General features: G+C 36.3%; 9 protein-coding genes, 1 long non-coding RNA gene, 2 other non-coding genes and 1 pseudogene across 20 annotated transcripts; 8 read left to right on the forward strand and 5 right to left on the reverse strand.

Moving 5' to 3' along the window:
- Window positions 1-5312: 5312 nt before the first annotated feature.
- On the forward strand, window positions 5313-7322 carry LOC109181246. The gene has a single exon (XM_019330998.1). It carries the CDS (start codon window positions 5313-5315, stop codon window positions 7320-7322), a length of 2010 nt encoding a protein of 669 aa, XP_019186543.1.
- A 4526-nt stretch (window positions 7323-11848) lies between these two features.
- LOC109181009 (UPF0481 protein At3g47200-like) lies at window positions 11849-13382 on the reverse strand. Its single transcript, XM_019330757.1, has 2 exons — window positions 12594-13382; window positions 11849-12490 (listed from the first exon to the last, which is right to left on the reverse strand). Exons 1-2 carry the CDS (start codon window positions 13377-13379, stop codon window positions 11879-11881), a joined length of 1398 nt encoding a protein of 465 aa, XP_019186302.1. The 5' UTR covers window positions 13380-13382; the 3' UTR covers window positions 11849-11878.
- A 5145-nt stretch (window positions 13383-18527) lies between these two features.
- On the forward strand, window positions 18528-19874 carry LOC109181247 (uncharacterized mitochondrial protein AtMg00810-like). Its single transcript, XM_019330999.1, has one exon. The coding sequence runs from the start codon at window positions 18528-18530 to the stop codon at window positions 19872-19874; it is 1347 nt and encodes a 448-aa protein (XP_019186544.1).
- Window positions 19875-43048: 23174 nt separating this feature from the next.
- On the forward strand, window positions 43049-44208 carry LOC109180989 (carboxylesterase 1-like). The gene has a single exon (XM_019330727.1). It carries the CDS (start codon window positions 43192-43194, stop codon window positions 44152-44154), a length of 963 nt encoding a protein of 320 aa, XP_019186272.1. The 5' UTR covers window positions 43049-43191; the 3' UTR covers window positions 44155-44208.
- Window positions 44209-47969: 3761 nt separating this feature from the next.
- Window positions 47970-49309, reverse strand: LOC109180949 (carboxylesterase 1-like). 2 transcript variants are annotated; one of them, XM_019330674.1, is made up of 2 exons: window positions 48258-49309; window positions 47970-48052 (listed from the first exon to the last, which is right to left on the reverse strand). In XM_019330674.1, exon 1 carries the CDS (start codon window positions 49278-49280, stop codon window positions 48261-48263), a length of 1020 nt encoding a protein of 339 aa, XP_019186219.1. In that variant the 5' UTR covers window positions 49281-49309; the 3' UTR covers window positions 47970-48052; window positions 48258-48260. The 2 variants fall into 2 exon arrangements, with proteins under 2 accessions (XP_019186219.1, XP_019186217.1); XM_019330672.1 differs by having other exon boundaries at window positions 47980-48094; window positions 48271-49309.
- Window positions 49310-51088: 1779 nt separating this feature from the next.
- Window positions 51089-54342, forward strand: LOC109181762. 5 transcript variants are annotated; one of them, XR_002054260.1, is made up of 7 exons: window positions 51089-51251; window positions 51321-51479; window positions 51682-51829; window positions 51908-52006; window positions 52136-52189; window positions 53864-53938; window positions 54057-54342. It is a non-coding gene; the product is annotated as an uncharacterized LOC109181762 (long non-coding RNA). The 5 variants fall into 5 exon arrangements; XR_002054259.1 differs by having other exon boundaries at window positions 51917-52006; XR_002054261.1 differs by lacking the exon at window positions 51682-51829.
- A 13324-nt stretch (window positions 54343-67666) lies between these two features.
- Window positions 67667-68900, forward strand: LOC109181760 (carboxylesterase 1-like). Its single transcript, XM_019331671.1, has one exon. The coding sequence runs from the start codon at window positions 67764-67766 to the stop codon at window positions 68730-68732; it is 969 nt and encodes a 322-aa protein (XP_019187216.1). The 5' UTR covers window positions 67667-67763; the 3' UTR covers window positions 68733-68900.
- A 2831-nt stretch (window positions 68901-71731) lies between these two features.
- LOC109181761 lies at window positions 71732-72970 on the forward strand (annotated as a pseudogene).
- A 2405-nt stretch (window positions 72971-75375) lies between these two features.
- Window positions 75376-75447, forward strand: TRNAK-UUU. Its single transcript has one exon. It is a non-coding gene; the product is annotated as a tRNA-Lys (tRNA).
- Window positions 75448-75495: 48 nt separating this feature from the next.
- On the reverse strand, window positions 75496-78129 carry LOC109181756 (serine/arginine repetitive matrix protein 1-like). 3 transcript variants are annotated; one of them, XM_019331664.1, is made up of 2 exons: window positions 77201-78129; window positions 75496-77053 (listed from the first exon to the last, which is right to left on the reverse strand). In XM_019331664.1, the coding sequence occupies exons 1-2, from the start codon at window positions 78018-78020 to the stop codon at window positions 75735-75737; spliced, it is 2139 nt and encodes a 712-aa protein (XP_019187209.1). In that variant the 5' UTR covers window positions 78021-78129; the 3' UTR covers window positions 75496-75734. The 3 variants fall into 3 exon arrangements, with proteins under 3 accessions (XP_019187209.1, XP_019187210.1, XP_019187211.1); XM_019331665.1 differs by having other exon boundaries at window positions 75496-77032; window positions 77180-78129; XM_019331666.1 differs by having other exon boundaries at window positions 75496-77530; window positions 77958-77993.
- A 3102-nt stretch (window positions 78130-81231) lies between these two features.
- TRNAR-UCG lies at window positions 81232-81305 on the reverse strand. Its single transcript has one exon. It is a non-coding gene; the product is annotated as a tRNA-Arg (tRNA).
- Window positions 81306-86257: 4952 nt separating this feature from the next.
- Window positions 86258-88402, forward strand: LOC109181757. Its single transcript, XM_019331667.1, has 2 exons — window positions 86258-87724; window positions 88036-88402. The coding sequence occupies exons 1-2, from the start codon at window positions 86488-86490 to the stop codon at window positions 88077-88079; spliced, it is 1281 nt and encodes a 426-aa protein (XP_019187212.1). The 5' UTR covers window positions 86258-86487; the 3' UTR covers window positions 88080-88402.
- Window positions 88403-94809: 6407 nt separating this feature from the next.
- LOC109181758 lies at window positions 94810-96268 on the reverse strand. Of its 2 annotated transcripts, XM_019331670.1 has the most exons (3): window positions 95562-96268; window positions 95382-95423; window positions 94810-95177 (listed from the first exon to the last, which is right to left on the reverse strand). In XM_019331670.1, the coding sequence occupies exons 1-3, from the start codon at window positions 96169-96171 to the stop codon at window positions 94852-94854; spliced, it is 978 nt and encodes a 325-aa protein (XP_019187215.1). In that variant the 5' UTR covers window positions 96172-96268; the 3' UTR covers window positions 94810-94851. The 2 variants fall into 2 exon arrangements, with proteins under 2 accessions (XP_019187215.1, XP_019187213.1); XM_019331668.1 differs by lacking the exon at window positions 95382-95423 and having other exon boundaries at window positions 94829-95216; window positions 95493-96225.
- Window positions 96269-105285: the final 9017 nt, after the last annotated feature.

Consider the following 105285-nt stretch of genomic DNA (forward strand, 5'->3'; position numbering starts at 1 on the left):
TTATTTCTGATTCTGTTAAATTGTTCAATCTCACGGGTTATTGAGTGTTACAGAATGGAGCATACTAAAGCACTTCCCCAGCTAGTCGGTGACAACTATGCATATTGGAAGGTGCGCACGCGTACTCATCTCAAAGCACAAGGTGAAGCAGTATGGTGTATCATTGTAACAGGCTGGGATCATCCAACCAAAGCCAGTTCCAGTGACGATGAAACTCCAGTGACGAAACCTGAAAATGAATGGACCCAAGCTGAGAAAACGAGTGCTGGACACAACGATAAGGCACTAGATATTATTTATGGGCTAATTCATGAAAGTCAATTTCCTATTGTTGCAGGTCATGATTCAGCTAAAGGTGCATGGGAAGCACTAGAGGCTACCTATGAAGGCACATCGTCGGTAAAACAATCAAAACTGCAACTGGTCCAGTCAGATTTCGAGGAGCTCCGGATGAATGAAGATGAAACCATCGTGGCCTTTCACACTCGTGTGCAAGAGCTAGCAAATCGAGCTATGGTCCTCGGAGAACCGTTCACTCAAGAAAATTTGGTGAAAAAAATTCTACGATCACTACCACCTCGGTTCCGGATGAAAGTTACAGCGATCCAGGAACATGACAACTGGGAGAAAAAGACCGTAGCACAACTAATGGGGAATTTAAGAACTTATGAGATGGAAATCTTAACAGATCACACGAAAAAACAAAAAACAGTAGCATTTAACGCTGAAGAAAATAATTGTACACCTGATTTAGATGAAATAGGTGATGATCCAGTTGTATTCCTAACTAAACAGTTTTCTAAACTTTTGAAACAGGTGTCAAAAGGTTCAGGCAACAAGAATATGCAAAAGGGAGCGTCATCATCTAAAACAAGTTCAAAATCAGGATCATCAACCTACAAGCCTTCAGGTTCACGTCCAGGACAGTCCAAAGAGAAGCCAAACAGTAAAGGGATCAGATGCTATGAATGTGAGGGCTTCGGACATGTTCAAGCAGAGTGTCCCACCTACCTTCGACGCAAGAAGTCCATGTCAGCTGTTACTTGGAGTGAAGATGACTCAGACAGTGAAACAGGAGGATCTGATCCAGACGAAATTTCTGGTAATTTCGTTGCTTTTACTGCACATACGACTACTGGACCGTGTCACGAAGATGTTGCTGACTCGGAGGGAGGCGAGTATAATTCTGCAGAAGATTTAGAGTCAAGTGAATCATCTTTTGAAATTGAGTTTAATAAATTGTATCCCAAGTGGGCAGCACTAAGGAAAGAAAATCGTAGATTAACTAGTGAAATAGGGATTGTAACAACTGCAAAGAAAGTGTATCAAACTCAAGTAGCTGATAGGGATCTGCTTCTAAAAGAGGCATTGGCCCGAGAAGAAAAACTGAGACAAGAGGTACAGACTCTGAAGCAGGAGCTGAACACCTACAAACGCCAAATCCAAATGATGGATACCACGTCTACACTTGACGAGATCCTTGAGTCTGGAAGAAAGACTTCTACAAAGTCTGGTCTAGGCTTCACAGGAAACAGTTCAAAGGACAAAACAGTGTTTGTCAAAGCGTCAGGCCCTGGTCAAGGAGATATTCCAGAATCTAGCACAGCGACACGTCAAGTTGGTACAGTAAGATTACCTAAGCCATATTATAAATCCTATAACCCGGTGTGTCATTATTGCAGGATACGGGGTCATACCAGGCCTGAATGCTACTACTTCTACAAGGATCAAAGAATCGAGAAGTTCAAACACAAGAACATCCAACCCTTTATAAGACAAATCTGGGTTAAAAAGACAGATTATATCTCATTCGTCTCTTTTCACTCTAAAAGTACAGGTCGAGAAGAAAAATGGTACTTTGATAGCGGGTGTTCACGGCACATGACAGGAAATGCTAAATTTCTGAGTAACGTAAACACAAGCAAAGGTGAAGTTACCTTTGGTGACGGTATAAAAGGACAAGTCACTGGCATAGGCACGCTAAACGTAGTTGGTCTGCCAAAACTAGAGAAAGTTCTACTAGTCAAAGGGCTTCATGCAAATCTTATAAGTATAAGTCAACTATGTGACCAGAACTGGAACGTGAGCTTCACAAAAAATAACTGCAGCGTCCTAGACAAAACAAACCAATGTGTTATGGAAGGTACAAGGTCAACTGATAATTGCTATATTCTCACTAACAATGTTTTGTGTTGCAGGATCAATGTAGATGAAACTGAGCTTTGGCACCAGAAGCTAGGACATCTAAGTTACAGACTTCTTGACAAACTTGTGAAGATTGAAGGTGTTCGTGGATTACCCAAACTAAAAGTCAAACCAACCATATGTGGTGCATGTCAAGCTGGAAAGCAAACCAAGTCCTCTCATCCAGCTCAGCACACAATAAACACAAGTCACTGCCTGGAGCTGATTCACATGGATCTCATTGGTCCGACTCAAACAGAAAGTGTTGGAGGTAAGAAATACATACTAGTTTGCGTAGATGATTATTCTCGTTTTTCTTGGGTTACCTTTCTCAGGGACAAGTCTGAGACCCTTGAAGCCTTCAAAACTCTGGCGTTAAAACTCCAAAAAGAAAGAAATGAACCCATCATTCGAATCCGAAGTGATCACGGACGAGAATTCGACAACAATCTGTTCGATACCTTCTGCAACCAAACAGGAATCACACATGAATACTCAGCACCGAAAACACCTCAACAAAACGGAGTTGTTGAACGGAAGAACCGCACAATTCAAGAAATGGGACGAGTTCTGCTCAATGTCAAAGGACTACCTCAGAAATTTTGGGCAGAAGCTGTGAACACTGCATGCCACATCATCAATCGGGTCTATCTACGCCCAGGCATGAATCAGACTCCGTATACATTATGGAAAGGTAAGAAACCAAACATTAAATATTTTCATGTTTTCGGATCACGCTGTTTTATTTTGAAGGATCGAAACCCTGTCGCAAAGTTTGAAACAAAAAGCGATGAAGGCATCTTCCTCGGCTATTCAACGAACAGCAGGGCATATCGTGTATACAACAAAGTTACTAAAACCATCATGGAGTCCACAAATGTTGTAATCGATGATCAACCGAGTGATATTATCACAATGTCTCAGCCTGGACCAGTGACAGAACCTGACAAAAGTTGTCCAGAACCTAATCCAGAATCGTCTGTGCCATCTCCCACGTCAACTCAACCTGAGCAAGAAACTGAGTCTGAGTCTGAATCTGACACTGATCATGATAACATTGATATCCCTACTCGCATCCAGAAAGCTCATCCAATACAAAACGTAATTGGAGATCCTAGTTCCGGCGTAAAGACCAGAGGTAAATCGAAACGTGATTACCTTCAATTAGCGGGATATTCTTGTTATATTTCGCAGATCGAACCGAAGAATGTCAAAGAAGCTCTAACAGACGAACACTGGATCAAGGCTATGCAAGAAGAACTGGGGCAGTTCGAACGAAATAAGGTATGGTCTCTAATTCCTAAACCTGACAATGTTAATGTTGTAGGTACCAAATGGATCTTTCGCAACAAAACCGATGCAGCTGGCAACATAGCTAGAAATAAAGCGCGACTTGTGGCCCAAGGCTACTCCCAAATCGAAGGAATCGACTACGACGAAACATTTGCCCCTGTTGCACGGCTAGAGTCAATACGACTCCTTCTATCGATTGCATGTGCCTTAAAATTCAAGTTGTTTCAGATGGACGTTAAAACAGCCTTCTTAAACGGCTATCTCTCGGAAGATATATACGTTGCTCAGCCTAAAGGGTTTGAAGATCCACATCATCCAGATTATGTCTACAAATTACAAAAAGCTCTCTATGGCTTAAAACAGGCCCCAAGAGCCTGGTATGAGAGACTCACTCAATACCTACTTCAGAACAGCTACAAAAGAGGAGGATCAGACAAAACATTATTTATAAAACGATCAGGTAAACACATAACAATTGCTCAAGTGTATGTAGATGATATCGTTTTTGGATCCACACAACCAGGAGAGACAGATCAGCTAGTCAAGGTAATGCAACAGGAGTTTGAAATGAGCATGATAGGCGAACTCACCTATTTTCTTGGATTACAAGTAAGTCAAACTAAAGAAGGGATTTTTATTTCACAAGAAAAATACGCGAAAAATCTTCTATCAAAATTTGGGCTTGAATCTGCAAAAGATGCTCGTACGCCTATCTCCACGACTACTAAATTATTCAAAGATGAAAAAGGAACGTCTGTAGACTCTACTATGTACAGGAGTATGATAGGCAGTCTATTATACTTAACCGCCAGTCGTCCTGATATTATGGTAAGTGTTGGTATGTGTGCACGCTATCAAGCCGATCCGAAAGAGTCACACCTAAAGGCGGTAAAACGTATTATAAAATACGTTAAAGGTACGATAAATTATGGTATTTGGTACTCGAACGATACTAATCTGAATCTTGCAGGATACAGTGATGCTGACTGGGCAGGAAATGCTGACGACAGAAAAAGTACATCAGGCGGATGTTTCTTTATAGGAAAAAATTTAGTCGCCTGGCTAAGTAAAAAGCAGAACTCGATTTCACTCAGCACAGCTGAAGCTGAGTATATAGCGGCGGGTAGTTGTTGTACACAATTACTCTGGATGCGCCAGATGTTAACTGACTATGGTATAGAACAACAAAGTATGACATTGTTCTGTGACAACACCAGCGCAATCAACATCTCAAAAAATCCAGTTCAGCACTCTAGGACGAAACACATAGATATCCGACACCACTTTATTCGTGAGCTAGTCGAAGAGAAAGAAATTATCTTGGAATATACTTCAACAGATAAAAATCTTGCTGATCTATTCACCAAACCGTTAGACAAATCGAGATTTGAACTGCTCAGAGCTGCCCTTGGTGTTTGCAATCCTACAGCTTAATTATCAACAAAGGTACAACAAATAATCTTTAATTAATTTTTAACGTAGTTGTTGTTTTTTTATGTTTGCAGGAAAATTCTAAAACTTTCCAACTTAATTTTAATTTTTCTCGCCCATATACCTATTTTTTCCTTAATTCGGCTCGGCTACCTTATTTATCTATATATTAATCCACCATTACATAATATGTATTGAAATATTAATTTCAAACAACTTCCACCACTATCTCCTAATATGACTCTACTTCTTCCCCTACAAACTAGTCACATCACTCATCCCATCCATCACAACTTTTGAGAAGCTCATTAATTAAAAAGCCTTATTGTCTTTCTTGCACTTACACGCCAAACCCACATCATTCATCTTCATCCTTACCACTCTCAAACATTGAACCTTCAACAATGGAAGACGACAATCCCTTCGCCATTTTCACAACCAAATCCGAAAGATTGGAACTTTTTCGACACATCATCAACGCTGAATCTCCGCTTACATCTGATGATACGGATCGAGTTCTCGCAACGATCAAGCAACATGCAGGACTTCTTGAAGGACTCTCGGACAGGGAAGTCAAACAGATCCAAGCTCTGGCTAGATTCATATCTGTGGAGCCGTGGACTTTTCCGGCCGAATCAACCCAACCGCCTCCGCCACAATCTGAGTTGAAGCTCTCATCCCCGGAACCCATGGTAGTCTCTTTACCCTTAGATGAATCAGTTTCCGCTTCTAGAAAGCTAGATTTCAACATCTCTTTGCCAAATCAGTTTGTGTCCACCTCAAGTGAATTGTGTGCCCCTTCCATTCCTTTACAAGGTGATCCGTATGAGTCTTCTACACATAACTTACCTGAAAATCTTGTGCCTTTATCTGATTTAATGCATGCTGTGTCATCTCCCTTCACCATTCAAAATATTAATCAATATGTGTCTCCCATGGCGTGTGCTGCATTCTCTATTCCCATTACCATTCCAGTTTCGAAATCAGCAGAGGTCCCCATCCCTGTGGCCACCTCACATGATTCTGTTCCCATTATCTCTGTGCCCGTGGGCAAATCTTCCCGAAAAGGGAAAGAAAAAATTACTGTTTCAGGTACAACCGAGAAAAGAAAAATAGAAGCATTGGAGGATGTTGTCTACCTGTCTGATTCCAAGCAATCAAAAAGAGGGCCCACATTGCCACCCAGAATGACAAGATCTAGATCAGTTTCAGTCCCAGTACCAAGTCCTGCTCCAGCACCAGCTACTGCTGCTGTTCTTTCTGGCTCAAAGAAGAAACAACCCAAGAAGACATATCATCCTATTTTACTGTCTCAAGATTTGATGACCGACTGGAGGGTTCATGCTACACGGGAGTTTATTCTGGAAAAATCCATCAATGTGGAGGAGTTGACTGAAAAATGCAACATTGTACCTATTTTACGTGATCAGTTTCTGCTTGCCTCACTTGTACATGTTGGCCCGTATTCCAGATGGCTCACTGCCGAGTTCTACACAAATTTAACATTGGATACTTTCTCGGAGGGGTCTCCACGATTTCAACAAGTCTTTATTCGGGATAAATGGTATCCCCTGAGTCCGGCTGTGATTAATTCCTATTTGGGTACTCCGAATCATCAAGCTGCTCCTGACCCGAGTCCTAATCTGCTAGCCGCTGCATTAACTCACAACAAGATTGTTACTTGGCCTAACACCGGACTTGAAAGCCTAAAGCTCACCACAGTCTACTCTGTTCTTCTCCGGATTGCTTCATGTAATTGGATGCCGGCTGTTCGTCATCATCTTGTGTCTGACCAGCTTGCTACCCTTCTCTACAAGATTAGGAACCGCCTCCCTATCAATCTTGGAGAAACCATCTTTGGCCATCTTGCGCATTTTGTACGTCATAGGGAACCTAAGGTACATCTACCATTTCCAAGTCTCATTTTTGGACTTCTACAGGAACACGGGTTCAAGCCCTACACAGATGAGGTGGTGATTGCTAATGACTCAATCTACAAGTATGATGATCGTTTGACAAATAAGGATCACTATGATGATAGAGCTACACTCATGATCACTCCCAATGCACCATCTGCCACACCTCCGGTGTCTGCCCCTGCCTCGTCTGCTGACACTGGTTCTGCGCCTATTCCTCGTCCAGCTGCAGTGATCAAGGAACCACAGACGCTCATGGATCGCCGTCAAATTGTCCCCACTCTTCAAGCATCAATTGCTCAGATTCACACATCGGTTGCATCTCAACAAATTACCATTGATGGCTTACAAAAATTGTTGGGTGCTCAGTTGGAAGAAATTGCCCGAATGGAGGCCATATATGCTCGTATTCGATCTACTACATCCACTGCTGGCGCTGACACTGGGTCTTTTTCTGAGAGTGATGAATCTGAGTCAGGTACCCCGTCTGCAAGTTAATCCAATCCACTAGTATGATGTTCACCAGGTTGTTTGTCATTTATTTGGCATAAACAAAGGGGGAGTATTGGAGAAAGGGGGAGTATGAATGTTTGGGAATGTCTGGTAAGTTTTTGGTTGGTTTTTGGTATGGATGTTAATAATCTTGGTATGCAATGCTTAAGTATGAATATCTTGGTGTTTTTAGTATGTTTTTGGTATGAATTGCTATGAATGACTCTTGAGAAATTTTGGTATGTTGACTTCATGGTATGAATTGGTTTTAATTGGAATGATTATGAAGAAAGGAAAGCTTCAAGTTAGGGGGAGTAATTCAAATTACAGTATGGAAAGCGTGACATATATGGTATGTTTGATACAACACTAATTCGTGCATGATTTACTATTTATTAATTGGATGAAGCATATGAGTCAACATCAACCAAGGTCCAAAATAAAATTCCACACACATATAAGCCTTGGTTAGGTCCTAGAAGTTTTAAAATTGCATATTTGATTTTATTTATATGTTCAGTACGTATACTACGGGATGTTAATAAAAATTATTCGTTTCTTTTTTCCAAAGTATAATGATACTATTGTTTTACCAAATAAATTGCCAAAGGGGGAGATTGTAAGTGTACAAATAAGTACACATTAGATTGGCTAATTTATTAATTTATTTTATTAATATGTAATGTTAATTAGCATGAATTGTAATTAGTATTTTGGACCAAGCTAAAATGTGTGGTGGAGATTTATTCTTAATATATTGGACAAAGAGCAAGTCTGAAGATCTCAAGTTAAAAGAAGATGTGGTTGAGAAGATTTCAAGCCACATATGAAAACTACAATCAAGGCTTGGTGGAATGGGAATTTCGTACACTATAAAAGGAAGGGAAATCAAAAGAGGAAGTTGCCAATTCTGAATTTCTACATCTATACGCAAGCTTCCTACAATACTGCTTTAATATTGATTATATTATTTGTGATTTAAATCTGTACTACAAATCAGTACCTGTGACAGCTGAAGTGCTACACCAAAGGTGGTTATGGCATGCACGGTTCAGTCCTAAGTAGGTGTTTTAGAAGAGTTGTAGTGGTAAAGGCTGTGAGCCGTTTGTAGTTACCTCTTGTAATACTCTGTGGTGAACATCTAGTGGATTGGGCAGACGTGGGTTGCCCCGCAGACGTAGGAGAAGGAGCTCCGAACTGCGTAACAATTCTACTGTGTCTTTACTTTATTTATGCTTTCAATTTCGTTATTTATATGTTGATTAAATTGATTTAATTAAACAGCGAAATTGTCTCGTAATATAAAATCAAGTAGAATCCTTAGTGATAAATTGATTTCAAGATACACGGGCTTTTTCAAAACTCTTAGTGGCGGTAACGAGGTGGCTGGTTCTTCTCGGCGATAGTGGCAACGACTGGTGGTGTCTGTGTTCTCTATTAGAAACCGCACTGCGAGATCTATTCCTCAAGATCCCGGAGTGCTGATCTGAGGAAGATCCAACGAAAGAGAAATCAGATCAGAAGATCCGCATCTTCCCATCGTTGACTCGCCGATCGGATTGCGAGAAGTCTCCATTGCGGCAGGCCTCAAGATTTACGATCGGTGATGACCGCGAAGTTTGATTGGCGCGACGGATGAGGCGGGAGGTTACGGGATCCAAAACGGCATAAGTACCAATACCAATTAATACAGAACATGGCATAAGTTAGAGGTTAAAATGACAAATACATATTTCTCTCCAAATGAATACTGAAATCAAATTATAACTAAACACAAATCAACAATGTTTACGAATGAGGGTAAATGTGTAAGCACAAACAATAATTTAAGAAATGAATTGCTTCCTATCAGAATAAAATAGACCACATTATATAACCCGATGTAGTAGTAGAAACTTAGTGACTAGTAACGGGAGAACATGTCAAGAGTCCGGGGATCAAATACCAAATACAATCTAATCAAACACCACGAACAGACTAAAAGAAATCAGACCTTCGGAGAAATAAAATATACAGACATGTTTACGAGGTCGAAATTAGATAGCAACCACCTCGCCATTCGCTTAGGAATGTTAGGGGTCCGTAAATTCAAGAGTTCCCCTAACCCCAGCTCAACGACAGCGCTCTTTTGCCGAGCACTAAATCGCATAATGGGATTCACCAGGTGTTTCGGAGCCGCCCGGATCTTAAGGGGGGGGGGGGGGGATATTGAATCGTCGACTGCGTCAACACCATCATTCGAGTCCTCGAAATTCGACACCTGTTGGTCGGGGCGAGCGGGTAATTTCACATCAACGGGGGGTGGTGGCAAGGGTGGTACAACAGCTTCAACAACCGCTGACTCAACAGCAATGTCACCTGGTACCAAAAAATCATTAACACAAATACCAAAATAAGAACACAACACACCGTATGCACAAAGTATACAACCACGCCACACACTCCTAACTATAGACAATATAGCAACCATGAAGATGTTAATCATAATTCCAACGCACATACTGTAAACCGATGACGCACACACATAAACTTTAAGCATCACATCAATCCAGCTAACAAATCCAATCACAATAACATTACGACCCCATCCCCGACACAAAAAAAAAGAAGATGGAAACAAACACCCACATACGCTATCCGGCCTAAAATAATATAACGAATAAGAATCGCACCGTAACACATCGAACTCAATTTTAAGACACCATGAATCAAATAGAAAAATCCTACGCACAGACTATAAACCCATTACGCCCACACCTAAACCTATCCAACAACCTGCCCCCGATGCACGAGCCAAATTTAATGCAAACGCACAGACTATATACCATGATGCACTGACCTAAGTATAGACAAATAACATACCAGATTGAGAAAACAACGCCAAAAAATGAATAAAACATAACGAACATAAAAAAAAAAAAAGAAAAAAAAAAACAGCCCACAAAAAAACATAACAACACTCTACCAATAAGTATAACCAATTATTAGAACTTCCACAAAATTTAACACAACAAACAGAATATGCAAGAAGAAAACAAGTTCCAAATGCATAGGCTTTACAACAAAAACGCACAAAACTTCTCGCCCCGTGACAGACCACAAACCTTAAGCATCAAATTAATAAACGTAGAGCAGTGTGTATCTACCAAAACCATTAAACAAAAACCACAGACAATAATAATAATAATAATAATAATAATAATAATAATAATAATAATAATAATAATAATAATAATAATAATAATAAAACACCTACACATTGCAAACTATATACCAACAAAAATATGAAACTTAATACAGAAATATCTAACCCCACCAGCGTGCAAACAAGGACCCCCCTCCCCCCGTCAACCACCTCTAAGCTCACGACCCCCCTCCCACCACCCCCCCCCCCCACTGAGACGTATAACAAAACTTTAAAAACGAAAAAAAAAAAAAAACTAAAACAGCTAACAAATAGCCCATCACGACAACCCTACAACCACCCCCAGCCGAACTCACCAACGAACCCCCCCCCCCCCCCCCCCCCCAACAAAAACCCAACCCCGCTGAAGACAACACAACCCAAAAACACACATGCAATATCCGCAAGAAACACAATTTGAAACCGAGAACATCTCAATCATAAAGAAATCACCAAACCGGGACCCTAACATCCCTCACAAACATTGAAAAAGAAAACGAAAATTAAAAAAAAAAAACTGCAAAAGCCACAAACCGCCGATAATCCCAACCCTACCGCCTCCCCACCGCCGAACACACCATCCACATACCCACTCCCCCGAAAACACACCCACCGGCAGAGAAAACATACCACAACCACACATGCAGATACAGAAACCTACAATTCTTAAAACAAAGAAAACAAAAAAACAAAGAACAACAATAAGACAAGGGGATACCTGGTGTAGAACTGGAAGAGCTCCCTCTCAGTCGTTTAGACGCCCTAGAGCTCGAAGCTCTCTCTTGGCGAACGAAACGGCAAAGTGGAAAAGAAACGACGTGAACGGTAAAATGGCGGAAGATTCCTAATAACACTAAACATATACCAAAAAATCCGCAATTTAATATAATTAACCAAAATAAAACGACGCAAAAAAGTCAATAAAGCCCCTTCCCCTTTCAAATGCACGTGGATTTTAAATACAATAGGCCAATCTGAAACGTTAATAAAATCTAAATAAACGGTAGAAATTAATGCTCACGAGCACACCTACTTGGGGGTTGCACTGGATTCAATATATTAATTAAGAGATCAATATTCTAATTCGAAATTAGGAATCTATTAAGATTTGTATTCTAATTCGCTAAATTTCTTTTGACAGAATTGTTAAGTTTAACAGTGAAAGTTTGGTATAATTTAGAAGAATGAGGTTATATTAGGAATTTAAGTTGGCATTGTACAATTAGAAAAGCGCAAAGTACAATTTTGTTAAGCATGTGGCGTACCGACATTTTTTTTGTTTCGGTTAAGGGTCTAACAATATTCACTTTTATTAAAGTTGTATGTATAGATATAGATGTAGATTTATTATTTATAACAGAAGTAGATATTGATGAAATTACTTGTGCAGACCAAGCGCAGATAGGACAGTTTGTGCAATAGCGAGCGAAAGAAGCAGTATAGCTGCAAAGGTAGAAATCCCTGCCCATGGACTGTGAAAATAATTGCGTCTTAGTTTTGCCATCGCCGCATTCCAGGGTTTTTTGCAATGTCGATTCAATTCTGTGCACACATTTTTGTAATAGAAGCCATTAATGTCATGCGTAACCTCTTTGGTAAGGTTGTTAAAAAGAAGGGTCACTTCTTTGTCATCTCCCAATCCATTTATAAAAACATCTTTAAGACGAAGTAAGTTGACATCCTTCTCCGTATTAATAAGATCATCCATGAACATGGCATAATCTGTGAAATACTTGGGATGCACATACGGCGAATGTTGCTCGTAGGCTATGAGATTTCTGAAGAATGTTTCTGTTGAATCATAGAGAGCGAAAGAGGGGATCTCTAATACGCCTCCTTCAAACTTTATATCAAATAGGCTTATGGTTTTATTAGAGTTGTCTGAAATCTTGCCAAGCTTTTTGAAGTGAACTCCAGCTTCTTGAAGCTCACTTGCAGTACGTATACTGCATAATTCAACCTCAAGATCGTCTCTACTTTGTTGTGGTTGTTCCCAAAACTTGCAAACAAAACATGGCCAATTCCTATGCTTATGCTGTCCGTTACTAAGACTTTGGGATTCAATATCAGAGCTCCTGCCGCCTTGTGGTTGTTTTCCAAGAGCAGCAAGAAGAACATGCCTTCTGCTGCTGATGAATCTGCCCTGCATTATTTTGAGGTTGGGGTTGGCAGAGAATGTGCACTAACTGAAGTAAATGCTTTATCTCTTGGCCAGGGTACACCGGTAGGGAGATAATAGTTTTCTTTGGTAGGCAAGGCTCAAATGCAAATTTCACCATCTTCCAGAATTCTGGTTTGACAGGCAAATTACAAATCATGTCATAGAGTGCTTGTAGAACAAAGAAGGGGAGTTGGTTTTCCAAGAGCAACATGTCACGAGCAATATTAGTATCCATCCCCTGAATCATGAAAATGGGATCAACAATGCATTTTTGCAGCATGCCTACACCTGATTGTATAATAACATATTCCACTATAAAGCAACCATCAAGCAATAACATCTTTACGAATTCATCATCATCGTCAACAAATTTTATGTCATCAAGATCACCATAATACCTCTCTGCTCTGCCTTGCAAATCCTTTAATTTCCTCCAACACTCCTCCACACCCACTCCTCCTTGTGTTCTGTTTAAAAAGGACTGTGTATACAATTCTTTCCACCTCTCCATCTTCCTCAATTCTGCCTTCCCATGATGGTAAGGCCCGATGGAAATTGTCGAAGGTGTATAAGCCTCTGGCTTTGTTTTTCGCAGCTGCTCCTGCACTTTGAATATACATGCTTCTGAAGAAAATTGTTTTACATTTTTAATCTTTTCTGAAAGGATTCTTAATGCTTTGCAGTTTGCTAAATCTTGTAGATGTCCTGCTCCCTCCATATCTTTTCCCTGTTGATGAATTGTAGTCAGTATTAGAGTTCAAACTTTTTTTTTTTTTGGTGTGTGTAGATGAACAAAAATGGTTGACATAGCGGTCATGGAGATTTTTAAAATTAGAATGCATTCAAAATGTCTATTTATTTATTTTGACTCCAATTTCGATTATTATTTACTATCAAACAAAGAGATAACATATTCTAATTATTAAGTATTTGGTTCTAATTCCAACTTCAATACTAATATTCGAATCAAACACCCTCTAGTTTTTCTAATCTTATGAATCATATTCTCAAGTGATCTAAATTAAACTTTCTCGACCAGTAATAAGTTTTCCACATCTTAAGTTCGCTGTCAAGAAAGTATGGACTTTCCTAATTAATGACCTCTAAATGTTAATTAACATAGAATTAACATAGAATCACAGTTGTGATTACTTTAACAATTTGAAATACACATTAACTCACTCGATCAAGACATGCCACAATAATTAGGGGGAAGGGGGAGGAGGGATTGAACTTCACAAATAATGAAATAAGAAATTATATATGTGTTAATTTGAAACTTTGAAAGCATGAATGAAACTGAAAGAGCAACGAAGCATACAGACCTCACTGCAGCCTTTGACACAGTGGAGTATTTTTCGCCAATGTTTATTTGGTATTTGGTTGCTTTTCATAAATACGGAGTAAGAAATAGTAATGCTCTTTTATAGATAAGAAATGGTTGGATTTCAAGGTGTTGAATAGCACTGATTTGCCAGGCTAGCTTTAGTTAATTGCGTCACCAGTATGACCTCATCCATGGCGTAGGCACTAAGTACACCGATGACTTTTAACATCGGTTATTTAGAACCTTTAAGGTCGGCTAAAAAGTGTGATGTAGGCGAAATTGTATAGTAAACAAATGACGTTGGTTATTTAGTAAAAACTGACGTTGTACGGTAAATTTTTTTTTTTTAAATATACATACGTCGGTTATAGCATATAACCGACGTTGTATGTATTTGTTTGTTTTTTTTTTAATATTACATTTATTTATCAATTTAGATCCAAATTACATATATCGTAACCACATCCAAAACCTGCTCAAATATCTCATTACAACAATATTTAAAACCTGTATAATCTAAATTTGAAAAGCTAGGAGCTCAAAACTAAAGTCCTTTAGTTGTCTAAGGTAGCGTTTCAAAATAAGCTCTTATTTTAAGCTAAGAGCTTATTTTGAAAACATTACCAAACAAAACTTATAGCTTATTAGTAGCTTAAAATAAACTATATAAGTTCCTAAATAAGCTTTGCCAAGAGCCATTATATATGTACTATTTTAAAATTTTAGGGGCAACATTTAAACTACTAGTAGAGTAGTAGCTCAAATAATTTATTTTTAAGTTATACAAATTGCTCAGTTTTTTTATCAGGTCATTTTTAACTAACGTTCTCCTATATCATCACTACCTTGGCATGCAGGTACTATACTTTATGGTGTATGTACTTTGTTGCTTAATTTCTACAATAATGGTTTGGTTGTTACGTTGGAGACATGCATGGAGCCTACCTTTCATGAGTCTTCAATTCCTTCACAGCTCTTTTTTCTGCAACTGCAATAATGTTTTATGACAACTAAGGTAAACTTTCAAATTGCCACAGGCAACGTAACCCAGGCGGGGTAAAAAAAAAATTAAAAAAAAAAAAACAAACTTATTGCGGTTTTTTTTTTTTTTTTTTAAGTAGAAGGGTAAACAAAAAAAAATAAAATAAAAATAGAGACCCAGACATCTAGCGCATGTACTACATGCGCCAGCTAAGCAGTGCTGGTATGCACAACGCACTTTTTTTTTTTTTTTTTTGAAGCCAAACGAAAACGATTTCATTAAAAACTCAACAAAGAAGCAATACACGGGGGTGGGCGATTAAACCACGACTCCAGGACACTTTTTTTTTTATTTTTTTTTTATTTAAAAGAACTCGAAAATGTATGAAAAAAGTTGAATTTTCATGAGTTCATTAACGCTCCCCACCTACACTCTCTCTTCCATATCACCAAAATTCTAACAAAAATAAAGAAAAAACCCATGATAATCAAAATCATAGTTAGCTAGTGTTTGGTTGATAACTTTTTAAAACACAACTATGAATTTGATTACCCCTTCAATTTAAAACCTCATTTCTTAATTTAAAAAAAAAATATCATTCCATCTCATTGGTAATATGATATTTAAGTTTGGATTAGTGCTTTTAAATTTTTGTTTTGATTTTTTTTGTTCATATTGTGAGTAATATTAGTATTATTATTATGTTTATGTTTATAGTCTATAGTTATTTATATGTGGTTAGAATAAGTTTTCTGTTTATAACCTGTTAGATAGGAACAGTTAGAGATAGATTCAGATATACTCTCCTGTAATCCTATCTTTCCTGATTGAATTGAATTTTGAATTCTCATCTGGTATTAGCCTAAACACGATCCTCCACCGCAAAACACCCAACCCCCTCCTTACCCCACCATTTCGTCGCACTCCTCCGAGAGGACCCCGTCCGCCGCTGCAGGTGGCTCATCTCCGGTGACCGGAAATCCGTTGTCCGGAACCCACCATTTTATCTCAATGAAATTGACCTCAAGAAATTTTCTATTTTGGAGAACTCAGCTTCTCCCGTTTCTTAGAGGTCAGGATCTCATCGGTTATGTGGACGACACCACACCATGCCCGCCGGCGTTTCTGTCTGCAACCGCTTCCGGCGAGTCGGGATCCGGCGAGACCACTGCTCCCGTCAACCCCCAACCCGGCGCACAAGGCCTGGGTTCTCCAGGACCAGTCTATTTTGAGTCTTCTCATATCCTCGATGTCAGATGAAGTTCTGCATCTTGCGGTTGGCCGGAATACCGCCGCCGACGTATGGAGATCCATTTGCACCGCACTCGGTTCCAACACGCAGGCATGACGTTTAAGCTTGCTTGGTCAGTTCCAGGCGCTCCGGCAAGGGGCGTCTACGCCCGGTGACTACCTCGGAAAAGCGGAGCTGTTGGTGGAAGCGCTTGCACATGCAGGCCGGTCAGCCGCTTTCCATGGCCGAGCAAAATTTGTACGTGATACGGGGCTTGCGTCCGGAGTACAGGGCATATGCGGCTTCGCTGACGGCACATGCTCCGGTGTCTCTTCTACACCTCGCGGATCATCTGCAAGCATCATATTTTATTCTTGCTGATGATTTTGCAGATGGCGGCCGAGTCAGTGGGAGCGGAGGACGCCACACCGGTGGTCACGGCAACGTCGATGGAGGCCGGCAGAACAACTGGCGAGGTGGCCGTGGTGGCCGGAATCAGCGGGGTGGCGGCCGTAATCAACGTGGTGGTGGTCCCCGTTGCCAAATTTGTAGAGCGCAGGGGCACACCGTGGTTTACTGCTACAAACGGTATACAACACAACCACCCGCGCAGGCACATGTCGCCGTTTCGGGAGAGACTCCGGTCACTACCGTACCATCGGCCGAGGCGTGGTACCCTGATACTGGGGCCACGGCTCACGTGACTCCGGAAGCTGGAATATTAACGTCATCGGAGGAATATACCGATCCGGACACGTTGAGAGTGGGAAATGGTACAGGCTTAGTAATTTCGCGGGTCGGCCATGCATCGATCCCCTCTGTGTCAAAACACCTGTTTCTATCTAATGTGTTACATGTCCCAAAATTAACTGTTCCCCTTTTATCTGTACAAAAATTTGCTAAAGAAAATTCTGTGTTTTTTTAATTTCATGACAGTTGTTTCGTTGTGAAGGATTCCAAAACCAAGGCGGTGCTTCTTAAAGGCCCGACTACTGGAGGTCTTTACAAGTTGCCAATTTCCCGAAGTCATTTCGCGTTCGTCAGTTCCCGGGTAACACCCACGATTTGGCATCGCAGGCTTGGTCACCCTCACAAATTGGTCCAGAATAAAATTCGGCAACATTGTTCAGTTACACAAAATAGTGTTAGTTTCGGGTCATGTACGACTTTCCATCTCGGCAAGTCTTGTCGTTTTCCATTAGATAGACTCAATACTTCTAGCAATAATGTACTTGATTTATTGTACACGGATATCTGGGAGCCTGCACCAGTTATCTCTTCTAGTGGCTTCCGCTATTTCCTTCTCTTTGTAGATGACTTTTCACGTTATTGCTGGTTTTATCCGTTAAGGGTAAAATCAGACATCTATAAAACTTTTGATGTTTTTCGTGTTCTGGTAGAGCGACAATTCTCGCGCTCTATCAAGTCCATACAATCGGATTTAGGAGGTGAATACCGCAAACTACACACCACGTTTCAAACCCTTGGAATTAATCACCGTCAGTCGTGTGCATACACACATGAGCAAAACGGGAGAGTTGAGCACCGCAACAGACATATTGTCGAAATGGGCTTAGCTCTTCTAGCTCAAGGGTCAGTCCCACAACAATACTAGGATTATGCTTTCGAGACAGCAACATGTCTCATCAATTATCTTCCCACCGCTGTCCTAAAATTTGAAAGTCCTTATTTCCGTCTACATCAGAAAATACCACCCTATCAGTTTCTACGTGTCTTCGGGTGTTTGTGTTTCCCCTATCTTAGGCCTTATAATCGGCATAAGATAGAGTTTCGGTCCACTCCTTGTGTCTTCCTGGGGTACCCTCTATCTTTTCGAGGTTACAGATGCATGGATCTAACCAGTGGAAAAACTTATGTCTGCCGCCATGTGCGGTTTGATGAAACCATTTTCCCTTTTGTTACAGGTATAGCTCCAAGTGTTGCTGAGGTCCACCCTGTACCGTGGGCATCTGGACCCATTGTGCCCGCTCATGTTCAGTCTATGGTGCAACCCAACGTCCCAGTACCACAAGACTCTGACCCCCGTCCTATAGCTCAAGAAGAGTCACCTTTAGCAATTGAGCCCGCTGTCCCGACTACTCGGGGGCGGGGGCGGGCTCAACCGCAGGAACGAGCTCATGTCATGCGTCTCCGCGGTCAGACTCGGGGTACTGATGAATAATTTCAGGCCCTCACAGCCATTTCAGCTGATCCGACTTGCTATTCCCAAGCTGTTGGCCATCCATAGTGGCGGGATGCTATGGATCAAGAATTTAATGCCCTTTTGCATAACAATACCTGGAGTCTAGTCCCACCTAGTCCCACGATGAATATTATTGGGTGCAAATGGGTATTCCGCACCAAACGGACTGCTGATGGGTCGGTCGAACGGTATAAAGCACGGCTTATGGCTAAGGGCTACAATCAGGTAGCCGGAGAAGATTTTTTCGACACGTTCAACCCAGTTGTTAAGCTGACAACTGTTCGTCTTCTTCTTTCTTTGGCTATAACCAACAAGTGGACGCTACGACAGTTAGATGTGCATAATGCCTTTTTGAATGGGCATCTAGCTGAGACTGTATATATGAAACAGCCTCCAGGATATGAAGACCCGGCCCATCCGGATCATGTCTGCCACCTACAGAGGTCTCTCTATGGGCTTAAGCAAGCACCGCGAGCGTGGTTTAAGCCCCTTCATGACTTTCTCCTTACTACTGGCTTTAGCGCCTCGAAGACGGATGTATCCCTTTTCTACTACAGTTTGGATGGGTGTCAGGTGTTTCTACTAGTATACGTGGATGATATTATTATGCTAGGGAGCAGTGCTACACTTATTAACACCCTGTTGTGCTACCTTGCGACTGCTTTTAAAATCCGGGATCTCGGGAAGCCGAGTTTCTTCTTGGGGATTGAAATGGTTGACACTTCAGCGGGCGTTATTTTGTCACAGCGACGTTACATGAATGATATTCTGAATAGGGCTGGTATGGTAGACTGCAAACCCTTATCCACTCCTGCCTCGACAACTCAGCCGGTTACTCCGTCAGACGAACCTTTTGATAATCCCACGCAATATCGTCGGATTGTTGGGGCCTTACAGTATCTTACGATCACTCGGCCGGATTTATCAGATGCCGTCAACCGGTTATGTCAGTTTATGCACACTCCGACTGTAAATCACTGGGGCATGGTTAAGCGTGTCTTACGGTATGTCAAAGGCACGTTAAATTATGGATTGAGACTGTCTCCCTCACCGACTACTTCTATTCACGCATATTCCGACTCCGACTGGGCCGGCTGTCCCATAGATCGGAAGAGCACCAGTGGGTATGCAGTATTTTTGGGCACAAACCTTGTGTCGTGGCTTTCACGGAAACAGTGGACAGTTGCGCGCTCCTCGACTGAAGCAGAGTATAAAGCCTTAGCTGATGTGGCAGCTGAGGTCACTTGGGTTGTTTCCCTTCTTCGAGAGTTAGGGCTTCACTTTGGGCAGTCCTCGACTTTGTGGTGTGATAATTTGGGCGCAACATATCTTTGTGCTAATCCAGTCTTTCACGCCAGGACGAAGCATGTTGAGATAGACTACCATTTTGTTCGAGACAAGGTAGCCAGTGGTGACTTTGTGGTTAATTTTGTATCGACGAAGGACCAGCTTGCAGACATTTTCACCTAGCCTCTTGCAGGGCCCAGGTTTATTACTCTTCGAAACAAGCTGAACGTTGTGTCCTTACCACCGTCCGCTTGAGGGGGTGTGTGAGTAATATTAGTATTATTATTATGTTTATGTTTATAGTCTATAGTTATTTATATGTGGTTAGAATAAGTCTTCTGTTTATAACCTGTTAGATAGGAACAGTTAGAGATAGATTCAGATATACTCTCCTGTAATCCTATCTTTCCTGATTGAATTGAATTTTGAATTCTCATCCATATTGGATTATTATTGGTGCTTTGGATATCATTATATTAGGATCAATTGACTTGATTTTTTTTTTTGTTTTTTTTTAAAACTTTTATTCGCATTATAGTGTCATACATAACCAAACATCAAACACACCGTACCCTACTACCAAACATGCAAAGTACTTTCACCAAAATTCGTACCATTACCAAGTATTTGATTCTCATTCCGATTCTAATTCTCATGTGCGAACCAAACACACTCTATGTTTTACGGCCGTCGAATAGACAAAGAATATTGTGTATAAGAGAATGTTATGTCCATTTAGTAATTATATTGAATTTTATTTTTATTTTTCTTAAAAATATAAAATATAAAATGAAAATCTGAAAGCATCTATTTTTACCATGGTACATTTACCATTTCCCTACTTAAGAAAGGATTTGAAAAACACATGCACTTTTCTGATTTTTCAAATAAAAATATACACAATTTCTATTTACTCATTTTTTTTTTCATCCCCACCATTATAATGGATAGGATATTAACCAGTTTTTGACCTTTGAAGTGCAAGTAAATGTTAAAAATGCAAGTAGCATCTTCATATCAATAGTACGAGTGAAATGTTTTTTTTGTTAGCACACTCTAACCTATCCATAGTATGTATTCAACAATTATGCTAATTCCGATCCCTAATTGGGATGAGACGTGAACTTGGGCCTTCTTTATGAAATCAAACCACAAGGTACACAGTTGTAAGTAAAATGTATTAAAAGTATAATTAACAACTTCATAGGATGCAACGATATTACGTGCACATAATATTATCATTAGTTGCACCAATATAAAAGCAACAATAATGCAAGTAAAATGTATTAAAAGTGCAAGTAACGACTTCACATAGTGCAACAATATAAAATGCACTTGAATAACAATATTAAGTGCACCTAACTATATCATTAGTTGCACCAATGTGAAAGGTAAATTACTTGCACTCTATAGTGTAAAAGGTTAGACTTTTAAGTAATTTTAGTTGAACTATTTATTTGTACACTTGCGCTTGTTACTTGTATTTTTAACACATGTTACTTGCATTTCAAAATTTGAATAATTTACAAAAATGTCACCACATTTTTGTTTATAGAAATTGCTTATAATCCATTGATCTTTCTAGATAGACGCGGCTCCGATTAATTCCTAATCTCTCATAGATAGTAGTTCTCACACACGCACGCACGCACGCACGCACGCACACACGACTTAATCTACATTCTTTTCCAAGGATACACACTCCTACAAAGTCTTTCAAAATTTCCATTTTCTAAGAATACAAATTATTTTTTTTTTAAACCAAGAATCATGGTTAAAAAATCGCTAGGCGCTTCCCGAGCGCCTAGGCGGGGGCATTAATCGGTGCCTAGGCGCTAGTATTTTTTTATTTTATATTTTATTTTTAAAAAATTTATTTAAATTTTTTTAAATTTTTAAGACTTGATAATTATAAACTATTTAATAGATTAATAGTTAATATTAAAATATTAAATATTAACCTAAAAACATATAGAGTTTGAATTTAAAGTTATTTTGCTCAAAATGATGTCGTTTTGTGTGAAATAACCGATTTAAAAAAAAGAAGGAAATAATATCTAATCAGCCGACTAGGCGACCAAGTCAGTGCCTAGGCGGCCTAATCGGTGCCTAAGAGGATTAGTCGCCACCTAGGAGACCTAGATGGTAAGCGCCTAGGCGACACTTAGGCGGCTAAGTCGGCCGCCTAGCCGACCAACCGTCTAAACCACCGATTATGGTGATACACTAGGTGGCCGACCAGCGCCTAGACGCCGACTAATCGATGCCTTGACGGGATTTTTGAAACACTACCAAGAATATAAATTTATTTTGACAGAATTCAAAATAATATTTGTAATGCCTATTCATAAGCTAATTTTTTTTCAATTCTCTAAACAGAACTAATTGATTTTTTTTTTTTTTTTTTTTTTGAGGAAACGAGAGATCATTCATTAAACGGCTTCAGCCGAAAGAACAACAGATACAAAGGAAGGGGGATAAACATTCCACTCCCTGCGACCAGCATTAGAAACGGCATCCCGAGCTAACAAGTGGGCAACCGAATTCGCGGATCGCTTAACAAACGAAAAGCTAATGTTAGAAAAAAAACTAGCTAAATCACAAATGTCATTAAGAACAAGATCAAAATAAGAGTTGCAGCCATGAGATTTAATTCCTTGAATGACCAGCTGAGCATCAGATTCAACGCAAAAAGTGTCCAAGCCTTTCTGTTTTGACCAGCTTAGCGCTTCTCTGATGGCAATAGATTCTGCAATTCTGGGTTCGAGAATTCCTGACAATGATGAGCTTGCTGCTGCCACGAACGCACCTTGCGAGTCTCTTACAACGAAACCAAAGCCAGTAGTCATAGAGTTGGAGTCCACTGCTGCGTCAGAATTTATCTTCAACCAACCATGTGCAGGCTTCTCCCATTTCTGAGTGAGATTAGATCTAGTAACAGATGGGGACGTATGGTAGACCTGCTGCCACGCCAGTAAGAAGGACCTGGCCTCTACAATAACAGTGAAATGAGAAGCTTTGAGACCATTCCAAATCCTATTATTCCGTTCAGTCCATATCTGCCACGCTACCGTCTGAATGATACTGGAAAGGCAAGGTTCAAGATTCTGCACAGTCTGTTGAAGCCAATCCCGTGGGAGAAGATTGTCCGGAAACGGAACCACTTTGAGCTCACTCCAGACTTTGAGCTCACTCCAGCAAGCTTTGGCAAAAATACAATGCATGAATAAATGAGTAGCTGTCTCGACATGGCTGGAACACAACACACACAGGGGATTAGCAGCAACTTTCTTCATGATAAGGTTATCAGCAGTGGGGAGAATATTATGACAAAGTTGCCACACAAAGGACTTGATTTTCGGTGGAATAGGCAGTCTCCAAATATCAGGCCAACTGACAGATTGTGGGTAAGGGAATTCACCACGTAATACTCTGTATGCACTCTTGACCGAATACAATCCCTTATCCTCTTGCCTCCAGATAATTCTGTCAGTGTGACACCCAATAGGAACAGGAATACTCATAATTTGGGCTCTATCAGCAGGTTCAAAGATGTCCTCAAGCAGCTCGATATCCCAGTTTCTACCGTTAGTATCTAGCAGAGACTGGACCCTTGCTTCAGCCAAGTACTCCGGCATTGGTGTTGTAATAAAAGGAGAGGAACGGTTAGGTAGCCAAGGGTCCTTCCAAACACTGATAGTTCTCCCATCCCCGACCCTCCAACTACAATTGTCCTTGATAAGAGATTGTGACTCAAAGATACTCCTCCAAACAAAGGATGGGTTACTGCCCAATTTAGCCTCCATGAATGAAGTATTTTTGAAGTACTTGGCTTTGAAAACTCTAGAAACCAAAGACTCAGGATAGTGGATGAACCTCCAAGCCTGCTTACCAAGTAAAGCAAGGTTAAAGGCCCTTAATTTTCGAAACCCCATACCTCCCACTGCCTTTGGTTTGCACAGCTCGTCCCACCTTCTCCATCTAATACCCTTTGCATTTTCAGCTTGACCAATCCACCAAAATTTATTAAGAGCCAACTCAATCTTGTGACAGATATCTTGCGGAAGTAAGAAGATGCTCATAGCATATGTCGGAATGGCTTGGAGGACATTCTTAATCATAATCTCCCTCCCTGCCCGAGAGAGAAATCTATTGTTCCAGCTCTTAATCCTACCGAGAACCTTATCTTTGATAAATCCAAGAATCTCTGTTTTCCTTCTCCCCACCAAGGAGGGAAGACCAAGATATTTCCCTTGGACACTTCCTTCAGAAATGCCCAGAATTTCAGCCACCACCTCTCTAGAAAGATTGTCAACATTTTTGCTAAAAAGAAGGGAAGAATTGCTCAAGTTAATGGACTGACCCAAGGCTATTGAGAACTCATTGAGGATATCTTTCATAGTACTTGCCTCAAGAGAATTTGCACGACAAAAAAGTAGGCAATCGTCTGCAAAAATCAAGTGTGAAATGACCGGAGCCCCTCTAGAAATAGAAATCCCATGCAAAGATCCTTGTTGGATCTCTTTGGAAATAAGTCTGCTGAGACACTCCATCATCAGGATGAACATGTAAGGGGAAAGTGGGTCCCCTTGCCTGAGACCTCTCTGGGGAATGAAAGAGCCAATCACATGACCCTCCTGCAATAAAGAGTACTGGACAGACCTAATACAAACAGATATCATTTCAACAAAATCAGCAGAGAAACCCAATTTGATTAGCACCCCTTCAACCAAGCTCCAATTGACCCTGTCATACGCCTTACTCATGTCCAATTTCAGCGCCATCATACCATAATTACCCTGCCTTTTCCTCTTCAAGTAGTGGTGAGACTCATAAGCTAGGAGTAAATTATCAGAAATTAATCTACCCGGGACAAAGGCACACTGTGCTTCCGAAATAATACCATTCAGCAGGGGTTTGATTCTATTTGCTAAAGCTTTGGATAGGATCTTGTACAGGACATTACACAAAGCTATGGGTCTTAAATCAGCCATAGATTCTGGTCTTGCAACCTTAGGAATAAGGCAGATGTGGGTGTTATTAATTCCAGGAGGGAGGGATTTAGATAATCTGAAGTTCTCACAGAAGTCAACAACATCTTTGCCTACAATATCCCAGTAGTGCTGAAAAAACCCCGGGGGGAGACCATCCGGGCCCGGAGACTTATCCGGTTTCATATCAAATAATGCAGCCTTTATCTCTTCAGGTGTGAACCTGCTGGTTAAGTGAATATTCTGGGACTGAGAAATAACAGGCTCAAGAGAATCAAGGATCGAAGTCTGAACCTGTTGGTTACCCTGGAAAAGGCCATGAAAATAATTTAGCATCAGAGTATTGAGAGCAGTACCTTTCTCACACCATTCCCCTCTGTCATCCTTGAGCCTGTCAATTTGATTGTTCTGCCTCCTTCTGCGAACCGCATTATGGAAAAAAGATGTGTTTTGGTCCCCACCTTTGAGCCAGAACTCTTTAGCCCGTTGTCTCCAATAAGCATTTTGCTGTTCTAGAGCTTTTAAGTGGAAGAATTGAGCCTCCTTGAAGAGAAGACAACCACGCTGATCCGTCCTTTTCTTCAAGCTCTGCATACGTTTGCTCCAATAATCAATTCTTTTCCTGAAATTCCTTGTAAAAACCTTTCCCCATTTCCAAACTGCGTCATTGCAATGCAGAACCCGATTCAAGATATCCATCCCATGCGTAGCTTCCCAGCTACCAATGACAACCTCTCGGCAGTGAGCTTCTTGGAGCCATAAGTTTTCAAATCTGAACCTCCTGGGGTACCAGTGTGTTGTACACGCAGCCACCTTAAGGAGAATCGGGAGGTGATCACTTTTAGAGGAAATAATAGTGGAAGCTTCCGCATCTCTAAACTTATCTTTCCACAGGTCAGACACCAGAACTCTATCCAACTTGGCCTCAATCCAATCCGGCGTACCACGCGACTTCTCCCAAGTGAATTGATAGCCACTTAAGGGAAAATCAGAAAGGCCACTGCTCGAAACCGCATCGCGAAAACCCTCGATTAACCAGTTCGGCTGAGCATTACCTCCTCTTTTTTCGTTCTGATAGAGTATATCATTGAAGTCACCAGCCACGACCCAAGGTAGATTGCTCCGATCCGATAGCGTCTTCAGTAAATTCCAACCAATTCGACGATTACTACGGTCGGGTTCCCCGTAGAATCCAGTAAATCGCCAGTCTTCACCACCATTGCTCTCTGATATTATCATATCAATATGCCGATCAGAATAACTTGAAATAGTCACCATAGGGCCCAACTTCCATAAACAGGCTAAACCTCCACTGTGTCCTCTATTGCTGACCACAAAGAGTCCTTCAAAGCCCACTTTACACCTTATGGGCTCCAATTTATTACTTGCAACAAGAGTCTCAATCAAAAAGACAATGCTTGGCTTCTTAGTGTGGATAAGATCCACCAATACTTGAACTGTAGCGGGATTGCCTAGCCCACGACAGTTCCAAACTAAGATGTTCATTGATCTAGGCGGGCCTGGGCTCCAGGACCCGCCTCTGGCAAGTTTTTTGGACAAAAAACAGAGAAACTTTGATCAACACACATAATGTCAGCATGGGCCAAAGCATCAGTAACAGGCCCACCAATTTCATGGGCTTGTCTTTTGCGATTTTGTTCTCCCATCAAGATATCCAAAACCGAAGTATGAGCTGGAAAGGCCATAGGAGCGTCTGCATGGACATTAATGCCAACTGAACTCGCATTAAATGATGATGGGTTGAAAGTCTGACCTTCTTCAACATTCTGAGTATTAACCGTTGGATCAAGCGAGGGCTGAAATGTTGTTTGTCTAAGCCCCTCCTCGTACCTCGTACTCTCCGCTCTGGTTTCCAGAATCGCTTGGTCATCGTCGTTGCCGGCTAAAGTCACCGGTGGCCTGAATGGGAAGGTTGGGAACTCAGGAAGCAGCCAGCGACTATTCAGGGAATTAGAGCGCCGACCAGACGCTCTGAGCTCAGGACCAAAGGGTCTGATGAAACCTTCATCGTTGATATCAAGCTGTTGGGGACAATATTTCTCGGCATGCCCTATCTTACCACACGTAAAGCAGAATGTAGGCAACCTTTCATACTTGCATTCAAGGATTAGACTTTCACCATTAGCCTGCTTGATTCGCACTATCCTTCTTAGCGGTTTGTTCACGTCAATGCTCACTCTGATACGAATGAACGCATTGTGCGTCCCATCAAAGTTGGATATATCGGCCTTAATAAATGTACCCAGGCTTGAACCGATCACTTCCGCCATTCTAGCGTTGGTGAGGGGCTGAGGGATCTTGTGGATTTGAACCCAAAAGTCAGCTCTGTCCAGATTGACAGCGTAAGGAGATTCATTGTTGCCAAGTTTGTGAAGGATAAGAAGATTCTGATCATATGACCAGGGTCCGTCGTCCAGAACACGTTGCATATCCTTGGCATGGAAAAAGTAGAAGACAAACAGGTTTGTAGAGATCTCCTTGGCCACCATACCTCTAACAGGTCTCCAGATTGTAGATAGCGTCTCCTTCATATAGTTGAACTTAATGGATCTTTCTGTAAGAAGAGTGCCGACTAAAGAGAAGACATCGCCAGTAGTTACGGGATTGACCACTTCTTCTCCCACTTGGATTTCCACATCATCGCCTTCGTTGATATGGAGGCCAGCGTACTGAGCTTCGAGCGGTTCTTTTCCTTTGCTGGTGGACGCCATCAGACTAAGGCGACGGGAAAAGGACAAAGGCTCCCAAAGAATACAGCAAACGGTGCTAAAGAATGTAGAGGAGGAGAAGCAGGGAACAATGAGCAATGAACAACCCCCAGGGCCTACAAAATCAACATAAACCAGAATTTTCTCGTAGAAGCGAAACCTAGCACCCCCAACTGAGAGCATAATAACTCCTTCATAGTTTAGTAACTCATTTTTTTTCTTTAAATATTTTCCTTGTTGACGGGTTGTTGGAGACTTAAAGCCTGCCTAACCTTCATCAGTCTTCCTTCACATGCATATTTTCTGCATTCTGATTTGTGACTAGTCACAATCAAAGCTCTCTGAAATGTCTATTTAGTAATTAAGTCTTTGGTCGGTAGTTATACTGCTATAGACAAGTCTCCTTCGGCACATTTGGAAGTAAGGATAGTCCGGCGGTTTTTGGAAATTTTTGAAAACTGAAAAATAGAAAACAGAAAACATGTTTACTAACACAGTTTTCTATTTTGAAAATTGAAAATATTTTTGAAAATTTTTGAAAAATTGAAACACACTTAAAAACTGTTTTTGAAATGGAAAACCAAATCATCTATCATCTATTTAGTTATATGTAACTATAACCACATTACAATGATTACATTCATTATCATCTTATTTTACTTATCACTATCTTCTATCTTTTCCACTCACTTTACTTATTTAAACATAATTTATTTGCTTACACTTTAAAGTTAGACATTATTTACATTATCAAAATTAAGAATTAAACTCTATATAATGTTTTAGATTTTGATTGAACTCAATAGATTATTAGTTTGAATATTTTTAATTATGTTACATTATAATACAAGTTTGGTCTAGATATCGAACATTGAAATCTCACATATATTAGAATTCAAAGTAAAAGTTATATATTCATATACATGTCATTCAAATGAATAACATCCAAAATAAATATTTTAAATATTAACTCAAAAAATATTAATATTATCTCAACAAAATTTTAGGTGAAAACTGAAAAATTAGAAAATAGATAACAGTTTTTTGTTACTAAACATGTTTTCTAAACAGAAAATAGAGAATGAAAAACAGAGAACGAAAATTGAAAATTAGAAAACAGAAAACAGTTTTCTGTTAGTAAACGGACCCAAAAGTCTCAAAATTCAAACGGGTTAGGTTCAAATTAATATTGTTGTTCATCTTCATTTTATGTCGTTATACTAGTGGTATACACGTACATTACGCAACATACCTTACTCAACAAATAATTGATGTATCCTGCGGATGTTGCTGAGGCCTACGAATCCTTATTGGTCTTAAAGTAGCTTGGGATATGAAATTTACTAAGGTAAGTATTCAAAGTGATTCGGCCAATATTGTCAACTGGATTAACGATCCGTTTTTTGATGCCAACCGTGGAGGTACTCTTAATAACCTCATTTTTTAGTGCAAGTCTTTTGAAAAAGAATTAAGAGTGCCAATTAGTGCTATCCTATTTTGAGAGAACAAAATCAAGTAGTGGCTGGCGAAGAATTCTCATTTTCATCTCGATTTGGTACTGTCTTTTTTTGTGCCCAAACACCGGCGATCTCGACGCATGTGTTCACAGGGATTGTATCGGGGCTCCCTATGCCCGTGGTGATTGATTATTGCCTTTAACCCCGGGGCTTCGCCCTTCCTTCTTTGTAAAAAACAAATAATTGATGTAACCAGTTTGGTTGGCGTGAGTCGCCGTGCACTCTTATCCCTTAAAACAGGCCGAAAGTTTGAACTCCTCTCGTATGAAAAAATCAATCTGGCCAGCACTTTACCTTTAATTGGGCCAGCCTGGTGCAAACGAGAATTAGTCTGAGTATGATACAGGCTTAAAGGTGCCTCGTACCGTAGAGTCTGCTCAGGACCTCATGGTCTGGAAAAAAAAAACAAATAATTGATGTATTCTAAATAATAATATGTAAATTATTTTTTTTTTTGGTGAGGAATAATATGTAAATATTTGTTATTACATTTAAATGAGGAAAAAAAACATAAATATAATTCCCAAAAAATGAGGCAATCAAACAAGAGTGCAGAAAAGTATACAATTTATGACATGTACATTTTTTTCAACCAATTATTATTTCACATGTCAAAAACTACTGGATCTCTAAAGTCTTATTAGTCAAGAATTCAATTCGGCTTCTTGTAAACAATTGTTGTAAATTATTTATTTTGATAAACAATTAGCTATGTCGGCCTTACTTTTATCTAAACAAAATAAAATCATAATTATATTATTAGAATTCATGCATAATTCAATCAATTTTTTTAATTTTTTTTTTAAAAGAGAAGATGATGAGAAAGGGAAATATATTATTTTGTTCAATTACCATTTGTGTTATGGCATCCCAGTTACCATTTCAAATTATGAGTGATTATAAGTTCGAACCCTTCGTTGTGTTTAATAGGTTGAGAAAATATGTACTATAGAATCATATAATTTTTTTTCCCGACATAAAAAAACATTCTTCTTTAAAAATTTTGCACTGATATCCTGGTTTTGTTTCAGAATCCACTTTAGTGATATTTTAAACTTTTGCCTGTTATCATAAATAGTAATTAGATATTCAGAAAAACTTTGGTTTTGTTTCTAAAAATTTTTCAACCCTTAACAGGGTGTTTGGTTGGAGGGATTTTAAATTCCATTCCCACTTAATTCCCACCTAATTTCAAAGGCCATTAAATTCCGTAGTTTGGTTGGAGGGAATTGCAATTCCATGGAATTGCAATTCCCCCATTTTCATGGAATTAAAATCCCATGTTCCCTACTGGTATTTTAATTCTTGGGAAAAAAAGATAGTGATGAGTCAAAATTACCTTTTTCCTTTTTAACTTAAAATTAATGTCTAACAACAATAATGGACATTTTTGACTTTATACTACTTATTCCCTTTCAATTCCCATGTATACCAAACATTGGAATTGAAATTTCCAGTAATTTTATTCCTGTCAACCAAACACTGGAATTTAAATTCCCACTTTATTCCTAGTAATTCAACTCCCATGAAATTACAATTCCTTTCCCACATAATTCTCCTCCTCTAACCAAACGCCCTGTAAATGTAGCACAATCAAATCCACTCATATTTAAATATATAATAGGTCCATGTTTGGTAAATTCATAATTGACTTTGTGCAGTACGTGGTTCATCGTTTGTAGATACATGCATGCTATGTTTAAACTAATTTATTTAAAGTTTATAACTTCAGCACCTTAATCGGTGATCTAAGTGGCTGACCGCATAGACCTCGACTAGGTCGCCTAGATGATCGATTAGCTATTGTTTTATTATTTTTTAAATGGTTATTTCACTCAAAACGACATTGTTTTTAGTATTAACTATTAAAGTATTAAATAGTTTATAATTATCAAGTCTTTAAAAATATAAAAATTTTAAACAAATTTTTAAAAAATAAAAAATAAAATAAGAAGTACATGGCCAAGGAGCTATAATGCAAATAAAATGTGCTAAATGTGCAAGTAACGACTCACATAGTACAATAAATAAAGTACACCCGAATAACAATACTAATTGCATCTAAAGATATCATTAGTTGTACCAATGTGAAAGATAAATTACTTGCATTCTATAGTGTAAAAGGTTAGACTTTTAACGGATTTTCCTTTCACCATTTACATCTACACTTGCACTTGTTACTCGCACTTTTACACATGTTACTTGCATTTCAAAATTTGAGTTATTTACAAAAATGCAATCACATTTTTGTTGATAAAAATTGCTTACGATATGTTGATCTTTTTAGATAAACGGCTCCGATTATTTCCTAGTTCTCTCCTATCCTAGAAAGCATTTCTCACAACAGTGCACTTATATAAAAATGCTTTCTAGGATAGGAGAGAACTAGGAGTGCGTAAGTAAAATTAGAGAGTAGAACTTGAGAGTCCAAGTAATTTTGCTTTTTGATGTGTAATCCTATAACATGTACATTCATCCCTAAAAAAGTATAAAAGTTTATAAATAATGTTACAAACTATATTATATTATTACTTCAAAACGTTATGTAGAGTTAAATTAATACAAAGTCATCAGATCATTAATTATAACAAGGTTATGTGAAAAATTACGTGGTTACTTGTTAAATGGCATTAGCATGCATGCGAGCAAAGCCAAGAAAGCTGCTGTGATAATTGATATACGTGTGCAGTTATCAATAAACTTAGCTGTTGTATTGCAGTTCAATGACCTATTTGACCCTTATTCTTAAAATAAATCAATAAAAAATTGAAAACTATAGACAAGATATAACAAGACTCAAAACCTCAACCATCTTATTATGGAGAACCATGTTTATATAATACAAAAGAATGACACTTACAAAGCAATACAATAATGGCTAATAAATAATATTAAAGAATAATAATGTCCACTTTAAAAGGTTTTGTAACTCTCTTCTTGGACATTAATTAAGAAGAAAACCACGCACCCGGTTAAGAGATATACTCCCTCTGTCACATATAATATATTATACATAATAAAATATTGATTAATTCCACCAATTAATTTAAACAATGAAAGTAATTAGTTGATTGATTAGGTAACAATTTCACTCACACGGTAATTCAATTTTAAATTAATCAAATTATTGAACAAGTTTAGTCTTTTGTTATTTATGTACGTTACCAAAAAACTAATTATATAAAATATTAACTATAGTCAAATATTCCTTATTATATTGTTTTGTATTATTTATTTAGTAAGTAAGTCTGTGGTCGGTCCCAAAAGGTTGAATCCACAAACTTCAACGGCCCCTACATCTCGGCCTGAGAGAGCATTTGGGGTGATGTAAATCACGGTGACTCAATGAGACAATGACTCATCAGCAGCCCACACCTCGGTTCGATAGATCATTTACAATGATGTAAATCACGGTGACTCAATGACTCATCAGTAGATAAGGCGAAATGTCGTTGCACGCAAAGGATCTACTCCAAGATTCAAACATTGATCTCTTCTCTCAAATATTGCATATTGAACCAATAACCAGTCGATAATTATACTGCTATACCGCGTAAGCATAGTATTAATTAAATTATTCAATAGCATATAATATCTTAAATTATAGGCTAAATCTTCTTCGGCACATTTGGAAGTAAGGATAGTTAAAAGTCTCAAAATTCAAATTAATACTTTTGTTTATCTTCATTTTATGTGCTTATACTAGTGGTAGGCACGCACATTACGTAACATACCTTCCAAACACAAAAAAATTAATAACGCCTATACTGAAGCTCAGACTCAAACCATTTTAAATGAAAGTCCAACCCGAATACCATTAGACCACATAGTCTTGGTTACACAAAATACCTTAATCAACAAATAATTGATGTATTCTAAATAACAATATGTAAATATTTGTAACATTTAAATGATAAAACAAAACTCGAACATATATATATATATATATATATATATATATATAGTAGAGTTCCAGTGAGAACATATCATTAGGTGAGAACATGAGAACACATCATGTACATTCATCTAATATTTTTTAATGGTATAGATTAGATTAAGTGTGTGCGAACGCGCATTAAATGTGTGCAAATGTGATTTAGTGTGTTTGCACACATTTAATGCGCGTTCGCACACACTTACTCTAACCTAGACCATTAAAAAAATATTAAATGGATGCACATGATGTGTTTTCACGTTCTCACCTAAACACATGTTCTCATAAGATCCTAACTATATATATATATATATATATATATATATATATATATATATATAATTCACAGAAATAGGCAATCAAACAAAAAGTGCAGAAAAGTATACAATCACTCTTAACAATTTATGACATGCAGGGACGGAGCAAAAGGGGGCAGGGGGGGTCAGCTGCCCCCCTCACTCCACCCCCACTCCATATATAATCTTTGTATGTATATGTATATATAGTATAGATTTTAGTATTTGTATAAAAAAAATTAGCAAATGTTAACAAGTAAGAAGTTAGATTAGTTGGTGAGGCATGGGTTTTTTAAAAGGAAAGGTCTTGGGTTCAAATCCTTGCATTAACATAGTATTACATATTTTTGAGTCCTTCTCCTACAATGTGTTTTCTATTCAAATTATTTTATCAAATTAATTATGTTTCATATTTTGTTATGAATGTTTATATAAAAAAAAATAAAAATTCTTAGGTAATTTATTTATTTGTTTTTTAAATTATCTCTTCTGTTTTAATGTTTCACTTTTACTGGAAAAAATTTCTGAATCCGTCCTACTTCTTTGCCCCCCTCAATCCAATTTCTCGCTCCGTCCCTGATGGCATGGACATTTTTTTCAACCAATTATTAATATCACATGTCAAATATGGCCTTACTTTTATCGATGTTATAATTTATACAATTGTATATGATTACACAAACATAATTTATATTAACATTATAACCTTATCAAAATTAGCTCTTATATGATTTAGAAGATAAGACAAAAACTTGTTTGAGATTTTCTATGAGATGGGTTGACTTGTAAATAATTTGGTGCGTAAGTATCACAATTTTAGTTATAAGTATTAAAATATTTATCATTAATAACAATCAATTTTACCCTAAAAAATTACAATTTAGTATATAAGTATTACAATATCTATCATAAGTAACAATTTATTTTTAATTCAAATTGGCATTAAACTGTATACTATACAATAAATATTACAATTTTTTATAAGTAAACATTTCACATATAATTATTACAATATTAACATTAGAATTCAATTTTATAATTATCACAATTTCAATTATGAGTATTATAATAGTTATCATGAGTAATAATCATTTTATTCTAAACATTATATCATAATTTCATATATAAATATTACAATATCTATTATAATCAACAATTTATTTATTTCAAATTAGCATCAATTTTTCATATAATAAGACCAATGAGTTTCTTATCTTGGAACTGTCGGGGAGTGGGCAACCCCGAGACAGTTCAAGTGTTAGTGGACCTAGTCCACAAGAGGAAGCCTGTTTTAATTTATCTTATGGAAACTCTAGCTAACAAAAACAAACTGCAAAGAATAAAAAATAGATTGGGCTGGCATGGGTGCTTCACGGTGGACCCTTTGGACCGTGGAGGTGGGCTTGCTCTTTTATGGAAAGAAGAACTTTCAGTCTCTGTTACAAGCTACTCCCCAAATCATATTGATACTGTAATCCAACTTCAGCACAACGACATTAATTGGAGGTTCACCGGGTTCTATGGCATGCCGGAGAGTTCAAGAAGGTCTGAGTCGTGGGATCTCCTGACAAGACTTGCGGCAAGAAACGATCTTCCATGGCTTATTATGGGAGATTTCAATGACTTGCTCCACCAAAACGAGAAGAGAGGCAGGCACCCTCACCCAGACTGGTTGCTTAGAGGTTTTAATCGTGCAGTCCATAGTAGTGGCCTTCATGAACTGCCTTTTGAAGGGTACCAATTCACTTGGGAGAAGGGAAGGGGGACTCCAAACTGGGTTGAGGAGAAACTTGACAGAATTTTGGCATCAGATTCTTGGTTTGAGAAATTTGATAGGGCTCGGGCCTTCTCCGAAGTGGTTCCCTCCAGTGACCATATTCCACTTTTTGCTCTGCCCATTCCCACTGTTAAAAGGTATCGTGTTAGGAGGTTTCGATTTGAGAATATATGGATTAAGGAAAGCAGTTGTAGAGAGTTGATGTGGTCTTTTTGGGAGGAGTCCAGAGGGGACGACATATCAGTCCGCCTAGAAAGGTGTAGTAAGGCTCTGTGGAGATGGGGCAAAGACCTTACTAAGGATTTTAATTCTAGGATTGAAGAATTCAAGATGAAGATGAATTTCTTGAAAGGCAAACAGGACCAGTGGAGCATTCTGGCCTTTCGTGATGCTCAAAAAAATTATTTAGCCACCTTGAAACAACAAAGTGATTTTTGGAGGCAAAGGGCCAAAGTTTCTTGGTACAAGGAAGGTGATGCTAATACTAAATTTTTTCACAATGTTGTTCGAGGAAGGAAAAGGGCCAACAATATTCAGAAACTTCAGGATAACAGGGGTGTTTGGAGACATAAGGGTCCAAATCTGCATAGACTCATCAGAACGTATTTCATGCATCTGTTCGCAAGTAGCCCGGGGGATCCTGCGTTAGTTACAGATCATATAACTCCTAAGGTGTCCACGGCCCAGAATTCAGCGCTTCTTCGTAGGGTTGTTTTAGAAGAGGTTAAACAAGCCGTCTTTAGCATGCAACAAGACAAATCACCGGGGCCCGACGGTTTCAACCCGAGATTCTTTCAAGCTTATTGGGACATTCTTGGGAACGATCTGCTGCATCTTTGTGACACTGTTTTGGCGACGGGAACACTGCCATAGGGCATAAACCACACCCACATTGTTCTTATTCCAAAAAAGAACATTCCGGAGAAGATGGGAGACTTAAGACCGATCGCCCTTTGTAATGTCACGTACAAAATAATTTCCAAAGTTATTGCAAATCGCCTGAAGCCTCTTCTTAATTCCCTGGTGTCTGAGAATCAATGTGCTTTTGTTCCACAAAGGCTGATCACAGATAACATAATGCTCGCGTTTGAGACCCAACATTTTCTGAAAAGGAAGACACAAGGGAGAGATGGGTATGCAGCGATCAAAGTGGACATCTCTAAAGCTTATGATAGAGTAGAATGGTCTCTTCTCAAAGCTTTGTTGCTTAAACTGAGGTTTGCCGATAATTGGGTCAGATTGGTTATGCAATGTGTTTCTACTGTCTCCTACAGTGTTCTTCAGGACGGTGAGGAATTGGAATCTATTCTCCCTAGTAGGGGGCTTCGGCAGGGGGATCCTCTATCCCCATATCTTTTCATTCTACTAGCGGAAGGGCTAAGTGCTATGATCAGGAATCTGGAATCCCGAGGCATTATTCACGGCATAGCGATTGCAAAGGAAGCCCCGAAGATATCACACCTCTTCTTCGCGGATGACAGCTTCTTTTTTATTAAAGCGAATCAACAGGAGACTACTGCTCTCAAAGAGACTCTGAATTGTTATGGAAAGGCATCTGGACAAATCATCAATTATGAGAAATCTGCAGTTTCTTTTAGTGCCAATGTCAGCCAACATTTGAGGAACCTAATCATGAACATTCTGCAAGTCAGTCCGGAAGGAGTGGAAGGAAATTACCTTGGCCTCCCTTCGATCATTGGCAGGAATAAAAGGAGCATTCTTAATTTCATTAAGGATCGTATTATCAAGAGGATGCAAGGTTGGACCAATAGGTTCCTCACTAGAGCAGGCAGGGAGGTTTTACTCAAGAACGTCATCCAAGCAATTCCTTTGCATGCCATGAGTCTTTTCCTCCTACCCAAGGAGCTTCTCAGCGAGATTGAAAGGGCCATGAACTCGTTCTGGTGGAGGGGTGTTTGTGACGGCAGGCGCGGCATTAATTGGAAGAAATGGGATCACCTTACTATTCCTAAAGATTTGGGTGGTCTTAATTTTAGAAAGCTAAGGAATTTCAACATGGCTATGATCTCAAAACAATATTGGAGATTTCTACAGAATCCTTCCTCTCTTGTAGCTAGAGTTTATAAAGCCAAATATTTTCCTAATTGCTCTCTTTTGGTAGCTAAGAAGGTTGGCAGTCCGTCGTTTATCTGGAGTAGCATCATTGAGTCTCAGGAAATTATCCATAACAATTGTAGGTGGAGAATTGGAGACGGTTCTTCAGTTCAAATCTGGGGTGATAAGTGGCTGCCAAGTCTGACTGACCCAAAGATTCAAACCCCACCTTTCCCCCTCCTTGAAGATGCACCAGTTTCAGCTCTTCTTAGGGAAGATGGTTCTGGGTGGGACGAGAGCATTATTCGTGATATATTCTGGGAACGAGATGCAAATCTTATATTAAGCATCCCTCTCCCTCTTGCAAGGCGGAATGATTGTTTGATATGGAATGATGACCAGAAGGGAGTGTTTACTGTCAAGGGGTGCTATAAGGCATTATCTCCACAACTGGACACCAACCTCAAGAAGAAGTGGGCGGCCATCTGGAAGCTCAACTTACCCAGGAAGATCAAAGTGTTCATTTGGCAAGCCTGTACCGATTGTCTCCCTACTGCTAACTGTTTGCGTGCCCGACGTGTAGATTGCCAGTCATCATGCCACATGTGCTTATCTACTGTGGAATCCACAGTTCATTTATTCACCAGCTGTGCGTATGCAAGGGAGTGTTGGAGTCTCACAGGTTTAACAATCCATACTGGTCTTTTTGTTTCATTTGCGCAGTGGGCGGACCATCATATTGATTCTCTGGATAAAGATCAATGTTGCTTGCTGTTCGTGATATGCTGGAAGATTTGGCTAGCAAGAAATGATAAGTTATGGAATCACAAAAGCACTTCTAGCAGGAGCCTTGTTGAGGGAGCCAAACATTTTTTAGCAGATTGGACGTCCACCTTGGAGAGCAATTCCAGTGTTCCCAGATCAAGTACTCCTCCAGTTCAGAAATGGGAGAAACCGCCGCCGGGTTACTTCAAAATCAACACAGACGCAGCTGTTGACATTACCAGGAACCGGACCGGATTGGGATGGGTGCTTAGAGACGATCTTGGCCAATTCTTGGCAGCTGCCAGCATACCATGCAGTGGAGTTCCAACACCAAAAGAGGCGGAAGCAATGGCTATTAGGGAAGCATTAAGTTGGGTAAAGAACAAGGGGATTCACCATATTCGAGTTGAATGCGATGCGCTTCAGGTCATTCAAAGTCTGAATCAAAACCAAAGCGTGTCTTCTTGTGATCTTGTTCTTCTTGATGTTAAAGATATGCTTCGTTCATCTGTTGACGTTGCTATCTATCATGTTTATCGTACTGCGAACAGTGTAGCCCATAACTTAGCTAGGGAGGCCTGTTCTATGTCTGTGCGTCAGGAGTGGGAGTTGTCTCCTCCGTCTTTCATTGTTAACGAACTTTATGTTGATTTGAATTAATGAAAATTTGGTTTAGTTTCAAAAAAAAGTATAATGATTTCTATCATAAGTAACAAGTAACTATCTTTGATACATTTCATGACAGATTGATATCTGTAAGATGATTTCTCATCAAGTGTGAGTCCGTACATAAAAACTATGACATCCTTCACCCCCACTAATAATGTTATCACGCAGACAGCTTATGAAGGCAGATTTTTGTTGTCCCACATCGCTTCTCATTGAGGGAGCGCATGCCTGTGGCGCCTAATAAAATAATAGGGCCGTGAACCATGACACTCATACCTTTCTCGGCCTTTTGGCTAAGATCAAGTGTAGTATCTGTTCTTATCAGTTTAATATCTGATACGTGAGCCAGTGGCCCACACGATATTAACTTTATTTTTTGAGGGGAAGGCCTGCTAAGGTAGCTTGCTACCTGGGTCTTCAAGCGTCGCCCAAGCGTTGCACTGCTGCTTGGGCCTGGCACACCTCACCAATATTCAGTTTAAAGATTTATAAGCCCGCTAAGAAGTTTCAATTATTCAAGGTTCCTGGTCCAATAACAACAGTGTATTCTTCCAATCAATATAAATGGATCATGGCACATCTTAGGTGGACTTGTAAAATATAAGTTAACATATTTATTTACGAATGACTAAATGATTATCCATACTTATCACAAGAAATCTAATTTAGTGATTCATAATTAAGTACAAAAGATAAAATTAAAATATAATATTTTTTCCCTTTAATTATGTTGGAAGTAGCATTTTCAATTCATTACTTACAAATTTTGTTAATATTAATAATTTATTTTTAATTTTCTAAATATTAAAGGACAAATTGGTGATTTTGTAATATTTTTGTGTATTATTATATTTTGTTAGAGATGTAATTTTTTATTTACTATATATATAATGATGTTGGTTGTAGATTTAGTGGAAGTGGAGTGGATGTGATAATTATCTTTATTAGTCTTTAGATGAAGCAAATAATGAAAAAATATATATTCTCTAACCTCCACCAATTAGTAGCCAATTCACTTAGGAAGATTGACTGCAGTCTCTAACATTTGTTATTAGTCAACCACATAAAAAAAAGGAGCCTAACAAAAATGTTGCATCATCATGCGCAATTTAAGAAGCAAAATAATTGAAAGCATTTGAAGTACACATGAACTCACTCAAGACATTTATATAAAACATTTTAAGGCATTGTTGGTAACATAATTAACTTATTAATCAATTTTGACTAGTATTAGTTGTTTGATTGGATTAAACAATCAATATAAATGTTTGATTAATTTAAATTTTGTAACAACTAACTTATTGCTCCAAAACAATAAAATTCAAAAAGCTGCTCAAAACAGCTTTTTTTTTTTTTTAAAACAATATTTTGAGAACAAAATCATTTTACATGTAATCTGCTATAGGCTAGTTTATCAAACATCTTTCTTTGATTTGTGTTACCTAGTCGTCTGGCTATTTGTAGTTGTTTAGTTCTCAATTTTTAGGTACATCTATGGGGTTGTTGTGAAACCTATCGCTATTTATTTAGTCCATCATGTATACTAGAATAGCCAACTTAGTCCCATATTTATATATGTGATTCTATTTAATTCCTAAATTGTTGTTTGGTGGTCATTTCAGTCTTTCACCTCATATAACTATTTTTTGGGGGAGTAAATTAACAATGATGGATGAGTAAATATGTAAACTACACATCAGTTTCTTCCCAAAGCACACATCAAATAATAAGTGGAAAAACAAATTTAAGTCAAAAGCACCAGACAATAATTTTGTTTTCTTTATAAATTCTTTTAAATACTCCTTAACAAACAAAAATAATCTTGTGTTAATCATTTTCAAAATGATTAAGAACAAAAATAATCCTGTGTTAATCATTTTGAAAACATTTATCTATAGATAAATGTTTTCAAAATGATTAAGAAAAACAAATATATATATATATATATATATATATATATATATATAAATATATATATATATATATATATATATATATATATATATATATATATATATAAAATCCTAAATATTAAACAATATTAATTTTTATAGGTATTGATGTAATTGGTAATCTAATTTTTATTTATAAGTTTAAGGAGTTCAAAATTTAATTAAAAATTTCAGTTAATTGAAAAAAAAAAATCGATTCGGTTATTAGAACTTTCGGTTCGATTAATGGTTAAAGGGCTAGGAATTTTGGTTAATTCGGTTCAGTTAACTAGTATGTACATATTTTTTTTTCACTTTATTACTAGTATTTTCTTTAATTATTTTGAAAATATTTTTCTATAAGATTATTTTTATTCGTTAATGAATATTTAAATAAATTTATAAAGAAAACAAAGCTACAACCTGATGCTTTTGACTTAAAATCTAATTTTCACTTATTTGATGTGTACTTTGGGAGGAAACCCACAAATTTACATATTTATTATTCCATCACTGTTCATTTTAAGATATATTTGAAGTTGGTGACTAAAATGACCACTAAACAAATAATTTAAGGACTAAATTATTTCTAAAATTATATAATTGAAATTATTTCTAACTTAGTTTAAACTTAATAAAGGTCAAATAACCACATAAACTATTCTGAATTATACAATTAGCTAGCTATAGTCCATCGTTATGCTATGGACCCGTGTCCAGCATGCATGCTGGACACAGTAACAGTGCCGTTAGTGACACTGTTCTCTTCCATTTAAAAAAAAAAAAAAAACTTCAGACCACTTTGTTAATTATAGAAATATATGCTCATAATTTTATCACTATATGTTCATAATTGTAAGTTCATAATGTCAGAGCTCTATGTTCATAATTGCATAACTGTACATTCATAATTGCATCACTGTACATTCATAATTCTGTAACTGTACATTCATAATTTTCGAAACTCTATGTTCACAATTTTAAAGCTCTATGTTATTTTATCACTATATGTTCATAATTGTAAGTTCATAATTTCAGAGCTTTGTATTCATAAGTCCATAACTTACATTCATAATTCCATAACTGTACATTCATAATGCCACAAACGAATAACGTCGTTAACACCGTTAACGGCGAGACAAAATTAATTAATTTATTTTTTTTTAACTAAAAGGCCACATTTTCCTTTAAAATGATGTCGTTTTAGACTCATTGTGAACATGAGTCCACAACATAATTTGCGAGCTATAGTACCCTGGGTTTAAAAAGTCCAATTCGACACTTAACTTCTAAGAATGAAATATTTTTTTAAGGCTCCATCAGCCCACATGAACTCATTAAAATCGTGCATCCAAATATGTTGGCAAATTATGCTCTGGACCCGTGTCCACATTGAATTGTGGACACGGGCCCAAAACGACGTCGTTTTAAAAAAAAAACGCGTCATTTAGTTAAAAAAAAAAAATTCGCGCGTGTTTTGCCGTTAACGGCGTTATTTTTTTTTTTGATTATGAATGTACAGTTATGCCGTTATGAATGTACAGTTATGCCGTTATGAATGTACAGTTATGTAATTATGAAATTATGAACACAGAGCTCTAACATTATGAACTTACAATTATGAACATATATTGTGATAAAATTATGACCATGGAGCTTTAAAATTGTGAATATAGAGCTTCGAAGATTATGAATGTACAGTTATAGAGTTATGAATCTACAGTTATGGAGTTATGAATCTACAGTTATGAGATTATGAATCTACAGTTATGGAATTATGAATGTACAGTTATTGATCGAATTATGAACAAAGAGCTCTAACATTATGAACTTACAATTATGAACATATAGTGATAAAATTGTGAACATAGAGCTCTAAAATTGTGAACATAGAGCTTCGAAAATTATGAATGTACAATTATGGAGTTATGAATGTACAGTTATGACGTTATGAATGTACAGTTATAGAGTTATGAATGTACAGTTATAGAGTTATGAACGTACAGTTATGGAGTTATGAATGTATAGTTATTAACATATAGTAATAAAATTATGAACATATACTTCTATAACAAAGTGATCTGAAATTAAAAAAAAAAAAAAAAAAAAGGAGATAACAGTGCCTAACGGCACTGTTACCCGTGTCCAGCAAGCATGCTGGACACGGGTCCAAGGCATAACGATTGAAATATGTTTTATCCCCTTTTTTTACTTGATAATACCATTTGGTGTCTTCAAATCTAGAGAAGAAGGAGCGAAGAGGCTGCCTTCATCATTTTTTTTTTTTTTAAAATAACTATACTTTAACCTCTAAATCTGAAAATAAAGGGTTGGAGGAGCCTTCTTCGTCTCTAGACTTTTTATGTCTCTAGATCTAAAGAAAAAAACCAGAAAATTAAAAAGCATGACGATTGACGGTAGACCATGACTGTCTTTAATGTTTTTTTTTTTTAAAAAAAATTTTAATTTTGTATTTTTATTTCATAATATTGGCTTTAATTTTTTTTTTTTTAATATTGTTATTTTATTTATGCAACAACACGTCAATCGCCACATTGGGATGAAGCTAGAAGGTGCAGGGTGCCAATTACTTGATTCTAAATCATTTAGGTTAAACCATTTTAGACTAATTGAATATTACTTTTTCTGGGATCATTTGAAATTGCTCAATATTAAATTCCTGACGAGAATCATGGCGTTGAACAAAAACTATAGATATAATACTCTTTAATTAGAAACTTCTTGGAACTTGGAAGTGGGTAATTATTTAGACTTGATTTCTACTCATTGCCACCATCTTCTCTCTAAAACTCACCCAATTTTCCAAAGTGCAGCCATGGATCCCAAGCTAGTCGAAATCTACAGCACCATAGGTTTCGCATGCAACCCCGATGGTTCCCTCATACGTCAACGGGAAATCACCGCCGACCCAACCACCGGCGTTGATCCTTCCTTAGTTCTAACCAAAGATATCTCCATAAACCAATCCAAGAACACTTGGGCTCGAGTTATCCTACCCCGCCAGGCGCTTGATTCTCCGCGCCAATCCAAACTGCCCCTCATACTCTTCTTCCACGGCGGAGGATTCGTCGTGGCCGGCGTGGACGAGCCGAGCTTCCAAGATTTCTACCGCGCTATGGCCACTGAAATATCCGCGGCGGTGGTCTCCGTCTCGTACCGCCGCGCGCCGGAGCACCGGCTGCCGGCGGCGTACGACGACTGCCTGGAAGCCCTGCACTGGGTCAAAAACACCGACGATGAGTGGCTGAGAAATTCCGTTGACTTCTCCCGATGCTTTATCATGGGCGAAAGCGCCGGCGGGAACTTAGCCTACCGCGTGGGCCTACGCGCGTCGACGAGCTCTTCGGAGCTGAAGCCTTTGGAGATCAAAGGGCTGATATTACACGAACCATTTTTTGGGGGGAAGGAGAGGGCAGGATCGGAATTAAGATCCGAGAATGACAAGGTGCTTCCATTAATGGTGACCGATGTGGTGTGGGAGATGGCACTTCCACTGGGCGTTGACCGGGATCACGTTTACTGTAATCCAACGGTTGAGATGAAAGCAAATCCCGGCATGTTTGACGAGGTGAAGCGTCTGGGGTGGAAGATTTGGGTGTCGGGTAGTGAGGGAGACCCGACCATTGACCGGCAAGTGGAGGTATTGAATTCGTTGCAAAATATGGGCGTGAAAGCGGTGGGTCGGTTCATTCAGGGTGGGCGACATGGCATTGAGCTTTCTGATCCACCCAAAGCTAAGGAACTGTGCATTGCAATAAAAGACTTTGTAGAATCCTAAAAATCTTCCCAAATCCCAAATATTGCTGCTGAAATTAAACTTTAGAAGTTTACTGCACATTCCAAATATGATGTTTAGTTCAAGTTATATAAGATAACTAGTATTTGTTCCGTGCGATACACCGAAAATATGTTATAAAAATATACTCTATATGAGGTTTATTCATATATAAAATTTTTGTTATTTAATAATTATTATGTGTGCCTATGATAAAATTATGAACATAAATATATTTACAATTAAAATAATATTTAAGGTGGGTGATTACTACAAATCTTAAACTATATTAAAAATTTAGTACATAGTATTTAATATTACAAAATTTTAAGAACTTAGTAAACTATAATAGTAATTGAATTACAATTTTAGAGTCACCACGGATCAAAATTTTTAGACCTTTAAAATTTCTAACTCTAGATGTAGCAACATACAATTGATCTTTAAAGACCAAAATCACAATCTTAGTTCGAGCATTGATTTTTTCTTCCAAATACTATCGAATTAAGTGTGTAATCAATAAAAGATGAGAACTAATAATTCGAGAATTATAATCTTAATGTTACTGAGCCTACTTCACGTCAATCAAGTTGGAGAGTGTTGTTGGATAGTATCCGATGAATCCACAAATAACACATCTTTGTCTCCGTAGTTCTCAATATGCACATCAACAATCTTAAATATTAGGCCGCCTAGCTATGCCATATATTAATTTCAAACTTATGAACTTGGGGTTGCATGCAATAAAAAGTATATTTTAAATATACTAAGGGTACATTATATATGTATGTAATGTAGTTTCAATATAAAAATAATGTATTTTTAATATATTAAAAATGTATTTGAAATTCATGATCCATACAATTATGTGGACCATCATTCACACAATAATTTACAGTAGAAATTGAAATATAAATAAATATAATAAATAAATGAATAAATAAATAAATAAATATATATATATATATATATATATATATATATATATATATATATATATATATATATATATATATATATATATATTAGAAACTATCAGTTGAATTATTATCATTATTATTATTGCAATTATTATTACTATTATTATTATTATTATTATTGTTGTTGTTGTTGTTGTTGTTGTTGTTGTTATTAGAATTAACAATATTATTATGGTCTTGTGAAAATTAAATGTTGATTATCACCATTTAATTTTCACAAGACCATATGGCTTTACTATATATAGGATTAATATTATCACGTTATTTTCAGGAATGTTTAGTTCAAGTTATATAGGATAATTAATGTTATATTGTTTGAGAATATAAAATTTTCATGTTTAATTCAAATTATGTAATTTTTCTAAAAAAAAATGTAACATAATTTACGCAAAAAGTTTTTAGCTATTGAAAGAGAATGTGAAATACCCTTTAATTTCTTAGATATTCTCGCATTTCCTTATCTTATTACTAATTTTAGATTTTTGGCATTTTAATCAATTTGTCTTATTACCATTACCTTATTTACATACTTCAGTTTAAAACCGAACACAGTGACCTAACATTCTCAGCAATCTAACATTCCCACCAATCTAACATTTCCTAACATAATCTACAGTATAGAAATTATGAAAATGCTCAAATCTATAAAATTATAGGACCGGCCTTCATAAAATCTATACTGTAGATTTATAATTTCTAAATCGTAGATTCATATAGTAGATTCATAATTTCTATACAGTAGATTCATAATTTCTATATTACAGGTTCACAATATCTGTACTGTAGATTCGTAATTTATGTAGTGTAGATTCATAATTTCTAAATTGTATAGTTATCAAATTATAAACATATAGTTCTGTGATTTGTGAATACAAATTAAAGTTCAACAATTGGATATATCAACATAGAAAATTATGAACATATAGCTCTATCACATGTTCACAAACCTAATACTGTAGATTCATAATTTCTATACTGTATATTCATAATTTAAATACAGTAGATTCATAATTTCTAAACTATGCGATTGTGAAGAGAGAAACGTCGTTAACAACGTAACAAGTGAAAAACAATTTAAAAAAAAAAATTAGAACAGCGTCATTTTCAACCAAAACGACGCCGTTGTAGAACTATGCCCACCTTGCAAGGTGGACACATGTCCACAACAGAATTTGCCACCAAATACCATACCATGCATCTAAACTAACTCATCCTTTGGTTATATTTATGTAAATTTAATATTTATAAGTTGACTATGTATATACAAATGACATATACATACAATATATAAAAATGGATGGGGTGGGGAGTGGGGGCAGCTGCCCCTACTGCTCCCATTGTGGCTCCACTGGATGGAATTGATTAAAGGTGTCATGCCAAGCCTCAAGCTAAGGAAAGTATGGTGGTAAGTGCCAAAAATGTTATATTTTGTGGGATATTTTGATGACATGTTGTGCTATAATTAGAGTGTTTTGAGCCTATTATATGTTTAGAATGACTTATTTTGCATAAGTTGAGAATTATGGCTAATTGTGGTTGTATTTGTGCATTATAGGAAAACAATGCCATTTTGAAGACATTTTGGCGACGTTCTGTGTTTTTTTTTTTAATCATATATCAAGCTAGGAATATACAAATGAGGTGATTCAAGTGACATTAGAATGTCATCTTAAAGAGATAGTACTTTCATAGAGACCACAAAGTCTAATTCAGACATCTTCAGTGTCTTCTGGAGGAAATAATAGTACGATCGTACTTCACTCGTATGGGAGTTAGCCGATGAAATGTCTCATGTAGTAAGGTTGCTATGAGAGTAGGATTTTACTACTTGATAGGCCAAATAGACCACGAGAGTAGCTTTGGCAATAGAAACATCTTTCAAGAATAATGATCAATGCATTACATTACTTCTTATACTCAGGGAGTGACTTCTTTACAATTACTTTTTGATTTACTTTCACTTGTTACTTTGATAATACTCTACTTTTACAATTAAGTCTTGAGACCTAGCTTCCTACTACTCTTAATTACGCACTCGTGCTTAGCCGCGCATTGCTTAATTCTCATTCACCACCTTTAGAGAACGGTACGGCATCCCCGGGAAGCTAGCTTCACATTTCCAAACCTTCTTTCCATTGCATCCCACACATATTACGACTATCATATGGATTGAGTGAGGAGACATGCATGGGCATTGCCTAGACGTTGGGAATCACCATTGTGCCCGATGACAGTATGAGGGAGGGCATTAAAGTGACTCCAAATGTCAAGCATGATGTGCACAACCATGAGAAATGTGTGAACTTCAAGGTACGTATAGTACCCTTGGAGGAGGTGATTGAAGATACAAGGGAGAGTGAACAAGAAACTCCCAATATTTGAAGAATTACACACCCAAGAGTTGTGAAATCAAGAAGGGGGATATGGAGATGAACTTGAAGGTGTGAATGATGAAGGGTAGAAAGGCAAGACAAGGAAGAGAGTGTGGAGAGTGAAAAAGAAGAGGTTGAGAGGGAAAGAATAGAAAAAAGACCAAGGGAATGATAAGATGGTAGACAATGAAGATGATGGTAAAGAAGGACACCTTGAAAGAGATTTGGATCAGATGAGGATGTACAAGACGAAAATCAAGAAGGGAATCAAAGTTCAAAGCACTACATACCTTGATGACACAAGTGAAGAAAATGGTGGTATTAGTCTTGTCTGTTGTTTATTTTACCTTACATTTGTTGTGAAGTGGGTGATATACACTCAATTATTTGAATTTTTTTTAAAATGGACTCTTACACCGTTTTGAGGATTGCATACAATCCAAATAGGTTTATATTTCTTGCATATTCAAAACATATTTGATAAAGGTAGGAAGAATGACATGCCATTCTCCATGTTATATAAAAGGGCGGCCTCCAAAACAACAATAACGTACGTGAGGGAAACAATCCACAGTAAATAATTAAAATGATGAGTTCTACTATATAGACTCCCAAAATTCTACTCCCTCATTTATACTCCCTGAAGTGGCAAGTCAGGATTAATTATTTTCATCATATGGGTCCACAGTTTACATCAAGAACATGTGAGAGGGAGTACAAGTTGAAAGTTTAAAATGTAAGTACACCAAGTATTTTCTTAAAATGATTCTACGAATTCTTTTATCGCAATGCACAGTTCCTTAGCTTTGGGTGGATCAGAAAGCTCAATCCCATGTCGGCCACCCTGAATGAACCGACCCACCGCTTTCACGCCCATATTTTGCAACGCATTCAATACCTCCACTTGCCGGTCAATGGTCGGGTCTCCCTCACTACCCGACACCCAAATCTTCCACCCCAGACGCTTCACCTCATCAAACATGCCGGGATTTGCTTTCATCTCAACCATTGGATTACAGTAAACGTGATCCCGGTCAGCGCCCAGTGGAAGCACCATATCCCACCCCACATCGGTCATCTTCAATGGAAGCACCTTGTCGTTCTCCGATCTTAATTCCGATCCTGTCCTCTCCATCCCCCCAAAAAATGGTTCGTGTAATATCAGCCCTTTGATCTCCAGAGGCTTCAGCTCCGCAGAACTCGTCGATGCGCGAAGCCCCACGCGGTAGGCTAAGTTCCCGCCGGCGCTTTCGCCCATGATAAAGCATCTGGAGAAGTCAACGGAGTTTCTCAGCCACTTGTCGTCGGTGTTTTTCATCCAGTGCAGTGCTTCCAGGCAGTCGTCGTACGCCGCCGGCAGTCGGTGCTCCGGCGCGCGGCGGTACGAGACGGAGACCACCGCCGCGGATATTTCAGTGGCCATGGCGCGGTAGAAATCTTGGAAGCTCGGCTCGTCCACGCCGGCCACGATGAATCCTCCTCCGTGATAGAAGACTATGAGGGGAAGTTTGGATTGGCCTGGAGAATCAAGCGGCTGGCGGGGTAGGATAACTCGAGCCCAAGTGTTTTTGGATTGGTTAATGGAGATATCTTTGGTTAGAACTAAGGATGGATCAACGGCGTTGGTTGGGTCGGCGGTGATTTCCCGTTGACGTGTGAATGAACCATCTGGGTTGCGTATGAAACCCATGGTGTTGTAGATCTGGACTAGCTTGGGATCCATGGCTACACTGGAAAATTGGGTGAGTTTAGTTAGAAGATGGTGGGCTGGGTGCATCTTATCTTATGGGAATGGGTAGAAGTCAATATATTGTTGTCGTTAACAGCTTTACGTCCACTTCAATTTTAAATAATATTAAACTCCCACTTAAAAAGAATTGTTGGGAAAATGGTGAAATAAGCTCTAGAATTTTACCTAAAAAATTATTTTTTCTTTGAAAAATCTAAAAAGTTAATTAAGTGATTAAACTTTTTAAAGTTACAATTAAAGGATTAACATCTTATCTTATCTTACTCTATATAATAGCAAAATGTTTTTGCTATGTCATTTTCCCACCTAAATGAAATGACATCATTCCATGGCCATGGTATAACCTTAATTGCTAGATTAATTGTAGATTAATTGTGGTTATTAATCACTCTTACTCTATATAATAGCAAAATGTTTTTGCCATGTCATTTTCCCGCCTAAATGAAATGGCATCATTCCATGGTATAATCTTAATTGCTAGATTAATTGTAGATTAATTGTGGTTATTAATCACAATGAGTTTTAAATGTCTTGGGAAAAAATAAAGAATCATTTATTTACTGTATATAGTTTAATTTATTAATTTTAAATTATGTTATATATATATATATATATATATATATATATATATATATATATATATATATATATATATATATATATATATATATATATATATATATATATACTAGTTTTTTTTACGCGCTTTGCGCGAATGGGATAATGCCCAATAATTATTTTTAAATAAGTTCAAAGTATATCAATGCAATATTATATAGGAGATGTTCATGCATAGGTAAATAAATGTTGAATTTGTTTATTTAAATCGGTAATTTAAAGTATATAAATGTAATATAATATATGAGAGATTGATTATAATTGTCACTAAAATAAATGTTTGCAACTTTGTAATAACGCTAGTTTAAATACTTAGTCTTAAAGCGATAGTTTAAATAAATACTACTTTTGGTTTAAATTTCTCTAATTCTTCTTAATTCTCTTTTGGGTAGCATTGTTATTGTTTTCATCTTCAGTACATGTCTTTTTTTTTTTTTTTTTTTTTTTTTTTATTGGTAGTGTGTCATGTGCAATTAGGTTACTGTTAGCAGCATAGAAGGATTCATCATGCAATGAGATTATGGTATAGGAAGTTTTAGATTTGCCTTGTTGTGTATATGACTGAGATTTTAGTTGTAATATGAACTCTTTAGCGAACAAACACCTATTGATATTCAGTAGTGATAGTTTTTTTCCTACATGTTTCATGTATTGTGAGATGTGTGTCGTAGGTTATTATGTGAAAGTATTAAACAAAATATTAGTATTTATTATATTTGCATAAAATACTTGGTAAATAAATATAAATAAATAAATAAATAAATAAATAAATAAATATATATATATATATATATATATATATATATATATATATATATATATATATAACATGTTTTGTATTATAACTTTCACTACAAGAAATCTGTCATTTCCCGACGAAAATTTTAACGACGCTCTAAAAAACGTCGCTAAATATAACAATTTGCGACGTTATATTAAATAACGTCACTATATATTTTGGTAGATACAATAAGATTTTTTGTAATATTTGCTGACGAAATATAATTTTTTTGTCAGTAAAAATATAGAATTAACGACGTTTTATAACAAACGTCCCTAAATGTTTTATTTTAAAATTAATTTTAACATAAAACGTCAGGAAAAGTGAAAATATTTTGCGGGAAAGTTTTTTATTTTAGCGCCATTAGAAAACATTATCTTCATAAATTAAAAGAAAAAAAAATCTGCCTAAATATCTTCATTAGTCCAATCTTTAACTTCACCTCTCTATCTACACTACCAAACCAGGCGTACAATCTTCATCAGCACCGCTCCGCCGTTTCCGCAAGGAAGAGCGGCTAGGTTACAGTAAAGATCATCCTCTAAGCCAATGGTTCACTAATTTCTCTGCGGCGGATGAGCGCTTAAAACTTACAGCAGGTTAGTTATTTAGAATGGATTAGATCTTTTAAGTTTGATAATTACATGTGTATTTTGCTGTTCCCACAGATTAAAGAGGCCTAAGAACCTGCGTCTCTGGTTTTCCCCTCATCTTTGCAAAAATTGTCTCTGCTTCTAATCCCACAATTTTCTCTGCCTTCATCTCTGCAAAAACCCAGTGAAAGTTTTCCAAAGGATGCAAGCGTACAAGAGAAGATTCATATCCAGGTAAATACATACAAACCCTAATCAACTAATCTCCACCCTAGCATCCCTGTATAAACTCTTTTTTTTGGTATCATTTGGGTGATTTTTGCTCTCATTAGTTAGAATAGGATAACTTTCTCTCTAGCATTTAAAAAAAAAAAACTTTGTTGTGATTTGTTTTTTATGTATATATTTAAATTTATTATGAATTATTTATACGTAGGTGTGGGGTTTAGGAATTTAAGGGTTCCTTTTCCCATGATTTGGTGTGTCATATGTAAAATCTGAGCTGGTAGCTGGTAGGATGCAGCAGATTTGGGGGTGTGAGCTGTGTGGTTTTGGGTTACAAACAAACATAGTATAGATATCAAGTGAGTCCAGCATCTCTATTATCTAACCGGTTTGGGACTTATGAGAACTTATCCTCATATTTTACTAACTCCTTTTAGTTTATTTAGTTTCTGGTCAACAGGACACTTAATGAGAAAACTATAGCAAGTGGTTTTGGTTCCATTCACTTTCTTCTTGATGCCTCTGAACAACAACAAGTGGGAAACTTTTTTAACTGATTGTTTTCATCTGCTTTCTTAATAACTAATTAATCTTATCAAAGGAATTTGATTATAACTGAGTTTAGTACATGACCATTTTCTTTTTCCTTTTTGGCTTATTTGCAGTACAAACAAGCTATTTTGGCATATGCAATCCTTCTCAAAACATAAAATGACAAGGTTTTTCTCTTTACTTTGGTTTGCCTTCAGTGCATTGACCCTTTTTCCTTTTTTATTTGTTTAAAAAGAAAGATTCCTTGTGATGATTGGAGGTCTGATGCAGTCTTTATTACTCAATAAATTCTGTAAAAAATAAAAAATAAAAATGAGGGAGGGAGCGTTAGCCTGACCTCCAAATAACCAAAATGATGATAATGGGGCTGCTTCTTTTGGAGTATAGGGACTTTATCTGTTGCTAGTTGCTACTACTCTGTCCACTTGTATCGTATTCATTTGATCAGTTGAAGGAGTACTAGATGTACAATGAATGTCCTAACTGGTGTTTATTGGAGGTGTTGAGTCTAGCATGAAGGCAAGGTTTTAAATTTACGAATGTGAGGTTAGGGGATGATGTTGCAAGGATTAGCTGCTGCAGTTTTGGGGTGGCGGTAGGATACAGCTAGCTGCAAAAAGCACATTAGTATTAAACTCATCCATAAAATCCTATTCCTGTGGAGATTAGGAGATATAACCTTTTTCTCACCAATGCTTCAACATCTGAAAAGTGAGATATGTCCTCATCGCTATCACTGGGTAAATCTTCTTGCTCCAATAGTAAAGCCTCTGCGCTTGACTTTGGGATTGTTTCTTTTGTAGAGACCATTTCAATGTAGAACTCATCCGGTTGAACCCATTAGTGTAGCCAATTAGTCCAATATTTATTATTTAGATACTATATAAACATTTATTTAACAAAGGAAATGGCTAAAAAGATTAATGATTTATGTGGTGTGATTCTAGGCTAAGTCTAAATAAAATTTTCTATACAATGTGTGTTTCATGGCTCCTGGACATACAATATGACAATATATCAATTGATTTAGTTGCTTGTTGTGATGGATCATTGCTTAGGGTGAGAAGCAAACTTATAGCATTCATTTCTTATTGCTTTTTTGAGGTTTAAGAACTATGAAATATTTTTTTGTTGCTCTAGATATTAAGGAATCTGCCACTGGTTTTATACAGTTAAAATGTATGTTTAAGTTCTCTTCATACTAATATAACACCCCATGATTTCATTGCATGTGACCCACTCTGTTATTGTGTCTTGCATCACTGCAAACTTATCATATTTGCTTCATTTAATTTTTATGGTTACCGTGTTTTACTCAAGATCACACATTTCTTTTCTATTTTTCATATTTAATTTTAGGGTAATTATTTTTTGTCCAATTGCCTAAAATCTCCATAAATATCCTTACACTGTAAAACAATATTTAATCCATTATTTGCTAATCTTAATTTTTCAGATTAGGCAACACTTTTTAGCTTTACAAGGTAAAGTAAATTGCTAAGATTATGGTGTGATATCAAGTTTATGCTTTTATGATAAAATTAAAGTTGGGTGAAACTTGTAAATCTTATTCTTACACACTCATTTTATTTGTTTATTTATTTTTTGTTCTGAAGGGTGTATTTTTTGGAGTTGAAGGCCAAATGACGTTATTGTACTGTTATTTATGCTATTATTTTTGAAGGCACAGAAGGACTTTAACCATTACATGCATTACTGATTTATTTGCCGTTTATACTAAGTTCCTTTCGATGGCATTCTAATATTTTTATGTGGTTTGCTTTTAGTTTTATTTCTTTTAATTTTTGTTTGATCATAATTGTGTTATTCCTATTTCTTAGGAAATTAAAATTATGAATTTGAGTTGCAGTATATATATATGGCAGCATCAAGATTGCAATTTGATCTACAACAAGGTACATATTACTATGGATGGAATACTTGATATCTAAACTTTTATAGTGATTTTCTCTGAAAAACATCTATGTACAATTATTATTCATACTTGAAAAACATCTATGTTTTTAATGGCAGGGAATTATTGCATATCTAAACATCAAATCGGACCCGACCAGACATCATATCAGACATTCTCTCTAAGACAAAGGACTTCCAAAGTGCCGACCGCAATAACTTTGACAAACTTGAGAATTATTATCTGTCTTTATGTGCATAGAATGACATATATTCTCATGTCTAGTTTGGCCAACTTATTTAGGAACCATTTGTATCCCATTACATTCTTGTAATTCAATATTGTACTATGAAAAATATTGTTCTATTTTGAAATTTTAATTGATACTAAAATAGTTTATTTCAATTACATAAAATTGTTGTGAAAATCTTTTTAGATATAACTATATGTAAATGATCAATTATTTAAAAATTATAAATATCTCCAAATATAAAATTTAGTGATGACTACGAATATGGAAAAACGTCAGTAAATGTATTTTTATTGACAAATTGGTATTTACATAATTGTCAATAAATGTTAATTTCTTGACGCATTACCAATTTCGTCGCCAATTCAATTTATTCATGACAAACATCATTTTATGGAAAACGTCAGTAAAGACACATTTTCTGACGAAATCTTTTATTTCGTCACTAACTATTACTGACGTTTTTGTTTATGTTTCGTCTCAAAATGTATGTATTCCATGACATTATAAGACCATGCAAAAACGTCAATAATAGTAACATTTAGTGACGAAAACATAACTTCGTCAGTAATACCTTTCCATACGCCGCTAACCCGACGGTCGGGGCGACGTTTTTATTTCGTCAGTAAATACATTTGCTGACGTTTTTTTATTTTTTGTGACATTTAAAAAACGTCGCTAAATGTTAACATTCTTGTAGTGTTTGATATTTAATTACAAGATAATGTTAAAAAGAAGAGAATGAACAATGTAGTGAATATAATAAATTAATAAATTTGAAGGTAAGGAATCTTTTAATTGTAGAAAATAAATTAAGAGTATGTTAAGAATAATAAATAGTTAACGGAATATTCCGTTACTAAAGTTTAAACTAACGGAATTTAAGGTTATTTAAGGGAATAAAACAATATAATAGAGGGTAAATAAGGAAAATCATTAAAAGATACTAAAATCAAAATAATATGAACCATTCATTTTAAGAAACAATTAGTACCGACATTTTTTTTGTTCCAGTTAAGGGCCTAACATTATTCGCTTTTATTAGATTTGTAGATATATATATATATATATATATATATATATATATATATATATATATATATATATATATTATTTATTTAAATGTAAAATTTTAAAATATCATGTGATATCTAATAACACAATGCTTTATAATATATGCTAATAGTATGTTGTGATGTTTTAATATAACAACCAATTTAGTATTATAAAAAAAGTAACATTTTATAATTAATTTTAATGATTGATGTTTGAATTTTATCAACAATACAAATACTTAAATTTTATACCGTGCATCGCACGGGACAAATACTAGTTTTATTTTAATGATCCTAAAAAAACATTTTATTTTAGTGCAATGAAACCTAAAACCGGTTAGTGATTTGTGATAAAAGGTCACTTAGGTTCTGACATCATTTTCAATAAAAGATCGACTATCAAAGACTGACGTTGGTCGCAATAAAAAAATGGTTGCATTATATTCTCCGACAACCATTTCCGGCCGCCCCTCCAGAGAAAGGTGACCAGTTCTGGTAACCTCACCAGAGAAGGCAAGCAAAACCTGGTTGCCTTTCTTTAGAGAGGCGACCAGAAATGGTCGCCTTCTACGGAGATGCGAACAGAATTGGCCATCTTTCTCTAGAGAGGCGTCTAGAAATGGTTGCTGGAGAAGGCGACTAGCGATCAAAACTGGTCGCCGATGGTCGATTTTTTGTCGGAAATGGTGCCGAAATTCTAGTGAGCCACTATCACAGGTCGCTAATCGGTTTTTGGGGTTCATTGTACCAAAATAAAATGTTAATGGATTTAATCGCAACTTTAAAAAATGTAGGCACCTAATTGACTATTAAGATAAAGTTTGAGGGCTTATTTGACTCTTTTTCCAAAGAAGTTTCTAAATAATATATTCAATAGCAAAAACTTGTGTGAGTTCGTCTCACGAAGGATTGAGTCAAGATGAAATATAATACTTATACTAGAAAATGTAACTACTAATCGAGAATAAAGTGTTTATTACTTGGAAAATTGTAATATTTTTGAAGAAAAAATGTACGTAATACTTTTAAATATAGATGTAAAAGTATTACATTTTATTCTTCAAAAGTATTACATTTTCCGTACAAGTAACCAACACTTTCACCGATTATCATGAGTGTGATGACATTTCAGTTATCATTACTAGTGAGTGCTCATAGGTTGAACTCCGGTGATGGGGGTTTAGATTCTTTGAGCTGAAAATGATAATACTTTTATATCAAAATATAAAAGTATTACATTTTTATCAAAAAGTATTATAATTTTCATGATAAGTAACAAATAAATGAATAATTTATTCCTTATCAGTATTACATTTTTCAGTATAAGTATTACATTTAATATTGACCTGACTCGACCATTCTCAAAGATAATATAAGAATTTATGTGAGACAGTCTCACACAAATGTGATCCATATTGTTTTTGTTTAACACCATGATTCTCATCAGGAGTTTAACATTGAGCAATTTGAAATGATATCTGAAAAATTAATATTAAATTATGGTGTGTTTAGAAAGCATGAAAATGACTTCTGGAAAAAGTTTTCTGAAAAATGAGTCATTTTTCAGGAAACATTTTCATTTCTATTGTTTGGTTGCATTCCAGAAAATTGTTTTGGTGTGTTTGGTTCATTTTCTGGAAAATTAGCATAATTATTTTTAATTTTAAATATTTAAAATAAACAATGGTGGTAGTGGTGGTGGGGGTACGATGGAGGTGGCGGCGGCGGCGGGTGATTGGTTGCTCCACTGCTACACATGAAAAAAAGAGAATGTCATTTTTCGAAAAATCCCCTCTATTTTTCATTGGCCACACCTGATAGAATTTTCCATTTTCTCCCTCTAACCAAACACTATAAACTTGGACCAGGTTTCTAAATGTACCCTTAATCTAAATAGGTTTTAAATTTATACACTTTTTTTTTTTCTGAAAGAAGAAAGAAAGAAGAAAAGGTTTTAACCTAAATGATTTAAAATCAAGTCATTCGCACAAAAGTTTAACAAAATAGTCATGAGTTTTTTGCACTTTTGGTCTCACGACTATAGTGGCACTGGCAGAATTGATCCACGACTTTTGAACTTTGTAATTTTAGTTCACAACTATTGATTTTTTTTGTAAAAATGGTCCTTCCGGCCACTTTTCCGTCATAATTTCACCGGAAAAAAAATTCTCCATTTTAAGCCGGGTTAAAATTGACATTTTACTTATCTCAAAAAATTAAAAGAAAAAAAATTGATATTTGAATACATACAATATTACTGGGCTACATACTACTGCCCCAGGCGGCAGAATTCCTGGAGCAAGCAGGGTTGTCAGTAAGCGGCGGAGCGGCCGTGGCGTTCCCCGGGCTAGTTGGATTATCCGGCAGCAGCATTGGAGGTGCTCAGCACGTCTGCCGGATCATCCGAAGACATCGGAAAAGTAAAATGTCAATTTTAATCCGGCTAAAAATGCAGAATTTTTTTTCCGGTGAAATATTGACGGAAAAGTGACCGGAAGGACCATTTTTGCAAAAAAATCAATAGTCGTGGACTAAAATTGCAAGGTTCAAAAGTTGTGGATCGATTCTGCCAGTGCCACTATAGTCGTGGGACCAAAAGTGCAAAAAACTCAAATAGTCATGTTTACTATTCAAATTATTTAATGGAAAATACTACTTCTATTTGCAAATTTTACTCTCAACTTTTATCATCTCTCACAAAATTTTGGTGTTAAGATTTTCTTGAAACTCACACGATGAAAATAACTAATCATTAATTTATTGTCACGTCAAGGAGTAAAAATAAATTAATAGAAATAATAAAGAGTACATATAGTATAACTCTTAGTTATCGCAAATTATGCCGTGGAAATGTGTTCAGTTGTTCACCATGCTTGGTGAACACGGTCCCAAATGGCATTGTTTTTGCCGGAAAAAAAAATAGTTAATGTGATGTTAACGGCGTTTTGCATTCTATGTTCAGATTATGAATTTACATTTATTAATTTATGAATTTTCTGTTATGAGATTATAAATTTACAGTTATGTAATTATGAATGTTCTGTACATTCATATTCTTATAACAGAAAATTCATAATCTCATAACAGAAAATTCATAATTTCATAACAGAAAATTCATAATCTCATAAAAGAAAAATATTTATTAAATTATGAATTTTCTGTTATGAGATTATGAATTTACAGTTATGTAATTATGAATTTTCTGTACATTCATAATCTCATAACAGAAAATTCATAATCTCATAACAGAAAATTCATAATTTCAAACAGAAAATTCATAATCTTATAAAAGAAAATTCATAATTTCATAATTTCATAACTGCACATTCATAAATCCATGCATGCACATTCATAATTTATGAGCGTTGAATAAACTTGCGCGAAGAGAAAATGAAACCGCAAATGTAAATATGAAGAAGAAAAGTCGCGTTGTTAATTAAAAAAAAAAATTGGTGAAAGATAACGGTGCCCGTAGGCACTGTTACCGTTTAGGATTGTGTTCACCATGGATGGTGAACACGGTTCTATGGCATAACGATGGGTTAGTTATAAACTAGACATGTACATACATGGGAATGCATGGGTGGAGAATATGCAAACTAGAGAGTCAGATCACTCGGCTATGTTTCTCAGTATAAATGCACTCAATATACGCAGAGTAAGAGGACCGAGAAGGTTTAGATTTGAAAATGCATGGTTGTTGGGCGAGGGGTGCAAGGAGGTGGTGGAAACAGCCTGACAGGAGGGGAGGCCAGAAGGCTTGTTGCACTGTCAGCAATTTTGTGGGATGAAGTTGATGAAATGGGGGGGACAAATTCCATAGATTTGGTCGCCGAATAGGGCAATTACGGAAGCAGCAGGAGAAGTTCAGGGATATAGCGAATCCGGTCGCATTGGCCGAATTCCAACACAATGAGAATCAATTAAAAAAATTGGAGGCCCAGGAGGATGTATTTTGGAGACAGCGTGCGAAACAACACTGGCTCCGGGGTGCAGATGCTAACACCAAGTTCTACCACATGTATGCTTCTGCCCGTAGAAAAAAAGAATTTTATTGCTAGTATTAAGAATGCGGGCGGGGATTGGGTGGAGGATACAGAGATGCATTCGGTGATTCTGGATGATTTTAAGTGCATATTTACTACGAATAATTTGAGCTGTGATGATCCCCTTTTTGATGATTTCGCTCCCCATGCGTCGAATGAGGATAATGAATTGTTGAATCAGCCTTTTTCGAAAGAAGAAGTTTAGACCGCACTTTTTTCCATGTTCCTGGATAAAGCACCAGGCCCGGATGGAATGAATCCGGGTTTTTATCAGCACTTTTGGTCTGTTGTGGGGGATGATGTGTCTGGTTTTATTTTGCATGCCTTGAATTCGGGGGTGTTTCCAGAGGGTTTAAATGATACTAATATAGTATTGATTCCTAAAAAAGAGGTCCCGGAATCTGTTGCAGATTTGATACCAATTGCGTTAAGCAATGTCATTTATAGGATAATGGCAAAGATGCTGGCAAACAGAATGAAAGTTTTGATGGGAGATATCATCTCGGAATTCCAAAGTGCATTTATTCCTGACAGGTTAATTACAAATAATATTTTGGTGGCAGCGGAGGTGGGTCACTATTTGAATAAGAAGCAGTGTGGGGTAGTATATAGGTTGGAGTGCACTGAAGTTGGACATGTCAAAAACATACGATAGAATGGAGTGGGGTTTCCTGGAAAAAATGTTGACGGTACTGGGGTTTAGTGATAAATGGGTTCATCTAATATTGTTGTGTGTGACAACAGTGAGTTATACTGTAATGGTGAATGGGGAGGTGAGGGCGAGGCAGACCGACTCGTGAACTCAGACAGGGAGATCCTCTTTCTCCTTATTTATTTATTATCTGTGCTGAGGCGCCACTACTACAAAAATTGCTTACAACGTCGTCATTTTAACGTCGATTTTTTAAAAATCCGACGTTAAAAATTTAAAATAATTTTCATTTTTTTCTTAAAGACATAAGACGTCGGTTTTTGGTAAAAACCGACGTCTTATGTCTTAAAAATTAATAAAAAAGAAATTAAAAATTATACGACGTCGGGTTAATATATAGCCGACGTCGTAATATATTAATAATAATAAAAAATGAAATAAAAATACTATATGACGTCGGCTCATTTACAAGCCGACGTCATATATTTCTAAGATTATTTTTTAAATTGTTTTTGTTAATGATAAGACGTCGGTTCTGTAAAAGAACCGACGTCGTTACTTTTATTTTTTTTTTTAAAAATAAATATTTAAATATACGACGTCGCCTGCGATATAGCCGACGTCGTATACCCTAAATTTTAGGCTAATAACAAAACCTGGATCTGTACTTATTCTTCTTCCAAACAAAACCCTCCACAATCCACACGCTACTACTGCCACAAAAAGCCGTAGTCTCGCACTCTAAACCACCGCTCCACAGATTCCTTCTCATCGTCGCCACCGCCGTTGCCCTTCGACTTCCTCGTCACCACCGCCGTCGCCCTTCGACTTCCTCGTCGCCACCGCCCTCGCCCCCATCAACTTCCTCGTCGCCAGCCACTGCAACAACCTCGCCGCACGTCGTCGTTATCCGCAGCAGCTCGCCGGCCTCGCCGCACGTCGTCGTCGCCATAGGGTAATATATATTTATTTTTTTTAAATCGTTTTTTTTTTCTATATATATTTTGAATTATTTTTTATATATTTTGAATTTATGATATTCTCACGGTTATACACATACCGCCGTAGTAGGGAAGAGAGAGTTCTAGAATACACCGTGGCGCTTTTGCTCGCTCGATCCTTCCGGCACTTTATGCTCTCCATCCTTCCGGTAAGTCTGAATCTGGAAATATACTTTCGTGTTTGCTGAATTCTCAGATCTGTGGATTTCTCATTTTAAATTCGGTTGTGTAGATCGTTGAATAGGTTTTTGTATTTAAACTTTTACGGGCGCTGAGTATTGATCCTTTTTCTGCTTCTGATTTGATTGTTTTTGTATCGTAATGAGAAGTTGGATATTATTTTAAGTTGGAATAGAATTAGTCATGCTTGCATTGTTTGTTGCTACGGCCGGGGTCTTTATTTAACTGTTTTCTGGATACGTGATCGGCTTTTGGGATGAATTAAGCCATGATTGTATGATTTTCTTAGATGATGTAGTGTGTAGGGAGTATGTGTGTGCATGAAAGCTAATTCAGTGGCAAATTTTAATATTTCATGGTTCTGTTTCTGAGGTAGCTGTTGAATCTGATTCAGATCAATTCAAACTTGCAACAACATTCCATACTTCTTTATTTTTTTTGTTGGTAAAGATTAATGCAACAGAAAAGTTTAAGTTTTCCTATTTGTTCCAGTATGACTTCTGTTGAATCTTAATTTGATTAGTTGTAGCTCCAGAATGATAATTGCCTATTTTTTTTGTTTCTTTGGTAGACTATATATTAAGTTACACATCTATCTGTTGATGTCATAGTGAATCAGTTTGCTTTTGATTTGCATTAGAAGTATAATTTGGCAATTGTATAGGTTCTGGATTAAATGTTGTCTTGCTTTACTGTCATTAGAAGTATAATTTGAATATGTTCTACAAGTTTGACTTCTAAACTTGATTTTTTAGGCAACTACTATCTAACTTTTATCTTATGTGATTTTTATTATTCAAATTTGCTTTAGGCCTTTTTTTTTTTTTATAAAAAAAAAATGTAAACTAGCATCATACGGAGAAATATATCATATGAATTTGAACAAGTGTGTTAGAGCTTGGGTCACAGATGGATTGAGTATCCTACTAATTGGAGAAATATGAAACACAAGAAAGGAAAATAGAGAATATGTTTACTTTTACATTTGGAAAAAATAAAAAAAATAAATAAAAGAAAAAAAGAATGGAGAATGGAAATTTAGAAAAATGGAAGTAAATACAGCTTTAAATTTTGTGTACATGGGTTTTATTTCAGTACTCACAAGTCCTTGTTTGGTCTAGCTAAAGTTTATTGAAATGGAGACTTTTCTGGAAACTCTCAACTATGAAGCTTTTTGAAATATATGTTTTTACCTCTTATTTGGCTTTAAAAAGTTTTTCCCTTTTAAGTGTTTGACCCAGCTTTTATTTTTTGGAGTAGATAAGATGCAATGCACTTTAGGCCAAACAACTGAATGAATCATTAAATCCAACTTGTCTAAATAGCAATTATATAGTTATAGTATATATTATATTCACTTAATATTAATATTTTTTTTTTTTTGTAGTGGACATTGGATGTTGATGGCGATTTATCCATGAAATATTTTAGTTTGATTCACTTGGTCACTCGCCACGTGATGACATTAAAGAGGTAATGAAAATGTATGCAAATTTATAAATAATTATTAGTTATTGATATAGTGATGTCAAGTACTTATACATATTTTATGTTTTATATTAATAGGTGTATCCATGCAACAAGCTTCTTGATTAGAAAGAAACCAAATCGTTCCCTAAAATGGAGTATATGTTCGGTAAGTATTTCATATATTTTGTAAAACTACATTTATCTTATTGTTTTTTAGTAAAAAAAAAAAATGTAATTATATTCTAATTCATTTGTAGTGTGTCATACAAAGAGGAATTATCGAATGTGATTATTATGTTATTATGAAATTCATGTTGGAGAGACAAGGATGTTTGTCCTACACTCAACAAGAGATTGATGAAGTTATGGTGTAAGTCTTTTATTGATGAAGTTTAGTTGATGTAGATAATTTAAGTTTGAAATTATTATTATTATTATTAATTGTAGAATTATCATAAATTTAACTTATTTAGTTGATGATATGAGTTGCTTTTGAATTAATTATAAGATTTATTAGTTTTGATTAATTATGAGATTTTGAATATCAAATTGCTGGACAGGTTAAGAAAATTGTTGTGAATTGTAAAAGCTATACAGGATTAATTGGGTGGTGAATTTGTAAAAGCTATACTGGATTAATTGGGTGGAAAATCGTTAAAAAAGGGCTTTTATTTTTTTTATTTTTTAAGTTCACATAAGACGTCGGTTTTTTGTTAAAAACTGACGTCTTATATGTATTTATTTTGTTTTTTTTTTTAAATATACGGCGTCGGTTTTTTAAAAAACCGACGTCGTTTCTTAATTAAAAATAATTTTAAAAATTTTACGACGTCGGTTATTACTTAATAACCGACGTCGTATGTTAATATTAAAAATTTAAAAATTATACGACGTCGGTTTTTTCAACCGACGTCGTATCTCATTATTTACGACGTCTTCTACCTAGACGTCGGTCGAAAACCGACGTTAAATGGGGTCAAAAAACCGACGTTAAAGCCCTTTTTTGTAGTATCGGCGCTTTCGATGTTGTTGCAGAAAGAACAGATGGCATGATCTATTCATGGATGTAGAGTGGTCAGGGGTGCTCCCCCGGTGTCTCATTTATTCTTTGCGGTTGACAGCCTACTTTTCTTTAAAGCAAACATCCATGAGGCTACTGTGATTAAAGAATGTTTGATGAGATATGAGAAACTATCAGGACAGGCTGTGAATTATAACAAGTCAAATATATGTTTTAACCGTAATACGCAACACATGGTCAGAACACAGGTGGCGAACTGTCTTGAGGTAGTGCAGGTAAGTAATTTTGGGAAATGTCTGGGCCTCCCATCGTTTGTGGGCAGAAATAAAAGAGCAGTTTTTTCCTATGTGGAGGAAAAAATTAGGCAGAGGATTGGATCGTGGAACACAAAATTGTTGTCTCAGGCTGGTAAGGAAGTTTTATTGAAAAGTGTGGCTCAATCTATGTCAACCTTTTCAATGAGTGTTTTTTTGTTACCTGAAACAGTTTGTCAATCCATTGAGAGGGCCATGAATAGATACTGGTGGGGAAGTGGCAGAGATAAGGGGATTCATTGGAAAGCATGTGATAAGTTATGTATCCCCAAGAAGTTTGGTGGTTTGGGTTTCTAGGAGTTGAGGGCTTTTAATTTAGCTATGCCGGGCAAGCAGGCATGGTGTTTTTTGACAAACCCAGAGTCTCTGGTGGCAAGGATTTATAAAGCCAGGTATTACCCCACTTCTAGTTTTGTTGATGCAACTATTGGTAATTGCCCAAATATTTGTTGGAGAAGTATTATGGCAGCACATCCAATAGTGGTAGTTGGGATAAGACGTAGAATTGGAAATGGGGAGACAACTCTTATTTGGGGACATCCATAGCTCCAGGATAATCCAAGTCCCTTGATACAAACAATTATGTCTGAGGAGTTAAGAGAGGCATGAGTAGCAGGTTTGATTGATCCACAAACACAAACATGGGATCCACATATTTTATCTGATTTATTTATCCCAGAGGATGTGAGCAGAATAATCATGATTCCTGTTAGCCCTGATTATGATGACTCATGGTACTGGATAGGTGATCTAAAAGGGATTTATTCAGTAAAGAATGCCTACAGGCGTATTGTTGGTGATTATGAGAATAACCCATGTGATTTTGATAAATGAGTTAAGATGTGGAAATTGAAAGTACCACCAAAATGGAAGATTTTTGTGTGGAGAGCAGTATGTGATATTTTACCCACTACCACAAATCTAATTAATAAGAGGGTGGAGATTGACCCGACATGCCCTATGTGCAGATTTAATAATGAAGATGTTTTGCATGCATTAGTTTATTGTGAATATTCTGTACTAGTTTGGAATATAACACAATTACCTATCATGAATATTATTACAGATTCATTTACGGAATGGTTAACCGGGGCTATGGCAATTTTAACAGAGGAACAAACACAACTGTTGGTGGGTGTTCTATACAATATTTGGAGAAGCCGCAATTCGGCAGTGTGGGAAGGTGCCATGACACGACCGCAGGCTGTGGTGAAGGGGGCGGCAACCTTGTTGAATGCTTATGGTGCAATACACGGTCGTACCGCGAGAGATGGTTTACGGGCACAATCCGAACCGGTGGTGCCTGGCAATCACATGCGATGCTATATAGATGCGGGGTTTCGGCAGGAAACCGGGGAGACTACGTATGGAATTGTGTTATTAGAGCCCGGTGGCTCGTTTGTGGCAGCTAAGAATGGCAGATCACCCGTTTGTTTTTCACCCCTCATGGCGGAGGCTATGGCTTTTAAAGAGGCACTGTCCTGGTTAGTAGAAAGGAGTATTAATTCAGCCGATCTGCTCACGGATTGTATGGTTCTGCGATCCGCTATACATCACCAAACTACACCCGTTCACTCGTACACTGGGTTAGTAATTGATCAGTGCAAGACAATGATGTATTTATTTAGTTCTATTTCATTAAGCTATGTGCCTAGACAGTTTAATTTACATGCGCATACTTTAGCTTCGTTAGCTTTTACTCAAGAACATTCTATGTATTGGGATTCTATCCCTCTTGACGCTATTATAACTTTCATCAATTAATACAATCGACAGATTGATTTTTCAAAAAAAGACCTGTACATACATTATTTTTATCTCCATAAAATGATTTTGTAAATTCCGGTCTATAAAAATCTGCATTAGTACTAGAGCTAGTTAGGAGTTAGGAATATAGTAGCATTAGTAGTTGTATTAAGTTTTTTTTTTTTTTGAAAATAGTAGTTGTATTAAGTTGAATAAGTTACCATTCAAAAAAAAAAAAAAGGTTGAATAAGTTCAGCAGCAATTGGACCAGAGAGTGACAGATCATATCCAAAGTCAGACAAAACTATTGAAAAAAGAGTTTTTAATATAAAAACAATACATTTAATATGAAAAATAATTAAGTAATGCCATGTTATGATGCGAGTATTAAAAATTAAATTTAGTAGAATAATGTAGCATCACTTGTATAATATTTTAGAATATTTGACATGCAATTTTGAGAGTAGGATGTGGAATTGCTTTAGATGCCACTGTCATCTCATTTATGGAAGCTGCAAATATTATGCTCTCCACTATATTATACTTCAAAATGATTCAATAAACATATTTTCATTTTTTAGAATATATGTTTGGTTCATGGAATGATATTTCGGGGAATTGAAATCTCATTTCATTTCATAATAAATGGAAGAAATGATTATTTAATTTGTTAAACAAATAGACTTCAAAAAATTATTTTATAATGTTTGGTTAATTAAGTTGATGAATAAAAATAGAAGGCAAAACTGGTCAAATTGACCCATCTATCTATTAGGTACAAGTGCTCAATTTAGCCATTCATCTAAATATGAGCTAATTTGATACATATATTCCTAAAGTTTTTGCATTTAAAAAATAAATTATTTATTGGATGCCAAGTCAAAAAAATTTATTTGGTAAATGCATAATTTTAAGAAGTTTATGTATCAAAGTAGCTCTTATTTTAGATATAATTGAGCATGCACTTCTAAGTTCTGAGTAGTAAATTAGTCTATTTGACACTTCTGCCCAAAAAGAATAAGTATTTAAAAGACAACAACAAATACACAAACATTAACAAAGCGTTTGGTTGGAAGGAAGGAATGTGCGTAAGTTTTGTACTTAATGTGCCTGAGATTTGTACTTAATGTGCGTGAATGTGTAATGTTAATGTGCGTGAGTTTTGTACTTAAGGTGTGTGAGTATTGTGCCTAAGGTGCGTGAGCTTTGTGCTTAATGTGCGTGAGTCTGTACTTAATGTGAGTTGTTATTGAAACTTTAAAGTGCATGAGTTTTATGCTTAATGTGCATAAGTTTTATGCTTAATGTGCGTGAGTTTTTTGTTTAATGTGCGTGAGTCGTGTGCTTAAGGTGCGTGAGTTTTTTGCTTAATGTGCGTGAGTCGTGTGCTTAAGGTGCATGAGTTTTGTACTTAATGTGCGTGAGTGCGTACTTAATGTGAGTTGTTTTTTAAAACTTAAGGTGCATATATTTTTGTGATTAACATGCGTGAGGCTTGTACTTAACATGCGTAAGACTTGTACTTAACATGTGTGAGGCTAGTGCTTAACATGCGTGGAGTTTGTGTGCTTAATGTGCGTGTGTTGTGTACTTTAATTGCGTCAGGTTAATGCTTATCGTGCGTTCACTTGAACAATCCCACGGAAAGGTTCCAATGCACCGGATCCCTTCCATATATATATATATATATATATATATATATATATATATATATATATATATATATATATATATGGCTTCAACTAAGAATATAATAATTTTTCAATAAAAAGTGATGATTGATCACTACGTTAAATCAAATTAAGCAACCTACTTGTCAGACTTGTCAAACAGTTCTAGAATGAGAGGAAAAATTTTGTTGGACTAATCCTATGGCACCTTCTGGTAAACAGTCATCACAAAATATATATTAATTCTCTACGAAACTTCATGGAAGCCAGAAGTTGAATTTTTAATTAGAGATGAAGTTGACGTAAATTAAAACTTATAAAAACGATAATGCTCAATTGCTCATTCACACTATCTAGAGACTGGAGTTCAACATCTTGTCTTCAAACTTACCCAATTTCTCTACTCTGAATTATTGTAGCCATGGATCCCAAAGATGTTGAGATCTATGGCATGTTAGGCTTTGAATGCAACCCAGACGGTTCAATCACACGTCAACGAGAACTTCCTTCCACCTTCGAGCCGACATCCGCCATTGATCCTTCCTTAGTCCTCGCAAAGGACATCTCCATCAACCAATCCAAAAGCATTTGGGCTCGAATTATCTTACCCAGAAACGCTGTTGATTCTCAGCCTCTATCCAAGCTGCCCCTCATAGTCTACTTTCACGGTGGAGGATTCATGGTGTGTAAAGTCGACACGCCCAACTTTCAAGATTTCTATCGCCATATCGCCACTGAAGTATCTGCGGTGGTAATCTCCGTTGAGTACCGCCGCGCGCCGGAGCACCGGTTACCGGCGGCCTACTATGATTGTATGGAAGCACTGTATTGGATAAAGAACAGCGACGATGAGTGGCTCGCAAAATACGTTGACTTTTCTAGATGTTTTCTGATGGGCACAAGCGCCGGTGGCAACATAGCCTACCGGGTGGGTATAAGCGCATCATCGTTTAGTACGGAGCTGAAGCCATTAGAGATCAGAGGGCTGATATTACACCACCCATATTTCGGAGGGAAAGAGAGGACCGCATCGGAACTAAGATCGGTGGATGACAAGCTTTTTCCTTTGCGCCTAAATGATCTGATGTGGGAGACGGCACTTCCGGCCGGCGCTGACCGAGATCACGTTTACTGCAATGCGGTGGTGGAGATCCGGTCAAATCCCGGCATGTTTGATCAGGTGAAACCTCTGGGGTTGAAGATTATGGTGTCGGGTTGCGGTGGGGATCCATTGGTTGACCGCCAAGTTGAGGTTTTGAATGCTTTGAGAGACGCCGGCGTGGAAGTGGTGGGCAGGATTATTGAGGGAGGCCACCATGGCCTTGAAATTGCCGATCCATTGAAAGCTAAAGAGTTGTGTATTGCGATAAAGGAGTTTGTAGCATCATAATTTGTTCCGTCGAAACCTATTTTCACCAGTTCAATCTTCACCGACTGTAGCTGCCTTTGGTGGTCAAGAATATTGAAAATAATATAAATAAAGTCGGCTTTGTAATATTACTTCAACTAGTATGTCACATGTCACTCCCCATGTTGAATAATTATATTATTTATAAAATGTATATAATGTAAAATAAATAAATACATTTTTAAAATATTATATGACATTCTAACCATCTCTTATTATATTCCGTAATAAAGTATATATATTCTACCTTATATTAAATTTTGCCTTATAATAAATTAGTATTTGAATATTTCTTTTAAATTAAAGAACACTAACCTATCACTTGTCAAACTCTAAAAATATCATACTGATACACAAAAGTCTCAATATAGGGATGACAATGTACCCCGTCTCGATAGAGACGAGAATGGAAAAAAAATTTGAAAAACGAGAACGAGAATGGAGAATATATGTGATTCCCCGCCAGGAACGGGGACAGGGACGGGAATAGGGATGGGGAGTATATCCTCGCCCCGCTCCGTTGCCATCCCTATCTCAATAAGCAAAAGACATCTCCCAAAAGTCTCAATAGGCAAAAGACATCTCCCAGTCTCAATAGGCAAAAGACATTGACTAAATGCATTTAATCTACTCACCAATTATGATTGGCCATTGAATTATTTTATAAGGTAATTGGCATATTTTCTCAAGATAAAGCCACCAACTAGTCGACTAGATGTTGAGACTATTGAGCATGATATATATAGGGAAAATGATATTTTTTCTCTCAAAATTATATGTATATAGCACATTTTTCTCCTAAATTATTCATGTTCTGATATATTAAATTGACATTTTTACCTTTAAAGTAAACATTTTATTTATTTTTCTCCTCCAATAAATTATTGCTTATACATAGTAATGACCACGATTCGGTTCGAACTGAACTGGGCACTATAGCAATCAAATTGAAAGTTTCCGGTTATGATTCAGATCCAGAACCCAATATTTGAATTTCAGTTTATTAAAATCATGAATCGAAAAAATTAAATCATAAACCGTGAACCGGCGGTTCGAATGGGAACATCTACTAGCATTAGTTTAAAATTAGAATTATAATATCTACAAATAGTATATGTTCTCTTTTACATTTATTCTAATTCTTACATATAAGTATATATGACCGCGATTTGATTTTGATTTGAACCATCGATTTACGGTTCTAAATCCAGTTTGAATTGCTGGTACGGTTCAAACCTTATTTTAAAATTTTATTTTTTATTTTTAAAATAGTCTAAATTCAACAATAAATGTATTTTATTTTTTTCAGTTCGAAACATGAACCGATTGTTCCGGTTCGCGATTTTAATAAACTCTAAATATCGGGTTTCGGTTCTAAATATATAAATAAAAAGTAAATCCAAGTCCCTTGCTGCTTGCTCTGCCGTTGAGCTCATACTCTCACAGGTATCTCTCGTAAATGCTTTATTTCATTTCATTATGGTTTGTTATCAAAAGTTCTATATTATATTATGTGTTATGTTGTTTACATAGTCCATATCCAAAGTCTAATATATAACAAAATGGCAATCTAAAGTTCAAATGGTATTTGGTTCGGTTCGGTTTTTACCGAACAATTCAGTTCGGTTCGAGTTTTTACCGAACTGTTTGGTATACAAGAATCTATTACTGTTTGGTTGTTCGGTATATTACTAAATCTAACTAGTTTGGTACGGTTCGGTTCGAGAAAACTGAACCGAATTGTCCACCCTTAAAGTTAGTTATCAAAATGGTCCCTTGACTATAGCGATACCAATTTGGTCCCAAGTTAACGGTTGACTAACGGTCAAACAAACAGAGGATCAAATTGGTTAAGATTTTTAAAGTTGAGGGACTTAATTGGTCAAAAAAATAGTTAATGACCAAATTGGTAATTTCGCTATAGTTAAGGGACCATTTCGGTAATTAACTCTTATTTTTATGTTTGGATTAATGATTTTAGATTTTTGTTTTGATTTTTTTTTGTTCTGGTGCTTTGTATGTCATTATATTAGAATCAATTGTTTTAATTTTTTATTTTTGAAAATTTTAAACCTTTATTCTCATTATAGGCTCATACATAACAAAACATCAATATTTGTAATCATTTCAATTCCACCCTACTACCAAACATGCAAAATACTTTTACTAAAACTCATACTATTACCAAATATATGATTTCCATTTTGATTTCGATTCCTTTATACGAATCAAACACACCCTTATTTTCATCAACAAGCCACAGATCGCATCTACCGTCCTAAATATGAGATAGAAGATTTCCCTCCAAGCATTTCAAGTAGCACTTACAACGGTATAGAAGGCCAGGATCCACTGTGATTGGACACTCCTGAGTAGGGTACCCCGTCAGGAGCATGTCCATGCACTTAGGACTTGTAGCTTGACTACTCTACTCAGAATACTGGTCGGACCAAGTAGCCAGGCTCCTCGCTGGGGCGTCGGGTTTAGGCCTTGTTGCTCACCCCTCAGCAGGTAGTCGGGGTGGTGCGGCCGACTAGGTGTCGAACCTAGAGGTGATAATAAGATGAGATTTTTCAGAGATTTCCTCTAGGTTTATATTTCTATACTGTAGCTTCATTATTTCTAAACTGTAGATTCATAATTTCTATATTATAGATTTATAATTTCTAAACAGTATAGTTATCAAATTATGAACATATAGTTTAGTGATTTGTGAATACAGAGTTCAACAATTGAGAATATGAACATAGAGTTTTGTTATTGTGAATATAGAGTTCCATAATTATGAATCTATAGTATAGAAATTATGAATTTATAGTATATAAATTATAAATTTAATTTTGTATGCATCATGCAGGTGCACACAGTTGCACAACATAATTTGCCAAAAAGGGAAGACTTGGCCGCCCTTATCCGCCAGTAGCGAGCTAAATCAGTCAGTACTGTTTATAAATTGTATGCATACTCCTCAAACTTGTCAAATACTTCTAGAATGATATAAACAGTATGATGGATTATTCCTAGCCGCTTTCTGATATACAATTTGTACTTATCCTCTCTGAATCTTCAAAGAAGCAACAAACTGAATTTGTAATTGGAGATTAAGTGGATGTAATTTAAAAATCGTAAAAGAAAGCAAAACCTATATATATATACACTAGATAGCCATATAAGAAGTCCAACATCTTGTGTTAAACTTAGCCAATTTCCACACATCAAATTGTAGCCATGGATCCCAAAGATGCTGAGATCTATGCATGGGATGTTAGGCTTTGAATGCAACCCAGACGGTTCAATCACACGTCAATGGGAACTTCATTCTACCTTCGAGCTAACACCCGCCATTGATCCTTCTTTAGTCCTCGCAAAGGACATCTCCATCAACCAATCCAAAAGCATTTGGGCTCGAATTATCTTACCCAGAAAAGCTGTTGATTCTCGGCCTCTATTCAAGCTGCCTCTCATAGTCTATTTTCACGGTGCAGGATTTATCGTGAGTACAGTGGACACGCCTTACTTTCAAGATTTTTATCGCCATATCGCCACTGAAACATCTACGGTGGTGGTTTCCGTTGAGTACCGCCGCGCGCCGGAGCACCAGTTGCCGGCGGCCTACGATGACTGCATGGAAGCACTGTATTGGATAAAGAACAGCGACGATGAGTGGCTCACAAAATACGCTGACTTTTCCAGATGTTTTCTGATGGGCACAAGCGCCGGTGGCAACATAGCCTACCGCGTGGGTCTAAGCGCATCATCGATTTGTACGGAGTTGAAACCATTAGAGATGAGAGGGCTGATATTACACCACCCATATTTCGGGGGAAAGAGAGGACCGCATCGGAACTAAGATCGGTGGATGATAAGCTATTTTCTTTGCGCCAACTTGATCTGATGTGGGATATGGCACTTCCGGCCGGCGTTGACCGAGATCACGTTTACTGCAATGCCATGGCGGAGATCCGGTCAAATCCCGGCATGTTTGATGAGGTGAAAGCTCTGGGGGTGAAGATTCTGGTGTGGGGTTGCGGTGGGGATCTGCTGGTTGACCGCCAAGTTGAGATTTTGAATGCGTTGCGAGACGCAGGTGTGGAAGTGGTGGGCAGGATTATTGAGGGAGGCCATCCCGGCCTTGAGATTGCTGATTCATTGAAAGCTAAAGAGTTTTGTATTGCGATAAAGGAGTTTGTGGCATCCTAGTCCTAGCTAATAAGGTACGTAGGTAAGTCAAAAGATAATCTGGGCACATTCTTCGTCCACTATGTACTAAATGGAATCAACTCAAAACTATTACTCCTAACATCAATGCCTTTGTGGTTACTTAAAAATCTCTCGGGCCTGAAGTCATTAGGCTTCTCCCACACAATTTGATCATGATGACTCTTGGAACATTTACCACTATTCAAGTGCCCTTTTGGATGTTGTAGCCATCACATGATGAGCGGGGCTAACGAATATAGACGCAATGTTTCTTTAATGACAGCTTCTAGGTAAATAAGTGATTTAGGTCAAATTCATCAACGCATCTTTCTTTTCTAACATGGATGTCTAGATCATCTTGGATCTGTTCCAACACATTGTAGTTGTTTAGTAATAAAGATAGAGCCCATGTCAATGTTATAGTACTCGAGTTTAAAGTTGCTAATAGCATGGTCTGGAAAACATGAGTTTGGTTGGTAAAACACACGAGGAGCTTAAAATAATAGTTTATTTTATTATACAGTATCTCAAAGGACACCTAGGCCAAGGTATTTTCTTAGAAATAATCCTCTACAACTTGTTGCCTATTGTGATTTTGATTGGCTACATGTCCACTCACTCGTCATTCTCTTTTGGGATACTTTATATTTTTAGGTGGTTCGCTTATCTCGTAGAAAATAAAGAAGCAACATATTGTGTCTCGATCATCTGTTGAGGCAGAGTATCGTTTCATGGCAATCACTACTTGTGAATTAATATGGTTGAAAGCATTCTTGAAGTCCCTTGGCGTATTACATATATAACCAATACGTCTATTTTGTGATAATCAAGCTGCGCTTCACAATTTTCACGAGTGCACCAAGCATATCAACATTGATTGTCACTTAGTGCGAGAGCAAATCTGAACTGGTGTCATTATTTTTATTCACATTCGCACTACAAACCAACTTGCAGACATTTTCACCAAGGGTCTCAATTGACATCAGTTTAAGAGCATTCTTTACAAGTTGGGCATTCGATCTTCATGCTCTAACTTGAGATAGAGTATTAATGAAATCAAGGAAGATATGTTACGAAATATCTTTATATGTATTTTCATATATTTGCATGATCTCTATATATATTTATATGTCTATTCTTAGGAAAGATATCATCTCTAAGGAAAATAAAATATTCAGGAAATCCTCAATATTCTTTGTACGTTGTATTTTTCATATTTATAGTGCCTCTACGTGAGTAACAAACATATGCTTCCCTATGCAAAGTTCTTTCATAGGGAAAAAGAAAAAAAAAAAAAAACAATCAGTATTGTAAGGTTTATTTCTTATCAAGAAATCAAAATGTATAAACAAATATTAGTCCTATTATGAAATTTCATATACACTCGGGAGAGAACTAAAAACCAATTGCAATCATTTACATGTCAATTATTTACGAAAATATCACCGTGTTAAAAAAAAAAAAAAAAAAAAAAAAAAAAAAAAAAAAAAAAACTATTACAAGGCGTTTGGTTGGAGGGAGTTTAAATTTCCTTCCCACTTAATTCCAAAGGCCATGAAATTCCTTAGTTTGGTTGGAAGGAATTGCAATTCCCTCATTTTCATGGAATTAAAATCTCATGTCCCCCTGGTATTTTAATTCTTGGGATTTCAGGAAGAAAAAAAAAACTAGTGATGAGACAAAATTATCCCTATTTTTTTTAACCTAAAATTAATACCACAACAATAATTGGCATTTTAGACTTTATACTACTTATTCCCTTTCAATTCTTATGTATACCAAACATTGGAATTAAAATTCCTAGTAATTCTATTCCCATAAACGAAACACTAAAATTTAAATTCTCACTTTATTCCTAGTAATTCATTTCCCATGAAATTGCAATTCTTTTCCCACGTAATTCTCTCGTTCCAACCAAACGCCCTGTTAGTATTGCAGGGTTTATTTCTTTTCAAGAAATCAAAATGTATAAAAATATTAGTCCTATTATGCAATTTCATATACAATGATTGTCCAGGAAAGAACTAAGAACTAATTGCAGCCGTGGCACCCACTTATCAATTATTTACTTTCACTTAGGTGCACTATATGAAACTATTACTTGGACTTTTAAACACAATTTATTTTACACTTCAAGAAGTTCAATTATTTAAAAAAATATATACCACCGCGTTAAAAAAAATATAGTGCTTTTGATCTGTTAGATCTGACACATAAACAACAGCTATTAATTCTCAATTCTCTCCTAAACAGTTAGTTCTCACCTAGTCCGTCTCCTATGACCTCCTATATATATATATATATATATATATATATATATATATATATGATTTGATATAAATGATACGTAGTAGATACGAAGTATATTATTGATAAAGTTCTTAAAATCAGTTATATATAATCACATAAATATATAAAGTCATCAGCCGTCTTAGCTCAGTGGTAGAGCGCGTGGCTTTTAACCACGTGGTCGTGGGTTCGATCCCCACAGACGGCGTTTGTAGGTTTTTAACCCCTATTGACCGGCCTGACCACGAACATGGGATACACAATTTTCTATGGTTATATCCCTGAGAGAACAAATACATTACATTTATTCAAGCATCACACAGTATTTGATCAAGTACTCAAACAGTAAAACATCTTAGCACAGATTAAACACACACTTTTTGGTTTAATTTTCATATGCAACTAGTGTCATATTGGTAGCTAGAAACTATATGCAGATAAGTGAGATAACACAGCCACAGTTGCCAGCAATTGGATGTGGGCAAGTTTTCCTGATTAGTTAGGTAGGAAGGTGCCACCATATATCCTCACAGCATCTTCACTATTAAGAGCTCCTCCATAAAATCCCATACCCATAGGTGCTGCTGCAACTGGCTGTGGATACCCAGTAGTATATCGCCTCCTTGCTTCCATACTGTCAATTACTGGAGGATTTGGAGTGATTTCGTTCCATTGTGGGCCGCTAACGCGCACTCCTTGGGGAGGAATCGGGGTGATTTCACTCCAGTGTGGCTTCTCTGATGCAGTAGGATATGCCCCTGTTCTTTTAGCTTCCTCGATGACTTTCATCAGATCGTCCACGTTGCTCGTGGCGCTGGTGAGAGTGGAACCGGGCTGTTTGTACCATCTTCCGTTGAAATCTGCAGCCTTGGTGTTGCCAGCACCTTTGGTGTATGAGATTGGTGTTATGCTGCTACTCTTCTTGGAGTTGCCATCGTCGAGATTATCATGCTGATTCTTGCTTGGTTTCTTGGAGGAATCCTCTTGAGTCGAGGTTATACGTGTTGTGGCCTCAACTGGTGCACTCTTTGGATTAGCCAAACCATGAAACTCCTCTTCATTGCCTTTCTTGATGTGCCCTCCATCATTGGATTTAGGCTTCTCATGTTCTTCTTTGCCATCTTGGGCTTTCCTGTTAGGCCAATTAGGCCTCTGATCAGACTCCCTAACTTGCTGTGTACTCTCCTTATTGGAACCTGCAGACCTTGCATTGTCAGCATTCATTTTGTTTGGGATTGGGCTTGATCCTCTACTGTCATGAATGGTCACTTTCTCAAGCTTGTTGTGCAGTGGGCTAGTATTTCTCTGGTCCTTCCCCTTCTCTACATATTTAGGTGGAGAGTAATCATGATTGCTAGGCCAATTAGGCTTAGTAGTATCTGAGTTTGGATGAGCCATCGGTTGATGCACTATTGATCTGGGTGGAGAATCATCTCGAGCTTTTGTCCAATTAGGCCTAAGATTAGACTTGGGGTGGGATGACTCATAATACTCAAAGGTTCTAGGTGGAGATTCATTTTGAATAGTCCAATTCGGCCTAGTACCTAAATTTGGATGGTTTAATTCTGGAGGCATCATGGATCTAGGTGGAGAGTGATCTCGCTTACTAGACCAATTAGGCTTATTGGCACCTGGGTTCTTACGAGGCATCAAATGATTCACAATTGGCTTGGGTGGAGAATCATCTCGAGCTTTTCCCCAATTAGGTCTAGTATTAGAGTTGGGGTGAGACTCATAATACTCCATAGCTCTGGGTGGAGAATCATTTCGAATTGGCCAATTTGGCCTAGCACCTGAGTTTGGATGAGCCATAAATTTAGGTGGAGAGTCATCTCGAGCTTTTGTCAGATTAGGCCTAGTATTAGAGTTGGGGTGAGACTCATAATACTCCATAGCTTTGGGTGGAGAATCATTTCGAACTGGCCAATTTGGCCTAGCACCTAAATTTGGATGAGCCATAAGTCTAGGTGGAGAGTCATCTCGACTACTTGGCCACTTGGGTCTAGTACCAGAGTTGGGATAGCTAACCAACCTAGATCGCGTCATAATTCCAGGCGGAGGGGGAGACTCACTTCGACTAGACCAATTAGGCTTAGTATCCAAACTCCGACGACTCACCTCATTAGGTTGATGGTATCTAGGAGGGGAATCATCATAGGTTGTGTAAGTAGACCTAGTACCTCCATTAGGACGATTTGGCTCAAAAGGTCGACCGTTGTGACTTGGGGGAGACTCATCACGGCTCATCCAAGAAGCCCTGCTACCCCAATTGGGACGATCAAAATGCCCATTGTTGTTGTGCCTAGGAGGAGACTCATCATGGCTCATCCAAGAACCCCTACTACCCCAATTGGCACCATTTTGGCTATGCCAATTAGGGTTGGCTCCCAAATTGTGACCAACTGGACGGCTAAGAATTGGAGCACCTGGCTGCATGCTGGCCTCCATCTGAACTTGGTTGAAGAAATCTTTAACTTTCCCAAGTCTATCAAGATTCTCCTTGAGGCCGCCATTACCATCTTCATAAGCACCAACAATTCTTTCCTCCCTCACGGGCTTACCATTGATAAGAACTCGACGAGTGACCACAGGCCTCACAACCTCAACAACCCTTTGGGTCTTCACTACATAGTTGTTTAAGCCCTCGGCGTTAGGATAGGTAGTCATCATGGAGCTTTTCCTTTGCCCACCATCAACCATGAACGCCGGTTGGCTTCGCATATGGTCTTCATATGGATACTCATCATCATGCCCCAGTTTGCCATTATCAGAAAAACCCATTGATATGATCAATCAATAGGCCGGCTAGAATATATATTAAAACTAGTATTACTTCTTTAAGAAAGTTGTTGATTTGGATTTCTTTCTTGTTTGGATGATGCTGGTTAAGATATGAAGCTACTTCTCTATTTAAAGAGTGAGGAACACTAGCTAGGCAGACAATATTCTATTCTCACACTTAAGTGTAAATTATAATATTATTTCCTACTCTATCAAGACACTTCGTGGCGTGTCTAATAACAAAATAATAATAACATTATATTATGAGAAACTAACATTTTTTCCCTATGAATTATATGGTTTAACATTTTTTTTCCTCTGAACTATTCATGTATCTACAATAGCTCCTCAATTATTTTAAAAATAACAAGTTTTCTCTCTTTTTGTTAAATGGACTTTTTATCCGTAAAAATAAATATTTTATTTGTTTTTCTTTTCTAACAAGTCAATGCTTATATTAAAAAGTAGAATAAATGCGAAAAAAAAAAAAAAAAAAAAAAAAAAAGAACAACCACCATTTACAAATGTTATAATTATAATTTTAAGTTTATGCTACTAACAAAATTAATATTTAAACACAAATAATTCATCAATGATGATTAATTATAATTATAATATTAATGTTACTAGCATTAGGTTAAAATTATAACTATAATATTTATAAATTATGTATGTTCTTTCAAAAAAAAAAAAATGATGTCTGTTTTTATTTTAAACATTTTTTCTAATTCCCATGTATAAGCAATAATTTATTGGGAAAAAAAATAAATGAAATACATGTTCTACCTTTATTTTTAAGGGTAAAAATATCTTTTTAACATAAAAGTAGGGAAATTGAAACTTTTAAAATAATTGAGGTGCTAATGTGGATTCAGGAATGGAGAAGCGCAATAACCACATAATTCAGGAAAAAAATGAGTCATTTTCAATTATATTATTTTGTTGAATTGAAGTGTCATCATATTGGTCTTGGTCAAGTTCAGTGTATAATGTGATATTATATGAGATTTTTCACTGGTCCATTTTCCTTTTCTATATTTGGATTCTTTATATATGCTATTCCTATCTTGAAGGAACCAAATTCTTTTCTTATATGTCTGGCATCAATTATAGATATTTATCTGAAATTTGTTACTAACTGGCTCTTTCTGATAGGCCCTTCAAAAAGAAGAATAAAGTGGTTGAGAATCACTTGTAGCATAAGAGCTAAGTCTGAATTTGTCCCGTTCTGCTCCAACAAGTTATCCATAGTATTCCAACTTCAGATTAACATCAACAAATAGCATAATTAATAATTAATAACTGGGTTGGACTTCCATTTGGAAGGTTGTGAGTTCGAGCCTCAGTGGAGGCGTTATTGGTTCTTTGTGTTTTAGTATGTTGAGAAAGTATATGAACAGATACTACAATGTAATAGAGCCAGTAGCATTCAAAAAAAAAATAATTAATTTAATTAATAATTATTCTTGGAAAAATTTCCAAATGAGAATTTGTGAGATGGGCGGATCTAAGTTCTCAGAAGTATTACATTATTTTTATTCATAAGTATTGCGATTTTCCTCATAAGTATTACAATTTTCTTCATAAATAATTTTTCAACTCTTAATAATATTACATTTTAATTCAAATGTATTATATTTTTTCATTAAAAGTATTGCATTTTCCTCATAAATATTACACTTTACCTCATAAGTAATAGTCAAGCAATTGACTTTCAAAAAAAAATAGTCAATCAATTTATCAATAATTAATATTAAAGTTTTTTCTCATAATAATTATTTTACCCTTAAATATTACAATTTGATTTAAAAGTATAATAATTTTTTTTTCAAACGCATTACACTTTCCCTTATAAGTAACAAATAATATAATTTATTATAAAGAAATATTACATTTTTTAATATAAGCTAAGTATTACATTTCATTTTAACCCGACCCGTTTTATAAATAATTTATTTATGAGATAATAATGTCACAATTGCATGATGCGCAACTTGACTTCCTTACTTTGCCGGTCCAACCTCACCAACTCAGGTCGGCTAACCTTGGGCCTACTCTAAGGCTTGTTGTCGAACTCCCTTTGTGAGCATATAGCCATTAACGTGCAATTCAACTACCAGCTTAAGCTTTTAGTTGAGATGGAGCACGTGCTTCAATTTGGTATCAGAGCCAGACGGTTTATCGGTCCACGTGTTGCTTGGAACCCACCGCACACACGTGAGGGGGCGTGTGAGCATATAGCCATTAACGTGCAATCCAACTATCAGCTTAAACTTTTTGTTGAGACCGAGCATCGGTCTAATATTATATCGAACAATACGTGTGTGAATATATTTTGTAAATAAATTATTTATTAAAGTTGATTAATTTATTAGATAATATATTTTCTAATTTATTTATGAATTGATTTAGTGTTGTTAGACAAATTGAGGTTCAATATACTTAAATGGATGAATTGCCAATTGAAGTATACTAAAATATGTTGCTAAATTATTTAATCAAATGCTGAATTATTTTTTTTGAGCAATGTTACTTTGCCAATGTGCAAAATATGTTTTGTGATTTAGTTGTAGAAAAATATTTCAAAACAAAATGTAATTTTAAGGAATTACCGAGATTTTCTTAAAATAAAATTAAAAAAAAGGAATTACCGAGTTAAATTAATCTTTTTTATCACATGTAGGTCAAAGTACTTATGAGGTCCCTGTACTACAGTCTTTTGTTCAATTTAGTCCTTCTACCTTAATTTTGTTTAATTTAGTCCTTGTACTTTAAAATGTGAAACAATTAAGGACAATCGTTGATATGGCGTTGACATCTTATCTGTCACATTATCATACTTACATGCCAACTCATATATTATTTTATAAATATTTAAAATTACTTATTTTTACCACCAATATATTACATAATATGTCCAAAATAAATACATAAATATCAATTATTGTCCTTAATCGTTTCACTTTTTAAAGTACAGGGACTAAATTGAACAAAATTAAGGTAGAAGGACTAAATTGAACAAAACGTTACAGTACAGGGATCTCATAGGTACTTTGACCTCACATGTATGGTGGGTAAAAGCGTAATTTGGATTAGGCGTTGGTGTTGAACTATGAAATAAAGAAACGCCACGACCTGTATTGTGGGTAAAAGCGTAATTTGCGTATGGCGTTGGTGTTAACTGTTAAACTACGAAATTGGAAAGCAGATACGACCACAGTGGGAGTCGAACCCACGACCTTCTGATCCGAAGTCAGACGCGCTAATCCACTGCGCTATGCGGTCAGATGCTGAATATTAAGCAAAGAAATATTTTTATTCTAAATACATTAGATGAATCAAAATCCACATACTTGTAAATTTAATATGCGTATGGTAAACACGTTTCCACATAATTTCTTTTCACCGTTGCGCCCTATTATTGTAATTGTACCTTCCTTGAGGCTGCAGTGAGGCATCATAGTAATAATAATCTGTCCTTGGAGTTGGCCTTATGTTATTCTTCTTCGGTTCATATATCATCTTGATACTGCCAATTACTATTTGGAAAACCATTTGTTCTATGCATGGGTGGTGGGTGAGTCCTGTGTGATACTTGTTTTGCTGTTTAACCCAGCTGCCATTTCCATGTTTTGTTTCATGATCTGCCCTATGCTATTTTGAACCAAAATTTACGGTACAAAGTGGACCTTGGCCTCTACCGTCAAAGACATGGTATGAATGTTTTTTTATTGATGGTCCACACTATAAAGTAGACCTTGCTCCATGGTACGTATAACAATTGAAAGTGGCAAATTATTCTGTGGACCCGAGTCTACATTGCAAAGTGGACGCAGGTCCAAAATTACGCAATTTATATACTGAATGTTCACAACTCACATATTGAATGTTCATAATTTTATATGCTAAATGTTCACAATTTACATACTGAATGTTCACATCTGATCAGTATGTAAATTGTGAACATTCAGTTTATAAATTGTGTATTTTAGACCCGAATCTACATTGCAAGGTGGAGCCATGTCCATGGCATAACTGTTTGTCCAAAGTTGGCTGGTCTTTACACGCTTGTTAGTAAACGTTTGAAATGGGTTTCCCTCCAACGACACATTTCTAAAACGCCTATAAATACCATATTCCAAGACTAAAGAATGTAGTGCTGGTCAATTCAAAATTTTCTAAGTGTTCAAAGTGTAAAAAAACAAACTATATATCAAGTAAGACCAGTGAGAGAGAAAGCTTAAAGTTTCTATCCAAATTCAAGAGACTTGTACTGCGAAGAAAGCTCATATCCAAATTGATCAACCAAGTTAAGTTGTTAGTTGGAGATTGAAGAATCCTTTTCTTCAATCCATTTGTATGATGAAAGCTAAGTAGAAAGATGCGGAATAAACTCGATTGAGTTGAAAATATCTATGGAGTTCAAGGCTTGGACGGCCTTAATGTTTGTACTAAAGGAATAGTGCAATCTTCTCTAAGCATTTTAAGGAAAAGAGTGAAATTGAGTTGGCGGAACCACTATAAATAATCTATCTCTTTAAATTACTGTTTTTACATACTCCATAATATTCATGCAAACTTAATTTTTCAAGAATAGATACGTGTAAACAAACTAACAATGATATAATTAATTTCCCGTATGTAAAACTCTCGAATCATTAAAGTAGAAGTAACCATGCATTCGGAACTTATTCATTTGAATCGTTAAATTTTTAAAATCTGTATAAGTCTATTCATCGATCCCCTATACACAGCCAAAACTTAAAACCCCTACCCGCCGGGACCAGCCATCTTAACAGCCCGTCCTCCACATCGTCTTTACTACGCAATTTATCGAGCGCGCGGCTTGTTGAAGCAACCTGGAGCAAGGTGTCACCGTACTTGTTCACAGCGTTTTCGTAGTCTTTACTATTCAGAGCTCCATATTTAAGAAGAGATCCATTGCGGCTTGTTGAAGGACGGCTAAGAACCGGAGAGTCGTCATTCAACAAATCTTTAACCACTTTGCCATTACTCCACACAGCCATTGATCAATCAGATCAATAGCCCAGAAATGTATAGTATTTCTTCTTTAAGAAACTTATTGCTTTCTGTCTTGTTTGGATGAAATGATGCTGGTTAAGATATGACACTACTTCTCTATTTAAAGCTGGCTAGTATAGGGCAAGATGGATGGTCATTTAATTTTCTTGTTTTATATTGGGATTCTTACTTTATATATGTTTTTCCTATCTTGAAGGAACCAAATTCTTCTCTTATACATATGCCTGGAATCAATTTTATTTAATTATCGATATTTATCTTAGCTAGCTGACTCTTTGTGATATGCTAACGAAAAAGAAGAATAGAGTTGCTGAGAATCACTTGTAGTATAAGATAGAGCTAATATATAATTACTATGAATATGTTAGGTATCGAAATTTAGTACGCAACGGAAGAAATCTTTCAAACAGACTTCTGCCTCCTAATCGTATTCGAATCACGGCAAACTCCAATTTTCACACTTCGAGTGTGTGAGGACTCCAAGAAGAATAGCTAAAAGACCACAATAACAATATATTTCTCTGCTTCTCATCTTCATATACAATGGACTTATTTATAGTAATTTACTAATACCTATAATAATTAACCTACCAAAACTATACTAAGTACTAACTATACAAGGTAATAATCATACATAGTTTCCCTAGTTAAATTAAACACAATATTACTCTCCCACTAATTAAGTTGTACTATCCTAATTATCCTACTAATTCTAGAAATATAATTAATTCTTCGTAATTATGCTACGAGAATAGCAAGCTCTCACCTAGTTGTAACTTGTAATTGAATTATAATTCAATGAAGGCCTCAATTACATGTTTGGTTGGAAGAAATTGCAATTCTCTCTTTTGGTTGAATTGAAATTTATGGGGTATCCCCATGAATTGCAATTCAATGCTTATGGGGAAGGAAAAAATAGAAGAAACGACAAAAGTATAATTGCTAATTGTTATTATCATTGTTATTACACAATGACATTTTAGTCTTTATACCACTTTTTTACTTTCCATTCCCAATAATTATATTTCTCATCACCAAACAATTTAATTTAAATTCCTAATTTATTCTTTTCCTACCGAATTGCAATTCATTTCCTTCCTCTAACCAAACACCTCCTAATTGATAAGACATATACCATCCATGATTAGTAGAAAAGTAATTGAATTTAAATGGGCATCAGATTTATAAATTTTTATACTTCTTTTATATCTATAGGACCAAAAGTATCACTTAAATTAATATCAAATTAAATTAGAGATTGAACAAAATAGCGACATCATGAATAAACAAGAAATTGAATTATGTGCTCTGTTGAGCCGGGGTGTGAGGGGCCCTTAGGGTTGGGGTTCAACCTTTTAGAAGAAGAAACTGAATTATGTTTGCATGTGGCCAATTTATTCTTTAGAGAGATTGTTAGGCCGGTTTCATTGTATGCCACGAACTATTGTTAGTGACGGGCAATAAAATTTTTAGTCAATTTAGGAGAGTTTTGTGGGGCAAGCTAGCTTGGAACTAAATTGCTACTTCGTATTTTTTACCTCTTGTCACCCACAAACATATATATGGTCAAATAGAGGTTGTAAATAGAACCTATCACAACTCCTTTGTTTGATTATCATAAAAAAGAATTTGAAAACTCTGAGCTGTTTGAATTGTTTTTATTTTAATTAGCGAAAATTAGTTATTTCTAACTAGGATAGAATTAGAGAGGCATGAGTATGCCTATACTTAGTCTAAACTTGTGTTATTTTCGGATCTTTTGGCTTAGCAGCCTTAGCTTATTGAATAACAACATTGTTGCTTTTCAATTTGCTTTAAGTACTTATCTTTATCTATCATTTTCGTGTGGATATTCTTGTTTAAATTGATGGTATTTTTGTTCTACTTTAATTCATGGGAGACTAGATCAAGTGTTCTTTACAAAGGTGTTAGGCTCTTGGTAACCATCTCAAGGTCCACATTTCCATGTTTTATTTCATGATCTGACCTATGCTATCAGACTTGTTATTTTGAACCAAAATTTATAGTACAAAGTCGTCTAACACATAATCAGAATGTTTTTTTTATCCAAGGTCCACACTATAAGGTGGACCCTAGTCCATGGTATAACAATTGAAAGTTGCAAATTATTCTGTGAACCCGAGTCTACCTTGCAAGGTGGACCTAAGTTAAAAAAAATACACAATTTTATATGTTGAATGTTCACAATTTACATACTGGATGCTCATATTTTTATATACTGAATGTTCACAATTTACATACTTAATGTTCACAATTTTATATACTAAATGTTCACAATTTACATACTGAATGTTCAGAATTCAAATTGTAAACATTCAGTATGTAAATTGTGAACATTCAATATATAAATTGTGTATTTTGAACCCAGGTCCACATTGCAAAGTGGACCCAAGTTCATGGCATAATTGTTGGTCCAAAGTTGGCTGGTCTTTACATGTCGGTTAGTAAACAATTGAAATGGGTTTCCCTCTAACGGACACATTTCCAAAACTCCTATAATATCATCTTCCAAGACTAAAAGAAGGTGTTGTCTATTCAAAATTTTCTAAGTGCTCAAAGTGTAAAAAACTAACTATCAAGCAAGACCAATGAGAGAGAAAACTTAAAGTTCATATCGAAATTCAAGAGACTTGTGCGAAGAAAGCTCATATCCATATTCAACCAAGTCAAGCTATTAGTTGGAGATTGAAGAATCCTTTTCTTCAACCCCTTTGTTTCTCTACTTGATAGAAGTGAAAAGAGGTGAAGTAAACTCGGTTGAGTTGAAAAACATGTGGAGTTCAAGGCCGACTTTGTGTTCAAGGCTTGAATGTCCTTATTGTAGTAAAGGCCAGAATAGTGCAATCCTCCCTAAGAATTTTAAGGAGAAGAGTGAATTGAAGTACATTGAGTTGGCCGAACCACTGTAAAAATCCTTCTCTATTCCTTTAAATTATTGTGTTTACATATTGTATAACATTCACAGAAACTTAATTTTTCAAGAACAAATACATGTAAACAAACTAACAAGGATATAATTAATTCCCGCTATGTAAAACTCTCGAATCGTTGAAGTAGAAGTAATCCTTCAGAGTTTCTTCATTTGAATCATTAAATTTTTAAAATCTATACAAGTCTATTCATCATCCAAGTTATGACCACACCGCCAGACCAGCCATCTTAAGAATTGAAAGCCTTCTATCAAGCAACAATATATAAGGGTCATCTATGTAATCTGTATCTACTAGTAATCTGCCTAGCATAACCGTATAACCGCCTCTTATTTCTCCTTTATATACACTGTATAAACTTCTTGGACTGCAGTTAGTCAGTTATGAAATACAGCTCTCACTTTTCCCTTCCAACTTCCAATCACAAGCTTTCCACATGACATTTCATCTCTCTGCTCATTCTGTTCGCTGATATGGTATCAGAGCGTGGAAGAAGCAGCTACGCAGCCGTCGTCATGTCTAGCACAGGAGATTCCGGCCAAAGGACGCATCCGTCAACACCGCCGGCCAACCGATCACCCAATCGCTCCACGCCGAGCAACAACCTCCAGAGAACTTTGACTCCGCAGCGGAGCAACAGATCGGAGGACATAGACAACCCTCTGTTTCTGAATAGCAATGAAAACACCAACGCTGTACTCGTCAGCCCTCCCCTCACAGGCAGCGCCAACTATGGAACTTGGAGTGTATCCATGAGAGTTGCGTTGGAAGTAAAGAACAAGTGGGCCATTGTAGAAGGCACCACAGTCGCACCGGACAGAAATCATGCGCAGTATCCAGCTTGGAGGAGGTGCAATCTCATGATATGTGCGTGGATCTACAAAGCCGTTCATCCTTCAATCGCGCAGAGTGTGATGCACATCCAAAACGCGAGAGAAGTGTGGAATGATCTGAAGAAACGCTTCTCTCAGCGAGACGCACATCGGATCTCATCTCTGCACATGGAGATCCAAAATCTGAGGCAAGGAGACATGTCGGTTAACGACTATTACACACGCTGCCGGATTCTATGGGAACAGATGAACGAGCTCAGGCCATTGCCGATCTGTAGATGTGTTCCTCAATGCTCATGTAACGCATTTGATGAAATCAGGAACGAGAAGGAGGTCGATCAGATCATCAGGTTCTTGCAAGGATTGAATGAAGAATACAACTCACTGAAGTCCGGAATCTTAGTTCTGGATCCTATGCCTGACCTGCACAAAGTATTGGTTATGGCAGAGAAATTTGAGAGACAATTGAAGATCGAGAGTCTGAGCCTAGGCCATATTGAGGTAAATCATGCTAACGCCGTCCAAACTAATCCTACAGATGATCAGGAAGTGGTGGCTGCTGTTGGATACAACAGTAATCGAAGGAATAATGGCTTTGGAACTGGGAACAAGTCTGCAAAATGTACCTATTGCGGTATGACGGGGCACACAATTGAGAAGTGCTACAAAAAGCACGGTTACCCCCCCCCCCCCCCCGGCTGGGTACCGGGATTCAAATCAAGGGGCAAACAGCAAGCCACGGCGGCGGTCTCTACCCTCAATGAGCCTAACACCAACGAACAGCTTCAGAAACTTATCTCCCTTCTACAGGTCCAAATAGGACAGAATCATCCAACTTCAGCTGCCGTTACTCTCACAAAATCATCACCTGATGAAGGCAAGTCTGCTTACTATAATGTTGTTAATTCTATTCATTTACAACATTCTTCTTGGATCTTGGATTCCGGAGCTACTAATCACATAGTATGTTCTCTGGATTTCTTTGAAACATACTATCCTGTTAAAGGAACAAAAGTCAATCTGCTTGATGGAAAGCAAGCAGAAGTCATGCATGAAGGGCATATAAAACTAAGGAATGATCTAAATCTGGAAAATGTTCTGCACATACCTTCCTTCAACTTTAATATCATTTCTGTTAGTCAGCTGCTTCAAGAATCATCATATGAACTGATTTTTAACTCTCATCAGTGTCTTCTTCGAAGCAACCATGGGAAGCCGATTGGTTTTGCTAAGGAAGGGAGTGGCCTATATCTGCTCACTGAGGCACCTGAAGTACAGATTTCTGTCCAAGATCGATATATCATGTCATGTAGTAATGAAGTATGGCATAAAAGATTAGGACATTTTCCTTTCAATAAAATGCATTTACTTGCTGATATTAGTGTTTCCCATTCCAAGAAAGTAGCATGTGATATTTGTCACTTTGCAAAGCATAAGAAATCCCCTTTTCCTGTAAGCAGCACTATGTCAAAGACTTGTTTTGAGTTGATTCATGTTGACATCTGGGGACCCTTTGCAGTTCAATCTTTGAAAGGGGAAAGATATTTTCTGACAATTGTTGACGATTATTCTCGTTTTACATGGGTTTACTTGATGAAGAATAAATCCGAGACACAAAATTTAATCAAGGCCTTCCAGAAGCTGATTCATACACAATTTGGCCTATTAATCAAGATCATCCGTAGTGATAACGGATTGGAATTCAATATGAAGGATTTCTTCGTCAAACATGGGATAATACATCAAAAGAGATGTGTCAACACTCCACAACAAAATGCGGTGGTGGAGCGCAAACATCAACACATCTTGAATGTGGCGAGGGCTCTAAGGTTCCAAGCCAATCTTCCATTGGAGTTTTGGGGGCAATGTATCTTGCATGCCGTTTATCTTATCAACCGCCTTCCATCCCCGGTTATAGGATGGTCAAATCCTTATAGAAGACTCTATGACAAGGAACCAGATCTCAACATTATCAAAGTCTTTGGTTGTTTATGCTATGCCTCCACCTCATCCGTATCCAGACACAAAATGGCTCATAGGAGCAGAAAATGTATCCTCATTGGAATGCCTGCCAATATAAAGGGCTATCTCCTATATGATTTGCATGACAATTCCATTTTTATTTCACGTGATGTTGCTTTCTATGAAGGGCAATTCCCTTATGCAGATAAAGAGCACCCGAGTGTTGATAATGCCTCATCTCCAACCGGTCCATCTCTGCCGGTAATTCCTACTCACAGTCATGAAGTCTTTGACTTTCAACAACCTGGATATAACCAGCCCCAAATGAGCAACAATCCGATGGTGATAAGGGAGTCTCACATGGACAACAGACTCCTTCCAAAACCAGTGGATAATAACCATGATGAATCACTGGACAGAAGAATGCATGAACCAGCATGCAATAACAGTCCTACTAGGGAGGAAGTACATGGTCCAATGTGCAATGACAGTCTAACATTGAATGATTCCCCCACTGATGACAGCAGCACCACAAATAGAAACACAAGCCCCTCTGTTTCTCCCATGCCAACCAGAAAATCCACCAGGACACGCCACCTGCAAGATTATTATTGTGAGTCTGCCTCCATGAATGGAACCACTCCTCATCTATTATCCAAAGTCGTCTCATATGACTTTCTTGAGCCAACACACGGAGTGTTTTCAATGGCCGTTACTGCCATCAGTGAACCGAAAACATATTCACAAGCTGCCAAACACAAATGCTGGAGAGAAGCCATGGATGCAGAGTTAGAAGCACTCCAGAAAAATCAGACATGGGAGTTGACAGACCTCCCTCCTGGCAAACATCCTATAGGATGTAAATGGGTCTACAAAACCAAGCTGAAGGCAGATGGCACCATCGAACGACACAAAGCGAGGTTAGTTGCGAAAGGCTACAATCAACAGCTTGGTATAGACTATTTGGAGACTTTTTCTCCAGTAGCCAGAATCACAACCATTCGCACCTTCCTCGCAACTGCAGTATCTAAGTCTTGGCACATTCATCAGATGGACATTAACAATGCGTTCCTTCACGGAGATCTTAATGAAGAAGTTTTTATAGAAATACCCCCCGAATTTCAGAATGCTAATCCTCACAAAGTCTGCCGGTTGCTAAGATCTCTGTATGGCCTTAAACAGGCGAGTAGACAATGGAACGCAAAGCTAAGTGCAGCCCTATACAACATCGGATTTGTTCAGTCAAAATCCGATCCTTCCCTATTCACTAAGGGCAATGGTGCTAACTTCATCGCCTTACTTGTCTACGTGGACGATATCCTAGTCACCAGTGCAAATATGAAGCTTATACAAGACCTGAAATGCTTCCTGGATGATACATTCAAAATTAAGGACCTGGGAGTTCTTGGATACTTTCTGGGAATTGAGGCAAAAACATCCAACAAGGGACTCAATCTGTGCCAAAGGAAGTATGCACTAGAAATATTGGAGGAGGCCGGGTTTCTTGGATGTAAACCTGCAAACACACCAATGATGCCAAACCTGAAGTTGAATAATGATGGAACACCCCTTGCCGATCCCAGTAGCTACAGAAGATTGATGGGCAAGCTACTATATTTGACAGCTACAAGGCCGGACATATCATATGCCATCCAACAATTAAGTCAATTTGTGGATGCTCCTAAAGATCAACACTTAGCAGCTGCCCATCGAGTACTCCGATATATAAAGAATGCCCCTGGACAAGGATTATTTTATCCATCAAACACAGATTTGAAGCTCAAAGTCTTTTCAGACTCGGATTGGGCATCTTGCAGCGAGACACGAAGGTCCATAACAGGCTACTGTATATTCCTTGGCTCATCTCTAATTTCGTGGAGAGCTAAAAAGCAAGCAACAGTATCAAGATCATCCTCCGAGGCCGAATACCGTGCCATGGCAGCCACGGTCTGTGAAGTACAATGGCTCACTACCCTCCTTCGAGACTTCCATGTTACAATAGATACACCGGCAATCATGTACTGTGATAGCAAGTCCGCAATGGCCATCGCCGAGAACCATGTGTTCCACGAACGCACCAAACACATCGACATCGGCTGTCACATTGTTAGGGAGAAATTGAATCAAGGACTCATCAAGCTACTGTCAGTGACGTCCTCCAACCAAGTAGCAGACGGTTTCACTAAGCCCCTCCCGGTTACTCAGTTCCATATCTTCAGGTCTAAGCTGGGCATACAAGATGTGCACGCTCCAGCTTACGGGGGGGTATCAAGCAACAATATATAAGGGTCATCTATGTAATCTGTATCTACTAGTAATCTGCCTAGCATAACCGTATAACCGCCTCTTATTTCTCCTTTATATACACTGTATAAACTTCTTGGACTGCAGTTAGTCAGTTATGAAATACAGCTCTCACTTTTCCCTTCCAACTTCCAATCACAAGCTTTCCACATGACATTTCATCTCTCTGCTCATTCTGTTCGCTGATACCTTCATTACGGTAGACGTCTTCACTACCCGGAGCTCGATATTCAGGAGGAAATCTGCCTATAGCTCCATCGTTAGGGAGTAAGGTGCCACCGTACTTCTTCACAGCGTAGTCTTCAATACGCAGAGCTCCATATTCAGGAAGAGATTCGCCTTCAGCTCCACCGTACTCCACGTCTTGTTTACTTAGAGCTCCATAGTAGCTTGGAGGGGAATCATCATAGCTTCTGTAAGTAGACATAGTACCATCGTTAGGGCCGTACTTTAGCTTAAAACGTTGAGCACTGTACCTAATAGGAGATTCATCGCCGTATGTCGAAGCATCCGAGTAGTGAGCTGGACGGCTAAGAACCGGAGCAGCTGGCATACTGGCCTCAAACGGACCTTCATTCAAGAAATGTTTAACCACTTTGCCATTATCGGACAAAGCCGCCATTGATCAATCAATTCAATAGCCCAGAAATGTATAGTATTTCTTCTTTAAGAAACTTATTGCTTTCTCTCTTCTTTGGATGATATGATGCTGGTAAAGATATGACACTACTTCTCTATTTAAAGCTGGCTATGCGTGAATTATTTAGCTGCACAGTTAGGATGAAGTAACCTGGAGGGTGTAGACTCATCCATCCTTAACTAAAGGTCAAAGGTTTAATCATTGATTTTAAAAATGGAAATGCCTACCATTCAGCGAGGAGATTAGTGTACTAAAAAATAGTTACGTTCAAGTGTCAATGTGTCATTATAATATTGGGATTCTTAGAACATTCACAATGGTTGGGGAGAATGGAGGATAATGTAAGAGTGATTAGGAAAGAGAATGTGGGAATGGGAGAAAAACAAAAAAAAACAAAAACAAAACAAAATTAATTTAAAAAAATAACATGGTCAAGGCGCGCCTGACGGGCCCGTGTGGCTGGCTGTTGTGCGCGAAACGCGCACAGCAGCTTATTATTTCTGATATTTCTCTTCCCTTGGGAATAGAAATATCTTAACATTTGCAGGACAAATATTTCATCATTTTATGTATTATCCCCACCCCACATCTATAAATAATCCCACCCAAGTTATTTCTTATTACATTAACCTCATATTATCCACGTCGACTTTTTTTTTTGAACGAAACAGAGCAAATATATTAGACCAATAAAGAGTTCAAAAAGGGAGGAACATCACACCACTAACTTAATTAATCACAAAAAAATAATCTAAGACTAATTCGGTAATTTCATTATAGTTAAGGAATTATTTCAGTAATTAACTCACATTTAAATGTGAGAAAGTTTATGAATTTTTTAGTGTATAGTATCTTGACCTCTAATTTGCATATATTGGTTATAGTTATTTTGTTCATTGCAATAGTGTCAAAATCACACATATGATTTAGACTTTGAATTATTATTATTATTATTATTATTATTATTATTATTATTATTATTATTATTATTATTATTATTATTATTATTATTATTATTGTTGTTGTTGTTGTTGTTGTTGTTGTTGTTGTTGTTGTTATTATTACTATTATTATTATTACTATTATTATTATCACTATTATTATTATTATTATTATTATTATTATTATTATTATTATTATTATTATTACTATTATTATTACTATTGATGGCGATATGGGACCATAGGCAAATTATGCTGGGCATCCGTATGCACCATGCATGGTGCATACGGATGCAAAAACGACGTCGTTTTAATAAAACGCGCGTCTCCCCTTTAAAAAAATCAGGTTTGATTCCCAACAACAACATATGAACTAAAATTTCTGAATCGATGAACTATAATTCCATAATCGATGAACTATAATTCCATAATCGATGAACTAAAAATTTCAGAATGAATGAACTAAAATTCCATAATCTATGAACTAACATTTCAGAATCGATGAACTACAATTCCAGAATCGATGAACTATAATTCCATAAGCAATGAACTATAATTCCATAATCTATGAACTAAAATTTCAGAATGAATAAACAATATAATGTTGTTGCTGGGAATCGAACCTGGATTTTTTAAAAAAGGGAGACGCGCGTTTTTTAATAAAACAACGTCGTTTTGGCATTCGTATGCACCATGCATGGTGCATACGGATGCACAGCATAACTATCCGGGACCATAGGGGGGATATATTTAATTGGGAAAGTCTTGGCCCAATTGTCCAAGTGGGGTGTCCATCTTTATGGACGAGGTGTTGACCCATTAAGAATAATGGAAATCTGTTGGACTAGTAGCCTAATTACATTTTTTTTCATTCAGTTATCTAATTGCATTTTTAGGTTACGTTCAGTGGCCAATTTGAAACTCATTCCTTTAAAATAACACAAAATCTCAATAATTAACCCTGCTCAGTTATCACTTTCTCTGTTCTTTTAAAGTTCCATTCACATTTGGATATAAAATTGTTAGGTAAATTTGTTGTTTAATTAATATTTGTTGATAACAAATAAATTAACTTATATGTGTACATATATAGTACATTATATTTCATAGAAAGTCAAACTTAAAACTTTAAGATTATAAAGATAATTGCAGGACCAACTCGGCTGATGTTGTCCTACAATCTAATTTTAAACTATAAGTTAATGACACATATAACATACTCCGTATTAAATACCAATTATTTCAGGTTCCAGGATTTTTAAATATGTGAAATCTTATCTGTCTTCTTATGAACTACTGAAAATTTTCCTACCAAAATGGCCGGAGGACTAAGATTAATCGCAGGTTCAATTCGTACTTAAGCGCCATTTCACATTTGATTTGTTTCACATATATGAAAAAAGGTGCACTCATACCACTTACCAGCCATCAATTTTGTCAAATTCAATGCTTATAATTTTGGTAAATTATTTTGTTAGGGGTTAGGGCATATTTTACAATTTAGTGCTTGTATATGAGTCATATGATTAGAAGTTTCTCCAATGGTTATATCATGAATCAATGTGCATGTAGTAACATGAACCCAAATCATCCCTAATTTTTATCTTTCATCGTTTTTAACTTAATTTAATATTTTTATGAAAATGAAATTAGTACTCCGTATATTATAATATACCATCAAAACTCTAATTAAGAGATTTTAAATAACACCTCCCATTGATATTTATTTTTCTATATAGGTATATAAAATCACTACTATAGCTAGGTTAATAAAGTAACAACTACATATTCATAAAATTATATTAATATTGTAGATTCATAAAACTATTATTGTATAATATTAAAATTACTAGGTCACTACAAGTTTATAAAGTTACCAATCCAAGTTCGTAAAGTTTTAAGGTTTATAAAACCATTATTATAAGTCATTAAATAACTACCACAAGTTAATAAAATAATTACTATAGGTTCATATAGTCATTATTGTAGAGACAGCCTTTATAAGTTTATATGTATATAATTGTATATGCTATTTTACATACTTCAACAACTCATATATATATATATATATATATATATATATATATATATATATATATATATATATATATATATAACATCTACTTTTAAAATACAACCCGTTAAAAGACATTTTTCTTAATTATCAGTCAGCAACACGCCGTTGTACTTCTTCTCTGCCCAGTTGCTATCAATTACCGGTCTACGGTACGCAGGTCGCAAATTCGGATACGCGCCGCCGTATCGCAGTCGCAGTTGTGGTGGAGGATTAGGGGTAATTTCTTTCCACCGCTGCGCCCTATTATTGTAAATGTACCTTCCTTGAGGCTTCAGTGGGGCATCCTCATAGGAATAATAATCTTGCCACCCGTTGCTGATATTTGGCTTGTTGGTAACCCACCCTGCCATTTCCATGTTTTGTTTCTTGATCTGACCTATGCAGTCAGACACATAATCTGAATGTTGTTTTGGATCAAAATTTACAGTATAAGGTGGATCCTGACCTCGACCGTTAAACACATCATCTGAATGTTGTTTTAGACCCAAATTTACAGTATAAGGTGGACCCTGACCTCTGCCTTTAAACACATTATCTGAATGTTGTTTTGGACCCAAATTTACAGTATAAGGTGGACCTTGACTTTTGCCTTTAAACACACCATCTGAATGTTGTTTTGGACCAAAATTTACAGTATAAGGCGGACCCTGACCTCTGCCGTTAAACACATCATCTGAATGTTGTTTTGACCCAAGGTCTACAGTACAAGGTAGACTCTGACCTCTGCCGTCAGGCACATCATCTGAATATTGTTTTGACCCAACGTCCACAGTACAAGGTGGACTCTGACCTCTGCTGTCAGACACATAATCTGAATGTTGTTTTGGCCCAAAGTTCACACTACAAGGTGGAGCCTTGTTGGAGGAAGTGTTGTTGACCCCATAGGATAGTTTGTCATCCTTGGGAGGATCCATGGCTGTGCCTCTGTAATTTGTTGGCTTGATCACATTGTTGTTTGGATATGGGTTTGATCCGAGATTAATGTTTGGTACGATGATGGAGTCAACATCGCCTTGATCCTGCAGACAAAATTTATTGTTTGGTCGTTTCTTTGAGGAATCCTCTGCTGCTTTATCTGCAGGTGTAAAACTTTCTTGATTTCCCTTCTCATCATCATCATCATCTTCTTTCTTCGTCACCATCATCATCTGCCCAAAGTTGGTAAGTTTTGGCCAACTAGGGCGAGTGGCCATGTTGGGACCTGGACGGCTCAGATTCGTTGGCACTACCATCTCTGTGTCATCGTGGTTCAAGAAATCCTTAACTTTTCCGAACTTATCCAGGGTGTCCCTGAGGTTATTACGTCCTTTACCTTTATAGCCGCCACCAAAAACATATCGGCCCTTCATGTCATCTTCATTAACACTTGCTTTTCCACCAAAACCGTACCGTGCCGCCATTGATGAAAGCTTGATACAAGGGAGTAAGTTTATAGTTTTTTTTGGGTTGATTTAACCTAAAGTATTTACTTCCTCCTTTATAGACAATCAGTACAGTGTGTGCAAGACCGAATCTAACCTCAAGTCTTTTTTTTTTTTTTTTTTTTTTTTTTTTTTTTTTAGAGTTTTGGAAATTGTAATTTGTAAGTAATGTATTACAAATATTTACAACTGCCAACTGGTATTAATTAATGAATAGTCTCAATACAATCGCCTGGAATGCTAAAATATATGATATTCACTACATATATAATATTCACCGATCATGCGGAGGGCAAAGAATTTCCATCAAAATCTTTTACAATATGATGTGAAAATATAAATATATTCCTTTTCTAGGGCTGCTGGGCTGGTGTAGCTAACTTTATGGTAACTATAATGAATAAAAATAGTTTTATTATCACATTAAGATGGTGAAAGATATTAGTAGAATTTTTTATTATTTTTTTCACTATAGCATTATCCAAATATTCACTACATAATTAACTTAATTGGTTAGTGTTAGTGGTTGTGTATCCACATCCTTAAAAAGGTTGAGAATTCAAAACTACTCCAATTGCCAGCATTGTGCCCCCAGCCTCTTAATTGAGTTGGCCTGATGAGAACTGAGATAAGTCTGAGTATGATACAAGAACAATACACCTCGTGGTCTAACCAAAAATAAATATTCACTATATATATGATATTAATTATTTTCCCTTTTTGATCAATTTTCATTAACTGCCTGTAAATTGTTCAATCCTATATACTATGAGTTCATAAAAAAGTTATGTAATAATTCAATACCAAAAAATGTTGAATACAATATATAGTGTCATGTGCTCACTATTAGATATAGCATGGATTCTCTTCTCAAATGACCTGTAAAGTGATATAGCATGATTCTTATCAATCATGTTTAAAAGTGACACATCCGGGCCAGGGCAACTTCACATGTCCCTAATTTTTATTTTTTTAAAAAAATATTTTAGATATAATTTATTATTTTTCATACTTGATAATTTTTTTTTAATTTGAATTCATAGATTAGTTTTAATTGTAATTGAAATAAAATTTTAAAAGGAATTGACATCAAAATTTGATGAATAGTTTTGTATTTAAATATGAATGAAAAATGACACTTTTATATTAACTTTGAATTGTATTCTTTTTTTGTTAAATTTTTATCCAGTATATTTGGACAAAAAATTAAATTTTAATTAAATTTTTATTTTTGTCATAGAATACAATAACTTGAAATCCGAATGGATTTGAACTCAATTACCTCAGTTATAGATATTTTCTAGATCTTCTAGACTTCTATCTTCATCTTTCAAAGGTCTTTTGAGATTATGTTTCTTACCTTAGCTTTATAAATAGAAATCTATATCATTATAGTAAAATTTAAATATTAAAAAAATATCTCTCTCTCCCTATGTTCTTGTCTTTATTATTGTCTTTGTCTTTGCGGTTTACTTTATTATATTTAGATTTATCTCGGAACAAAAACAATGAAAGTCCAAATTAAATTATTAGACATACCCCTATTTTTAATGGAACGGTCCGACCTGCTTATTCTCATCTCAAACGACCTACAAAGAGAGACGACTATAACATTCACTTAGTCAAATCGTTAAAGCTAAGTGATCAAGGTTTTGTAAATAACTTTTTGAGATTGACTTATTAATGCTAATAAGCTGAAAATTATAAAGTTACTTGGAGCATTTTTTAACTATCAGTTAATCAAAACAGCAACACAATCAACTATTAACTATCAACCGTAATCAACTATTAACTATCAACTAAATCAAACAATACTCGGTTAACTATGAAACACCACAATTTATTCAAATCCATAACTAAGTTTTTAGTCGACATCTTGAGGTTCAATTCATTCTTATATTATTATATGTCCTGTTGATTTTCTTTTTAAAAAATCAATTAGATTGTTAGATCCAATCCCTCTATATCTCTAAACATGATGTTTATACAGTATGAAACTATGAATGACCATCTTTATCTTTTCTCAATAATTACAGAAGAATTAATTACCAAAATGGTCCCTTGACTATAGCGAAATTACCAATTTAGTCCTTGACTATTTTTTTTTTAACCAATTAAGTCCCTCAACTTTAAAAAATTTAACCAATTTGGTCCTCCGTTAGTTTGACCGTTAGTGAACGGTTAACTTGGGACCAAATTGGTAATTTTGCTATAGTCAAGGGACCATTTTGGTAATTAACTTTAGGGGTGGACAATTCGGTTTAGATTTCTCAAATCGAACCGTACCGAACCAAACCGAAGTAATATACCAAACAACCGAACGATATTGAATTCTTATATTAGACTTTGGATATGGACTATGTAAACATCATAACACATAATATAGAACTTTTGATAACAAACCATAAAGAAATCAAATAAAACATTTACGAGAGATACCCGTGAAAATATGAGCTGAACGACAGAGCAAGCAGTAAGAGACTTGGATTTACTTTTTATCTTCTTTTTTTTTTTTGAATGTTACTAGCTCTATTACATTGTAGTATCTGTTCATATACTTTCTCAACCTACTTTATCTATTTATTTATTATTATTATTATTATTATTATTATTATTATTATTATTATTATTATTATTATATTTTTAAAAAAAATCAAACTGTATTCGGTTCAGTTCAAAAGAAATCAAATAAAACATTTACGAGAGATACCCGTGAAAATATGAGCTGAACGACAGAGCAAGCAGTAAGGGACTTGGATTTACTTTTTATTTATTTATTTATTTATTATTATTATTATTATTATTATTATACTTTTTTAAAAAATCAAACTGTATTCGGTTCAGTTCAATTTTTTTACCAAACAATTCAGATTGGATCGGATTTTTTACCGAACCGTTCGGTATATAAGAATTCAATATCTTTCGGTTGTTCGGTATATTACTTCGGTTCGGTTCGATACGGTTCGATTCGAGAAAACTAAACCGAATTGCCCACCCCTAAAGTTAATTACCAAAATGGTCCCTTGACTATAGAAAAATTACCAATTTGGTCCCAAGTTAACCGTTGACTAACGGTCAAACTAACGGAGGACCAAATTGGTTAAAATTTTTAAAATTAAGGGGCTTAATTGATTAAAAAAAATAGTCAAGAACCAAATTGGTAATTTCACTATAGTCAAGGGACCATTTTGATAATTAACTCATTACAGAATATCAATTATTACCAATTTCTGTGCCTGTCTTTTCATCCATTATCATTGGATTCCTTATTCTTGCCCATCTTGAAGGAACCCAATTCTGTTTCATACTGGCCTGCAATTACTTAATGATATTTAGTAGATATTTTGGCCCTAACCCTTAATTAATTAACAGGCCGCACTTTGTCATAGCGTCGATAAAAAAAACGAAGTGAGAACTGTTTGAATCACTCAAAGATGAACAAGTGTGTGAATCCACTACTACAAAAATACGGAGTAAAATATTACTACAGTTTTTTAATTACAACAATTTTTAGATGTAATATATACTAATAAAAACTATTAATTGAAGACTAAAAAAAATAAAAATTAATCGTCTTCGTGGATTAAATAATAAAGGATAGAAAGGGAATAAGGGTCAAATAAGCCGCTCAACTGCACACCAAAGTGCAATTAAGCCATTGAACTAAAAAAGAATGCAATTAAGTCATGAACAACACAAAAACATGTAATTTAGCCCAAAATAACTTATTTACTTAGAGTAGCAACCAGTTTTAAAATTAATTTTTTAAAATAATTTTAAATAAATAAATAATTAAAAAATAGAAAATGGCGGCCGGATCGTCTCCGGCCGGCAGTTTCTGTTTTTCTTTTTTTAAATATTTTAAATATTTACTTATTAAAAATTATTTTTAAAATTTAATTTTAAAATTGGTAACTTGCTACACCATGTAAACAAGTCATTTTGGGTTAAATTGCATTTTTTTGTGTTGTTCAATGGTTTAATTGCATTCTTTTTGAGTTCAATGGCCTAATTGCACTTTGGTGTGCAGTTGGGTGGCCTATTTGGCCCTTATTCCAATAATAAATTAATTTCTTTGATAAAAAGAGAGAGCCAACTAATGGTATATGAAAAGTAAATACTAGAGGAAATTTCACTATTAATCCCATGATTATTACAATATCGTTATATTTAGCCTTTAATTTTTAATTTGATAATATTTAGTCGCATGATTTTTATTAATATTACCATATTTATTGTGCATTTTTATAATTTTCATGCAATTAACTTTATTTTTTGAGAAAATACAATTTTTTTATGAGAAAATACAATTTTAGTCTCCTCTTCTTGCTGAAAAGTGTTCATAAACTATATAATAAATCATAATTATATTTGATATAAGGTTTATGACAAGTTACTTTTTTCTATATTATATTATTTATTATGAGGTTTATGTTCATTTTTAAATAGAAAACAAAAACTAAAGTCGTAAAATTAGAATATTATTCTAAAAATTAGAGTTAAAATATCAAAATTGTAAGCAAAACCATGGTCATAATAGAACTAAATAAAACCATACTAAAAATTAAGAATTAAATATTGTAATATCACAATCTGATACCAATCGAAATAGACCGTGGATCTTGAAAAGATAACCTAATTCGTTCCTACTCAATTTTTAATCAATTTGTTTATCGAGATTATGCATTGTATCAGGTACAGTAAACAAAAATTTAAAAATAAAAATAAAAATAAAAAACATAAACAAAAGTAAATGAAAGGAACCAGACACTCAACAATTGTTTACGCAGTTCGAAACAGTAACTCCTACATTTGCGGGGCAACTCACGTAAGCTCTATTCAGTATATGATCACCAAACGGTTACAGAGGTAATACACAACCATATGACATATGGTATTATCCAACTACACCAATATAACCTTCACCATCTACAAGATTGAGTACATGTATGCCAAACACAACCAACTCCTAAACACCATAAACACGATCCATGAGAGTCTTGATATATTGTTAAACTCGTGATATATAGAGAAGAAATTAATAGAGGACTTCGAAGAATTAGATCATAAGTTTAATCAAATTCTTCGTTCAAACGAGAAATCCAAACAGCCCTTTATATAGCAAAAAATAATCCAACCACTATGTTTGAAAGATTGCATCCTAATCGTCCTCAAAATAATTAAGCTGCTCCAATCATTTTAAACACAACTCAAAAAGTGGGTCTGAATACCAGAGTTTGTTAGAGAAAATCCACCCACTCTGGAACACGTGCTGTTTGAGATCCAGACTGCTATGAAGTAGATCCTGACATAGATCCAGAACCTAATATAGTCTAATAAAATTCTTATATTTTTAAAAATAATTTAATCAAGAGTTAATTCCAGCAATGGTCCTCCGACTATAGTGATTTTCCAAAATTAGTCCATAACTTTTAATTTGGACACTTTAGGTCCCTTGACTTTCAATTTCTTTCCAATTGAGGTCTTTTCGTTAGAATACGGTTCATTAGACTTTAAATGAATGGGTAAACTCGTCCTTTCACCTGCCTATGTATTATTCTTCGTATTTCTCCCTTCGTATTTCGCTGTTATACCTTGTAAACATCTCAATAATAGAGGAACGCACACACGAGTAGTCAGCAAATGGGGAACGACGAGGAACATTTTAGGGTTTCGACTAAGATTATCTTCATATTTATCGCGTATACAATGGAGAAATACTAAGAATAATACACAGGCAAGTGAAATGATGAGTTTACCCCTTCATTTAAAATTCAATTAACCGTATTCTGACGAAATGACCTCAATTGGAAAGAAATTGAAAGTCAAGGGACCTAAAGTGTCCAAATTAAAAGTCAAGGACTAATTTTGAAAAATCAATATAGTCAGAGGACCATTGCTGAAATTAACTCTTTAATCTAAAAACATAATAAGTATCAATACAAGTTATGTCCTTGATTTTTGTCCCTTTTTTATATGCTAATAAATATATACATTTTGCTTTAATTGTTGTACATTCATTTGCATTTGACAAAATCACCCTTACACCGTTATAACACAGTTAGTTTTTAATATATCTACCAATCTTACCATACACCTACATCTATCATATCTTTTTTCTATTTTTAATTATCATTTTATTAAAATTATCATATAACAATTAATTTAATTATAAATTATATTTTAATTAAATATGTATATGAATGTTAAATTATATATGTGTATCATATATATATATATATATATATATATATATATATATATATTGTATATATATAATATGTATGTATATTATTTGTGTATTCATATCATTATATCATATATGTGAGTGTTAGCTTAGTATTATTTGTAAATTATTATTATATAAAAATATAATTTTTTTTTTGTTTTGATCACTATATTACTCAAATATATGATAATTCAAAAGTATCATCATTTTAAGAAATTGCAAAACATAATTTTAACTAATTTTTAAAATTTTGTTACAAATATTTTAATATTGGGCATAAATTTTCGCGCATCGCGCGTATAAAATGCTAGTCAATATAAATAAGATTAAATGTGTATCATTTGTATACTTAAAGAAATAAAAGTAAAATTTTCTATAGGGAGATGTAATTCTGTGGTATGCACTAAGAACAATTAAAACTGGTTATCAATGCAATATGCAATTATGCACTGAAAATTCATAATCTTATAACAGAAAATTCATAATCTCATAGTTCCAAAGTGAATGTGTAGGCATGATTCCAAAGTGAATGTGCATGCATGGATTCATAATTTATGAATGTCCGTGATTTCGGACGAGAATGTGTAGGCATGGTTCCAAAGTGAATGTGCAGGCATGAATTCATAATTTATAAATGTCCGAAATCATTGCTCACCTCAAATTAAAGTGAAACCGCAAAATGTGAAAATGAAGAAGAAAAGTCACGCAATTAATTAAGAAAAAAACAAAAAAGATAACGGTGTACTAACACCGTTGGAACCGTGTTCACCATGAATGGTGAACACGGTTCCATGGCATAACGATGGTAAAAACCAACCGGCAAATTATGTTGTGCAACCGTGTGCACCATGCATGGTGCACACGGAATTGGATCCATAATTTCTATACTATATATTCATAATTATTGAACTCTATATTAACAATTACAAAACTCTATGTTCATAATTTTCAATGTTCATATTCCCAATTGTTGAACTTTGTATTCACAAATCACTGAACTATATGTTCATAATTTGATAACTATATAGTTTAGAAATTATGAATCTATAGTATAGAAATTATGAATCTACAGTATAGAAATTATGAATCTATAGTATAGAAATTATGAATCTATAGTATAGGCGTACCTGTGGTAAAATTTCGTATTGGCATCAGCCCCCCGAAGCCAGTGCTGCTTAACCTGTTGCCGCCAAAACAAATCCTTCTGAGCCTCCACATGCCCCAGCTCTACCTCAATCCGTCGAAACTCAGCCAAAGCAACTGAATCCCTCCGATGTCGTAACGCATCATGTTCCCTTCTCAGCCCCTTTATACGGTCACCAAATTTATTCCAGTGCTCCCCACCCCACCGCATAAGCCTACCACCACAATATTGCTGACAATTCAGCAAACCCCCATCTCTTCCATTCTGCCAGGCAGTCTCAATCACCTCCCTACAACCATCATCCTGAATCCAGGCCATCTCAAAACGAAAGCCCCTCGGTCCCCCTTGCCTTTGTAGTGCCGTATTAGTGTTAAGAAAGAGCGCCGAGTGATCTGAGTTGCGAGTTTGGACATTCTCAACCCAGCCCCCCCCCCCCCCCCCCCCCCCCTCATGCATATCATTCCATGGTGCCGTTACAAGCACTTTATCCAATCTCTCATCTATCCACCGATCCGTTCCCTTACCCTTCTCCCATGTAAACTAATGCCCCCTCATCGGTAGCTGGATTAAACCACAGTTATCCAACGTTTCCCTAAAGCCTTGCAACAGGCTCTCCGGGTGTGGATTCCCCCCTCTCTTCTCCTGTTGGTATAGAAGATCATTGAAATCTCCCTGTACCACCCAAGGCAGCGTAGACTTCTCTTTCAAACCACACAACACCTGCCAGGCCTCCCTCCGCCTATTTCTCTGCGGGAAGCCATAAAAACACGTCATCCGTCATACTTTCTCCCTTATAGCCACCTCAATATCCACATGGTTCCTCGAAAAACTCAACAGCCTAGCAATGTTATTCTTCCTCCATAACAATGCCAAGCCACCTCCCCCACGCACACTGTCCACATAGAACAAGCCTTCAAAACTAATTTTTATCCGCACCCTCTCAGCATGTATTCGCCCCACCATTGTTTCCATTAGGTAGACGAAATCAGACTTTTTTCAGGACACAAGGTCCACAATTTCTCGAACTGTCCGTGAATTGCCCAATCCACGGCAGTTCCAACTTATCGTACTCATGATGAAGAGCGGGCTTGAAACACAGGACCCGCCGTAAGTCCGTTTTTTAGCACTTCTGACATTATCACACCACCATCAATCCCCCTCCTCCTCTTAGACATCGCCACCACCCCCACCCCCTCGCCTTCCCTCCCTCCACTCGAACCCGCACCCATTGACCCCCTTCCACCCGAACCCGAACCCTCCCCCTTTCCGACCACCTCCCTCGCCTCTCTCCCCTTCCCATCCAATGGGACTAGCCACGACTCCCCCACCTGACGCGAGCCTCGGGCTCCTCCCCCCGCCTTCAATTCAGCCGTGTAAGGATATTGATCCGGGGTCAACCCCGACCGTCTTGCCAACCTACAAAATTTGTACGAGTGTCCCAACATACCACAATAGAAGCAGAAGGTATGCAGGCGTTCGTGCCGAAAATTCATCCAGCAGCTTGTCTTGTCCCTTTTGATCAACTTCATCCTTTTCTTTAGTGGCTTGTCCACTAGAATTGACACACGAACCCGGTGGAACGTTTTCCAAGGTGCCCCAGGAAAACGATCATCCATCTTAACAAAAGTACCAATAAAATTGGCCGCCTGCTCAAGAACCACATCAGATGTATAACCCATCGGGAGATCATACATTTGGACCCACATGTCCACAGAGGTTA

The sequence above is a fragment of the Ipomoea nil genome, unplaced genomic scaffold (assembly GCF_001879475.1).
Source record: "Ipomoea nil cultivar Tokyo-kokei standard unplaced genomic scaffold, Asagao_1.1 scaffold1043, whole genome shotgun sequence".
In the NCBI taxonomy this organism is placed as follows: domain Eukaryota; kingdom Viridiplantae; phylum Streptophyta; class Magnoliopsida; order Solanales; family Convolvulaceae; genus Ipomoea; species Ipomoea nil.

What these genes read in the sequence shown, in the direction of transcription:
- LOC109181246 (XM_019330998.1), top strand. Translation starts at nt 5,313, where the DNA reads ATGGAAGACGACAATCCCTTCGCCATTTTCACAACCAAATCCGAAAGA.
- LOC109181009 (XM_019330757.1), bottom strand. Translation starts at nt 13,379, where the DNA reads ATGGAGGGAGCAGGACATCTACAAGATTTAGCAAACTGCAAAGCATTA. An exon ending in CTTCTTGCTGCTCTTGGAAA is followed by an intron (nt 12,491 to 12,593) that starts ACAACCACAAGG and finishes AAGTTTTGGGAA; the next exon opens with CAACCACAACAAAGTAGAGA.
- LOC109181247 (XM_019330999.1), top strand. Translation starts at nt 18,528, where the DNA reads ATGAATATTATTGGGTGCAAATGGGTATTCCGCACCAAACGGACTGCT.
- LOC109180989 (XM_019330727.1), top strand. Translation starts at nt 43,192, where the DNA reads ATGGATCCCAAGCTAGTCGAAATCTACAGCACCATAGGTTTCGCATGC.
- LOC109180949 (XM_019330674.1), bottom strand. Translation starts at nt 49,280, where the DNA reads ATGCACCCAGCCCACCATCTTCTAACTAAACTCACCCAATTTTCCAGT.
- LOC109181760 (XM_019331671.1), top strand. Translation starts at nt 67,764, where the DNA reads ATGGATCCCAAAGATGTTGAGATCTATGGCATGTTAGGCTTTGAATGC.
- LOC109181756 (XM_019331664.1), bottom strand. Translation starts at nt 78,020, where the DNA reads ATGGGTTTTTCTGATAATGGCAAACTGGGGCATGATGATGAGTATCCA. An exon ending in AGATGACTCTCCACCTAGAC is followed by an intron (nt 77,054 to 77,200) that starts TTATGGCTCATC and finishes CTCCACCTAAAT; the next exon opens with TTATGGCTCATCCAAACTCA.
- LOC109181757 (XM_019331667.1), top strand. Translation starts at nt 86,488, where the DNA reads ATGGTATCAGAGCGTGGAAGAAGCAGCTACGCAGCCGTCGTCATGTCT. An exon ending in AAAATCATCACCTGATGAAG is followed by an intron (nt 87,725 to 88,035) that starts GCAAGTCTGCTT and finishes AACTCTCATCAG; the next exon opens with TGTCTTCTTCGAAGCAACCA.
- LOC109181758 (XM_019331668.1), bottom strand. Translation starts at nt 96,171, where the DNA reads ATGGCGGCACGGTACGGTTTTGGTGGAAAAGCAAGTGTTAATGAAGAT. An exon ending in TGATGTGCCTGACGGCAGAG is followed by an intron (nt 95,217 to 95,492) that starts GTCAGAGTCTAC and finishes TTAACGGTCGAG; the next exon opens with GTCAGGATCCACCTTATACT.